Source organism: Musa acuminata, chromosome BXJ3-4 (assembly GCF_036884655.1).
Source record: "Musa acuminata AAA Group cultivar baxijiao chromosome BXJ3-4, Cavendish_Baxijiao_AAA, whole genome shotgun sequence".
Lineage (NCBI taxonomy): Eukaryota > Viridiplantae > Streptophyta > Magnoliopsida > Zingiberales > Musaceae > Musa > Musa acuminata.
This window is the reverse complement of record NC_088352.1, coordinates 17,886,376-18,030,554: the sequence shown is the minus strand read 5'-3', so window position 1 is coordinate 18,030,554 and position 144,179 is coordinate 17,886,376.

Sequence of the window (144,179 nt, the reverse complement as noted above, 5' to 3'; positions counted from 1 at the left end):
GATACCATTTGTTGGGAAAAACTAGTTAAAGCGGAATAATTCTTTTCCCTCTTTATGTATCAAAATGGGTTCCTCATCAAAATACTAACTTGATATCAAAATGCTAATATCATCCAGCACAACATAAACAATAGAGTAATAAATCAATCACATAGTGCGACCAAATCTTTTAACATGGTAAACTCAATACGGGAAAAACCACGGGACCGTAGTCTAGCTCAAACTTCCACTATCAATTGTAATGATAACAAGTTTTTAGTAAATCTTCTATAGAATCACTAGAGGATCATAATACCATCAAGAACATAGATCTTGACTCAAGAATAGCATATCATCATCACATAGATGGATCACATCAAAAGAGTATTCTAGGTCTCACAAAATGGATATAACATTACAGTACCTCAGAGAGGGTAAACTGTTGAATCTCGTATTTTGATGATGAAACTACTTGATATATGTTTATGATTTAATCTGCGTTTTGAGTGAGGCAGGATGCTTCGATCAGGATGAGACAATTAAAGCAGGAAAATCACGTTGTGCCGAAGGAACGTGTCAGAAGATTGGATGTCGGGCCGGTGGATCGGTCGACGTATCGACAGAAGGCTTCGGGCCGTGGACTCGGGCATCGGGCCAAGAAGAGCGGGTATTGTGCCAAGGATATCGGAGTTGCGGAGTCAACTGGCCGATTGGGCAATAGGCTGCACGAGAGGACGATGCGCCGAAGAATCGGACGAAGCGTCGAGGGACCAATGACATGTCGGACAACTTGGTTAATTGCTTAGGATTAATTATCTCGATTGAAGTTTTGTTTTGTTGTGCAGGATTAACTATGATAACAATGAAGACATAAAGCGAAACAAAGTGTCGGAGTCAAGCGCGAAGGATTTGTTGCGAGTTCGAGAGTTCGACAGAAGTCCGAAGGTTCGTCGGGAATGCTACCGGAACTAGCCGAGAATGAGTTGGGAGCTTGCCGAAGGGTTTTTCGGAAGCTCGCCAGAAGGTTCGTTGGAAGTTCACGGAGCTCGCCGAGAAAGATCGGAGCTTGCCGACGAAGCTCGTTGGAACTCGCTAAGATCAAATCGTGAAGTCTAGGAGCTTGCCGGGAGTCTGCAGAATGGTTTCCGAGAATTCATCGGAAGACCGCCGGAAGTTTGCCGGAAGCTCGCCAGAAGAAGTCTTGACTTGCGGACTTTGTAATAGCTTAGAAAATGTCTTTAAATTCATAGTTAGCACGTTAATTAGGGTTAGGATTAGGTGTTAATCCTATAACCCAAGTAGGGGCCAATTAGGCCCAAGTTCGGACTAGTTTGGACCAAGTTTGGAGCCAAACCAAGTGAGCTGGAATAGTGAAAGAGGTGCCACCGCCAGGGTTGGAGGTAGCACCGCCCAGGCTATGTCTTCCAGTGAAGACTGGGCGGTGCAACCGCCCCAGCCAAGTGGTGCAACCGCCCAGGATATGTCTCCCAGCGAGACTGGGCGGTGCAACCGCCCCAGCCAAGAGGTGCAACCGCCCAGGGCTCAGTCTCCAAGCGAGACTGGGCGGTGCAACCTCCTCTGTCAAGAGGTAGCACCGCCAGAGCTCAAGTTTCGAGCTCTGCCAAGAGGTGCAACCACCGAGCTCGGTCTTCGAGCTCTGGCAGAGAGGTGCAACCTCTTTGGACAGGAGATGCATCGCCTGAGCTCGGTCTTCGAGCTCTGGCAGAGAGGTGCAACCACCTCTGGCAGAGAGGTGCATCAGCCTGAGCTCAGTTTCGAGCTCTGCCAGGTGATGCAACCACCGAGCTCAAGTTTCGAGCTCTGCCAGGCGGTGCAACCACCGAGCTCAGTCTTCGAGCTCTGGCAGAGTGGTGCAATCGCCTGAGCTCAGTCTTCGAGCTCTGCCAGGCGGTGCCACCTCTCCAGTCAAGAGGTGCAACCGCCTGATCCCAGAATTCTGGGATTTGATCGATTTGATCGTTTTGAGCTCCAAATTTGAATTGGGTTGGGGCCTATAAATACCCCACCCATTCAACACTGAAAAGAAATAGATCCACACCGAATTCTTGATCTTTTCAGTGATTCTAAGAGCTCAAATTTGTGTAAAGTCCTAAAGTTCTCCTCCTTCTGTTCTTTAAGTCTTGAGTTGTAAAGAGAGGAGAGAAAGGATCTGTAAAGGTTGTCTCCTAAGCCTGTCAAAAGGAGAGAAACTGTAAAGGGCAGTTAGCCTTCGCCCATTGAAGGAAGGCAGCTAGTTGACGTCGGTGACCTCGTCGGAGGAGGAAGCCAAAAGTGGAGTAGGTCAAGACTGACCGAACCACTCTAAATCTCTGGTTTGCTTTTACCTTGAGCACTTTATCATTACTGCAAACCTCCTACATTGCTACTGCCCTCTGCGCCTTTACTAACGAGTTTCTAAGCTCTGATCTTTCAGAATCTGCATTCAAACGTAAATCGTGTTTTCGTACGATCTTCACACTGCAGTTTACGCTTACATTCGGATTCCATTTATAACTGCAAATTGCTTTCTACGTAAAACGCTTTTCAAAGTTCAAAACTGCCTTTAGACGCAAAACTACATTTAGACATAAAATTACGTTTAGACGTAAAACTGCGTTTAGACGCAAAACTGCGTTTAGACGTAAAACTACGTTTAGACGTAAAACTGCGTTTAGACGTAAAACTGCGTTTAGACGCAAAACTGCGTTTAGACGTAAAACTGCGTTTAGACGTAAAACTGCGTTTGGACGTAAAACTGAGTTTAGACGCAAACTGCGCTTAGACGCAAACTGCGCTTAGACGCAAATTGCGCTTAGACGCAAACTGTGCTTAGATGCAAACTACGCTTAGACGCAAACAGTGTTTAGACGCAAACTGCGCTTAGACGCAAAACTGCGCTTAGACGCAAACTGCACTGTGATTCTGCTTTTATATCGAAATCATTTTTTATCGGACGAACGCAGCTTTAGCTTTTAAATTGCTGTAAGATTACCGCTGCACTAATTCACCCCCCCCCCCTCTTAGTGCTCTCGATCCTAACAATTGGTATCAGAGCGGGGTATTTCTCATTTCGGATTTACACCTGAGAGAAATGGCTCTTCAAGAGGGCTTTTCGGTCTTTCGTCCACCGTTGTTTAACGGATTGGACTACACTTATTGGAAAACTCGAATGAGAGTTTTCTTGATTTCTACGAATTTAGACTTATGGAGTATCATTGAAAACGGTTTTCAACTTCCCTCCAAACCGATGAACGAATGGTCGGTTTTGGAGAAGAAGAATTTTTCTTTAAACGCAAAGGCTATGAATGCCTTATTTTGCGCATCGGACAAAAATGAGTTCAATCGGATTTCTACGTGTGAAACGGCTTTTGACATTTGGCGAATTCTTGAAATCACGCACGAGGGAACTAGTAGAGTCAAACACTCGAAAGTTAACTTTTTATTGCATGATTTTGAGTTTTTTCAAATGCAACCAAGCGAGACTATAGGCGACATGTACACCCGTTTCACGGATGTCGTCAATAGTTTAAGAGCTCATGGAAAATGTTTTTCGGATTTTGAACTCGTAAACAAGATTTTGCGTTCTCTTTCTAAAAAGTGGGATTCAAAAGTAACTGCAATACAAGAAGCTAAAAATCTAAACAACTTACCACTTGAAGAACTAATTGGTTCATTGATGACATATGAAATGGTGCACAATGCACATGATGAACATGTTGAACACAATCACCTTCCAAAGAACAGGAAGGATTTGGAACTCTGGACAAATGAATGCCACTTGAGCGATGACTCAAGTGATGAGGACAATGATGAACAAACCAACCTTCCAAAGAACAGGAAGGATTTGGGACATAGAACATTTGAAGACCACTCGAGCGTAAGCTCAAGTGATGGTGAATTTAAACTACAAATGAAACGAAAATTAAAAAGCAAAAAGAATGGAACTACTTGCTTCAAACGCAAGAAGAAGAACAAAAATTGGGATGAATCGAGCTCATCTGAAGACGAGAAAGTCAACAAAAGCGAGGCGACAAAATACGCCTTACCAGCCTACGACGTTGAGGTAATTAAAATGCCTTTAGTTTATTTTGAAATTACCTGATGCTTTCATGATATATTTTCTTTTTTAGTTTAGAATTAATTTTCTTGAAAATTACATGTTTAAAAATAAAAATACAAAAATTATGATCATGCTGATAATTTCGAAAATAATATTGCATATTTTATGATAAACAAACAAAATGATTTTGATCATGGTTAAGAAGTAATAATGTGTATCATGTTTGATTAACATTGTTGAATGAAATCACGTTTGATTTAAAGTAATGCATAAAGATGTAATATGAAATGGTTATTAACAATTTTATGCATGTGATTTTAAGTTATCCATGATCATGAGCTTGTTTGATCTTCTTGACTTAATTTCAAGATCTATAGCAAAAATCATGTTTGAATATATGAAAGTGTTAATTTCATTTTCGGATTCACTTAACAATTGGTATCTTAACAATCGGATTTTCTCATACACTTATGAAAAATATTTTTCTAAAATGGATTTGATGAAATGATTCATGCTTATAAACTCCATCTTGAAATATGAATGATAGTGTTTTTGCTTGCAAAGATTTGTTTCACATTCATATCTCCTATGATTCGTGTGCAGAAAAAGAATTTATAAATCATAACACAATGTGATTTCTTATGCAAAAATAAAGTGCTTTTGTGATTCTTTGCTAAAGAGAATAATTATTAAAATCATGATCTTGATAACATGAAGCTCTTTATAAATCAAGATCGTTCATTATGCTCCCTACATTTATCAAAAAAGGAGTTCTTCAAATGAAATGCAATTCAATGAAGTGTCATATTGATATCTTGAAACTTGGAATATTTTAAAATGTGATCTTGATAAGAATGTTTCAAGTTGCTCTTTGTACTATATCTTTTCGAATGAATCATGAGCCTTGATATCATATATTTCATAATACAAGATTTCTTTGCCTTATGTCTTGAACTTCAATGCTTATCTTAATTTGGCATATAAAGACTAAGGCATGCTTAGGTGAAAAAGAATCTCTTAAAAAATGCTTTTCCCATCTGATCGAGATTAATGATTTCATGATATTTTGTGAATCTCGAAATTAATTTTAATGACTAGATTATGAATTTCAAATTAATAATTTGATTTGAATAAGTTTTATCTAAATCATAGTCTTGATCTTGCAAAATTGAAGTCACAAATAATATCTTGTGGTATTCATGAATTGATACTCACAATATGAAAGCATTGATATTCATGACTTGAATTGGATTGAAACATTGTATGCTTAATTTAATCATTCTCTTATGTTTCAAAAATTCCTTAAATGCCTTATGTGATGATTGAAAACTAATCTGCTTTATGATGAATTACGAATCATGACTTGATCTATGATATAAATGCCTTGAAATGATTGAAATATTTAACACTTTTATGCTCTTCCCCCTACTTTCTTCTTGTTTTCAATGATAAAATGGGGAGAAGTTTTGATCATGCATGGTAGGATATAATTTGACAAAATTGATACCATCATGATATGAAACATTTATGATGTACAATTATGCATGCAATACTTGTGCTTTCTAATTATGATGTGATGTATTGCATATGATGTAAATCATGATTTAAAATGCTATGAGTGCCAAGTTACACATTTTGAGAAGAAATTGTTATATTGAAATATTAATGTAATTATGAATGGTGATATGATATCATGCATGTAATACTTCAATTTATGATAATGATGCATGCAATGATAAAATATTCATGATGAAAAATTATCTTGACATTCATAACTTGATTATTCATCATTTGTCATGATTTTGAAATCGTTGTAAAAGGAAAAGAGAACTACAAAACTGTATTCTCTCTTTCTTTTTTTTACAATGACAAAGGGGGAGATAGCTAGCTTGTACAAGTCAAGAAGATGCAAAAACTTGATTGCTAGCTTACCTATTTTAAGAAGCAAAGATTGCTAACTTGCTTATTTCAAGAAGAAAAATTGTCTTCTTGAACATCACTATCTTGAATATCTCAAGAAGCAAAACTTGCAATTTGCACATTGCAATAGGAAGCAAGAATCATGAGCTTACACAAGAAATTTATCTTGCATTTGCTTTCGAAATTTTTGCTAGCTTATATATTGTGAAACTTGTATATCATAAAAATTGCTGGCTTGTTGGTCTAAAGAGAAGCAAAAAGTTGCTATCTCAAAAGAAGCAAATGTGCTATCTTGCCTATCTCAAGAGGCAAAAATGCTAACTTGCGCATCTAGCAAAGTGAGCAAAATTTTCAAGAAGCAAGAGTTGCCTTCTTGAACATCTCTAATTTGCTAGTTTGCATGATATAGAACTTGCTATCTTGAACATTACCAAAAGTGCTATCTTATATGTTATAAAACTTGAATATCTAAAACTTGATAGCATGAATGTTCTAAGCATGATATAACACTTGCTAAATCTTCTAGCTCCAAGATTGCATGATGATAAAACTTGATATTATGTTTTTCATGCAATGAGTTGAATCAATATCACAAACACTTGATTGTGATACTTCTCCTTTTTGTTGATGACAAAGGGGGAGAAGTATGTTGATGAAAGTATGTTGATGACATGACATGTGATGCATAATTTTATGCATATGTTCATGTTGACGTATTGCAAGTATTCATGATGAATATTGCAATGACTTGAATTCAGTTTGAATTCAAGGTTCTATCAATATGACATATTGATAGGGGGAGTTTGTTTAAACTCCGGGAGTTAAGTTTAACTCCGTCATCAAGTGGTTGTCATCATCAAAAAGGGGGCGATTGTTGAATCTCGTACTTTGATGATGAAACTACTTGATATATGTTTATGATTTAATCTGCATTTTGAGTGACGCAGGATGCTTCAATCAGGATGAGACAATTAAAGCAGGAAAATCATGTTGTGCCGAAGGAACGTGTCAGAAGATTGGACGTCGGGCCGGTGGATCGGTCGACGTATCGACAGAAGGCTTCGGGCCGTGGACTCGGGCATCGGGCCAAGAAGAGCGGGTATTGTGCCAAGGATATCGGAGTTGCGGAGTCAACTGGCCGATTGGGCAATAGGCTGCACGAGAGGACGATGCGCCGAAGAATCGGACGAAGCGTCGAGGGACCAATGACATGTCGGACAACTTGGTTAATTGCTTAGGATTAATTGTCTCGATTGAAGTTTTGTTTTGTTGTGCAGGATTAACTATGATAACAATGAAGACATAAAGCAAAACAAAGTGTCAGAGTCAAGCGCGAAGGATTTGTTGCGAGTTCGAGAGTTCGACGGAAGTCCGAAGGTTCGTCGGGAATGCTACCGGAACTAGCCGAGAATGAGTTGGGAGCTTGCCGAAGGGTTTTTCGGAAGCTCGCCAGAAGGTTCGTTGGAAGTTCACGGAGCTCGTCGAGAAAGATCGGAGCTTACCGACGAAGCTCGTTGGAACTCGCTAAGATCAAATCGTGAAGTCTAGGAGTTTGCCGGGAGTCTGCAGAATGGTTTCCGAGAATTCATCGGAAGACCGCCGGAAGTTTGCCGGAAGCTCGCCAGAAGAAGTCTTGACTTGCGGACCTTGTAATAGCTTAGAAAATGTCTTTAAATTCATAGTTAGCACGTTAATTAGGGTTAGGATTAGGTGTTAATCCTATAACCCAAGTAGGGGCCAATTAGGCCCAAGTTCGGACTGGTTTGGACCAAGTTTGGAGCCAAACCAAGTGAGCTGGAATAGTGAAAGAGGTGCCACCGCCAGGGTTGGAGGTAGCACCGCCCAGGCTATGTCTTCCAGCGAAGACTGGGCGGTGCAACCGCCCCAGCCAAGAGGTGCAACCGCCCAGGATATGTCTCCCAGCGAGACTGGGCGGTGCAACTGCCCCAGCCAAGAGGTGCAACCGCCCAAGGCTCAGTCTCCAAGCGAGACTGGGCGGTGCAACCTCCTCTGTCAAGAGGTAGCACCGCCAGAGCTCAAGTTTCGAGCTCTGCCAAGAGGTGCAACCACCGAGCTCGGTCTTCGAGCTCTGGCAGAGAGGTGCAACCTCTTTGGACAGGAGATGCATCGCCTGAGCTCGGTCTTCGAGCTCTGGCAGAGAGGTGCAACCACCTCTGGCAGAGAGGTGCATCAGCCTGAGCTCAGTTTCGAGCTCTGCCAGGTGATGCAACCACCGAGCTCAAGTTTCGAGCTCTGCCAGGCGGTGCAACCACCGAGCTCAGTCTTCGAGCTCTGGCAGAGTGGTGCAATCGCCTGAGCTCAGTCTTCGAGCTCTGCCAGGCGGTGCCACCTCTCCAGTCAAGAGGTGCAACCGCCTGATCCCAGAATTCTGGGATTTGATCGATTTGATCGTTTTGAGCTCCAAATTTGAATTGGGTTGGGGCCTATAAATACCCCACCCATTCAGCACTGAAAAGAAACAGATCCACACCGAATTCTTGATCTTTTCAGTGATTCTAAGAGCTTAAATTTGTGTAAAGTCCTAAAGTTCTCCTCCTTCTGTTCTTTAAGTCTTGAGTTGTAAAGAGAGGAGAGAAAGGATCTGTAAAGGTTGTCTCCTAAGCCTGTCAAAAGGAGAGAAACTGTAAAGGGCAGTTAGCCTTCGCCCATTGAAGGAAGGCAGCTAGTTGACGTCGGTGACCTCGTCGGAGGAGGAAGCCAAAAGTGGAGTAGGTCAAGACTGACCGAACCACTCTAAATCTCTGGTTTGCTTTTACCTTGAGCACTTTATCATTACTGCAAACCTCCTACATTGCTACTGCCCTCTGCGCCTTTACGAACGAGTTTCTAAGCTCTGATCTTTCAGAATATGCATTCAAACGTAAATCGTGTTTTCGTACGATCTTCACACTGCAGTTTACGCTTACATTCGGATTCCATTTATAACTGCAAATTGCTTTCTACGTAAAACGCTTTTCAAAGTTCAAAACTGCCTTTAGACGCAAAACTACATTTAGACGTAAAATTACGTTTAGACGTAAAACTGCGTTTAGACGCAAAACTGCGTTTAGACGTAAAACTGTGTTTAGACGTAAAATTGCGTTTAGACGTAAAACTGCATTTAGACGCAAAACTGCGTTTAGACGTAAAACTGCGTTTAGACGTAAAACTACGTTTTGACGTAAAACTGCGTTTGGACGTAAAACTGAGTTTAGACGCAAACTGCGCTTAGACGCAAACTGTGCTTAGACGCAAATTGCGCTTAGACGCAAACAGTGTTTAGACGCAAACTGCGCTTAGACCCAAAACTGCGCTTAGACGCAAACTGCACTGTGATTCTGCTTTTATATCGAAATCATTTTTTATCGGACGAACGCAGCTTTAGCTTTTAAATTGCTGTAAGATTACCGCTGCACTAATTCACCCCCCCCCCCTCTTAGTGCTCTCGATCCTAACATAAACCGTAGATCAAACACCGTTAGGATTTTAGAGCTTGCTGCAAGAATTTTCCATATAAAATTTGAGCCAAAACTGATAACATTTGGCCACCGATCGTCAAGTAGAAAACTCAGAATCTATACTTTCTTTCTCCTTCTTTTTCTCTCTCTCTCTCTCTGCGTCACCGCTCGCTAAACACGTTTGTTGTGTTCACACTGCACCTTCATAACCCTATTTCTCTCTCTTTTGAATTTCTTTGATTTGGGCTCAAAAGATCGAATTGTCCAAGCCCAAATATGGGCTGGACCTAATAATTCTCCCCCTCTAGCTCATATGTTGGGCTATACCAAGCCCGCTCTTCGCCTACATGCTTCAAGCTTCTCGTTAAGCAAAAAATTTGTCAACATATCTGAACCATTCTCATTGGTATGCACTTTTTTCAACTATAATTCTTTCATTTCAAGCATATTACGAATCCTGTGATATCTCACATCAATATGCTTTGATCTAGAAAAGTATGTTGAATTCTTGGAGAGATGAATGACGTTTTGACTGTTACAGTAAACAATGTATCCTTCCTGTTTCAAGCCCAATTCATGTAGAAACTTTTTAATCCACAAAGCTTCTTTGTAGGCTTCAGTAGTTGCTATGTATTATGCTTCTATGGTTGATAAAGCAACACAATGATGCTATAACTTAGATTGCCAAAAGATTGCTCCCCCTGCAAATGTCATCAAGAACCCCGAAGTGGACTTCTTAGAATCAGTATCACCTGCTATGCTTGTATCTATGTAGTCTTCTAACATAGGTTCATCATTGTCAAAACATAAACATAACCTGGAAGTACCTCTTAGATATCTTAATATCCATTTCACTGCTGCCCAAAGTTCCTTTCTAGGATTCGAGAGAAATCAGCTGACAACTCCAACTGCATGAGCTATATCTAGCCTAGTACAAACCATAGCATACATCAAACTGCTTACTGCAGATGAGTAAGGCAATCTGGACATTTATTCTTTTTCTCTCTTGCTTGTAGGATATTGTTTCGAACTAAGCTTGAAATGACCTATAAGTGGAGAACAAACTGCTTTGGCTTTACTCATATTGAATCTTTCAAGAACCTTTTCAATGTTAGTCTCTTGAGAAAGCCAAATCTTTCTTTTCTTCCTATCATGAAGAATCTTCATGCCAAGTATTTATTTCATCGATCCCATGTCTTTCATGGCAAAAGACTTACTTACCTCTATTTTAAGTTTTTTAATTTTTCCTACATAATAGCCAACAATCAGCAAGTCATCCACATATAGCAGTAAAATAATAAAATCATCATCTAAAAATTTCTTCATAAACACACAATAATCATATGTGGTTGTATCATACCCTTGGCTCATCATAAAGGAATTAAACTTCTTGTACCACTATCTTGATGCTTGTTTGAATCCATATAAGCTTTTTCTTAGTTTACATATATATTTTCTTTTCCCTTAACTTTGAAACCTTCTGGTTGCTCTATGTAAATTTCTATTCTAAGTCACCACGAAGAAATACTGTTTTCACATCAAGTTACTCAACTTCTAAACTCAAGCGGGCAACTAAACCAAGAACAACTCGAATAGAGAACATTTTCACTATAGGAGAAAATTTTCTTCAAATTTAATACCTTTCTTTTGACTAAATCCTTTCACAACTAGTCGTGCTTTATATCTTTGTTGTGAGCTATTATTTTAAGTCTTCAATTTATAAACCCACTTATTCGTGAGAGCTTTCTTCTCTTTAGGCAACTTTACTAAGTCATAGGTGTGGTTTTCAAGCAAGGATCTCATCTCTTCTTGCATTGTTTTAATCCACTCATTCTTATTTTCATGTAGAATAGCTTCTTGGTAAGTTTCTGGCTCTCCCGCGTCAATAAGCATAACATACTCATGTGGAGAATATCTGATAGATGGTTATCACTCTCTAGTGGATCTTCTCAATGGAATCTCAACTAGTGGAGGAGGTGTTTTTTCAGTTGGTTCAGCATCATCAACTGTAGGAGTATTATCACTTACATCCTCACCATAATCTTCTTGTTCAACTCTCCCATGATCATCATGAACTACAAGTGAAGGAACTGGACCCATACTCTAAGGATTATAAACAGAGGTTTCTGGCTTTTCAATATTTTCATCATCATCAAACAATTGATCTTCAAGAAATACAACATCTCTGCTTCTAATAGTCTTCTTGTTCACTGAATCCCATAATCTGTACCTAAACTCTTCATGACCATATCCCAAGAAGATACATGCATTTGCCTTATTATCAAGCTTGGACCTCTCGTCTTTGGGAATATGAACAAATGCTTAACACCCAAAGACTCTCAAATGATTATAATATATATCTTTTTCTCTCCATACTCTCTTTGGAACATCACCTTTCAGAGGAACTGATGAAGAAAGATTTATCAGGTCAATTGTAGTTCTCAGAGCCTCCTCTAAAACGACTTCAATAACTTAGCGTGGGAAAGCATACACCTAATTATTTCTTCAATGGTTCTATTCATCATTTCTACCACACCGTTTTGCTGAGGAGTTTTAGGAACTGTTTTCTCAAGCCTGATTCTATTGAACCTGCAATAATTCTCAAAAGGACCCCTGTACTCGCCACCATTATTTGATCTAATACACTTTAGCTTTCTGCCAATTTCTTTTTCAACACTAACATGAAGCTCCTTGAAAATATCAAGTACCTAGTCTTTAGATTTCAAAGCAAAAGCCCACACTTTTCTAGAATGGTCATCAATAAAAGTACCAAAATAAAGAGCACCTCCAAGAGTTCTAGTTTGCATAGTACAAACATTAATATGGACTAAATCAATAAAATCTGATCTTCTAGATTATGGATATGTATGAAATGTAACTCTATGTAGTTTTTCAGCTAAGCAATGATCACAAGATTTAAGAGATATACCTTGCAACTCTGGTAGGAACTGCTTTCTAGCAAGAGTTTGAAGTCCCTTCTCGCTGATATGACCAAGCCTCTTATGCCAACGATCTATACTTTCACCATTCTGAATTGCATTAATCTCTCCTTTATGTAGCTTAGCTTCCATGACATAAAAAGAATTAAGCTTCTTTCCTTTTGCCACAATTAGAGAAACTTTAGTGAGTTTTCATTTGCTTTCACCAAAATAATGTGCAAAACCCTCATAATCAAGTCTGCTTGTAGATATCAAGTTAAGATGAATATCTAGAACATGCCTTACATCTTTGAGTATCAATTTGCTCCTAATACTAGTCTTTAAGCACCAGAATCACCAGTAGTGTACGATCTAAAGAAATCACCATGAGAAGTAACATAAAATGAAGCACTAGAATCAATTACCCAGTTATTGAGCTGCAAGACTGACATAACCGTCATCACAACCAATAATAATATTACCTTTAGTAGCAACTGTATTGGTCTCTTTCTCATTTTTCTTCATTTCATTCTATTCTCGCTTCCAAAACCTATAATCTTTTTCATGTGATCTGGTCTGTTACAGTGTAAACATTTGATATCTCTTCTGGAATTGGATCATCCTCTATAATCATGTGAATTTCTACTATGACTTCTTCCACATCTTTCTTGTTTTTTAGTAACAAATGCACCAGAAGAAGATTCACCATATTTATTTCTTCTACTATCTTCATTTAGCAAACTATCTTTAACCATATCTATAATTAAAGTCCCCTTTGGCGTGGAGTTACAAATTGTCACCACAAACGTTTCCCAACTTTCTGGTAAAGAGCTAAGAAGTAGTAATCCTTGTATCTTATTATCTATATTCATTTTCATAGCAACAAGCTTATTTACAAGACTCTGAAATAGGCTTATATGCTGAATAGTATTATCACCATCTTTATACGTTAAATTTACAAGCCTTCTGAGGAGAGAAATTCTATTTCCCACTATTTTTTTCGCAAAAATATTTTCTAACCTTTGCCAAACAACATCAGCTCTGGTTTCATCAGAAATATGTTCGTACAAATTTATATCCATCCATCTTCTGATATAGGCAATAGCTTTTCTATGTTGAACTTCCTATTCTTCATCGTCCATAGTAGAAGGTTTATCTTTAACCTTGATGGGTTTATACAAATCTTTGTAATAAAGCAAATCTTCCATCATACACCTCCAAGTAGAATAATTTGATGAGTACAATTTAATCATACCATTTGATTGCTCCATTTCAATCACAAAAAAAAAAACTACACAAAAAAACCTATTGCTCTGATACCACTTGTTAGGAAAAACCTGTTAATGCGGAATAATTTGTTTCCCTCTTTGTGTATCAAAATGGGTTCCTTATCAAAATACTAACTTGATATCAAAATACTAATATCAACCAACACAGCATAAACAATTGAGCAATAAATCAATCACATCGTGAGACTAAATCTTTTAATGTGGAAAACCCAATACGACAAAAACTACAGGATCGTCCACCTCAAACTTCCACTATCAATTGTAATGATAACAGGTTTACAGTAAATCTTCTCTAAAATAACTAGAGGATCACAATACCATCAAGAACATAGATCTTGACTCAAGAATAGCATATCAACATCACATAAATGAATCTCATCAAAAGAGAATTCTAGGTCTCACAAAATTGATATAGCAAAAAAGTACCTTAGAGAGGGTAAACCATAGATCAACATTGTTAGGATTGTAGAGCTTGCTGCAAGAATTCTCTGTATAAAATTTAGGCAAAAACTGACAACGTTTGGCCACCGATCGTCAAGTAGAAAACTCAGAATCCTTACTTTCTTTCTCCTTCTTTCTCTCTTTCTCTCTCTGTCTCTCTGTGTCGTCGCTCACTGAACACATTTGCTGTGTTCACACTGCACCTTCACAACCTTATCTCTCTCTTTTTTTAATTTCTTTGATTTGGGCTCAAAAGACCCAATTGTCAATGCCCACATATGGGCTGAACCCAACAATTCTTCCCCTTTCGGTCATATTGTGGGCTGTACCTATTGAATCTCGGATTTTGATGATGAAACTAATTGATTGTGTTTAAATGTTTAACTACATTTTGAGTGATGTAGGTCTACTCGATCAGGATTAGACAGTTAACGCAGTAGGAATTGACGTTGTGCCGGAGGAGATCACGTTAGGATATTGGATGGTAGAAGGCTTCGGACGTCGGGCATCGGGCCAAGAGCGGAATTGCACCAAGGATATCGGGGTTACGGAGGTCAACCGCCGATTGGGAAACAAGCCGCAAGAGAGGATGGTGCGCTGAAGAATCGGACGAAGCACCAACTAATGATGTGCCGGGCAACAGAATGTCAATTCGCATTGTAATAATTGTCTAGATCGGAGTAGAGTTTTGGCTTGTGTGTGCAGGATTAACTACAATAACAACGAAGACATAAAGTGAAACAAAGTGTCAGAGTCAAGCGCAAAGGATCTGTTGTGAGTTCTAGAGTTCGATGAAAGTCCGAAGGTTCGTTGGGAATGTTGCCGGAACTAGCCGAGAATGAGTAGGGAGCTTGCCGAAGGGTTTTTCGGAAGCTCACCGGAAGGTTCGTTGGAAGTTCGCGGAGCTCGCCGAGAAAGATCAGAGCTTGCCGAAGAAGCTCATTGGAACTCGCCAAGATCAAATCGTGAAGTCTAGGAGCTTTCTGGGAGTCCGTAGAATGGTTTCCGAGAGTTCGTCGGAAGACCGTCAGAAGTTCGCCGGAAGCTCGCCGAAAAAAGTCTTGACTTGCGGACTTTGTAATAGCTTAGAAAATGTATTTAAATTTATAGTTAGCATGTTAATTAGGATTAGGATTAGGTGTTAATCCTATAACTCAAGTAGGGGCCTATTGGGCCCGAGTTCGGACTGGTTTGGGCCAAGTTTGGAGCCCAACCAGTGAGCTGAAATAGTGTAGGCGGTGGCACCGCCAGATTAGGTGGTGGCACCACCTAGAACCCCAGAACCAAGTGGTGGCACCGCTTGGCTGGGCGATGGCACCGCTAGTACACTGTCAGTGTTGGACACTAACAGGCGGTGGCACCGCCAACATCGGGAACCAAAGAGAATTCAAATTTTGGAGCCCAAATTTGAATCTTCTTGAGGCCTATAAATACCCCTCAATTCTCAGCTGAGAATATAACTTTTTGAGAAGTAATAGATTGAGAAAACGGTCTTAGAAAAGTCTTAGCAAGTCTTGTTTTTAATTTGCTAGAGTGTTCACCTCCTTCTTTCTTGCTGAAAATTTGTAAGAGTGTGAATCGCTTGTAAAAGGTTGTAAGAGGGGTATTTGTCCTTCCCCTTCAAGAGATTTGCTAGTGGAAGGTGAGAGCCTCATCGAAGAGGGCCTCGCAAGTGGATGTAGGTCATTTGACCGAACCACTTTAAAATTGGCGTGATCTCTGGTTTGCATTTCTTATTACTATTTACATTACTACAAACCTTCTTACATGCTTTATTTCCTCATTACCTTTGCTGCACACCTTTACGAACACGTGTTCAAGTTAAGCTTTTCAAGTTCAATTTTTATTGTATGAAAGATTTATCGAAACCAACGTTTTAATCCGCTGCACTAATTCACCCCCCCCCCCCCCCCTCTTAGTGCCGCTCTGATCCTAACAATTGGTATCTGAGCCCGGTATTTCTCATTTCGGATTTACACCCGAGAGAAATGGCTCTTCATGGCTTTCAAGAGGGCTTATCAGTTTTTCGTCCACCGTTGTTTAACGGATTGGACTACACTTATTGAAAAACTCGAATGAGAGTTTTCTTGATTTCTATGAATTTGGATTTATGGAATATCATTGAAAATGGTTTTTAACTTCCCTCTAAACCGATGAACGAATGGTCGGATTTGGAGAAGAAGTATTTTTCTTTAAACGCAAAGGCTATGAATGCCTTATTTTGTGCTTTGGACAAAAATGAGTTCAATCGGATTTCAACGTGCGAAACGGCTTTTGATATTTGGCGAACACTTGAAATCACGCACGAGGGAACTAGTAGAGTCAAAGACTCAAAAGTTAACATTTTATTGCATGATTTTGAGTTTTTTCGAATGCAACCAAACGAGACTATAGGCGACATGTACACTTGTTTCACGGATGTCATCAATAATCTAAGAGTTCTTGGTAAATCTTTTTTGAATTTTGATCTCATAAGCAAGATTTTAAGATCCCTTCCAAAAAGGTGGGATCCTAAAATAACCGCAATATAAGAAACAAAAGATTTAAATATTTTTTCACTTGAAGAACTAATTGGTTTGTTAATGACATATGAAATGATGCACAATGCACATGATGAACATGATGAACAAAATCACCTTCCAAAGAATAGGAAGGATTTGGAACTCCGGACAAATGAATACCACTTGAGCAATGACTCAAGTGATGAGGACAATGATGAACTTAAACTTTGAACACTAAATCTTAATAAGTTCATTAAATAAAAATCTAAAATAAACAATGAACTTGAATGGAGGAAGAGGCCAAAGAAGATGAAGGCAACCAAGGATGAATCAAGAACTTCCAAAGGTGAAACGGCGAATTGGGCTTTGACGGGCTTCGACTACAAGGTAAGTAACTCAACTCTCTTGAATTATTTTGAAATTACTTGAAGTCTTTAATGAGTGCTTAATTTAGATTAGGAAATAAAAAATTATTTTTCAAAAATTATATCATGTTTCTCTTTTTAGCATCTTTGAAAAATTAAAAATTTGATCATGAAAAGTATATTGCTAAGGTTTCATGCATGTTATGTTTTGAAATGTTGAATGATATATGCAACATTAGGGATGATAATTATACGATATGTGATAGTGCTTAGGATTAATCCATGCATGTGTATCTTGATGATTTTATACTATTACATGCCTTAATAACATGTTAGAAATTATGTGTTTTGGATACAAAAATATCCATGATTATGAGCATTTTTAACTTCATGATTGAATTTGAAAATCTATAGCAAAACCATGTCCGAATGCATGAAAGTGTTAAATTTTATTTTCAGATTTTCTCGATCCTAAAAATTCATTTTTGAGAATCTATTGATCTTGATGGTATATTCATATAATGTGTATCATGAATACTTTATTATGATCACAATAAATTGCTTTTTATTGTGATGATAAATTCATATAATGTGTATCATGAATACTTTATTATCATACATGAAAATAGTGATAAATATTTTGAAAATAAATGTTTGTATCATGTTAGATGATTTTACATTTTGTGCATGATGAGTTATAGTGATGATTGAAACAATGATTGAAATAATATGCTTGATGATTTATTTTACGAAATTTACCTTTTCATCTTAAATGTTGACACTTGTTTTATTAAAATTAAAGGCATGCCTATAAGAAGCAAATCACATAAATAGAAATTTATAAAAACGAAAAGCGATCCTTTATCTTATCGACTTTTCAATAAATCTATGCTTGTCATATATGAGTTTATTGAATGTGACTTTGAGGATGATTTCGGATTTCACAAATGCTTGAATCATACTTATGACATGAGACACATTTTAAATATGAATCATGTTCAATGCTTCAATTATGTTATATCTCCCTTAATTCATTTTGTTCTCCTAAATTTATTTACCAAAAAGGAGAATTTTTCGAATGAATGAAATGATACAAATGAATCACTTATCAATATATCTTTTTGAAATATCCTTTTAATGTGATGTTGATAATTTGAGATGCCTGTTGGAATTCATGACATGAGATAATTGAGTCCTTGACTTACTCTTTACATGGCTTGAAAATAGATGTTTAAAATGTTGCTTGATGAGTTGTTTTATAAGATTTTGCCTTTACATCTTGAACTTTCATGCTTATCTTGATTTGGCATATAAAGACTAAGGCATACTTAGATGAAGAAGAAATACTTAAAAAATACTTTTCCTATCTGATCAAGATTAATGATTTCATGATAATTTGTGAATCTCGAAATTGATTTTGATGACTTGATTATGAGTTTCAAGTTAACGATTTGATTTAAATGAATTTTATCTAAATCATAGTCTTGATCTTGTAAAACTAGAATCACAAATAATATCTTTTGGTATTCATGAATTGATACTCACAATATGAAAGTATTGGTATTCATGATTTGAATTTTATTGAAACATTGCATGCTTAAATTAATCCTTCTCCTATGTTTCAAAAATTCTTTAAATGGCTTACGTGATGATTGAAAATTAATTTGCTTTATGATGAATCATGAATCATGACTTGATCTATGATATTGATATATTTTAATCATGATCCTTAGTTGTATAATTCGTTTGCTTTATTAAAAAGATTTATCAAATGAATCATGTCCTTCTTGAATTTTCTTGATATCATGACATGATTTTGTAATATGGCTTGTATAATGATTAAAAATTTTTAGCCATTGATTTCTCCCTTCTTTTTTATAATGATAAAAGGGGAGTTAGTTTACTAGCCTGGATATTTCAAAGGAAGGAAAATTTGCTAGCTCGATCATTTCATTGAAAGAACTTGCTATCATGAACACTACCAATGAATTGCAAATCCTACAATCTAAAGAGAAGCAAAGAATTGCTATCTCGAAAGAAGCAAAAAATACAAAAATTAGAAAACTTGTAATATAATTGCTCTTACCATGCGTTGTATAAAAAATAGGTTGATATTCTTAAAAGCATCGCATTAAATTTTTTAGTGTATTGCAATGTATCACATGTATCGCAAATTAAAATTTTTGAGACTACTATCATATCATGTTTAACAATTGATATCTTTCATTGATATGATAAATTATCAATCTCATGATGTATCGCATAATGATATCATGATTTGCGATTGTATCATATGATCCTTGGTGAATTTTCACATTGATATCCTTCATGAAATAATTTCTTTGTATTATTGATGCAAAGTTGATGTAAAAGTCTAAATCATTGGTTCCTCTCCTTCTTTTTGACATTGACAAAGGGGGAGAAAGTTATTGCCAGCTTGCACACTTGAATGAAGAATTTGCTAGCTCGATAATTGTAATGAAGAAATTTGCTATATCAAACATCATAAATATTGTTACTTGCAAAGAAAAGCAAAGTGCAATCTTGCACAAAAATTCAAGTGTTGAATTGCCATGATTGAACTTAAGAATCTTGGTATGCTTTTGTGCTTATATGTTATGCTGAAAATCTAGCTTCATATTATAAAAACTTGAATATATTTTAAAATAGCTAGAGCTACTTCTCTTTTTTGTTTATGACATAGGGGGAGAAGTATATTGATGACTTCATGCATTGAATTGAATATTTTATATATATTTGCATGATGGTTTAAATGATTTTCATAACATGTGATGAATGTTACTTGGATTTGGGATAATCCAAGTATTCTATCAATGGTATATTGATTGGGTGAGTTTGGTTAAACTCTGGGGAGTTAAGGTTAACTCCGTTAGTAATCAATTAGTTGTCATCACAAAAAAGGGGGAGATTGTTGAATCTCGGATTTTGATGATGAAACTAATTGATTGTGATTATATGTTTAACTGTATTTTGAGTGATGTAGGTCTACTCGATCAGGATTAGATAGTTAACACAGGAGGAATTGATGTTGCGCCGGAGGAGATCACGTTAGGTTATTGGATGGCAGAAGGCTTCGGACGTCGGGCATCGGGCCAAGAGCAGAATTGCACCAAGGATATCGGGGTTGTGGAGGTCAACCGTCGATTGGGCAACAAGCTACAAGAGAGGACGACGCGCTGAAGAATCGGACGAAGTGCCAACCAATGATGTGCTGGGCAACAGAATGTCAATTCGCGTTGTAATAATTGTCTAGATCGGAGTAGAGTTTTGGCTTGTATGTGCAGGATTAACTATGATAACGACGAAGACATAAAGCGAAACAAAGTGTCGGAGTCAAGCGCGAAGGATCTATTGTGAGTTCGAGAGTTCAACGAAAGTCCGAAGGTTCGTCGGGAATGCTGCCGGAACTAGCCGAGAATGAGTAGGAAGCTTGCCGAAGGGTTTTTCGGAAGCTCACCGGAAGGTTCTTTGGAAGTTCGCGGAGCTCGCCGAGAAAGATCAGAGCTTGCCGAAGAAGCTCATTGGAACTCGCCAAGATCAAATCATGAAGTCTAGGAGCTTGCCGGGAGTCCGTAGAATGGTTTCCGAGAGTTCGTCGGAAGACCATCGGAAGTTCGCCGGAAGCTTACCGAAAAAAGTCTTGACTTACGGACTTTGTAATAGCTTAGAAAATGTCTTTAAATTCATAGTTAGCACGTTAATTAGGGTTAGGATTAGATGTTAATCCTATAACTCAAGTAGGGGCCAATTAGGCCCGAGTTTAGACTGGTTTGGGCCAAGTTTGGAGCCCAACCAGTGAGTTGAAATAGTGTAGGCGGTGGCACCGCCAGATTCCCAAGAACCAAGCGGTGGCACCACTTGACTGGGCGGTGGCACCGCCTGACTGGGCAGTGGCACCGCCAGTACACTATCAGTGTCAGACATTGATAGGCGGTGGCACCGCCAGCATCGGGAAACAAAGAGAATTCAAATTTTGGAGCCCAAATTTGAATCCTCTTGAGGCCTATAAATACCCCTCAATTCTCAGTTGAGAATACAACTTTTTGAGAAGCAATAGATTGAGAAAAAGGTCTTAGAAAAGTCTTAGCAAGTCTTGTTTTCAATTTGCTAGAGTGTTCACCTCCTTCTTTCTTGCTGAAAATTTGTAAAAGTGTGAACCGCTTGTAAAAGGTTGTAAGAGGGATATTTGTCCTTCCCCTTCAAGAGATTTGTTAGTGGAAAGTGGGAGCCTTATCGAAGAGGGCCTCGCAAGTGGATGTAGGTCATTTGACCGAACCACTTTAAAATTGGCGTGATCTCTGGTTTGCATTTTCTTATTGCTATTTGTTGAATCTCGGATTTTGATGATAAAATCAATTGATGAGTTAATTGATCTAATCCATATTATTGAGTTAAGTGTGTAGGATTAACTACGATAACCAGAAAACTCAAAGCAAGAATACAGGAGTCAAGTTCGATGGACGTTAAAGAGTTCGAAGAATCGTCAGAGATGTTACCGGAACCAACCGAGATGAAATCGGGAACCTGTCGGAATTTTCGGAAGTTCACCGAAGAGATCATCAGAGGTTCACGGAGATCACCGAAAAGGCTTGTCTACTCGTTAAAGTCATCACTAGATCGGGAGCTTGCTGGGAGTCCGTCGGAAGAAGTTCGTCGGAAAGCTCGCCGGAACAAGACTCGACGTTCGCGGTTAAAAACTTGCTTAGGATGTTTTTAGTTATGTATTCGCTTGTAATTAGGATTAGGATTAAGAGATAATCCTATATCCTGGTTAGGGGCCAACTGGGCCCAAAATAAGACTTGGTTTGGGCTAAATTTGAAGCCCAACCAATGAACCGAAGGGTCTAGCGGTGGCACCGCCAGACTGGGCGGTTGCACCACCCAGCACCCGAGAGCCAGGCGGTGGCACCGCCAATCCACTGTCAATGTCAGAAACTGACAGGCGGTGGCACCGTCAGCATCGGGAACCAAAGAGGATTCAAATTTTGGAGCCCAAATTTGAATCCTCTTGAGGCCTATAAATACCTCTCAAATCTCAGCTGAGATTACAACTTTTTGAGAAGCAATTGATTGAGAGAAAGGTCTTAGAAAAGTCTCAGCTAGTCTTGTTTTCAATTTACTAGTGTTCACCTCCTTCTTTCTTGCTGAAAATCTGTAAGAGAGTGAACCGCTTGTAAAAAGTTGTAAGTGGGGTATTTACCCTTCCCGTTCAAGAGATTTGCTAGTGGAAGGTGGGAGCCTCATCGAAGAGGGGCCTCTCAAGTGGATGTAGGTCATTTGACTGAACCACTGTAAAATCTACGTTATCTGGTTTGCATCCTACTCTTGCCATTTACATACTGCAAACTTCTCTACTTAGTTACTATGCTTCCATATGTTTCTAAGTTATCAAGCTTCTAAAATCGGTTTCCATTGATATTGCTTTTCATCGTACGAAAGATTTATCAAAATCAATGTTTTAATCCGCTGCACTAATTCACCCCCCCCCCTCTTAGTGCCGCTCCGATCCTAACAATTGGTATCAGAGCTAGGTTCACTCTCATATTTGGTTTGATACCCTAGAGAGATGGCTTACTCCGGCATACATGAGGGTCATTCTATCACACGTCCACCCTTGTTTAATGGGTCGGATTTTACTTATTGGAAGACTCGTATGAGGATCTTCCTCATTTCCATAGATTTCGAGCTTTGGACTATTGTTGAAAACGAATTTCAAAAATCTTTTCTTCCGATGAGCGAATGGAATGAATCAGAGAAGAAGGTTTTTGCTTTAAACGCAAAGGTTATGAATGTTTTGTTTTGTGCACTAGACAAAAATGAATTTAATCGTGTTTCAATTTGTGATTCGACTTTTGATATTTGGAGAACTCCTGAGGTCACTCATGAAGGCACTAGCTGAGTGAAAGAGTCCAAAATCAACATCCTTGTGCACTCTTACGAACTTTTCCAAATGAAACCAAGTGAGTCCATCGGAGACATGTACACCCAGTTCACGGATGTCATCAATGGACTCAAAGCTCTTGGTAAAGATTTTACTAACTTTAAACTTGTAACTAAAATCTTAAGATCCCTCCCTAAAAGTTAGGATCCAAAAGTTACGGCAATTCAAGAGGTCAAAGACCTTAAAACATTCCCTCTTGAAGAACTTATTGGGTCTCTAATGACCTACGAAATGACATGTCAAGCTCATGACGAGCTCTAGAACCCCCTTCCAAAGAACAGGAAGGATATGACACTCACATCACAAGAAGACCACTTGAAAGGAACATCAAGTGATGAGGACAGGGACAATGACATTGCACTTTCGACTCAAAAATTTAAAAAATATTTAAGAAAGAACAAATTTAAAATAATACAAAAAATAAATTCGAACACAAGAAGGACTAATTGATTTGCTATGAGTGCAAAAAACCGGGACATTATAAGAACAATTGTCCTCAAGCCAAAAAGAGAACATCAAAGAAGAAGGCGCTCAAGGCAACGTGGGATGATTCAAGCGCGTCCAAAGAAGAGGAGTCCAACACCGAGCAAGTTGCTCATTACGCCCTAATGGCCATCGGATAAGAGGTAACGGATTTAACTGATGCATATTTACCTTATCATGAATTATTAAATGCTTTCCATGAGTTATTTGATGAATGTAAGACAATTAGTAGAAAATACAAATTGCTAAAAAAGAAGCATGATAGTCTCACTTGTTATATCGATAAATTAAAAATTGAATATCATGATAGTTTAGCTCCATGTATAAAATGCCATGATCTAGAATCTCTCCAAAAGGAGAACTTACTACTTAAGGACACCTTGAAGAAATTCGAGGTTGGTAGCAAATCTTTGAACATGATCCTTACAAATAAGGGTCACGTTCCTAAAAGAAGTGGAATCGGATTTGTGAGAAGTCCTCACCAAAATCCAACCACCTTCATTAAAGGCCCCATCTTACATGTTCGGCACCAAAGCAATTGTAACTTTTGTTGCAAATATGGACATAAAACTTATAAATGTCCATTCAAGAAAATTAGTCCGAACAAACTAATTTGGGTTCCTAAAGGAACCATGATTAATTCTATGCAATATGATGAACAAGTTAAATCAGTTTTTAAGGCACCCAAAAGAAAATGGGTACCTAAAAATAATCCCTTCTTGTAGAAACATACACCATCACAAGCTAGGAGCAAGAGATGGTATCTAGATAGTGGATGCTCAAGACATATGACTAGAGATCCATCTCATTTCTCTATGCTCACTAGCAAAGAAGAAGGGTACGTCACCTTCGGAGACAACAACCAAGGCAAAATCATTGGCAAGGGAACCATAGGTAACAAATTAAAATTTTCTATTGATGATGTCTTACTAGTTGATGGATTGAAACATAATCTCTTGAGTGTTAGTCAATTATGCGATAAAGGTTATATCATTAGATTTGAATCAAATGTGTGTATTATTGAAAAACCAAACCATAACATAACTATGATTGCATTAAAACAAAATAATGTCTACACCATCAACCTTGATGAACTGAGTAATGAAATGTGCTTCTCCGCTTTAAATGATGATGCTTGGCTTTGGCATATGAGACTAGGCCATGCAAGCATGAAACTAATATCTAAGATCTCATCTAGAGAATTAGTGCGAGGAATTCCAAATATAAAGTTTATTAAGGACAAAGTATGCGATTCATGTCAACTAGGTAAACAAATAAAAACTAGTTTCAAACCAAAAACTGAAATTAGCACCACTAGACCATTATAATTGATTCATTTGGACTTATTTGGACCAATTAACACGACAAGTCTAGGAGGAAGCAAATATGCATTTGTAATTGTGGATGACTATACTAGATACACTTGGACCTATTTCTTAGCTCACAAAAGTGATTGTTTCAAGTGTTTCTTTAAATTTTGTAAACTCAATCAAAACGAAAAAGGTTTCATGATTTCATCAATTCGGAGTGATCACGGTGGCGAATTTCAAAACCGTGACTTTCAAAATTTTTATGAAGTTAATGGATACAATCACAACTTCTCCACTCCGAGGAATCCCTAACAAAATGGAGTTGTTGAAAGAAAAAATAGAAACCTACAAGAAATGGCAAGAACGATGTTAAATGAATATAGTCTACCCAAGTATTTTTGGGCCGAAGCCGTAAATACGGCTTGCTACATCATGAATAGGGTCCTAATAAGACCATTCCTATCAAAAACTCCGTATGAATTATGGAATAACAAAAAACCAAATATTTCCTATTTTAAAGTTTTCGGTTGTAAATGCTTTATTTTGAATGAAAGGGATGTCTTAGGAAAATTTGATGCTAAATCTAATGAAGGCATCTTTCTTGGTTACTCTTCCGTTTCTAAGGCTTTTCGGGTTTTTAACAAAAGAACCTTAGTAATAGAAGAGTCTATTCATGTAGTTTTTAATAAAATTTCTAATTTAAAGAAAAATGATTTTGATGATGATCTTGGTTTTGATAATTTGAATTTAAATGAACCCCCTCCTCAAAATAGCAACTTGGATGCACCTTCTTCCGAAATTTCCTTACCCAAGGAATGGAAGTTTATAGATGCTCATCCAAAGGAACTAATTATAGGAGATACATCAAAAGGGGTTCAAACTCATTCCTCTTTCAAATATTTTTGTGCTAACGCCGCCTTCCTTTCTCAAATCGAACCTAAATGCATTGACGAGGCCATAAAAGATGATTTTTGGGTTATTGCAATGCAAGAGGAATTGAATCAATTTGAGATGAATGAGGTATGGAAGCTTGTCCCTAGACCTAGTGACCATTTAGTCTTTGGTACTAAATGGGTCTTTAGAAACAAGCAAGACGAAAATGGTATCGTGGTTAGAAACAAGGCTAGATTAGTGGCCAAAGGTTTCAACCAAGAAGAAGGTATCGATTACGAAGAAACCTTCGCTCCCGTGGCTCGATTAGAAGCCATAAGGATGCTCCTTGCCTATGCTAGTAGTAATAATTTTAAACTATTTCAAATGGATGTCAAAAGTGCTTACTTGAATGGTTTTATTTCTGAAGAAGTATATGTCGAACAACCTCCCGGATTTCAAAATTCTCTTCTTCCGAATCATGTATTCAAATTGACTAAGGCTCTCTATGGCTTGAAATAAGCTCCTAGAGCTTGGTATAAAAGGCTTAGTTCCTTTCTTATTTTAAATAATTTTACCAAAGGGAAGGTTGATACTACATTGTTTATTAAACATTTTGAAAATAATTTTCTTATTGTGCAAATTTATGTTGACGATATTATTTTTGGCTCTTCGGATAAATCGCTATGTGAATCATTTGCCAAATGTATGAGTCATGAATTTGAAATGAGTTTAATGGGTGAATTAACTTTCTTTTTAGGATTACAAATCAAATAACTTAGTGATGGTATATTTCTTAACCAATCTAAATATACATTAGAATTGTTAAAACGATTTAACATAGATAATTCAAAAGCAATAAACACCCCTATGAGTACTGCGACTAAGTTAGATATGGATGAAAATAGTGAAAATTTCGATAAAAAAACATATAGGGGAATGATAGGTAGTCTACTCTACCTCACCGCGACTAGACCGGATTTTATGTTTATTGTAGGACTTTGCACTAGGTTTTAATCAAATCCTAAATTATCTCATCTTAAAACTATTAAAAGAATATTTAGGTATCTTAAAGGAACTCCAAATCTAGGATCGTGGTATCCAAAATATGAAAAATTCGATTTAATAGCTTATGCAGATGCTGATTTTGGCGGATGCAGGATAGATAGAAAAAGTATATCCGGAACATGCCAATTTTTAGGACATGCACTTGTTTCTTGGACTTCCAAGAAACAAAATTCAGTTGCACTATCTACGGCGGAAGTCGAATACATTGCTGCAAGTGCATGCTGTGCACAAGTTGTTTGGATGAAAAATACATTAGAAGACTATGGAATTCACTTCAAAAATATTCCCATAAAATGTGATAATACTAATGCCATATGTCTCACCAAAAATCCAATTCAGCACTCTAGAACTAAGCACATCGACGTTAGGCATCTTTTCATACGTGATCATGTCCTTAACAATAATGTTTTTCTAGAATTCATTGACACAAAGCATCAATTAGCAGATATATTTGCAAAAGCTTTGAATGAAGACCAATATGAATTCATTAGAAGGGAATTAGGTATGTTAAATTGTCCCTAAGAATAAACTTGTTTGAATGGATTTTTCGTAAAGTTTTTCATCCTCTCTCCGTTCCTCGGTGAATTTGATCATTCTCTTTCGATTCTAAATGACACGTTAAATTACCTTATCCTATCTTGAGTCAAACACCGCTCCCATCTGATCAAGATTAATGATTTTATGATATTTTGTGAATCTCAAAATTGATTTTGAAGGCTTGATTATGAGTTTCAAGTTGACGAATTTGTTAGGATCAAGAGCACTAAGAGGGGGGGTGAATTAGTGTAGCGGAAAACATTCTATGATTAAAACAAAAACTTCGTTCGTTAGTTAAAAGTGATTTCGGTAAGAAAGCTGATTCGTAAATAACTTTAACTTTTGTTTAAGTGAGATGCAGCAAAGATATAAATGCAGTTTGAAGTTATGATTCAAATCAAATAGTAGGCGCAAACTGAAATATGATATTCGTACGAAAAAACTGATTTATGTCTAAATCCTGATTCGTAAATCACTTGATTAAGCGAGATGCAGTTTAAGCAAGGATATAAAGGCAGTTTGCAGTTATGATAGAAATCAAAACGTAAACGCAAACTGAAGTATGATGATCGTACGAAAAAACTGATTTACGTCTAAACGCTGATTCGGAAAGTGCAAAGCTTGAAACCCGATCGTATTTACGCAGAAAGCAGTAAGCTTTTGAGGAGGTTTGCAGTAAAGATAATATGCTCAAAGTAAATGCAAATCGAGATTTAGAGTGGTTCGGTCAATCTTGACCTACTCCACTTTTGGCTTCCTCCACCGACGAGGTCACCGACGTCAACGAGAGGCCTTCCTTCAATAGGCGAAGGCCAACCACCCTTTTATAGTTTCACTCCTTTTGACGGGCTTAGGAGACAACCCTTATAGAATTTTCTCTCCTCTCTTTAATGCTCAGAACTTGGAAGACAAGAGGGAGAAGAACTTTTGGCCTTTACAACAATTTTGAGCTCTAAAAATCATAGAACAAGATCAAGATTTCGGTGTATGTTATGTGTGCTTTCAGTGCTGAAAGGGTGGGGTATTTATAGGCCCCAACCCAGTTCGAATTTGGAGCTCAAAACTGTCAATTCTCGAAATTTCGGGATCTGGCGGTTGCACCTCCTGACTGAGGCGGTTGCACCGCTTGGCAGAGCTCGAAGACTGAGCCTCTGGGCGGTGCACCTCCTGTCAGGGGCGGTTGCGCCTCCTACCAGAGCTCGAAGACCGAGCTCAGGCGGTGCCACCGCATGACTAAGGCGATTGCACCTCCTGGTAGAGCTCGAAGACCGAGCTCAGGTGGTGCCACCTCCTGTCAGGGGAGGTTGCACCGCCTAGTCTTGCTCGGAGACTGAGCCCAGGCGGTGCCACCTCCTGGCTGTGGCAGTTGCACCGCCTAGTCTCGCTCGGAGAATTAGCCCAGGCGGTGCCACCTCCTGGCTTGGGCGGTTCAACCGCTTGGTAGAAATCAGGGTCCGAATGGGTTGATCCATTCGACCCAATTTGGGTTTTTTTGGGGCCCAATTGCCCCAAGATTAAGTTAATGGGATCACCTCCCATTTCCAACTTAATCATTATGCTAACTACGATATTTCCTAAGACATTTACTACAACTTGCTCCGGTGCATCAATCGCTTCTTCCGGCGAGCTTCCGACGAACTTCCGTCGATCATCCGATGAACCCTCGGTGATGCTCCTACGGACTTCCAGCAAACTCCTGGACTTGCGACGATCCACTTGGCGAGTTCCAACGAGCTTCTTTGGCAAGCTCATGGACTTCTCGGATTTGTTCCCGCAGAACCTCTGACGACTATCCGAACTTCCGTTGAACTCTCGAACTCCCAACGTGATCATTGTCTTGACTCCGGCGCAACTCCTGCTGCATGTCTTACTTTCATCGTAGTTAATCCTGCACACTTATCTCAACATATAGATTAGATAACAAATGACAATTGACTTTATCATCAAAATCCGAGATTCAACAATCTCCCCCTTTTTTATAATGATAATCAATTGATAATGGAGTTAACCTTAACTCCCCCGATCTATATGCCATACTTGTTGAATCTCGGATTTTGATGATGAAGTCAATTGTCATTTGTTGTCTAATCTATGTGTTGAGATAAGTGTGCAGGATTAACTACGATGAGAGTAAGACAAGCAGCAGGAGTTGCGCCGGAGTCAAGATCATGATCACGTTGGGAGATCGAGAGTTCGACGGAAGTTCGGACGGTCGTCGGAGGTTCAGAGAGAACAGATCCGAGAAGTCCAGAAGCTTGCCAAGCGAAGCTCGTCGGAACTCGCCAAGTGGATCGTCGCAAAGTCCAGGAGTATGCCGGATGTCCGCAGAAGGATCACCGAGGGTTATCGGTTGATCGACGGAAGTTGGCCGGAAACTCGCCGGAAGAAGCGATTGACGCATCGGAGCAAAGCTGCAGAAGTTGTCTTAGAGTTAATCGTAGTTAGCATGATGATTAAGCATGAAAATGGGAGGTGACCCCATTAGCTTAATCTTGGGGCAATTGGGCCCCTGAAAAGATTCAAAGTGGGTCGAATGGAGTGAACCATTCGGACCCTGATTGCACCAGGAGGTGCAACCGCCCCAGCCAGGAGGTGCAACCGCCTGGGCTGTGGGGTTGAGAGGTGCAACCGCCCCAGCCAGGAGGTGCAACCGCCTGGGCTGTGGGGGTTGAGAGGTGCAACCGCCCCAGCCAGGAGGTGCAACCGCCTGGGCTGCGAGGCTGGGAGGTGCAACCACCCCAGCCAAGAGGTTGCACCGCCAGAGCTCAAGTTCCGAGCTCTGCCAGGCGATGCAACCACCGAGCTCAGTCTTCGAGCTCTGGCAGAGAGGTGCATCAGCCTGAGCTCAGTCTCGAGCTCTGCCAGGTGATGCATTCACCAAGCTCAGTCTTCGAGCTTTGGCAGAGAGGTGGATCAGCCTGAGCTCAGCTTGGAGCTCTGCCAGGTGAGGCAACCACCGAGCTCTGTTTCGAGCTCTGCCAGGTGATGCAATCACCAAGCTCAGTCTTCGAGCTCTGCCAGGTGATGCAACCATCGAGCTCAGTCTTCGAGCTCTGGCAGAGAGAAGCAATCGGCAGAGCTCAGTCTTCGAGCTCTGCCAGGCGGTGCCACCTCTCCAGTCGAGAGGTGCAACCGCCTGATCCCAGAATTCTGGGATTTGATCGATTTGATCGTTTTGAGCTCGAATTTTGAATTGGGTTGGGGTCTATAAATACCCCACCCATTCAGCACTGAAAAGATATAGACCTATACCGAAATCGTGATCTTTTCTGTGAATCTAAAGAGCTCAAAAGTGTTGTAAAGCCTTTAAGTCTCCTCCTTCTGTTCTTCAAGTTTTCAATTGTAAAGTGAGGAGAGAAAGGTCTGTAAAGGTTGTCTCCTAAGCCTGCCAAAAGGAGAGAAATTGTAAGAGGGAAGTTTGGCCTTCGCCCATTGAAGGAAGGCACCTAGTTGACGTCGGCAACCTCATCGGTGGAGGAAGCCAAAAGTGGAGTAGGTCAAGGCTGACCGAACCACTCTAAATCTCTGGTTTGCGTTTACTTTCGAACACTTTATCATTACTGCAAACCTCCCTCATCACTACTGCTCTCTGCGCTTTCACGAACAAGTTCTAAGTGCTGTTCTTCCAAATCTGCTTTCAGACGTAAACTCGTATTTTCATACATTACAGTTTACGTTTACGTTTGATTCTGCAGAACTGTTTTCCGTGCTTTTACGAACGAGCTTCCTTGCAGTTTACGCTTACATTTTAATCCTATTAATAACTGCAATCTGTCCTCTACGATTTTACGAACGAGTTTCAACATTTAGACGTAAAACTGCATTCAGACGTAAATCGGCTTTCTTCGCTCAATCATCAGATTTCAGTTTACGTTTACGTCTTGGTTTCAACTGCATACTGCCTTCTGCGAGTATACAAACGAGTTTCAAAGTTTAGACGTAAATCTGCGTCTAACTGCGTTTAGACGTAAATCTGCGTTTAGACGTAAAACTGCGTTTAGACGTAAAACTGCGTTTAGACGTAAAACTACGTTTAGACGTAAAACTGCGTTTAGATGTAAATCTGCGTTTAGACGTAAAACTACGTTTAGACGTAAATCTGCGTTTAGACGTAAATCTGCATTTAGACGTAAAACTACGTTTAGACGTAAAACTGCGTTTAGACGTAAATCTGCGTTTAGACGTAAATCTGCATTTAGACGTAAATCTGAGTTTAGACGCAAAACTGCGCTTAGACGCAAAACTGCGCTTAGACGCAATCTGCGCTTAGACGCAAAACTGCGCTTAGACGCAATCTGCGCTTAGACGCAAACTGCACTTAGATACAAACTGAGAATTTGCTTTTGCATCATAATAGTTTTTGAACAAACGCAGCTTTTGGTTTTTAATCGCTGTAAGATTTCCGCTGCACTAATTCACCCCCCCCCTCTTAGTGCTCTCGATCCTAACAATTGGTATCAGAGCAAGGTTAACTCTCTAAAGGATTAAAACCCAAGAGAGATGGCATACGCCGGAAACCAAGAGGGGCATTCAATTACACGTCCACCCATGTTCAGTGGAACGGACTACACTTACTGGAAGACCCGAATGAGGATCTTTCTTATTTCTATGGATTTTGAACTGTGGAACCTTGTTGAAAATGGATTTTCAAAATCTTCTCTTCCAATGATCGATTGGAACGATTTGGAAAAGAAAGCTTTCGCTCTTAATGCAAAGGCTATGAATGCCTTATTTTGCACACTTGATAAAAACGAGTTTAATCGTGTTTCAACTTGCGAAACTGCTTTTGATATTTGGCACACACTTGAAGTGACCCACGAGGGCACAAGTAGAGTGAAAGAGTCAAAAATCAATCTGTTGCTGCATTCTTTTGAACTTTTCCGAATGAAACCGAGTGAAACCATTGGCGACATGTTTACCCGTTTCACGGATGTCGTCAACGGTCTAAAAGGACTCGGAAAGAGCTTTTCAGATTTTGAGCTTGTTAATAAGATACTAAGATCCCTTCCTAAGAGTTGGGATCCTAAAGTCACCGCCATTCAAGAGGCAAAAGATCTGCGAAATTTCCCTCTTGAAGAACTAGTCGGGTCATTAATGACCTACGAAATGACTTGCAAAGCTCATGAAGAGCAAGAAGACATCCTTCCAAAGAACAGGAAGGATATGGCACTTAAAACTTCTGAATGCCACTTGAGAGAAAACTCAAGTGATGAGGACTGTGATGATGACTTGGCACTTTTGACAAGAAAGTTTAAAAAATTCTTCAAAAGAAACAAGTTTAAAAACGATGTGAAAAATAAACTTGAACCTAAGAAGGACCAAGTGATCTGCTATGAATGTAAAAAGCCGGGACATTACAAAAGTGATTGTCCCTAAGTCAAGAAAAGAACAACAAAGAAGAAGGCGCTCCAAGCAACATGGGATGATTCGAGCGCATCCGAGGAAGAAGAATCCAACACCGAGCAAGTTGCTCATTACGCCTTTATGTCCATCGAAGAGGAGGTAACGGATTTATTAGATGCTGATTTATCTTTCGATGAATTATTAAATGCCTTCCATGATTTATTTGATGAATGCAAAGTTATAAATAGAAAATACAAGTTGCTAAAAAGGGTACATGATAATCTTACTTGTGAGTTTGATAAGTTAAAAGTCGAACATCATGATAGTTTAAACTCATGTATCAAATGTCATGATTTAGAAACTATACAAAAAGAAAACTTGCTGCTTAAGGACACCTTGAAGAAATTCGAGGTTGGTAGCAAGTCATTAAACATGATCCTTACAAACAAGGGTCATGCTCCCAAAAGAAGTGGGATTGGATTTGTGAGGAGTCCTCACCGAAATCCAACTACCTTTGTAAAAGGCCCCATCTTACATGTTCAAAACCAAACCAAGTGCAACTTTTGTTGCAAATCTGGACACAAGACACATTGTTGTCCATTTAAGAAAATAAGTCCAAACAAATTAATTTGGGTTCCTAAAGGAACCATGATAAACTCTATGCAACATGATAGAAAATGTAGATCTATTTATGAGGCACCCAAAAGCAAATGGGTTCCTAAAGATCATCCGTTCCTATAAAAACATTAAAAGTCTAGGCCGGAGCAAGAAATAATGTTCTGCTCCTTGACTCTCAATCGTCATAAACCAAGAATCAAAATGGGACTCGCAACGCTTAAGTAACAAGTGGAAGCTATGAAATCACAAATACGATACAATTAGAAATATATCATATCCAAATTCACATACCTCCCTGATCTTCAAAACCTGTTCATCTACGAATTAAATTCTTGTAGAAACTAAATATGTCATGATCTTAAAAGGGACACCAAACAAACATACGTACGCACGTTAAAAGATCTATCTTACAAAGAGCTTCTTCCTTAAATAAAAACTCATACGAAATCATGTAACAAACATCAAATTGCTCTGAAACTCTCCTCAAGGCAAAGGCTCCCTAATCAAATCATCTTAAGAACTCACCTGCTGCAGGCGGTGGCACCTCTCTAGCTGGCGGTTGCACCTCCAGCCATCACGGGTTGCCAGAGGTTGCACCGCTCCAGCCAGTGGTGCAACCGCCAGCAGCTCTGATCTTTAAAATCACGCTAGGGCCGGCTGAGGAACCGACCCCAACTCACCCCCATTTCCTCCTCTACTCTTCCAAGTCTCCTCCATTCCCATTTCACTCCTCTAAGCCTTCCAAATACCTCTTATTTCGGAGCAAAACATCAAGAATCCTTCCTTCTCTTAAAGATTTCACAAAGGTACTCTCTAAGAAGCTCTTAAATTCTGTTTTGTTCTTCATTTACTTTAGCTCATCATCATCCCTCTAAACAGCAGTAGTAATGGGATCTAGAAGATCCTCAAGGGACAAGGGAAAGAGGAGAGTAGTAGAAGAGTTTGATCTCACTCTTTTTGATTCCAAAAACCATGCTGAAAAATTTCTCTCCTTCGAACTAAGAAGCATCAATAAGGGAAAATACGTAGATCTGAATGAACTAAGAGATGTAGAGACTATCCATTGGTTTGCAAACCTAAATCTACTTCCCATTTTGCAGATCAACGAACCCATTTATCCTAGACTAGTTAGATTGTTTTATAACAACATGCTAAAAGATGATGAAGAAAGGATATCAACCTATCTCTTAGGACAACACATTTCAATCACTGATAGATTCATTTGTGATATGATAGGTATTCCCATGAAAAGCATAGGACTTTACTTCAAAGGATCATGGGATGAAAAAACTATTGAAACATCCTACGTTGAAGCCTTAGGAACAATCCTTGCCAATCCTAACGTAGAATCTATTCCTAAAAGTTGTGAACATCTAATGCCCTTTAACACTAAGATACTTCATCATATCATGACTAGTATAATTCTTCCTAAGCAATACCATCATGATGAAGTGAGTCAATTGGAATTAGGAATTATGTACCTAATTATGAAAGAACGTGACATTTGTCTTGGCTATCTGATCCAACAAAACATGTTGGAATTATCTACGAAAGATATGATGCTCCCATATGGTGGAATTATTACTAGAATAATGAAAGCTTACGACATTCAAATACCACTAGAAGAAGAAGTAATGAAATCAGATAGATACAGCATAATAAACAAAAATCTACTTCACCGACTAAGATGTCACTATAGAAACGGTAACTGGGTTAGAATGCCTAGAAGAACTAATCCCCCTGAACCTGAACCTGAACCAGAGCCGGAAACCCCAGTCTTTAGGAGTACCCACTCTCCTCCAATCTGTCCCTTTGAGGAAACACATCCGGTTGAGCAAACTCACACATCATCCATCGAAGATATTGGGATTCGGATGGACCGATTTGAGCAACGACAAGAACGGCTTGAACTTCGACAAGATCAAATCCTAACCGAGCTACAACAAATCCATCGACAATTTGACTCTTTACTTAGGCACTTTAATCTTCCACCTCATGAATAAGCTTGTATAAACATCTGATGTTTTTGATATGACATGTTGTAAACTCCTTATGTTATTCATGAAGGACTTTGTCCTTATGGTTACCTGATATGATGTACATATGTTACCCTGATATGGTTATCTTTGTCTGTGTAAGCATATTTGCAAACATCTCTTGTTGTTTATCTCGGTTTTTGCACTGAAACTAAAAAGGTTTAAAAGCCTATGCCTTGAAAATATGAAGCAACATACCAATGTAAGTTGATAAGTCAGCAGTATGACATTGATATGGTTGCTATTGCTAATATGATTGCTATCATGCCATGTATCAAACAAAATGTGCATCATACGAGCTGATATCTTACCATGTGATGCAATGCTACACTTGCTGAAATATAAATCCTGCTATGCAATATGATATAATGCTGCACTTGAAATAATTGTGTTACTACATCAAAATTATTTTTCGAATGTTATTACTATTACATGCCTTGACAACGCTTGATCAAATAACATGTTGCAAATTATGTGACAAATATTTTTAACCAAATGCATGTAAGAAGTTCATTTTTCGGGTTGTATGCTAAAAATGGGATGTTCCCGTACACTCTTATGAAAACTCTTTGGAAAATGACTTTCCTCCGTCAAGCAAAAAACAATAAAGAGATATATGTGTCATGACTTCCTTTATATGCTTGATAATGCTATCATGCTTTTTGTTGATGACAAAGGGGGAGAAAAATATGAATTGATAAACACTATGTCATAGCTGAACTGCCATAATCATATCTATGTCATAGTTGCAAATAGTTGAGTGATGCTATAAACAATGTTATGCCATCCTTGCATCACCAAGAGATATGTCATAGCTGAACTGCCATAATCATATCTATGTCATAATTGCAAATAGTTGAGTGATGCTATAAACAATGTTATGCCATCCTTGCATCACCAAGAGATATGTGAACATGTACTATAGTTTGCATCATATCTTGAGTTGATATTGTGAAGAAAATGCAAACTTACTAGAAAATCTCAAATGTGAGCATCATGTAAAAAGTCCTTCGTAGCTTTATATGATTACATGATGAATGGTTACAAACACAATCATACAAACTTGATGATGTATGTCATGCCTTGACATAATTCTTGAAGAGATACATCATGATAGGCATCATGATGGGAGCATTGATAAGTTTAACTGATCTAACTTATCAATACGTCACTTGAATTCTTAGGTCTTGAATTCAAGGTTGACTTATCTCAACTATGGCATATAGATAGGGGGAGTTAAGGACAACTCCTTTATCAATTGATTGTCATCATCAAAAAGGGGGAGATTGTTGAATCTCGGATTTTGATGATGAAGTCAATTGTCATTTGTTATCTAATCTATGTGTTGAGATAAGTGTGCAGGATTAACTACGATGAGAGTAAGACAAGCAGCAGGAGTTGCGCCGGAGTCAAGATCATGATCACGTTGGGAGTTCGAGAGTTCGACGGAAGTTCGGACGGTCGTCAGAGGTTCAGAGAGAACAGATCCGAGAAGTCCAGAAGCTTGCCAAGCGAAGCTCGTCGGAACTCGCCAAGTGGATCGTCGCAAAGTCTAGGAGTATGCCGGATGTCCGCAGAAGGATCACCGAGGGTTATCGGTTGATCGACGGAAGTTGGCCGGAAACTCGCCGGAAGAAGCGATTGACGCATCGGAGCAAAGCTGCAGAAGTTGTCTTAGAGTTAATCGTAGTTAGCATGATGATTAAGCATGAAAATGGGAGGTGACCCCATTAGCTTAATCTTGGGGCAATTGGGCCCCTGAAAAGATTCAAAGTGGGTCGAATGGAGTGAACCATTCGGACCCTGATTGCACCAGGAGGTGCAACCGCCCCAGCCAGGAGGTGCAACCGCCTGGGCTGTGGGGTTGAGAGGTGCAACCGCCCCAGCCAGGAGGTGCAACCGCCTGGGCTGTGGGGGTTGAGAGGTGCAACCGCCCCAGCCAGGAGGTGCAACCGCCTGGGCTGCGAGGCTGGGAGGTGCAACCGCCCCAGCCAAGAGGTTGCACCGCCAGAGCTCAAGTTCCGAGCTCTGCCAGGCGATGCAACCACCGAGCTCAGTCTTCGAGCTCTGGCAGAGAGGTGCATCAGCCTGAGCTCAGTCTCGAGCTCTGCCAGGTGATGCATTCACCAAGCTCAGTCTTCGAGCTTTGGCAGAGAGGTGGATCAGCCTGAGCTCAGCTTGGAGCTCTACCAGGTGAGGCAACCACCGAGCTCTGTTTCGAGCTCTGCCAGGTGATGCAATCACCAAGCTCAGTCTTCGAGCTCTGCCAGGTGATGCAACCATCGAGCTCAGTCTTCGAGCTCTGGCAGAGAGAAGCAATCGGCAGAGCTCAGTCTTCGAGCTCTGCCAGGCGGTGCCACCTCTCCAGTCGAGAGGTGCAACCGCCTGATCCCAGAATTCTGGGATTTGATCGATTTGATCGTTTTGAGCTCGAATTTTGAATTGGGTTGGGGCCTATAAATACCCCACCCATTCAGCACTGAAAAGATACAGACCTATACCGAAATCGTGATCTTTTCTGTGAATCTAAAGAGCTCAAAAGTGTTGTAAAGCCTTTAAGTCTCCTCCTTCTGTTCTTCAAGTTTTCAATTGTAAAGTGAGGAGAGAAAGGTCTGTAAAGGTTGTCTCCTAAGCCTGCCAAAAGGAGAGAAATTGTAAGAGGGAAGTTTGGCCTTCGCCCATTGAAGGAAGGCACCTAGTTGACGTCGGCAACCTCATCGGTGGAGGAAGCCAAAAGTGGAGTAGGTCAAGGCTGACCGAACCACTCTAAATCTCTGGTTTGCGTTTACTTTCGAACACTTTATCATTACTGCAAACCTCCCTCATCACTACTGCTCTCTGCGCTTTCACGAACAAGTTCTAAGTGCTGTTCTTCCAAATCTGCTTTCAGACGTAAACTCGTATTTTCATACATTACAGTTTACGTTTACGTTTGATTCTGCAGAACTGTTTTCCGTGCTTTTACGAACGAGCTTCCTTGCAGTTTACGCTTACATTTTAATCCTATTAATAACTGCAATCTGTCCTCTACGATTTTACGAACGAGTTTCAACATTTAGACGTAAAACTGCATTCAGACGTAAATCGGCTTTCTTCGCTCAATCATCAGATTTCAGTTTACGTTTACGTCTTGGTTTCAACTGCATACTGCCTTCTGCGAGTATACAAACGAGTTTCAAAGTTTAGACGTAAATCTGCGTCTAACTGCGTTTAGACGTAAATCTGCGTTTAGACGTAAAACTGCGTTTAGACGTAAAACTGCGTTTAGACGTAAAACTACGTTTAGACGTAAAACTGCGTTTAGATGTAAATCTGCGTTTAGACGTAAAACTACGTTTAGACGTAAATCTGCGTTTAGACGTAAATCTGCATTTAGACGTAAAACTACGTTTAGACGTAAAACTGCGTTTAGACGTAAATCTGCGTTTAGACGTAAATCTGCATTTAGACGTAAATCTGAGTTTAGACGCAAAACTGCGCTTAGACGCAAAACTGCGCTTAGACGCAATCTGCGCTTAGACGCAAACTGCACTTAGATACAAACTGAGAATTTGCTTTTGCATCATAATAGTTTTTGAACAAACGCAGCTTTTGGTTTTTAATCGCTGTAAGATTTCCGCTGCACTAATTCACCCCCCCCCTCTTAGTGCTCTCGATCCTAACAATTGGTATCAGAGCAAGGTTAACTCTCTAAAGGATTAAAACCCAAGAGAGATGGCATACGCCGGAAACCAAGAGGGGCATTCAATTACACGTCCACCCATGTTCAGTGGAACGGACTACACTTACTGGAAGACCCGAATGAGGATCTTTCTTATTTCTATGGATTTTGAACTGTGGAACCTTGTTGAAAATGGATTTTCAAAATCTTCTCTTCCAATGATCGATTGGAACGATTTGGAAAAGAAAGCTTTCGCTCTTAATGCAAAGGCTATGAATGCCTTATTTTGCACACTTGATAAAAACGAGTTTAATCGTGTTTCAACTTGCGAAACTGCTTTTGATATTTGGCACACACTTGAAGTGACCCACGAGGGCACAAGTAGAGTGAAAGAGTCAAAAATCAATCTGTTGCTGCATTCTTTTGAACTTTTCCGAATGAAACCGAGTGAAACCATTGGCGACATGTTTACCCGTTTCACGGATGTCGTCAACGGTCTAAAAGGACTCGGAAAGAGCTTTTCAGATTTTGAGCTTGTTAATAAGATACTAAGATCCCTTCCTAAGAGTTGGGATCCTAAAGTCACCGCCATTCAAGAGGCAAAAGATCTGCGAAATTTCCCTCTTGAAGAACTAGTCGGGTCATTAATGACCTACGAAATGACTTGCAAAGCTCATGAAGAGCAAGAAGACATCCTTCCAAAGAACAGGAAGGATATGGCACTTAAAACTTCTGAATGCCACTTGAGAGAAAACTCAAGTGATGAGGACTGTGATGATGACTTGGCACTTTTGACAAGAAAGTTTAAAAAATTCTTCAAAAGAAACAAGTTTAAAAACGATGTGAAAAATAAACTTGAACCTAAGAAGGACCAAGTGATCTGCTATGAATGTAAAAAGCCGGGACATTACAAAAGTGATTGTCCCCAAGTCAAGAAAAGAACAACAAAGAAGAAGGCGCTCCAAGCAACATGGGATGATTCGAGCGCATCCGAGGAAGAAGAATCCAACACCGAGCAAGTTGCTCATTACGCCTTTATGGCCATCGAAGAGGAGGTAACGGATTTATTAGATGCTGATTTATCTTTCGATGAATTATTAAATGCCTTCCATGATTTATTTGATGAATGCAAAGTTATAAATAGAAAATACAAGTTGCTAAAAAGGGTACATGATAATCTTACTTGTGAGTTTGATAAGTTAAAAGTCGAACATCATGATAGTTTAAACTCATGTATCAAATGTCATGATTTAGAAACTATACAAAAAGAAAACTTGCTGCTTAAGGACACCTTGAAGAAATTCGAGGTTGGTAGCAAGTCATTAAACATGATCCTTACAAACAAGGGTCATGCTCCCAAAAGAAGTGGGATTGGATTTGTGAGGAGTCCTCACCGAAATCCAACTACCTTTGTAAAAGGCCCCATCTTACATGTTCAAAACCAAACCAAGTGCAACTTTTGTTGCAAATCTGGACACAAGACACATTGTTGTCCATTTAAGAAAATAAGTCCAAACAAATTAATTTGGGTTCCTAAAGGAACCATGATAAACTCTATGCAACATGATAGAAAATGTAGATCTATTTATGAGGCACCCAAAAGCAAATGGGTTCCTAAAGATCATCCGTTCCTATAAAAACATTAAAAGTCTAGGCCGGAGCAAGAAATAATGTTCTGCTCCTTGACTCTCAATCGTCATAAACCAAGAATCAAAATGGGACTCGCAACGCTTAAGTAACAAGTGGAAGCTATGAAATCACAAATACGATACAATTAGAAATATATCATATCCAAATTCACATACCTCCCTGATCTTCAAAACCTGTTCATCTACGAATTAAATTCTTGTAGAAACTAAATATGTCATGATCTTAAAAGGGACACCAAACAAACATACGTACGCACGTTAAAAGATCTATCTTACAAAGAGCTTCTTCCTTAAATAAAAACTCATACGAAATCATGTAACAAACATCAAATTGCTCTGAAACTCTCCTCAAGGCAAAGGCTCCCTAATCAAATCATCTTAAGAACTCACCTGCTGCAGGCGGTGGCACCTCTCTAGCTGGCGGTTGCACCTCCAGCCATCACGGGTTGCCAGAGGTTGCACCGCTCCAGCCAGAGGTGCAACCGCCAGCAGCTCTGATCTTTAAAATCACGCTAGGGCCGGCTGAGGAACCGACCCCAACTCACCCCCATTTCCTCCTCTACTCTTCCAAGTCTCCTCCATTCCCATTTCACTCCTCTAAGCCTTCCAAATACCTCTTATTTCGGAGCAAAACATCAAGAATCCTTCCTTCTCTTAAAGATTTCACAAAGGTACTCTCTAAGAAGCTCTTAAATTCTGTTTTGTTCTTCATTTACTTTAGCTCATCATCATCCCTCTAAACAGCAGTAGTAATGGGATCTAGAAGATCCTCAAGGGACAAGGGAAAGAGGAGAGTAGTAGAAGAGTTTGATCTCACTCTTTTTGATTCTAAAAACCATGCTGAAAAATTTCTCTCCTTCGAACTAAGAAGCATCAATAAGGGAAAATACGTAGATCTGAATGAACTAAGAGATGTAGAGACTATCCATTGGTTTGCAAACCTAAATCTACTTCCCATTTTGCAGATCAACGAACCCATTTATCCTAGACTAGTTAGATTGTTTTATAACAACATGCTAAAAGATGATGAAGAAAGGATATCAACCTATCTCTTAGGACAACACATTTCAATCACTGATAGATTCATTTGTGATATGATAGGTATTCCCATGAAAAGCATAGGACTTTACTTCAAAGGATCATGGGATGAAAAAACTATTGAAACATCCTACGTTGAAGCCTTAGGAACAATCCTTGCCAATCCTAACGAAGAATCTATTCCTAAAAGTTGTGAACATCTAATGCCCTTTAACACTAAGATACTTCATCATATCATAACTAGTATAATTCTTCCTAAGCAATACCATCATGATGAAGTGAGTCAATTGGAATTAGGAATTATGTACCTAATTATGAAAGAACGTGACATTTGTCTTGGCTATCTGATCCAACAAAACATGTTGGAATTATCTACGAAAGATATGATGCTCCCATATGGTGGAATTATTACTAGAATAATGAAAGCTTACGACATTCAAATACCACTAGAAGAAGAAGTAATGAAATCAGATAGATACAGCATAATAAACAAAAATCTACTTCACCGACTAAGATGTCACTATAGAAACGGTAACTGGGTTAGAATGCCTAGAAGAACTAATCCCCCTGAACCTGAACCTGAACCAGAGCCGGAAACCCCAGTCTTTAGGAGTACCCACTCTCCTCCAATCTGTCCCTTTGAGGAAACACATCCGGTTGAGCAAACTCACACATCATCCATCGAAGATATTGGGATTCGGATGGACCGATTTGAGCAACGACAAGAACGGCTTGAACTTCGACAAGATCAAATCCTAACCGAGCTACAACAAATCCATCGACAATTTGACTCTTTACTTAGGCACTTTAATCTTCCACCTCATGAATAAGCTTGTATAAACATCTGATGTTTTTGATATGACATGTTGTAAACTCCTTATGTTATTCATGAAGGACTTTGTCCTTATGGTTACCTGATATGATGTACATATGTTACCCTGATATGGTTATCTTTGTCTGTGTAAGCATATTTGCAAACATCTCTTGTTGTTTATCTCGGTTTTTGCACTGAAACTAAAAAGGTTTAAAAGCCTATGCCTTGAAAATATGAAGCAACATACCAATGTAAGTTGATAAGTCAGCAGTATGACATTGATATGGTTGCTATTGCTAATATGATTGCTATCATGCCATGTATCAAACAAAATGTGCATCATACGAGCTGATATCTTACCATGTGATGCAATGCTACACTTGCTGAAATATAAATCCTGCTATGCAATATGATATAATGCTGCACTTGAAATAATTGTGTTACTACATCAAAATTATTTTTCGAATGTTATTACTATTACATGCCTTGACAACGCTTGATCAAATAACATGTTGCAAATTATGTGACAAATATTTTTAACCAAATGCATGTAAGAAGTTCATTTTTCGGGTTGTATGCTAAAAATGGGATGTTCCCGTACACTCTTATGAAAACTCTTTGGAAAATGACTTTCCTCCGTCAAGCAAAAAACAATAAAGAGATATATGTGTCATGACTTCCTTTATATGCTTGATAATGCTATCATGCTTTTTGTTGATGACAAAGGGGGAGAAAAATATGAATTGATAAACACTATGTCATAGCTGAACTGCCATAATCATATCTATGTCATAGTTGCAAATAGTTGAGTGATGCTATAAACAATGTTATGCCATCCTTGCATCACCAAGAGATATGTCATAGCTGAACTGCCATAATCATATCTATGTCATAATTGCAAATAGTTGAGTGATGCTATAAACAATGTTATGCCATCCTTGCATCACCAAGAGATATGTGAACATGTACTATAGTTTGCATCATATCTTGAGTTGATATTGTGAAGAAAATGCAAACTTACTAGAAAATCTCAAATGTGAGCATCATGTAAAAAGTCCTTCGTAGCTTTATATGATTACATGATGAATGGTTACAAACACAATCATACAAACTTGATGATGTATGTCATGCCTTGACATAATTCTTGAAGAGATACATCATGATAGGCATCATGATGGGAGCATTGATAAGTTTAACTGATCTAACTTATCAATACGTCACTTGAATTCTTAGGTCTTGAATTCAAGGTTGACTTATCTCAACTATGGCATATAGATAGGGGGAGTTAAGGACAACTCCTTTATCAATTGATTGTCATCATCAAAAAGGGGGAGATTGTTGAATCTCGGATTTTGATGATGAAGTCAATTGTCATTTGTTATCTAATCTATGTGTTGAGATAAGTGTGCAGGATTAACTACGATGAGAGTAAGACAAGCAGCAGGAGTTGCGCCGGAGTCAAGATCATGATCACGTTGGGAGTTCGAGAGTTCGACGGAAGTTCGGACGGTCGTCAGAGGTTCAGAGAGAACAGATCCGAGAAGTCCAGAAGCTTGCCAAGCGAAGCTCGTCGGAACTCGCCAAGTGGATCGTCGCAAAGTCTAGGAGTATGCCGGATGTCCGCAGAAGGATCACCGAGGGTTATCGGTTGATCGACGGAAGTTGGCCGGAAACTCGCCGGAAGAAGCGATTGACGCATCGGAGCAAAGCTGCAGAAGTTGTCTTAGAGTTAATCGTAGTTAGCATGATGATTAAGCATGAAAATGGGAGGTGACCCCATTAGCTTAATCTTGGGGCAATTGGGCCCCTGAAAAGATTCAAAGTGGGTCGAATGGAGTGAACCATTCGGACCCTGATTGCACCAGGAGGTGCAACCGCCCCAGCCAGGAGGTGCAACCGCCTGGGCTGTGGGGTTGAGAGGTGCAACCGCCCCAGCCAGGAGGTGCAACCGCCTGGGCTGTGGGGGTTGAGAGGTGCAACCGCCCCAGCCAGGAGGTGCAACCGCCTGGGCTGCGAGGCTGGGAGGTGCAACCGCCCCAGCCAAGAGGTTGCACCGCCAGAGCTCAAGTTCCGAGCTCTGCCAGGCGATGCAACCACCGAGCTCAGTCTTCGAGCTCTGGCAGAGAGGTGCATCAGCCTGAGCTCAGTCTCGAGCTCTGCCAGGTGATGCATTCACCAAGCTCAGTCTTCGAGCTTTGGCAGAGAGGTGGATCAGCCTGAGCTCAGCTTGGAGCTCTACCAGGTGAGGCAACCACCGAGCTCTGTTTCGAGCTCTGCCAGGTGATGCAATCACCAAGCTCAGTCTTCGAGCTCTGCCAGGTGATGCAACCATCGAGCTCAGTCTTCGAGCTCTGGCAGAGAGAAGCAATCGGCAGAGCTCAGTCTTCGAGCTCTGCCAGGCGGTGCCACCTCTCCAGTCGAGAGGTGCAACCGCCTGATCCCAGAATTCTGGGATTTGATCGATTTGATCGTTTTGAGCTCGAATTTTGAATTGGGTTGGGGCCTATAAATACCCCACCCATTCAGCACTGAAAAGATACAGACCTATACCGAAATCGTGATCTTTTCTGTGAATCTAAAGAGCTCAAAAGTGTTGTAAAGCCTTTAAGTCTCCTCCTTCTGTTCTTCAAGTTTTCAATTGTAAAGTGAGGAGAGAAAGGTCTGTAAAGGTTGTCTCCTAAGCCTGCCAAAAGGAGAGAAATTGTAAGAGGGAAGTTTGGCCTTCGCCCATTGAAGGAAGGCACCTAGTTGACGTCGGCAACCTCATCGGTGGAGGAAGCCAAAAGTGGAGTAGGTCAAGGCTGACCGAACCACTCTAAATCTCTGGTTTGCGTTTACTTTCAAACACTTTATCATTACTGCAAACCTCCCTCATCACTACTGCTCTCTGCGCTTTCACGAACAAGTTCTAAGTGCTGTTCTTCCAAATCTGCTTTCAGACGTAAACTCGTATTTTCATACATTACAGTTTACGTTTACGTTTGATTCTGCAGAACTGTTTTCCGTGCTTTTACGAACGAGCTTCCTTGCAGTTTACGCTTACATTTTAATCCTATTAATAACTGCAATCTGTCCTCTACGATTTTACGAACGAGTTTCAACATTTAGACGTAAAACTGCATTCAGACGTAAATCGGCTTTCTTCGCTCAATCATCAGATTTCAGTTTACGTTTACGTCTTGGTTTCAACTGCATACTGCCTTCTGCGAGTATACAAACGAGTTTCAAAGTTTAGACGTAAATCTGCGTCTAACTGCGTTTAGACGTAAATCTGCGTTTAGACGTAAAACTGCGTTTAGACGTAAAACTGCGTTTAGACGTAAAACTACGTTTAGACGTAAAACTGCGTTTAGACGTAAATCTGCGTTTAGACGTAAAACTACGTTTAGACGTAAATCTGCGTTTAGACGTAAATCTGCATTTAGACGTAAAACTACGTTTAGACGTAAAACTGCGTTTAGACGTCAATCTACGTTTAGACGTAAATCTGCATTTAGACGTAAATCTGAGTTTAGACGCAAAACTGCGCTTAGACGCAAAACTGCGCTTAGACGCAATCTGCGCTTAGACGCAAAACTGCACTTAGACGCAATCTGCGCTTAGACGCAAACTGCACTTAGATACAAACTGAGAATTTGCTTTTGCATCATAATAGTTTTTGAACAAACGCAGCTTTTGGTTTTTAATCGCTGTAAGATTTCCGCTGCACTAATTCACCCCCCCCCTCTTAGTGCTCTCGATCCTAACAATACTTGAGATAAGTCTTTCTTGAATTCAAAACCTTTGAATTCAAGAGACATATTGATAAGTTAAAATCATTTAAACTTATCAATACTCCCATCATGATTCCCATCATGATGTATCTCTCTAAAGATGATGTCAAGGCTTGACATTCATTTTCAAATTTTACATTACAAGTTTGAATGATGGTAATAGTAGCAATTCATCATATTGTAAGATATCAACATGTAAAACTGCGAAGTAAGATTTTGATATCATTACATGATGCATACATTTCAAATGTTTTAGCAATTATTGCATTTCATCACATGGTAAGATATCAATACGTAAAATTACGATGCAAGTTTTTTGTTTGATATGATACAAACAAGGCATAATGCAAATTATAGCAATCATAGCATCTCTTGGTGATGCAAGCATGGCATTAATACTCATATATTTCTCTCCCTTTGTCATCAACAAAAAGCATGGTAGTTGTGATACCAGGAGAACAATATAAGCAAATTTTGAGCATAAGTGTGATAGTCGTTCATGCCTCAAGTTATTTTCCAATAGTAAGTGATAGGAAATCAATTGTACAGGCATGATATGTAGATCACTTTGAATACTTCTTCCGTTTTATTTGTTATAATCTTCTTGCATGAAGGAGGAAGGCCATTTGTGATACCAGCTATTTATGAGTTTACTTTGAGTGAAGTTAAAACCGAGGAGAGATTAAATCATGCTTCAGGTATCAAAATATGTATGTGAAGCAAATCTTTGCAAGTAAAAACATTATCATCCATATTTCAAGATGGAATTCATAAGTAGGAATCATCAAATCCATTTTAGAAAAATATTTTTCATATAAGTGTATGAGAAAATCTGATTTTTAGGATACCAATTGTTAAGCGAATCCGAAAATAAAATTAACACTTTCATGCATTCGGACAAGACTATGCTACAGATTTTCAAATACAATCATGAAGACAAAACATGGTTATTGTTATGGAAATTTTTGTATTCAACACATAATTTCCAACATGTTATTTAGGCATGTAATGGCAGTCAAGTGATTTGATCATTCAATAAAGTCCGAAAAATAATTTTAACTAGTTTATGTATTCGGACACATCAACATTCCTAATTCTCTTCTTATGAAATCAAATTGTTCTTCACTTAGAGGTTTTGTAAAAATATCAACTAGTTGATGTTTAGTGTTATGATAATAATATCATGGCAATGTCATGACTCATCAACTGTATTGGTATATCATTTTCTCAAATTATATTTATCATGGAAACCAAGGCACAAGGTTTTCAAAGTAGTTATAAAAACATTTAGTTTCAATGTAAAATCCGATAATGAATAACGAGATTAAACAATGAGAGATGTTTATAACTCTGCATATGCTCACAAATAAATATATCAGGTAACCATATCAAGGATCAAGGCAACGGGTATCATGGTGAGTAACATAAGGAGTTTACAATAACAATAGGTGATTGTGTTCATATATACACATACAAGCTCATTCATGAGGTGGAAAATTAAAGTGCCTAAATAAAGATTCAAATTGTCAATGAATTTGCTGCAGCTCAAATAGGATTTGACCTTGTCGATGTTCAAGTCGTTCTTGTCTTTGTTCAAATCGGTCCATCTGAATCCCAATATCTTCGACAGATGATGTATGAGCTTGCTCAAATGAATGTGTTTCCTCAAAGGGATAGATCGGAGGAGACTGAGTACCCCTAAAGACTGGTGTTTCCGGTTCTAGTTCAGGTTGAGGGGGGTCGGTTCTTCTAGGCATTCTAACCCAGTTACCGTTTCTATAAACACATCTTAATCGGTGAAGTAGATTTTTATTTATTATGCTAAACCTATCTACTTTTATTACTTCTTCTTCCGGTGGTATTAGAATATCGTAGGCTTTCAATATTCTAGTGATTATACCACCATATGGAAGCATCATGTCTTTCTTAGATAGTTCTAACATGTTTTACTGGATAAGATAACCAAGACAGATGTCATGTCCTTTCATGATAAAATACATAGTTCCTAATTCTAATTGGCTTACTTCATCATAATGGTATTATTTAGGGAGAATGATGCTAGTTAGGATATGATGAAGTACCTTAGTGTTTAGTGGCAGTAGATGTTCACAACTTTTAGGAACAAATGCTAAGTTGGGATTTGCGAAAATTATTCCTAAGGCTTCAACATATGTTGTCCCAACAGTTTCATCATCCCATGATCCTCTAAAGTAAAGTCCTCTAATTTTTATGGGAATGCCTATCATGTCGCAAATGAATTTATCCGTAATGGAGATGTGTTGTCCTAAGAGATAGGTAAACATTCTTTCTTCTTCATCTACTTGTATGTTGTTGTAAAACAATCTAACAAGTCTTGAATAGATGGGTTCATTAATTTGTAAAATAGGGAGTAGATCTAAGTTTGCAAACCATTGGATTGTCTCTAAGTCTCTTAGTTCATTTAAATCTACATGTTTTCCCTTATTGACACTCCTAAGTTCGAAAGAGAAAAACTTTTCAGCATGATATTTTGAATCGAAAAGGGTAAGATCAAAATCTTCCACTAATCTCCTCTTCCCTTTGTCCCTTGAGGATCTTCTAGACCCCATAACTACTACTGTTTAGGAGGATAGTAATGAGCAAGAGTAAATGAATCAAAAACAGAATTTAAGGGCTTCTTAGAGAATACCTTAGTGAGATCCTCAAGAGAGGGAAAGATTGTTAATCTTTTGCTTCGAAATGAGGAGTATTTGGGATGCTATGAGGGGAGAAATGGAGGTGGAGAAGCTTTGGAAGAGTGAAGAGGAGAAGGGAGTGAGTTGGGGTCGGTTCCACCATCGGCCCTAGCTCGGGTTAAAAAGGGGCAGAGTTGTGGGTGGTTGCACCTCTGGCTGGGCCGGTGCAACCACTTGCAACACGAGACAACCGGAGGTGCTACCTCCAGCTGGGGCGGTGCCATCGCTATAGGTAGTGAGCATGGTTCTAACTGTTGTGTGGTCTGATTTTTGACTTTGAGATGAATTTTTATTTGTGGAGCAATCGACTTTACTTACGTAATTACGTAAGAATTTTCATTTTAAGATAAGAACTTTTGCACGATCAAGATAGATCTTTTGACGTGCATACTCTCAATGTCGTACATATGTTTGTGACAGATTGTTCAAGTTGGTAAGCCTTGCAAGTTCATGACAAACTTAGTCAGTTCATGATATAGAGTTGGATTCGAAAGTTGGGAACGGATGAAATCGATGGGTTCGAAAATCCAGAGGATATGTGAATTGAGAATCATGGGTTTTCAATTCTGAGAAATCAAATAGGATTATATCTAAATCGCATTTCTGATTTTAATTTTCTAATCCTCTTTTGTTATTTAGGCTAGAGAGCATCGCGAGTTCTTTTTGGATCTCAGGTCATGAATATCGAGAATCCAAGGAGCAGAATATTATTTCTTGCTCCAGCTTATAATTTTTTATGTCTTTACAGGAAAGGATGATTTTTAGGTACCCATTTGCTTTTGGGTGCCTCAAAAATAGATCTACATTGTTTATCATGTTGCATAGAATTTATCATAGTTCCTTTAGGAACCCAAATTAATTTGTTCGAACTAATTTTCTTGAATGGACAATAATGCGTTTTGTGTCCAAGTTTGCAACAAAAGTTGCATTTGCTTTGGTGTCGAACATGTAAGATGGGGCATTTATGAAGGTGGTTGGATTTTGGTGAGGACTTCTTACAAATCCGATTCCACATCTTTTGGGAACGTGACCCTTGTTTGCAAGGATCATGTTCAATGACTTGCTACCAACCTCGAATTTCTTCAAGGTGTCCTTAAGTAGCAATTTTTCCTTTTGGAGAGTTTCTAGATCATGGCATTTTCTGCATGAACCTAAACTATCATGATATTCAGCTTTTAACTTATCGAAATTACAAGTAAGACTATCATACTCCTTTTTTAGCAATTTATATTTTCTACTTATAATCTTGCATTCATCAAAAAAGTCATGGAAGGCATTTAATAACTCATCAAATGATAAATCTGCATCTATTAAATTCGTTACATCCTCTCCGATGGCCATTAAGGCGTAATGAGCAACTTGCTCGGTGTTGGACTCCTCTTCTTCGGACGTGCTCGAGTCATCCCATGTTGCTTTGAGCGCCTTCTTCTTTGATGTTCTCTTTTTGACTTGGGGACAATCACTCTTGTAGTGTCCCGGCTTTTTGCACTCATAGCAAATAACTTGGACCTTCTTGGGTTCAAATTTATTTTTTGTGTCATTCTTAAACTTGTTTCTTTTAATGAATTTTTTAAAATTTCTTGTTAGAAGTGCCAAGTCATCGTCACAGTCCTCATCACTTGAGTTTTCTCTCAAGTGGTCTTTTGAAGTTCTAAGTGCCATATCCTTCCTGTTCTTTGGAAGGATGCCTTCTTGCTCTTCATAAGCTTTGCAAGTCATCTCGTAGGTCATTAATGACCCGATTAGCTCTTCAAGAGGGAAGTTGTTTAGATCTTTCACCTCTTGAATAGCAGTGACTTTAGGATCCCAACTCTTAGGAATGGATCTTAGAATCTTATTTACGATCTCAAAATCCGAAAAACTTTTTCCGAGTCCTTTTAGACCGTTGACGACATCCGTGAAACGGGTAAACATGTCGCCAATAGTCTCACTCGGTTTCATCCGGAAAAGTTCGAAAGAATGTAACAAAAGATTGATTTTTGATTCTTTCACTCTACTTGTGCCTTCGTGAGTCACTTCGAGTGTGTGCCAAATATCAAATGCGGTTTCACAAACCGAAACAAGGTTGAACTCGTTTTTATCAAGCGCACAAAATAAGGCATTCATAGCCTTTGCATTAAGAGCGAAAGCCTTCTTCTCCAATTCATTCCAATCGATCATTGGAAGAGAAGACTTCGAAAATCCATTTTTGACAAGATTCTAAAGTTCAAAATCCATAGAAATAAGAAAGATCCTCATTCGAGTCTTCCAATAGGTGTAGTCCGTCCCATTTAACATGGGTGGACGTGTAACAAAATGGCCCTCTTAGTTTCCGACGTTTGCCATCTCTCTTGGGTTTTAATCATTTTGAGAGTTAACCCCGCTCTGATACCAATTGTTAGGATCAAGAGCACTAAGAGGGGGGGGGTGAATTAGTGCAGCGGAAAACCTTCTACGATTAAATCAAAAACTTCGTTCGTTCATTAAAAGCGATTTCGGTAAGAAAGCTGATTCGTAAATCACTTTAACTTTTGTTTAAGGGAGATGCAGCAAAGATATAAATGCAGTTTGCAGTTATGATTCAAATCAGATAGTACGCGCAAACTGAAATATGATATTCGTACGAAAAAACTGATTTACGTCTAAATATTGATTCATAAATCACTTTATTAAGCAAGATGCAGTTTAAGCAAGGATATAAAGGTAGTTTGCAGTTATGATAGAAATCAAAACGTAAATGGAAACTGAAATATGATGATCGTACGAAAAAACTGATTTACGTCTAAACGCTGATCGTACGAAGACCGAGCTCAGGCGGTGCCACCTCCGGTCAGGGGAGGTTGCACCGCCCAGTCTCGCTCGGAGACTAAGCCCAGGCGGTGCCACCTCCTGGCTGGGGCAGTTGCACCACCCAGTCTCGCTCGGAGACTTAGCCCAGGCGGTGCCACCTCCTAGCTTGGGCGGTTCAACCGCCTGGTAGAAATCAGGGTCCGAATGGGTTGATCCATTCGGCCCAATTTGGGTTTTTCAGGGGCCCAATTGCCCCAAGATTAAGTTATTGGGATCACCTCCCATTTCCAACTTAATCATTGTGCTAACTACGATATTTCCTAAGACATTTACTGCAACTTGCTCCGGTGCGTCAATCGCTTCTTCCGGCGAGCTACCGGCGAACTTTCGTTGATCATCCGATGAACCCTCGGTGATGCTCTTACGGACTTCCGGTAAACTCCTGGACTTGCGACGATCCACTTGGCGAGTTCCGACGAGCTTCTTTGGCAAGCTCATGGACTTCTCGGATTTGTTCCCGTAGAACCTCCGATGACTGTCCGAACTTCCGTCGAACTCTCAAACTCCCAATGTGATCATTGTCTTGACTCCGGCGCAACTCTTGTTGCATGTCTTACTTTCATCGTAGTTAATCCTGCACACTTATCTCAACATATAGATTAGATAACAAATGACAATTGACTTCATCATCAAAATCTGAGATTCAATAGAAATGAATTTGAATGGATTTGTATTCGAATTATGATTTTGACTTATTGGAGTTACTACTTGAAATTTTTTTTTTTAATCATAATCTCTTCCTTGTACATCTACAATTTTTGTTATTTATAGAAAGAAGAGATTTGATAAAATGGATGAATGCTAAATTTTCCTTTAAGATGAACTCTGCGTAAATATTTTAGCATACTTAATTTTGAATGATAAAATTTTTGTATGATCAATGCTGAATTCCTGATGAATCACAAATTATGTGCTTCAAGTCTCATTCCCTTTTTGTTGATGACATAGGGGGAGAAAAGTGATGACTTGTACCATTTTGATAGCATGACTTATATGAATTGCAAAAGCTTGTATGATATGAATGTCTTATATGCCTTGCAAAATGCCATGCAAAATCCTTGAGAATATCACAAGATTGATTGATCATATTGAAAGCATGCCTTACATCTATATCATGAAATTCATGTTGAAAATCTTTATCTCCTGTCGTAGTAAAAATCGTCCCTTATCATTTGACTTATGATTTTAATCAAAGTTTCGTATTTACTATTGCTTAATGGGAATAACGATAAGTTCTGCGGTTAGAACTTATCTATTTATGCTTGAATTCAATGGATATAATTCAAGTGTTTTCATCTTCTCATAATATGGCACATAGATAGGGGGAGTTATATTTAACTCCATCATCAATTGATTGTTATCATCAAAAAGGGGGAGATTGTTGAATCTCGGATTTTGATGATAAAATCAATTGATGGGTTAATTGATCTAATCCATATTATTGAGTTAAGTGTGCAGGATTAACTACGATAACCAGAAAACACAAAGCAAGAATACCGAAGTCAAGTTCGATGAACGTTTAAGAGTCCGACGAATCGTCGGAGATGCTGTCGGAACCAACCGAGAAGAAATCAGGAACCTATCGGAATTTTTGGAAGTTCGCCGAAGAGATCGTCGGAGGTTCACGGAGATCACCGAGAAGGCTCGGCTACTCATTAAAGTCATCACAAGAACGGGAGCTTATTGGGAGTCCGTCGGAAAGCTCGCCGGAACAAGACTCGACCTTCGCGGTTGAAAACTTGCTTAGGATGTTTTTAGTTATGTAGTTCACTTGTAATTAGGATTAGGATTATGAGATAATCCTATATCCTGGTTAGGGGCCAACTGGGCCCAAAATAAGACTTAGTTTGGGCTAAATTTGAAGCCCAACCAGTGAACCGAAGGGTCTGGCGGTGGCCCCGCCAAACTGGGCGGTTGCACCGCCCAGCACCCGAGAGCCAGGCGGTGGCACCGCCAGTCCACTGTCAGTGTTAGAAACTGACAGGCGGTGGCACCGCCAGCATCAGGAACCAAAGTGGATTCAAATTTTAGAGCCCAAATTTGAATCCTCTTGAGGCCTATAAATACCCCTCAAATCTCAGCTGAGATTATAACATTTTGAGAAACAATTGATTGAGAGAAAGGTCTTAGAAAAGTCTTAGCTAGTCTTGTTTTCAATTTGCTAGTGTTCACCTCCTTCTTTCTTGCTGAAAATCTGTAAGAGAGTGAACCGCTTGTAAAAAGTTGTAAGAGGGGTATTTACCCTTCCCCTTCAAGAGATTTGCTAGTGGAAGGTGGGAGCCTCATCGAAGAGGGGCCCCGCAAGTGGATATAGGTCACTTGACCGAACCACTTTAAAATTGGCGTGATCTCTGGTTTGCATTTACTTATTGTTATTTATATTACTACAAACCATTTGCACTTTAATGCTCTACTTCTTCGTCTCCTTCTTACATATCCATTCAAGGTAAAACGCAATCGAAACGATTTCAAACGAAATGTTGCTTTTATCGTACGAAGTTTCCGAAAGTGTTTAAATCATCTAAAGTTTATCGTACTTTACCGCTGCACTAATTCACCCCCCCCCCCCTCTTAGTGCCGCTCCAATCCTAACACTATTTATATTACTGCAAACATTCTTACGTGCTTTATTTCTTCATTACCTTTGCTGCACACCTTTACGAACACGCGTTCAAGTTAAGCTTTTCAAGTTCGATTTTTATTGTATGAAAGATTTATCGAAACCAACGTTTTAATCCGCTGCACTAATTCACCCCCCCCCCTCTTAGTGCCGCTCTGATCCTAACAATACCAAGCCTGCTCTTCGCCTACATACTTCAAGCTTCTCCTTAGGCAAAGACTTTGTCAACATATCTGAACCATTCTCATTGGTATGCACTTTTTTCAACGGTAATTCTTTCATCTCAAGCACATCACGAATCCAGTGATATCTCACATCAATATGCTTCGATCTAGAATGGTATGTTTAATTCTTAGAGAGGTTATTGATGCTCTGACTGTCACAGTAAACAATATATCCTTCCTGTTTCAAGCCCAATTTCTGTAGAAACTTTTTCATCCATAAAGCTTCCTTGTAGGCCTCAACAATTGCTATGTATTCTACTTCTGTGGTTGATAGAGCAACACAATGATGTTGTAACTTAGATTGCCAAGAGACTGCTCCCCTTACAAATGTCATCAAAAATCGTGAAGTGGACTTCCTAGAATTAGTATCTCCTACCATGTCTGTATCTATGTAGCCTTCTAACACAGGTTTATCATTGCCAAAACATAAACATAACCTGGAAGTATCTCTTAGATATCTTAATATTCACTTCACTACTACCCAATGTTTCTTTCCCGGATAAGAGAGAAATCGGCTGATAACTCCACCTGCATGAGCTATATCTAGCCGAGTACAAACCATAGCATATATCAAACTGCCTACTATAGATGAGTAAGGCACTTTGGACATTTCTTCTTTTTCTTTCTTATAGGACATTATTTCAAACTAAGTTTGAAATGACCTACAAATAGAGAACAAACTGCTTTAGATTTACTCATATTGAATCTTTCAAGAACCATTTCAATGTAAGTCTCCTGAGATATCCAAATCTTCCTTTTCTTCCTATCACGAAGAATCTTCATGCCAAGTATTTGTTTCACCGATCCCAAGTCTTTCATGGCAAAAGACTTACTTACCTCTCTTTTAAGTTTTTTAATTTTTCCAGCATCATGGCCAATAATCAGCATGTCATCAACATATAGCAGTAAAATAATAAAATTATCATCTAAAAATTTCTTTATAAACACACAATAATCAGATGTAGTTCTATTATACCCTTGGCTCATCATAAAGGAATCAAACTTCTTATATCATTGTCTAGGCTGTTTTCACATCAAGTTACTCAACTTCTAAATTCAAGCGGGCAACTAAACCAAGAACAACTCGAATAAAGGATATTTTCACTACAGGAGAAATTTTTTTGTCAAAGTCAATACCTTTCTTCTGATTGAATCCTTTCACAACTAGTCATGCATTGTATTTTTATTGTGAGCTATTATTTTTAGTCTTCAATTTGTAAGACCACTTATTCTTGAGAGCTTTCTTTTCTTTAGGCAACTTTACTAAGTCATAAAGGTGGTTCTCAAGCAAGGATCTATCTCTTCTTGCATAGCTTGAACTCACTCATTCTTATACTCATGTTGAATAGCTTCGTAGTAAGTTTCTGGCTCTCCCTCATTAGTAAGTATAACATACTCATGTAGAGGATATCTGGTAGATGGTTGTCGCTCTCTAGTGGATCTTCTCAATAGAATTTCAACTAGTGGAGGAGGTGCTTGTTCAGTTGGTTCAGCATCATCAACTGTAGGAGTATCATCACTTACATTCTCACCATAATCTTCTTGTTCATCTCTCCCATGATCATCATGAACTATAGATGAAGGAACTGGAATTAAACTCCAAGGAATATAACTAGAGGTTTCTGGCTTCTCAATATTATCATCATCATCAAACAATTGATCTTCAAGAAATACAACATATCTACTTCTAATAATCTTCTTGTTCACTGGATCCCAAAATCTATACCCAAACTCTTCATGACCATATCCCAAGAAGATACATGCTTTTGCCTTATTATCAAGCTTAGACCTCTCATCTTTGGGAATATAAACAAATGCTTAACACCCAAAGACTCTTAAATGATTATAAGATATATATATTCCTCTCGATACTCTTTCTAGAACATCACCTTTCAGAGGAACTGATGGAGAAAGATTTATCGGGTTAACTATAGTTCTCATAGCCTCACCCAAAATGACTTTGGTAACTTGGCGTGGGAAAGCATACACCTAATCATTTCTTCAATGGTTTCATTCATCCTTTCTGCCACACCATTTTGCTAAGGAGTTTTAGGAACTATTTTCTCAAGCCTATTTCAATTGAACCTGCAATAATTCTCAAAAGGACCCTTGTACTCGCCACCATTATCTAATCGAATATACTTTAGCTTTTTGCCGGTTTCTCTTTCAACACTGACATGAAGCTCATTGAAAACATTGAGTACCTAGTCTTTAGATTTTAAAGCAAAAGCTCACACTTTTCTAGAATGGTCATCAATAAAAGTAACAAAAAAAAGAGCACCTCCAATAGTTCTAGTTTTCAAAGTGCAAACATTAATATGAACTAAATCAATAACATCTGATCTTTTAGATGATGGATATGTATGAAATTTAACTCTAAGTGTTTTTCCAACTAATCAATGATCACAAGATTTAAAGGATGACACTTGCAACTCTGGTCAGAACTGCTTTCTAGCAAGAGTTTGAAGTCGCTTCTTGCTGATATGACCAAGCCTCTTATGCCAAAGATCTATACTTTCACCCTTCTGAATTGCATTAATCTCTCTTTTGTGTAGCTTAGCTTCCATGATATAAAATGAGTTAAGCTTCTTTCCTCTTACCACAATTAGAGAACCTTCAGTGAGTTTTCATTTGCTTTCACCAAAATAATGTGCAAAGCTCTCATCATCTAGTTTGCCTGTAGATATCAAGTTAAGATGAATATCTGAAACATGTCTTATATCTTTGAGTATCAATTTGCTCGCAATACTGGTTTCCAAGCAAATATCTCCAATACCCACAATCTTAGATGTACTACTGTTTCCCATTCTGACATTATCAAAATCACCAGAAGTGTAAGATATAAAGAAATCACCATGAGAAGTAACATGAAATGAAGCACCAGAGTCAATTACCCAGTTACTGTCCTGAGTTGCAAGACTGACACAACTATCATCACAACCAATAACGATATTACCTTCAGTAACAACTGTATTGGTCTCTTTCTCATTTTTCTTAATTTTATTCTATTCTTGCTTCTAAAACCTACACTCTTTCTTCATGTGACCTGTTCTGTTATAGTGAAAATATTTGATATCTCTGGTGAACTTGGATCTTCCTCTATAATCATATGGATTTCTGCTATGACTTCTTCTATGTCTTTCTTGTTTTTCAGTAATAAATGCACTAGAAGAAGATTCACCATGTTCTTTCCTTCTAGCATCTTCATTTAGGAAACTGTCTTTAACCATATCTATAGTTAGAGTCCCGTTTGGCGTTGAGTTACAAATTGTCACTACAAACATTTCTAAACTTTTTGGTAAAGAGCTAAGAAGTAGTAATCCTTCCATCTTTTCATTTATATTCATTTTCATAACAACAAGCTTATTTACAAGATTCTAAAATAGGCTTATATGCTCAATAGTATTATCTCCATCTTTATACTTCAAATTTACAAGCCTTATGAGGAGAGAAATTCTATTTCCCATTGTTTTTTTCGTAAAAAGATTTTCTAACCTTTGCCAAACAACATCAGCTCTAGTTTCATCAAAAATATGTTCATGCAAATTTATATCCATCTATTTTCTAATATAGGCAATAGCTTTTTTATGTTGAACTTCCCTTTCTTCATCGTCCATAGTAGAAGGTTTATCTTTAACCTTGATTGGCTTATACAAATCGTTGCAATAAAGTAAATCTTCCATCATATGCCTCAAAATGGAATAATTTGATGATTTCAATTTAACCATACCATTTGAATGCTCCATTTCAATCACATAGGAAAAAACTAGCAAAAAAAAACTTGTAGCTCTAATACCACTTGTTGAGAAAAACCTATTAAAGCAGAATAATTCTTTTCCCTCTTTGTGTATTAAAATGAGTTTATTATCAAAATACTAACTTGATATCAAAATACTAATATCAACTAGCACAGCATAAACAATTGAGTAATAAATCAATCACACAGTGAGACCAAATCTTTTAACGTGGAAAACCCAATACGGGAAAAACTATGGGACCGTAGTCCACCTCAAACTTCCACTATCAATTGTAATGATAACAGATTTATAGAAAATCTTCTCTAGAATAACTAGAGGATCATAATACCATCAAGAACATAGATCTTGACTCAAGAATAGCTTATCATTATCACATAGATTGATCTCATCAAAAGCGAATTCTAGGTCTCACAAAATGGATATAGCAAGAAAGTACCTCAGAGAGGGTTTACTATAGATCAACACCATTAGGATTATTGAGCTTGCTGCAAGAATTCTTCATATAAAATTTGGGCCAAAACTGACAACGTTTGGCCACCGATCGTCAAGTAGAAAACTCAGAATCCTTACTTTCTTTCTCCTTATTTCTCTCTCTCTCTCTCTCTCCTTATTTCTCTCTCTCTCTCTCTCTCTCTCTCTCTACGTCATCGCTCGCTGAATGTGTTTGTTGTGTTCACACTACACCTTCACAACCCTATCTCTCTATCTTTTTAATTTCTTTGATTTGGGCTCAAACAACCCAATTGTGTCCAAGCCCATAAATAGGCTGGACCCAACAATTCTCCCCCTCCAACTAATATGGTGGGCTGTATCAAGCTCGCTCTTCGCCTACATGCTTCAAGCTTTTTCTTAGGCAAAGACTTTGTCAATATATCTGAACCATTCTCATTGGTATGTACTTTTTTCAACTGTAATTCTTTCATTTCAAGCACATCACGAATCCAGTGATATCTCACATCAATATGCTTTGATCTAGAATGGTATATTGAATTTTTGGAGAGGTGAATGACACTCTGACTGTTATAGTAAAGAGTTTATCCTTTCTTGTTTCCAGCCCAATTCTTGTAGAAACTTTTTCATCTATAAAGATTCCTTGCAGGCTTTAGTAATTGTTATGTATTCTGCTTCTGTGGTTGATAGAGCAACACAATGATGCTGTAACATAGATTGCCAAAAGACTACTCCCCCTACAAATGTTATCAAGAACCCCGAAGTGGACTTCCTAGAATCAGTATCACCTGCCATGTCTATATCTGTGTATCCTTCTAACACAGGTTCATCATTGTCAAAACATAAACATAACTTAGAAGTACCTCTTAGATATCTTAATATCTATTTCACTACAGCCCAATGTTCCTTTCTAGAGTTAGAGAGAAATCAGTTGACAACTTCAACTGCATAAGCTATATCTAGCCTAGTACAAACCATAGCATACATTAAACTGCCTATTGCAAATGAGTAAGGCATTCTGGACATTTCTTCTTTTTCTTTCTTGCTTGTAGGACATTGTTTCGAACTAAAATTGAAATGACCTGCAAGTGGAGAACAATCTACTTTGGCTTTACTCATATTGAATCTTTCAAGAACCTTTTCAATGTAAGTCTCCTGAGATAGCCAAATCTTCCTTTTCTTCCTATCACGAAGAATCTTCATGCTAAGTATTTGTTTCACCGATCCCAAGTCTTTCATGGCAAAAGACTTATTTACCTCTCTTTTAAGTTTTTTAATTTTTCTAGCATCATGGCCAATAATCGGCATATCATCAACATATAGCAGTAAAATAATAAAATCATCATCTGAAAATTTCTTCATAAACACACAATAATCAGATGTGGTTCTATCATGTACTTGGCTCATTATAAAGGAATCAAACTTCTTGTACCACTGTCTAGGTGTCTATTTGAGTCTATACAAGCTTTTCCTAAGTTTACACACTAGATTTTCTATTCCCTTGACTTTGAAACCTTATGGTTGCTCCATATAAATTTCTTCTTCTAAGTCACTATGAAAAATTTTGTTTTCACATCAAGTTACTCAACTTCTAAATTCAAGCGGGCAACTAAACCAAGAACAACTCGAATAGAGGACATTTTCACTATTGGAGAAATAATTTCTTCAAAGTCAATACCTTTCTTCTGATTGAAACCTTTCACAACTAGTCGTGCCTTGTATCTTTGTTGTGAGCTATAATTTTCAGTCTTCAATTTGTAAACCCACTTATTCTTGAGAGCTTTCTCCTCTTTAGGCAACTTTACCAAGTCATAGGTGTGGTTCTGAAGCAAGGATCTCATCTCTTCTTGCGTGGCTTTAACCCACTCATTCTTATAATCATGTAGAATAGCTTCTTGGTAAGTTTCTGGCTCTGTCCCGTTAGTAAGCATGACATACTCATGTGGAGGATTTCTGGTAGATAGTTGTCGCTCTCTAGTATATCTTCTCAATGGAATCTCAACTGGTGGAGGACGTGATTATACAATTAGTTCAGCATCATCAACTGCAGGAGTATCATCACTTACATTCTTACCATAATCTTCTTGTTCATCTCTCGCATGATCATCATGAACTACAGGTGAAGGAACTGGACCCAAACACCTAGGAATATAAACAAAGATTTCTGGCTCCTCAATATTATCATCATCATCAAACAATTGATCTTCCAGAAATACAACATCTCTACTTCTAATAATCTTCTTGTTCATTAGATCCCATAATTTGTACCCAAACTCTTCATGATCATATCCCAAGAACATATATGCTTTTGCCTTATTATCAAACTTGGACCTCTCATCTTTGGGAATATGAACAAATGCTTAACACCCAAAGACCCTCAAATGATTATAAGATATATATTTTCTTCTCCATACTCTCTCTAGAACATCACCTTTCAGAGGAACTGATGGAGAAAGATTTATCAAGTCAACTGTAGTTCTCAGAGCCTCTCCCAAAATCATTTTAGTAACTTGGCGTTGGTAAGCATACACCTAATAATTTTTTCAATGGTTCTGTTAATCCTTTCTACCACACCATTTTGCTGAGGAGTTTTAGGAACTGTTTTTTCAAACCTGATTCCATTGAACCTGCAATAATTCTCAAAAGGACCCTTGTACTCGCCACCATTATCTGATCGAATATACTTTAGCTTTCTACCAGTTTCTCTTTCAACACTGACATAAAGCTCTTTAAAAACATCGAGTACCTGATCTTTAGATTTCAAACTAAAAGCCCACACTTTTCTAGAATGGTCATCAATAAAAGTAACAAAATAAAGAGCATCTCCAAGTGTTCTAGTTTACATAGTACAAACATCAATATGAACTAAATCAATAACATCAGATCTTCTAGATGATGGATATATATGAAATTTAACTCTAAGTGTTTTTCCAGCTAAGCAATTATCATAAGATTTAAGAGATGTACCTTGCAACTCTGGGAAGAACTGCTTTCTAGCAAGAGTTTGAAATCCCTTCTCGCTGATATGACCAAGCCTCTTATGCTAAATATCTATACTTTCACTCTTCTGAATTGCATTAATCTCTCCTTTGTGTAGATTAGCTTCTATGACATAAAAAGAGTTAAGCTTCTTTCCACTTGCTACAATTAGAGAACCTTTAGTGAGTTTCCATTTGCTTTCAACAAAATAATGTGCAAAGCCCTCATCATCAAGTTTGCTTGTAGGTATCAAGTTAAAATAAATATCTAGAACATTCCTTATATCTTTGAGTATCAATTTGTTCAAAATACTGGTCTCTAAGAAAATATCTCCAATACCCACAATCTTAGATGTACCACTGTTTCCCATTCTGATAATACCAAAATCACTAGTAGTGTAAGATCTAAAAAAATTACCATGAGAAGTAAAATGAAATGAAGCATCAGAGTCAATTACCCAACTGTTGTCCTAATCTGCAAGATTGACACAACCGACATCACAACCAACAATGATATTAACTTCAGCAGTAACTGTATTAGTCTCTTTCTTATTTTTCTTAATTTCATTCTATTCTTGCTTCCAAAATCTATACTCTTTCTTCATGTGACCTGGTCTGTTATAGTGAAAACATTTGATATCTCTTTTGAACTTGGATCTTGCTTTATAATCATGTGGATTTCTACTATGACTTCTTTCACGTCTTTCTTATTTTTCAGTAATAAATGCACTAGAAGAAGATTCACCATATTCTTTCCTTCTAGCATCTTCATTTAGCAAATTATCTTTAACCATATCTATAGTTAGAGTCCCCTTTGGCGTGAAGTTAGCAAATTGTCTCCAAGCAAATATCTCCAAAACCCACAATCTTAGATATACTACTGTTTACCATTCTGACATTACCAAAATCACTAGCAGTGTAAGATCTAAAGAAATCACCATGAGAAGTAACATGAAATGAAGCACCAGAGTCAATTACCCAGTCACTGTCCTAAACTATAAGACTGACACAACCGTCATCACAACCAATAATGATGTTACCATTAGCAGCAACTATATTGGTCTCTTTCTCATTTTTCTTCTTTTCATTCTATTCTCGCTTCCAAAACTTACACTCTTTCTTCATGTGACCTGGTCTGTTATAGTGAAAATATTTGATATCTCTTATGGACTTGGATCTTCCTTTATAATCATGTGGATTTCTACTATGACTTCTTCCACATCTTTCTTGTTTTTTAGTAACAAATGCACTAGAAGAAGACTCATCATGTTCTTTTCTTCTAGCATCTTCATTTAGGAAACTGTCTTTAACCATATCTATAGTTAGAGTCTCCTTTGGCGTGGAGTTACAAATTGTCACCACAAACGTTTCCCAACTTTCTGGTAAAGAGCTAAGAAGTAGTAATCCTTGCATCTTATCATCTATATTCATTTTCATAGCAACCAGCTTGTTTACGTGACTCTGAAATAGGCTTATATGCTCAACAGTATTACCACCATCTTTATTCTTCAAATTTACAAGCCTTCTAAGGAGAGAAATTCTATTTCCCACTATTTTTTTCGTAAAGAGATTTTCTAACCTTTGCCAAACAAAATCAGCTCCGGTTTCATCAGAAATATGCTCATGCAAATTTATACCCATCCTGTTGAATCTCGGATTTTGATGATGAAGTCAATTGTCATTTGTTATCTAATCTATGTGTTGAGATAAGTGTGCAGGATTAACTACGATGAGAGTAAGACAAGCAGCAGGAGTTGCGCCGGAGTCAAGATCATGATCACGTTGGGAGTTCGAGAGTTCGACGGAAGTTCGGACGGTCGTCGGAGGTTCAGAGAGAACAGATCCGAGAAGTCCAAAAGCTTGCCAAGCGAAGCTCGTCGGAACTCGCCAAGTGGATCGTCGCAAAGTCCAGGAGTATGCCGGATGTCCGCAGAAGGATCACCGAGGGTTATCGGTTGATCGACGGAAGTTGGCCGGAAACTCGCCGGAAGAAGCGATTGACGCATCGGAGCAAAGCTGCAGAAGTTGTCTTAGAGTTAATCGTAGTTAGCATGATGATTAAGCATGAAAATGGGAGGTGACCCCATTAGCTTAATCTTGGGGCAATTGGGCCCCTGAAAAGATTCAAAGTGGGTCGAATGGAGTGAACCATTCGGACCCTGATTGCACCAGGAGGTGCAACCGCCCCAGCCAGGAGGTGCAACCGCCTGGGCTGTGGGGTTGAGAGGTGCAACCGCCCCAGCCAGGAGGTGCAACCGCCTGGGCTGTGGGGGTTGAGAGGTGCAACCGCCCCAGCCAGGAGGTGCAACCGCCTGGGCTGCGAGGCTGGGAGGTGCAACCGCCCCAGCCAAGAGGTTGCACCGCCAGAGCTCAAGTTCCGAGCTCTGCCAGGCGATGCAACCACCGAGCTCAGTCTTCGAGCTCTGGCAGAGAGGTGCATCAGCCTGAGCTCAGTCTCGAGCTCTGCCAGGTGATGCATTCACCAAGCTCAGTCTTCGAGCCTTGGCAGAGAGGTGGATCAGCCTGAGCTCAGCTTGGAGCTCTGCCAGGTGAGGCAACCACCGAGCTCTGTTTCGAGCTCTGCCAGGTGATGCAATCACCAAGCTCAGTCTTCGAGCTCTGCCAGGTGATGCAACCATCGAGCTCAGTCTTCGAGCTCTGGCAGAGAGAAGCAATCGACAGAGCTCAGTCTTCGAGCTCTGCCAGGCGGTGCCACCTCTCCAGTCGAGATGTGCAACCGCCTGATCCCAGAATTCTGGGATTTGATCGATTTGATCGTTTTGAGCTCGAATTTTGAATTGGGTTGGGGCCTATAAATACCCCACCCATTCAGCACTGAAAAGATACAGACCTATACCGAAATCGTGATCTTTTCTGTGAATCTAAAGAGCTCAAAAGTGTTGTAAAGCCTTTAAGTCTCCTCCTTCTGTTCTTCAAGTTTTCAATTGTAAAGTGAGGAGAGAAAGGTCTGTAAAGGTTGTCTCCTAAGCCTGCCAAAAGGAGAGAAATTGTAAGAGGGAAGTTTGGCCTTCGCCCATTGAAGGAAGGCACCTAGTTGACGTCGGCAACCTCATCGGTGGAGGAAGCCAAAAGTGGAGTAGGTCAAGGCTGACCGAACCACTCTAAATCTCTGGTTTGCGTTTACTTTCGAGCACTTTATCATTACTGCAAACCTCCCTCATCACTACTGCTCTCTGCGCTTTCACGAACAAGTTCTAAGTGCTGTTCTTCCAAATCTGCTTTCAGACGTAAACTCGTATTTTCATACATTACAGTTTACGTTTACGTTTGATTCTGCAGAACTGTTTTCCGTGCTTTTACGAACGAGCTTCCTTGCAGTTTACGCTTACATTTTAATCCTATTAATAACTGCAATCTGTCCTCTACGATTTTACGAACGAGTTTCAACATTTAGACGTAAAACTGCATTCAGACGTAAATCGGCTTTCTTCGCTCAATCATCAGATTTCAGTTTACGTTTACGTCTTGGTTTCAACTGCATACTGCCTTCTGCGAGTATACAAACGAGTTTCAAAGTTTAGACGTAAATTTGCGTCTAACTGCGTTTAGACGTAAATCTGCGTTTAGACGTAAAACTGCGTTTAGACGTAAAACTGCGTTTAGACGTAAAACTACGTTTAGACGTAAAACTGCGTTTAGACGTAAATCTGCGTTTAGACGTAAAACTATGTTTAGACGTAAAACTGCGTTTAGACGTAAATCTGCGTTTAGACGTAAATCTGCATTTAGACGTAAAACTATGTTTAGACGTAAAACTGCGTTTAGACGTAAATCTGCGTTTAGACGTAAATCTGCATTTAGATGTAAATCTGAGTTTAGACGCAAAACTGCGCTTAGACGCAAAACTGCGCTTAGACGCAATCTGCGCTTAGACGCAAAACTGCGCTTAGACGCAATCTGCGCTTAGACGCAAACTGCACTTAGATACAAACTGAGAATTTGCTTTTGCATCATAATAGTTTTTGAACAAACGCAGCTTTTGGTTTTTAATCATTGTAAGATTTCCGCTGCACTAATTCACCCCCCCCCTCTTAGTGCTCTCGATCCTAACAATTGGTATCAGAGCAAGGTTAACTCTCTAAAGGATTAAAACCCAAGAGAGATGGCATACGCCGGAAACCAAGAGGGGCATTCAATTACACGTCCACCCATGTTCAGTGGAACGGACTACACTTACTGGAAGACCCGAATGAGGATCTTTCTTATTTCTATGGATTTTGAACTGTGGAACCTTGTTGAAAATGGATTTTCAAAATCTTCTCTTCCAATGATCGATTGGAACGATTTGGAGAAGAAAGCTTTCGCTCTTAATGCAAAGGCTATGAATGCCTTATTTTACGCACTTGATAAAAACGAGTTTAATCATGTTTCAACTTGCGAAACTGCTTTTGATATTTGGCACACACTTGAAGTGACCCACGAGGGCACAAGTAGAGTGAAAGAGTCAAAAATCAATCTGTTGCTGCATTCTTTTGAACTTTTCCGAATGAAACCGAGTGAAACCATTGGCGACATGTTTACCCGTTTCACGGATGTCGTCAACGGTCTAAAAGGACTCGGAAAGAGCTTTTCGGATTTTGAGCTTGTTAATAAGATACTAAGATCCCTTCCTAAGAGTTGGGATCCTAAAGTCACCGCCATTCAAGAGGCAAAAGATCTGCGAAATTTCCCTCTTGAAGAACTAGTCGAGTCATTAATGACCTACGAAATGACCTGCAAAGCTCATGAAGAGCAAGAAGACATCCTTCCAAAGAACAGGAAGGATATGGCACTTAAAACTTCTGAATGCCACTTGAGAGAAAACTCAAGTGATGAGGATTGTGACGATGACTTGGCACTTTTGACAAGAAAGTTTAAGAAATTCTTCAAAAGAAACAAGTTTAAAAACGATGTGAAAAATAAACTTGAATCAAAGAAGGACCAAGTGATCTGCTACGAATGTAAAAAGCCGGGACACTACAAAAGTGATTGTCCCCAAGTCAAAAAAAGAACAACAAAGAAGAAGGCGCTCCAAGCAACATGGGATGATTCGAGCGCATCTGAGGAAGAGGAGTCCAACACCGAGCAAGTTGCTCATTACGCCTTTATGGCCATCGAAGAGGAGGTAACGGATTTATTAGATGCTGATTTATCTTTCGATGAATTACTAAATGCCTTCCATGATTTATTTGATGAATGCAAAGTTATAAATAAGAAATACAAGTTGCTAAAAAAGCTACATGATAATCTTACTTGTGAGTTTGATAAGTTAAAAGTCGAACATCATGATAGTTTAAATTCATGTATCAAATGTCATGATTTAGAAACTATACAAAAAGAAAACTCGCTACTTAAGGACACCTTGAAGAAATTCGAGGTTGGTAGCAAGTCATTAAACATGATCCTTACAAACAAGGGTCATGCTCCCAAAAGAGGTGGGATTGGATTTGTGAGGAGTCCTCACCGAAATCCAACTACCTTTGTAAAAGGCCCCATCTTACACGTTCAACACCAAACCAAGTGCAACTTTTGTTGCAAATCTGGACACAAGACACATTGTTGTCCATTCAAGAAAATAAGTCCAAACAAATTGATTTGGGTTCCTAAAGGAACCATGATAAACTCTATGCAACATGATAGAAAATGTAGATCTATTTATGAGGCACCCAAAAGCAAATGGGTTCCTAAAGATCATCCGTTCCTATAAAAACATTAAAAGTCTAGGCCAGAGCAAGAAATAATGTTCTGCTCCTTGACTCTCAATCGTCATAAACCAAAAAGGGACTCGCAACGCTTAAGTAACAAGTGGAAGCTATGAAATCACAAATACGATACAATTAGAAATATATCATATCCAAATTCACATACCCCCCTGATCTTCAAAACCTGTTCATCTACGAATTAAATTCTTGTAGAAACTAAATATGTCATGATCTTAAAAGGGACACCAAACAAACATACGTACGCACGTTAAAAGATCTATCTTACAAAGAGCTTCTTCCTTAAATAAAAACTCATACGAAATCATGTAACAAACATCAAATTGCTCTGAAACTCTCCTCAAGGCAAAGGCTCCCTAATCAAATCATCTTAAGAACTCACCTGCTGCAGGCGGTGGCACCTCTCCAGCTGGCGGTTGCACCTCCAGCCATCACGGGTTGCCAGAGGTTGCACCGCTCCAGCCAGAAGTGCAACCGCCAGCAGCTCTGCTCCTTAAAATCACGCTAGGGCCGGCTGAGGAACCGACCCCAACTCACCCCCATTTCCTCCTCTACTCTTCCGAGTCTCCTCCATTCCCATTTCACTCCTCTAAGCCTTCCAAATACCTCTTATTTCGGAGCAAAACATCAAGAATCCTTCCTTCTCTTAAAGATTTCACAAAGGTACTCTCTAAGAAGCTCTTAAATTCTGTTTTGTTCTTCATTTACTTTAGCTCATCATCATCCCTCTAAACAGCAGTAGTAATGGGATCTAGAAGATCCTCAAGGGACAAGGGAAAGAGGAGAGTAGTAGAAGAGTTTGATCTCACTCTTTTTGATTCCAAAAACCATGCTGAAAAATTTCTCTCCTTCGAACTAAGAAGCATCAATAAGGGAAAATACGTAGATCTGAATGAACTAAGAGATGTAGAGACTATCCATTGGTTTGCAAACCTAAATCTACTTCCCATTTTGCAGATCAACGAACCCATTTATCCTAGACTAGTTAGATTGTTTTATAACAACATGCAAAAAGATAATGAAGAAAGGATATCAACCTATCTCTTAGGACAACACATTTCAATCACTAATAGATTCATTTGTGATATGATAGGTATTCCCATGAAAAGCATAGGACTTTACTTCAAAGGATCATGGGATGAAAAAACTATTGAGACATCCTACGTTGAAGCCTTAGGAACAATCCTTGCCAATCCTAACGTAGAATCTATTCCTAAAAGTTGTGAACATCTAATGCCCTTTAACACTAAGATACTTCATCATATCATGACTAGTATAATTCTTCCTAAGCAATACCATCATGATGAAGTGAGTCAATTGGAATTAGGAATTATGTACCTAATTATGAAAGAACGTGACATTTGTCTTGGCTATCTGATCCAACAAAACATGTTGGAATTATCTACGAAAGATATGATGCTCCCATATGGTGGAATCATTACTAGAATAATGAAAGCTTACGACATTCAAATACCACTAGATGAAGAAGTAATGAAATCAGATAGATACAGCATAATAAACAAAAATCTACTTCACCGACTAAGATGTCACTATAGAAACGGTAACTGGGTTAGAATGCCTAGAAGAACTAATCCCCCTGAACCTGAACCTGAACCAGAGCCGGAAACCCCAGTCTTTAGGAGTACCCACTCTCCTCCAATCTGTCCCTTTGAGGAAACACATCCGGTTGAGCAAACTCACACATCATCCATCGAAGATATTGGGATTCGGATGGACCGATTTGAGCAACGACAAGAACGGCTTGAACTTCGACAAGATCAAATCCTAACCGAGCTACAACAAATCCATCGACAATTTGACTCTTTACTTAGGCACTTTAATCTTCCACCTCATGAATAAGCTTGTATAAACATCTGATGTTTTTGATATGACATGTTGTAAACTCCTTATGTTATTCATGAAGGACTTTGTCTTTATGGTTACCTGATATGATGTACATATGTTACCCTGATATGGTTATCTTTGTCTGTGTAAGCATATTTGCAAACATCTCTTGTTGTTTATCTCGGTTTTTGCACTGAAACTAAAAAGGTTTAAAAGCCTATGCCTTGAAAATATGAAGCAACATACCAATGTAAGTTGATAAGTCAGCAGTATGACATTGATATGGTTGCTATTGCTAATATGATTGCTATCATGCCATGTATCAAACAAAATGTGCATCATACGAGCTGATATCTTACCATGTGATGCAATGCTACAATTGCTGAAATAAAAATCCTGCTATGCAATATGATATAATGCTGCACTTGAAATAATTGTGTTACTACATCAAAATTATTTTTCGAATGTTATTACTATTACATGCCTTGACAACGCTTGATCAAATAACATGTTGCAAATTATGTGACAAATATTTTTAACCAAATGCATGTAAGAAGTTCATTTTTCGGGTTGTATGCTAAAAATGGGATGTTCCCGTACACTCTTATGAAAACTCTTTGGAAAATGACTTTCCTCCGTCAAGCAAAAAACAATAAAGAGATATATGTGTCATGACTTCCTTTATATGCTTGATAATGCTATCATGCTTTTTGTTGATGACAAAGGGGGAGAAAAATATGAATTGATAAACACTATGTCATAGCTGAACTGCCATAATCATATCTATGTCATAGTTGCAAATAGTTGAGTGATGCTATAAACAATGTTATGCCATCCTTGCATCACCAAGAGATATGTCATAGCTGAACTGCCATAATCATATCTATGTCATAATTGCAAATAGTTGAGTGATGCTATAAACAATGTTATGCCATCCTTGCATCACCAAGAGATATGTGAACATGTACTATAGTTTGCATCATATCTTGATTTGATATTGTGAAGAAAATGCAAACTTACTAGAAAATCTCAAATGTGAGCATCATGTAAAAAGTCCTTCGTAGCTTTATATGATTACATGATGAATGGTTACAAACACAATCATACAAACTTGATGATGTATGTCATGCCTTGACATAATTCTTGAAGAGATACATCATGATAGGCATCATGATGGGAGCATTGATAAGTTTAACTGATCTAACTTATCAATACGTCACTTGAATTCTTAGGTCTTGAATTCAAGGTTGACTTATCTCAACTATGGCATATAGATAGGGGGAGTTAAGGACAACTCCTTTATCAATTGATTGTCATCATCAAAAAGGGGGAGATTGTTGAATCTCGGATTTTGATGATGAAGTCAATTGTCATTTGTTATCTAATCTATGTGTTGACATAAGTGTGCAGGATTAACTACGATGAGAGTAAGACAAGCAGCAGGAGTTGCGCCGGAGTCAAGATCATGATCACGTTGGGAGTTCGAGAGTTCGACGGAAGTTCGGACGGTCGTCGGAGGTTCAGAGAGAACAGATCCGAGAAGTCCAGAAGCTTGCCAAGCGAAGCTCGTCGGAACTCGCCAAGTGGATCGTCGCAAAGTCCAGGAGTATGCCGGATGTCCGCAGAAGGATCACCGAGGGTTATCGGTTGATCGACGGAAGTTGGCCGGAAACTCGCCGGAAGAAGCGATTGACGCATCGGAGCAAAGCTGCAGAAGTTGTCTTAGAGTTAATCGTAGTTAGCATGATGATTAAGCATGAAAATGGGAGGTGACCCCATTAGCTTAATCTTGGGACAATTGGGCCCCTGAAAAGATTCAAAGTGGGTCGAATGGAGTGAACCATTCGGACCCTGATTGCACCAGGAGGTGCAACCGCCCCAGCCAGGAGGTGCAACCGCCTGGGCTGTGGGGTTGAGAGGTGCAACCGCCCCAGCCAGGAGGTGCAACCGCCTGGGCTGTGGGGATTGAGAGGTGCAACCGCCCCAGCCAGGAGGTGCAACCGCCTGGGCTGCGAGGCTGGGAGGTGCAACCGCCCCAGCCAAGAGGTTGCACCGCCAGAGCTCAAGTTCCGAGCTCTGCCAGGCGATGCAACCACCGAGCTCAGTCTTCGAGCTCTGGCAGAGAGGTGCATCAGCCTGAGCTCAGTCTCGAGCTCTGCCAGGTGATGCATTCACCAAGCTCAGTCTTCGAGCTTTGGCAGAGAGGTGGATCAGCCTGAGCTCAGCTTGGAGCTCTGCCAGGTGAGGCAACCACCGAGCTCTGTTTCGAGCTCTGCCAGGTGATGCAATCACCAAGCTCAGTCTTCGAGCTCTGCCAGGTGATGCAACCATCGAGCTCAGTCTTCGAGCTCTGGCAGAGAGAAGCAATCGACAGAGCTCAGTCTTCGAGCTCTGCCAGGCGGTGCCACCTCTCCAGTCGAGAGGTGCAACCGCCTGATCCCAGAATTCTGGGATTTGATCGATTTGATCGTTTTGAGCTCGAATTTTGAATTGGGTTGGGGCCTATAAATACCCCACCCATTCAGCACTGAAAAGATACAGACCTATACCGAAATCGTGATCTTTTCTGTGAATCTAAAGAGCTCAAAAGTGTTGTAAAGCCTTTAAGTCTCCTCCTTCTGTTCTTCAAGTTTTCAATTGTTAAGTGAGGAGAGAAAGGTCTGTAAAGGTTGTCTCCTAAGCCTGCCAAAAGGAGAGAAATTGTAAGAGGGAAGTTTGGCCTTCGCCCATTGAAGGAAGGCACCTAGTTGACGTCGGCAACCTCATCGGTGGAGGAAGCCAAAAGTGGAGTAGGTCAAGGCTGACCGAACCACTCTAAATCTCTGGTTTGCGTTTACTTTCGAGCACTTTATCATTACTGCAAACCTCCCTCATCACTACTGCTCTCTGCGCTTTCACGAACAAGTTCTAAGTGCTGTTCTTCCAAATCTGCTTTCAGACGTAAACTCGTATTTTCATACATTACAGTTTACGTTTACGTTTGATTCTGCAGAACTGTTTTCCGTGCTTTTACGAACGAGCTTCCTTGCAGTTTACGCTTACATTTTAATCCTATTAATAACTGCAATCTGTCCTCTACGATTTTACGAACGAGTTTCAACATTTAGACGTAAAACTGCATTCAGACGTAAATCGGCTTTCTTCGCTCAATCATCAGATTTCAGTTTACGTTTACGTCTTGGTTTCAACTGCATACTGCCTTCTGCGAGTATACAAACGAGTTTCAAAGTTTAGACGTAAATTTGCGTCTAACTGCGTTTAGACGTAAATCTGCGTTTAGACGTAAAACTGCGTTTAGACGTAAAACTGCGTTTAGACTTAAAACTACGTTTAGACGTAAAACTGCGTTTAGACGTAAATCTGCGTTTAGACGTAAAACTACGTTTAGACGTAAAACTGCGTTTAGACGTAAATCTGCGTTTAGACGTAAATCTGCATTTAGACGTAAAACTACGTTTAGACGTAAAACTGCGTTTAGACGTAAATCTGCGTTTAGACGTAAATCTGCATTTAGACGTAAATCTGAGTTTAGACGCAAAACTGCGCTTAGACGCAAAACTGCGCTTAGACGCAATCTGCGCTTAGACGCAAAACTGCGCTTAGACGCAATCTGCGCTTAGACGCAAACTGCACTTAGATACAAACTGAGAATTTGCTTTTGCATCATAATAGTTTTTGAACAAACGCAGCTTTTGGTTTTTAATCATTGTAAGATTTCCGCTGCACTAATTCACCCCCCCCCTCTTAGTGCTCTCGATCCTAACACATCCATCTTCTAATATAGGCAATAGCTTTTCTATGTTGAACTTTCCATTCTTCATCGTCCATAATAGAAAGTTTATCTTTAACCTTAATGGGCTTATACAAATCTTTACAATAAAGCAAATCTTCCATCATATGCCTCCAAGTGGAATAATTTAATGAGTTCAATTTAATCATACCATCTGACTGCTCCATTTTAATCACACAAGAAAAAATTAGCATAAAAAAACCTATTGCTCTAATACCACTTGTTGGGAAAAACCCGTTAAAGAGGAAAAATTCTTTTCTCTCTTTGTGTATCAAAATGAGTTCCTCATCAAAATACCAACATGATATCAAAATGCTAATATCAACCAGCACAGCATAAACAATTGAGCAATAAATCAATCACATAGTGAGACCAAATCTTTTAACATGAAAAACCCAATGCGGGAAAAACCAAGGGACCATAGTCCACCTCAAACTTTCACTATCAATTATAATGTGTTAGAACCCTTGCAGATTCTAAACTTGGGGTTGATCTCTTTAGGGGATCGACCCCTTTGGAACTATATTGGGGTTCCTCCCTCCAAGTTGCTACTTAAAGGCTGCAAAAAAGATTCATCTATTGCTTAGTAAAAGAGGAGAAATACATGGCTATTTATATGGCTTCTAAACCCTAACTCCTAATAGGACTCGTACTTCTAACCAACTCCTAATAGGACTCCTACTCAAGACTCCTGTTCTTTTACAACTCCTAATTCTTCTATAGGAAACAACCTCCTAACCTTAGCCGGCCTATTTACCTCTTTAATAGGGGTCAGCTTAAGTAGTTTTTGTATGAATGTCCCTCTCAATTAGGAATCTCCTAGCTAGAGTCATAACATACCTGCCCTCTTCAAATCAACCTTGTCCTCGAGGCTGACGATTTATGAATTCTGGGAATTTGATCTTCAAGTCGTCATAGTTCTCCCAAGTGGCATCTTCTGTTGGTAGGTTTGCCTACTGTATTAGCACTTCAGTAGTGGGTCGTCATCGTCAAGTCATGATCCGTTGATTAATAATGGCACTTGGCCTGGTATGGAGTTCTCCTTGGGTAGTTATATTTGGTGGGTGGCTTTGGGCTGTCTCTAAGCACTTATTTACAACATTCGTCTGGCCGTCAGTTTATGGGTGATATGTCGTACTCCTTTTTAATTTAGTACCCTGTATATGGAATAACTTTGTCCAAAATCTGTTCATGAAGATGCAAGTAGAATTTGTCATAAGCACAATGCGTCTCTTATAGTGTAATTCTTTTGAGTCCCAATTATAATGAGCCACAAAGCTTGGTGCTTCCTCCAATTTTTTTATAATCTTACTGGTCTCCGAATCTTCTTGTCATTCCATCTTAATATCCTCAAGGAAGTCACTAGTTGAAAGTGAAATGACCAAAAATTCAGCTTGCTTAGGTAGCCGTAAAAGCGCATCTGCAATAGTATTCTTTTTCCCCTTTTTGTAAGTTATTTCATAATCATATCCAAGAACCTTTGTTACCCATTTTTACTACTCGGGGGAAGATATCTTCTGCTCCAAGAGATATTTTAGGCTTTTATGGTTGGTCTTGATATGAAAGCTTTGCCTGATCAAGTACGATCTCCACCTCGTTGCTGCGTGCACAATGACGAGCATCTCCTTATCATATGTTAATATGTTTTGATAGGGGGGAGACAATGCCTTGCTAATGTATGTGAGTGGTCGACCATCTTACATGAGAATATCTCTCATTCTGTCTCCAGATGCATCGGCCTCAATGATGAAGGGTCGGTTGAAATCTAGTAGCGTTAGCACCGACATCATCGTCATGGCTACCTTAAGTTTGTCGAAGGCAGCAGAGGCTTTGTTTGACCATTGGAAGGTATCATTTTTCAGTAGAGAAGTGAGTGGTGCACTGATCTTTCCATAGTTTTTCATGAACTTACAGTAGTAGCCTATTAAACCCCGAAAGTCATGTAGCAATTTTATGTTCCATGGGGTAGGCTAGTTTTGCATTGCTCCAATTTTGAAGGGGTCCACCATCACACCTTCCTCTGATATGATATGCCCAAGATATTCCACCTTTTGTTAAAGAAAGTAAAAATTCGTAGTGGCCGTTGTGTGTTCGAAAGGCGATTTTCGGTATGACTTCGTACACTCGTATTTGATGATACCCGGATCGAAGGTCCAGCTTTGTGAAGATTTATACTCCCTTTCATCTAGCAATTCATCTACTACTAGAATAGGGTATTTATCCTTTATGGTCATGCCATTGAGAGCCCAGTAATCAACACATATTCACCATGTTCCGTCCTTCTTGCATACAAGTAGCACCGGTGAAGAGTAGAGATTGCAACTTGGCCGAATAACTCCTGTTTCGAGCATCTCTTTTATAATCATTTCTATTTCATCCTTCTGGAGATGTAGATACTAATATGGCCGAGTATTTGCTGGAGGTTTTCCTGAAAGAATCATTATATAATGATTATGCCGATGGGTAAGAGGTAGGTTATGCGGTTCGTCAAATATATCTGAAAATTCAGCAAGCAAAGGAAGTAGGTTTGGATCTTCAAATTCTATTGGCTCTCCCTTAGTTTGCTGCTCAAGTTGTGCCAAAAAGCCACTGCATGCTTTATGCAAAACCTTCTCCATTTGTTGTGTGCAAATCGTCGTTACGTCGCCCCTATGTTTCCCATTCAGTATCACTTGTTTCTCCTTATTGTAAAATTTCATAATTAGTTGCATAAAATTTCAAGAAATATCACCTAATGTCATCAACCATTTAATTTTAAGCATGGCCTCATGATTATCAAGAGGGAGAAGGAAGAAATATGCAATTATCTCTTGGTAAGGCCTCATGATCAGCAATAGTTTCACTTACGGGCGCCTATGATCATACTTCAAAATCCATCCATCGGCGACGTGAACGTCAAACCTGCTGCAATTCTCGTTAGGTAAGGCCATCTGCACAGTAAACTTACTGTTTATAAAGTTATTAGTATTGCCCGTGTCCATGAGAACAGTGATCGGTTGTTGTTTAAGAAGGCCTCCAACTTTCATCGTTTGCGGGTTTTAGTAGCTGGCTAGTGCATGTACCATAACTTCGGTCGGTTGTGGCTCTTCTTCTACATCTTCTTCTTTATGTTCAAGGCTATTTTCTGGATATTCAATGACCTCTTCTTCTATTGGTTCAATCATAATAAGTCTCCTTTTACTACAGCGATGCTCATGGCTCGATAGCTCGTCGCAATGCCAACATAACCCCATCGCATATCGCTCCCAAAGCTCTTCTCTTGTTAACCTCTTTGGTATAGGGACTCGGTCGACAGTAGGGGGGCTAAGGGCTTCAATATTGCTGGTTGAGGAGCTACCCTAGTCCTCCGAGCTTCATGGTTTAATTGCTCCTCTTGATGTCGTGCGAAAGAGATGGCTGCCATAAGCGTGTACGGTTGTCGTGCTTTAATTTCTCCTCGGATCTCCGGCTTCAAGCCATCAATGAAGGTCCTCAATAGCTGTTTTTAAGACTAATCATGAGTTTGATTAGATAACCTTTCAAACCTGGTTTAGTACTCCTGAATGATGGAGGTTTGTCGGATCTTTGCTAGTTGTCCGTCAATATTCTCGTAATCGGTTGGTCTAAAGCGGATCAGCAGTCCTTCTTTGAATTGTCGCCATGAAAGGACTCCATAAGTGTGTTCAAACCAGTCAAACCACTGTATGGCATCCCCTTCAAGATGTATAGCTGTAATTTTCACCATATATTCGTCCGTAGTTTTGTGGTACCGAAAATATCGCTCTGCCGTGAAATCTAACCAATCAGGTCTCCTTCTTCCCATCTAGGGAAGTTCAATCTCATGCGTGGATAGTTGGAGTCAGTCATAGAGCCTCCCCTCCCTTGGAAGTCACCTCTTCGGGCTTGGTGCAATTGGGCAAAGCTCTCTCCTTGATGTGATTTCTTTGGGCTTAGTGGCCGGCCCAATCTGAGTTCGGTAAAGAGCGTCCGAATCTTATCCTCCATTCACCTCGAAGGCTTCGAATTTAGCATTGATTACCTCCTCAGATGCCATAGTATATGCCTCCAAATATATGATGTTGAAATCTCTCTTTTCTTGTCAGGTTAAAGGCATGTATATAGGGCAGCGAGATGCCAAGAATGCTACTCTGATACCAGGTGTTAGAACCCTTGCAGATTTTAAACTTGGGGTTAATCTCTTTAGGGGATCGGCCTCCTTGGAACTCTATAGGGGTTCCTCCCTCCAAGTTGCTACTCAAAGGCTGCAGAAAAGATTCATCTATTGCTTAGTAAAAGAGGAGGAATACATGGGTATTTATAGGGCTTCTAAACCCTAACTCCTAATTGGACTCCTACTTCTAACCAACTCCTAATAGGACTCCTACTCAAGACTCCTATTCCTTTATAACTCCTAATTCTTCTATAGGAAACAACCTCCTAACCCTAGCCGGCCTCTTTACCTCTTTAATAGGGGTCGGCTTAAGTAGGTTTTACATGAATGTCCCTCTCAATTAGGACTCTCCTAGCTAGAGTCCTAACATAATGATAATAGGTTTACAGTAAATCTTCTCTAGAATAATTAGAGGATCACAATACCATCAAGAACATAGATCTTGGCTAAAGAATAGTATATCATCATCACATAGATGGATCTTATCAAAAGAGAATTCTAGGTCTCGCAAAATGGATATAGCAAGAAAGTATCTTAGAGAGGGTAAACCGTAGATCAACATCATTAGGATTGTAGAGCTTGCTGCAAGAATTCTCCATATAAAATTTAGGCCAAAACTGATAACGTTTGGCCACCGATCATCAAGTAGAAATCTCATCATCTTTACTTTCTCTCTCCTTCTTTTTTTCTCTTTGTATCTCTCTCTCTCTCTCTAAAAATTTTGATATATATTATCCATATCAATGTTCTACTTTTTTTCTATATTTTTAATTATGCCAATTAAGTATGGTGTTCTACTAGAAGGAGCACCATTGATTTTTGTGTCTTTATTTATGCCAATTGCATTTCTTACTATTTATGCCCATCACACGGAAGCCTTGAGGTTAAACATCATTCTGCATGTGGCCTTTTATGAGACATTATTATTTTTATTTTTAAGGCTCATCAATTATCTCTACATGACCATAAGTATGATGTTTATGCTTGTTCTAAACATATGGAGTTTAATTACCATTTTTGTTGATACGTCTCTTCACTCTCTCAACCGGCATTAGACAATTGCCTTTATTCTCAGAGTAAAAAGGAAGAGAAACATTCTAATTAAGAAACTTAACTAAAGAATATGAGATTACTTTTCTCAACTTATAGATTTGATCAAATAATTTACTAATTGATTTCATCATCAAAATTCAAGATACAACATGTAGGTTTCGGATCTAGCACAATCGTTCATCGGGATGGTAGCCAACCTTACGAGGACTATTAAGTGTCGATAGAGGATCATCCGCTCTTAGTGTCCTAAGAGAAATATCCCATGTGTTCTTGCTTAGACAAATTTCTAGCCATGGTCATTCAGATTGAGAGAGAAAGAGTGCTCTAGAAGAATCCGATTAAAGCGAGACTTGAGTAAAAACTGTATGGGTATGACAGCACCATGCTCGGTATATGATCTTTGGGATATTAGATGGATGGGGGACTATATGTATACGGTAACTAAGGACAGACAAGTCCAATGGATTGGATTCTTTGTATCGTTTGGTGACTACGGCGCAGTGGCCTAGTACACCCGTAGTCGATGAGTCGAGTGAATTATTATGAAGATAATAGTTTATTGAGCCAGAAGGAGTTCTGATAGGTAGGACTCATAGCTAGCTCGATATTGGGCCTAGAGGGTTACACACATATGGTAGGCATTGCGATGAGTAGAGGTTCGGATATGAGATATCCGCCGGAGCCCCTATCTTATTGGATATCTAATAAGCCCCTGAATTATTGGATCATATGGATGAGATCCAATAAAAGCCAATGAGAGATTATTGAATAGAGATCCACTAATCTAAGAGGCTTGGGTAGTTAGATGGAGATCTAATACCCAATAGGGCAGGATCCATTAGGGTTAAGTTGATAGGGGACCTTTATAAATAGAAAAGAACCAATGGTTCGTAGGCTAGAGCCTCTTTGGGTTGCATTTTCCTTTTCTCCTCCCCTTCTCCTCCTCAAATAGTAGGCTTGGAGATTTGAGGAGCATCGTCACATCCCTGCTATATAGATCACTACTAGAGAGGAGGACGCTTGACCTCCTTTACCCTCTCATAGATATCTGCAAGGATTCAAGGATATATGATCTCACACATGGCTTTTAAGTTTCACGGATTTTGTGCACCAATCTTTGCACAATGATGAACACACTAATAGAAAATTATGGGATTTTATTTTTATGAATTTGAGAAATTTCATTTCTATCCTTTTATCTAAATTACGAAAATACCTCTCAAGATTTAAAAAATTCCTTATATGTCCCAAATTTCAGAAAATATTAATTAATTAAAAAAGTTTAATTGATTATTATTACTGTTATTATCTAGTAGTCGTACATGATGATGATGTGTATATGTGATGTATAATATGTGGATGGATGATCATGGACCATGTGATGTATATACTTGTGATTATTATTATTGGGGCCTACGATCCTCTATTTTATTTCTCATTTATTGTTGGGCCTGCATGCCTATGATTAAGTTGTAATCACATAAAGAGATGTAGCGGGAGCGTGGAAGCGATAACGGGGCCCATGAGACAGATGATCGCGATGCATGAAGATGCCGACGGAACTGATGAGGATGAGATTGATGATCACAAGGCATGGAAATGCACCGATGCACATATATATATCTTGATATGAGTGATTCAGCCCACTAGTTCGGGCCTCGTCACATTAGACTATGGTCCATGATTATATAGTATGATTTCTCATGTGATATGTGATTACTTATATACATACTAGAAATGTATATATATTTACATACGATATAGATATATAATTAATATGTATGTGTGTGACATTTCATATTGGGAGACCAAATCAAAATCCTATCTTTCGATAATATTAAGTTGGTAAACGTGAGGCAATTAAATTGATCCACATGACCTTCCATCATTATAGGTAGGGACCGATTCTCGATATAGGTTGAGTTAGTCGGGTCCCTCGAGGCTCACATATATTACGATTCGCTATCTTGCCTACGACATAAAGATGTCATTGGTGACTTGAGGACATGGTATGCTTCGTCGAGTCCCTAAAGGGTGTATTATCGTATCAGACTCGTCTTGTAACAATGGTGTTGACTTAACCGAACATGATGGTTGGTTGAGTCCCTCGAGACCATGGTGGTTTAGAGGCTGAATAGGATGAGAATTATAAAAAGTTGTGATCAGCAAGAGTTGCCTACCTTTTAGGCTTAGTGTGATTGGTTGAATCCCTCGAGGTTACACTAAGACGCTGATTGAATCCTGATCCCCACTAGAAGTCTGCCGGAGACTTCTGTTTCATGCGCTGAGGGTGTCGTGTGACTTGCTAATAAAATAGTGGGAGCAGATTAAGATAAAAGTCCATATCTTGATTGTTTATTTTTTTATAAAATCTGCATGTTATTTATTTCTACTGCATCTTTATTTTCAGAAAATGTCGCTTTCAAATCCCTTACGTGGCATACTTGATATCAACCACCTCACTGGTCCAAATTATACGGATTGGTTTCGTAACTTGAGAATTGTTCTCACGGTAGAGAAAATCGTATATGTCCTTGATAAAGTGATGCCTATGCTTGAGGTAGGGGCAAGCGAGGATGAGATTACTCACTACCTGAAGTACATAGATGACTCTATTCTTGCTCAGTGTTACATGTTGAGCTCCATGACTCTTGAGTTACAGAGATAACATGAAATGATGGATGCCAGATCCATTCTTCTACATATCCATAAACTATTTGAGGAACAAGGAAAGACTCAACGATATGAGATATCCAAGAGCCTCTTCCACGCTAGGATGATTGAGGGGACATCGGTTCAGAACCATGTTCTAAAGATGATTGAGGGGATAGAAAACTCATAGGTCTAGGAATGGTCCTAGAAGATAACCTGTGTGTGGATCTTGTGCTTTAGTCCCTACCAAATTTCTTTTCATAGTTCATAATTAATTTTAATATGAACAAGCTTGAGGTGACTCTCCCTAAGCTTCTTAATATGTTGAGGGAGGCAGAGAGTACTATCAAGAAAGATAAGCCAATTCTCTATACTGGTAAGATCAGAAAGAAAAAAGAAAACAAAAAAATCCCTTGAGAAGGGCAAGGACAAGTGCAGACTAGGTAAAGTATAGGTTGTTAAGAAAGACCCGATAAAGGACAAAGGTCAATGCTTCCATTGCGGCAAAGATGGACACTAAAAGAGAAACTGCAAAGAGTACCTTGTAGAGAGAGCTAAACAGAAGCTTGGAGAAGCTTCAGGTACATTTATGATTAGTCTTCATTTGTTAGACTCCTATGATAATACATGGGTGTTGGATACCGGTAGTGTTTATCATATTTATAATTTGTTGCAGGTTCTAGCAAGACCTAGGAGATTGGCGAGAGGTGAGATGGATCTCAAGATGAGCAATGGAGCAAAAGTTGTTACAGTAGTTGTTAGCGTGGTTGCTCTTGTTGAATCTAGGATTTTGATGATGAAATCAATTGGTAAGTTATTTGATCCATTCTATATATTGAGAAAAGTGTGCAGGATTAACTACGATAGTGATCAAGGCATAAAGCAAAACAAAGTGCCGGAGTTAAGATCGAGAATTCATTGGGAGTGAGAGTTCATCGGGAGTCCAAGGTTCATCGGAAGTGCCATCGGAATTGGCCGAGAAGTCCAGGAGCATACCAAAAGAGCTCTTTAGAACTCACCAAGAAGATCATCATGAAGTCCAGGAGCTTGTTAGGAGTCCACTGGAAGATTGTCGAGAGATCGCCGAAAGTCCACCGGAAGATCGCTAGAAGCTCGTCGGAAGAAACCTAGACTTACCAGACTTCTTTTATTTAGTGTATGCCTTAAAAATTAAAGTTAGCACATAATTTGGGTTAGGTTTTGGAGGTAATTCCATTAAACCTATTAGGGGCTAACTGGGCCCGTAATTGGACTGGTTTGGGCTAGATTCAAGTCTAAAACCAATTGTTGAACCCTATCTAGCGGTGGCACCGCTAGACTAGGGCGATGGAACTGCCTAGGGCTTAGTCTCCAAGAAGCCTGGGCGGTGGTATCACCGATAATTAATGCTGCTGTCAAGCGGTGGTACCATCCTGTCAAGCGGTGGTACCATCCTGTTAAGCGGTGGTATTGCCAGACTGAGCGGGGGTACTACCCTGTGTTAGTGCTACAAGCGGTAGTACTACCTAGCATAGATGATGGTATCGCTAGTACCTCAAAAATAGAGAATGAGATACTTTTAGGCTCCAAGTTTGAATCCATTTGAGGCCTACAAATACCCATCTCGTCCCTTCTCAAAGACACAAGAACTGAGAACAAAAACAAGGGAAAATTCTGTTGTAATCTTGTGAGAGGTCTCCTCCTCTAGTCTAAGTGTTATTTCTATCTACAGAGGAGTGAGTGGGGGTATAAAGGTTCTCTCCTGAGCCTATCAAAAGGAGAATAGAATTATAAGGGTAGTTGGTCTTTGCTCATTGAAGGAAGACCGTTAGTGGATGCCGGTGGCCTCGACGGAAGAGGAATCGAGAGTGGATGTAGGTCATGATGATCGAACCACTATAAAACTTGGTTTGCATTTACTTTAAGCTCTTTACTTTAATTGCAAACTACTTTATTTACTTATTCACTATGCTTCCATGCACTTTCAAGTTAACATCTTTCCGATACAATTTTTCATTGAACAAAAGTTTTTCAAAACCGATGGTTTTAATGAAAGCACTAATTCACCCGCCCCCATCTTAGTGCTGACTCGATCCTAACAATTAGTATCAAAGCCATATTTTTTCTCGTTTGGTTTAACACCCAAGAGAAATGACTCTTTTTGGATTTCAAGAGGGTCACTCTCTCATTCGTCCTCCTATATTCAATGGGACAGACTACATATATTAGAAAACTTAGATGAGAGTTTTTTTGCTTTCTTTGAATTTTGATTTATGGAATATCGTTGAACTTGGCTTTCAAACCCCCTCTAAACTTATGAATGAATGGAATGACTTTGGGAAAAAAAAATTTCTTTAAATGTGAAAGGTATGAATGCTTTATTTTGCGCTTTGAATAAAAATGAGTTTAATCATATTTTGACTTGTGAAACCACATACGATATTTGGCATACTCTTGAAATCATACATGAAGGCACTAGTAGAGTTAAAGATTCGAAGATTAATCTTTTGATGCATGATTTTAAAATATTTTGTATGAAGCCAAGCTAAACTATTGTTGATATATATACCCATTTTATAGATGTCATCCATAGTTTAAAATCACTTGGTAAAAGTTTTTCTAACCTTGAACTTGTGAACAAAATTTTACGATCTCTTCCTAAAAATTGGGATTATAAAGCAATGGCTATTCAAGAATCAAAGAATTTGAACCATTTTCTGATTGAAGAAATTATTGGATCTTTGATGACCTATGAAATAATGCATAAGGCACATGATGAACTTGATGAACATGAGAACAACCTTCCAAAGAATAGGAAGGATTTTATACTTAGAACAAAAGAATATCACTCGAGCAAAAGCTCAAGTGATGATGACCTTGAACTCCTAACAACAAAGTTTAAAAAGTTTATAATATAAGAATCAAAAAATTAAAATAAACTTAAAAAGAAGAAGCTGCCAAAGAAGAAGAAAGTATTCAAGGCAATATGGGATGATTCGAGTGATTCCGAAGACGAAGAACAAAGCAACAAGGAAATCACCAACTACGCACTAATGGCTATCAGCGATGAGGTAAGTGGTTCATTAGATGCAAATTTATCTTTCAATGAGCTTTTAAGTACTTTTCATGATTTGTTCGATGAATGTAGAATATTGAGTAAAAAGTATAATTCTTTAAAAAAAGAGTATGCCTTTTTAAATAATGAATTTGAAAAACTTATGCATGATAATCCTTCATTGCCTCCATGCACTAAGTGTGAAAACTTAGAGGCACTTGAGAAAGAAAACTTGCTGCTCAAAGAAACTCTAGAAAAGTTTAAGGTTGGTAGCAAGACCTTGAACATGATCCTTACCAATAAGGGTCACGTTCATAGAAGAGGCAGAATCAGATTTGTGAGTAGCTCTTACCAAAATCTTACCACCTTTGTTAAATGCTCTATTTTACATGTATCACCCCGTACCAAATGCAACTTTTATTGCAAACTCGGACATGTTGCTTATAAATATCGGTTTAAGAAATATAGTCCACATAAGTTAATTTGGGTCTCTAAAGGAACCTTAAATGACCTAATGCAAAATAATAAATTAGGTAGATCTATTTATAAGGAACCCAAGGTCAAATGGGTGCCTAAAAGAAAATCCCCCTTCTTGTAGATATGTTTACAATCATAAGCTAGAAGCACAAATGATATTTTGATGGTGGATGCTCAAGATTTATGATTGGAAATCCAAAATACTTCATAAAGCTCTCTAGCCAAAACAATAGAAGAAATATCATTAGAATTAGAACTATTGGTAACAAAATAATTTTAAATGAAGATGCTTTATTTTCAATGAAATCATGTTTGATGATTTAATGATGTAATTTGAAATCCTATGTTTTGAAATTATGCGCTACACATTTAATCTTGAAGATTTTTTTGGTTTTTGGTTTTAAACGATGATACATGTTTTTATTTGGCATAAAAGACAAAGGTATGCTTGTATAAAATAAATTACATAAGTTGAAACACATAAAAAAGGGAGAATGCATTATTCTTGAAAATGTCTCTATCCCTAAAATCTTATCAAGTTTCCAATAAGAAATTAATGAATCTATTTATCTCTTGAAAGTGATTTTGATTATTTGATGATTTAAATTAAAAAAGGGTTTTATCCTAATCATGATCTTGATTTTTTGATATTTGATACTTGAGTCTTTAATAAACCCTTCAATTAAAGATGGTTTATGCAGTATCTTTCGGTTTTAAATAATGATGCATGATTTTTTTTTAAATACTAGAGCATACTTAGCTATCCTAAATCTTATAGGAAACTATCTACATTGCTTCCATTGGGTTTCTCAAAAAGTGATGATGACTTTGGATTTGTTGAGATGATATGTCACTATTTACAATTTACAACTTGAGATGTACCATACATGAAATAATATTCTTATTTCTCGAAGATGTTCTTTAATAAAAATCTTGATTCTTTTACCTCACTTCTTTTTAAGCTCTTCACTAAACTCTTCTCCCATGATTCTACCCTATAATAACTAAGGAAAGGAGTTATATGAATAAACTATTTTTTAATGTCTGTGACTTAAATTTTTCTATATTTATGATTTGTATGATTGAATCATTAATGCACATGGATAGAAAAGTATTACTGAAGCTTGCACTTTCATTAAGCACAAAGTGATGACTTAGAATGCTAAATATAAGATTAGTATCATCCACTTAAACATCATTGAATATTGACTTAAATGTTAAATAGCACCACTAGAATACTAAATATAGCTGCTAGGTTGAAAGGTAAAGCTTAAATAGTTGAAAGATAGAATTGCAGCTTGAAAATGGGCTAAAGGTAGTGCACTAGCAGTAGCAACACTGAACTAGTGGTGGCACTGCTAGAGCACACTGCCCATAGGTGGTAGCACCACCCAAAACCTACCCTATAAAAGGGTTTTTAGGGTCGGTGGTAGAACCGCCCCCAAACCCTCCTCTACATCTCCTCTACACCTCTAAACCCTTCTCCACTTCTCATTCTACTTGCTTTTCCTCTAGAAACCCAAGAAAATCCTTCTCTTCTACAAATCTAAGGATCAATCTCAACTCTTCAAGAGATCACTGCAAGGGAAATCCTCAAAACTATTAGGACTCTAGCTAGGAGAGTCCTAATTGAGTTTCATTGAAAGGGAAATTTATGTAAAACCTACCTAGTCGACCCCTCTTAAAGAGATGAAGAGGCCGGCTAAGGTTAGGATTTATTTGGAGGATACTTTTTAGAGAAGCATTAGGAGTTGGTTAGAAGTAGAAGTTTTGAGTAGTAGTCCTATTAGGAGTTAGTTAGAAGTAGGAGTCTTGAGTAGGAGTCCTATTATGAGTTGGGGTTTAGAACCTCTATAAATAGTCATGTATTCATCCTCTTTTCTCAATAAATAGATGAACCTTTTTAGTAGTCTTTGAGCAGCAATATAGAGGAAGGAACCCCTATAGAGTTCTAAGGAGGTCGATCCCCTAAAGAGATCAACCCCAAGTTTAGAATCCGTAAGGGTGTTGAATCTCATATTTTGATAATGAAACCACTTGATATGTGTTTATGTTTTAATTTGCATTTTTAGTCATGCAGGATACTCTGATTAGGATGAGACAATTAAAGTAGAAAAATCATGTTGTGCCGGAGGAACATGTCAGAAGATTGGACATCGGGCCGGTGGATCGGTCGCGTATCGACAGAAGGCTTCAGGTCATGGACTCGGGCATCGGGCCAAGAAGAGTAGGTATTGTGCCAAGGATATCGGAGTTGTGGAGTCAACTGGCCGATTGGGCAATAGGCCGTAGGAGAGGACGATGCACCGAAGAATCGGACGAAGCGTCGAGGGACCAATGACATGCAGGACAACTTGGTTAATTGCTTAGGATTAATTGTCTCGATCGAAGTTTTGTTTTATATGTGCAGGATTCACTACGATGAAAGTAAGACATGCAACAAGAGTTACGCCGGAGTCAAGACTATGATCACGGTGGGAGTTAGAGAGTTCAATGGAAGTACGGATGGTCATCGGAGGTTCTGCGGGAACAAATCCGAGAAGTCCAAGAGCTTGTCAAAGAAGCTCGTCAGAACTCGCCAAGTGGATCATCGCAAGTCCAGGAGTTTGCCGGAAGTCCGCAGGAGCATCACCGAGGGTTCATCGGATGATCGACGGAAGTTCACCGGAAGCTCGCCGGAAGAAGCGATTGACGCACCGGAGCAAGTTGTCGTAAATGTCTTAAGAAAAATCGTAGTTAGCACGATGATTAGGTTAGAAATGGGAGGTGATCTAATTAACTTAATCTTGAGGCAATTGGGCCCTTAACAGACCCAAATTGGGCCGAATGAATCAGCCCATTCGGACCCAGATTTCTTAGCCAGAGGTGGCACCGCCTGGGTCGGCGGTGGCACCGCCCAGAGCTCAGTCTCTGAGCTCTAGTTGGGCGGTGCAACCACGTCTGACAGAGGTGCAACCACCTGAGCTCAGTCTCCGAGCTCTAGCAGGAGGTGCAACCGCCCTTGACAGGAGGTGGCACCACCCAGAGGCTCAGTCTTCGAGCTGTACCAGGCGGTGCAACCGCCCTAGTCAGGTAGTGCAACCGCCAAACCCCGAAATTCCGAGAATTGACAGTTTTGAGCTCGGAATTCAAACTGGGTTGGGGCCTATAAATACCCCACCCTTTCAGCAATGACAAAGTAATAAAAAAAACTACCGAAATCCTGATATTACTTTGTGATTTTTAGAGCTCAAAAGTGTTATATGAGTTAAAAGTTCTTCTCCCTCTTTTCTTCCTAGTTCTGATCTTTCAAGAGAGGAGAGAAAATTTTGTAAGGGTTGTCTCCTAAGCCCGTTAAAAGGAGTGAAACTGTAAAAGGGTAGTTAGCCTTCGTCTATTGAAGGAAGGCCTCTAGTGGACGTCGGTGACCTCGTCGGTGGAGGAAGCCAGAAGTGGATGTAGGTCAAGATTGACCGAGTCATTTTAAAATCATGGTGCTCTCTGGTTTGCATTTAGTTTGAGCATATTATCTTTACTGCAGCCTCTTCAATAGCTTACTGCCTTCTGTGCATTTACAATCGTGTTTCAAAGTTTAGTATTTTCCGAATCGGTGTTTAGACGTAAATCAGTTTTATCGTACGAACATCATATTTCAGTCTGCGCTTACATTCTGATTTCCATCATAACTGTAAACTGCCTTTATAGATTCGCTTTAACTGCATCTTGCTTGATCACAAGTTAAAGTGATTTACAAATCGGCTTTTCTACCGAAATCGCTCTTATCGTACGAACGTAGTTTTAGTCGTCAAAAGTTTTCCACTGCACTAATTCAACCCCCCCCCCCCCCAACTCTTAGTGCTCTTGATCCTAACAATTGGTATCAATGCCCAGTATTTATTATTTCGGATTTACACCCAAGAGAAATGGCTCTTCATGGCTTTAAAGAGGGTTTTTCGGTTGTTCGTCCACCGTTGTTTAAAGGATTGGACTACACTTATTGGAAAACTCGAATGAGAGTTTTCTTGATTTCTATGAATTTGGATTTATGGAATATTATTGAAAACGGTTTTCAACTTCCCTCTAAACCGATGAATGAATGGTCGGATTTGGAGAAGAAGTATTTTTCTTTAAACGCAAAGGCTCTGAATGCCTTGTTTTGTGCACTTGACAAAAATGAATTTAATCACATTTCGATGTGTGAAATGACTTTTGATATTTGGCGAATACTTGAAATCACACATGAGGGAACTAGTAGAGTCAAAGACTCGAAAGTTCACATTTTATTGCATGATTTTGAGCTTTTTCGAATGCAACCAAGCGAGACTATAGGTGATATGTACACCCATTTCACGGATGTCGTCAATAATCTAAGAGTTCTTGGTAAATCTTTTTCGAATTTTGATCTCATAAGTAAGATCTTAAGATCCCTTCCAACACGGTGGGATCCTAAAATAACCACAATACAAGAAACAAAAGATTTAAATATTTTTCCACTTGAAGAACTAATTGGTTCATTGATGACATATAAAATTATGCACAATGCACATGATGAACAAAATCACCTTCCAAAGAACAGAAAGGATTTGGAACTCCGGATAAATGAATACCACTTGAGTAATGACTCAAGTGATGAGGACAATGATAAACTTGAACTTTGAACACTAAGTCTTAATAAGTTTAATAAACAAAAATCTAAAATAAACAATAAACTTGAATGGAGGAAGAGGCCAAAGAAGAGGAAGGCAACCAAGGATGAATAAAAAACTTCCAAAGGTGAAACGGCGAATTGGGCTTTGACGAGCTTCGACTACAAGGTAAGTAACTCAACTCTCTTGAATTATTTTGAAATTACTTGAAGTCTTTCATGAGTGCTTAATTCAGAATAGGAAATAAAAAATTGTTTTTCAAAAATTATATCATGTTTTTTCTTTTTAGCATCTTTAAAAAAATTTAAAAATTGATCATGAAAAGTATATTGCTAAGGTTTCGTGCATGTTATGTTTTGAAATGTTGAATGATGTATGCAACATTAGGGATGATAATTATACGATATGTGATAGTGCTTAGGATTAATCCATGCATGTGTATCTTGATGATTTTACAATATTACATGCCTTAATAACATGTTAGAAATTATGTGTTTTGGATACAAAAATATCCATGATCATGAGCATTTTTAACTTCATGATTGAATTTGAAAATCTATGGGAAAACCATGTTCGAATGCATGAAAGTGTTAAATTTTATTTTCGGATTTTCTTGATCCTAACATTTCATTTTTGAGAATCTATTGATCTTGATGGTTTTATGATGAAATTCATTTTTCGATCCTAAATGTTGATGTATTTTTTTATTTAACATAAATGAAAAAGCATGCTAACATGAAATCAATCACTTAAAATGAAATACTTAAAAAAGGGAAAATATATTATCAATGAAATCATGAATCTACTTATGTTACGAATTTTGTGAACCATAAAAATGATTTTTTGTGATTTGAATTTGAATGAGTTTTATCCAAAATCATGATCTTGATTCCGTGATATTTAAAAATAAAGATTTATTATGAATCAAGATTTTTTCATTAATCGATCTCCTAAGATTTTCTTTTGATTAATTATGAGTAGGTTTTTCAAAAAGAAATCATGTCTTTTGGTATTCACATGTTCTAATATTTCATGATATGATTTTTATGCAATTTCTTGTATTCATGAAATGTTTATTGCATCGCCCAATTACTTTCTTCTTGATATTTCTTATATGATGATGCATGAAATACTCTTATATTATTTTGATGCATACAAATGAAAAGTTATGATTATGAATGGTAGGATGAAATTTGACAAGTTAATACCATCATAATTTGAAACATTTATGATTTGAAATTATGCATAAAATTGCTTTTTATTGTGATGATATATGCATATAATGTGTATCATGAATACATTATTATCATACATGAAAATAATGATGAATATTTTGAAAATAAATGAGTATTTCATGCATTTAGTCTTAATGATTTCTCTTGAACATACTTTTTGAAATCATACTTGATGATGAATATCAAGATATTAAAAGGATATTTTCATGTAATCATGCTTGATGATTTGTTTTACGAAATTTACCTTTCCGTCTTAAATGTTGACACTTGTTTTATTAAAAGTAAAGGCATGCTTATAAGAAGCAAATCACATGAATAGAAATTTATAAAAACAAAATGTGATGCTCTATCTTATCGTCTTTTCAATAAATCTATGCTTGTCATGTATGAATTTATTGAATGTGACTTTGAGGATGATTTCAGATTTTACAAATGCTTGATTCATGCTTATGACATGAGATTTTAAATATGAATCATGTTCAATGCTGTTAGGATCGGAGCGGCACTAAGAGGGGGGGGGTGAATTAGTGTAGTGGATTAAAATGTCGGTTTTGACAAATCTTTCGTACGATAAAAATCGAACTCGGAAGTGCTTAACATGAAAGCATATTCGCAATGTTGTGCAGCAAAGGTAATGAGGAAATAAAGCAAGTAAGAAGGTTTGCAGTAATGTAAATAGCAGTAATGAAATGCAAACCACAGATTACGCCGATTTTAAAGTGGTTCGGTCAAATGACCTACATCCACTAGCAAGGCCCCTCTTCGATGAGGCTCCCACCTTCCACTAGCAAATCTCTTGAAAAGGAAGGGTAAATACCCCTCTTATAATCTTTTTACAAGTGGTTCACTCTCTTACAGATTTTCAGCAAGAAAGAAGGAGGTGAACACTAGCAAATTGAAAACAAGACCAGCTAAGACTTTTCTAAGACATTTCTCTCAATCAATTGCTTCTCAAAAAGTTATAATCTCAGCTGAGATTTGAGGGGTATTTACAGGCCTCAAGAGGATTAAAATCTGGGCTCCAAAATTTGAATTCTCGTTGGTTCCCGATGTTGGCGATGCCACCGCCTGTCAGTGGCGGTGCCACCGCCTGTCAGTTTTTGACACTGATAGTGGATTGTCGGTGCCACCGCCTAGCCAAGCGGTGCCACCGCCTAGCCAAGCGGTTGTTAGGATCGAGAGCACTAAGAGGGGGGGGGGTGAATTAGTGCAGCGGAAATCTTACAATAATTTAAAAACCAAAAGCTGCGTTCGTTCAAAAACTATTATGATGCAAAAGCAAATTCTCAGTTTGTAACTAAGTGCAGTTTGCGTCTAAGCGCAGATTGCGTTTAAGCGCAGTTTTGCGTCTAAGCGCAGTTTTGCGTCTAAGCGCAGTTTTGCGTCTAAACTCAGATTTACGTCTAAATGCAGATTTACGTCTAAACGCAGATTTACGTCTAAACGCAGATTTACGTCTAAACGCAGTTTTACGTCTAAACGCAGATTTACGTCTAAACGCAGTTTTACGTCTAAACGCAGTTTTACGTCTAAACGCAGATTTACGTCTAAACGCAGTTTTACGTCTAGATGTTGAAACTCGTTCGTAAAATCGTAGAGGACAGATTGCAGTTATTAATAGGATTAAAATGTAAGCGTAAACTGCAAAGAAGCTCATTCGTAAAAGCGCGGAAAACAGTTCTGCAGAATCAAACGTAAACGTAAACTGTAATGTATGAAAATACGAATTTACGTCTGAGTGCAGATTTGGAAGAACAGCACTTAGAACTTGTTCGTGAAAGCGCAGAGAGCAGTAGTGATGAGGGAGGTTTGCAGTAATGATAAAGTGCTCGAAAATAAACGCAAACCAGAGATTTAGAGTGGTTCGGTCAGCCTTGACCTACTCCACTTTTGGCTTCCTCCACCGATGAGGTTACCGACGTCAACTAGGTGCCTTCCTTCAATGGGCGAAGGCCAAACTTCCCTCTTACAGTTTCTCTCCTTTTGACAGGCTTAGGAGACAACCTTTACAGACCTTTCTCTCCTCACTTTACAATTGAAAACTTGAAGAACAGAAGGAGGAGACTTAAAGGCTTTACAACACTTTTGAGCTCTTAGAATCACAGAAAAGATCAAGATTTCGGTGTAGGTCTGTATCTTTTCAGTGCTGAATGGGTGGGGTATTTATAGGCCCCAACCCAATTCAAAATTCGAGCTCAAAACGATCAAATCGATCAAATCCCAGAATTCTGGGATCAGGCAGTTGCACCTCTTGACTGGAGAGGTGGCACCGCCTGGCAGAGCTCGAAGACTGAGCTCAGGCGATTGCTTCTCTCTGCCAGAGCTCGAAGACTGAGCTCGATGGTTGCATCACCTGGCAGAGCTCGAAGACTGAGCTTGGTGATTGCATCACCTGGCAGAGCTCGAAACTGAGCTCGGTGGTTGCATCACCTGGCAGAGCTCCAAGCTGAGCTCAGGCTGATCCACCTCTCTGCCAGAGCTCGAAGACTGAGCTCGGTGATTTCATCACCTGGCAGAGCTCGAAACTTGAGCTCTGGCGGTGCTACCTCTTGGTAGAGGAGGTTGCACCGCCCAGTCTAGCTCGAAGACTGAGCTCTGGGCGGTTGCACCTCTCGGCTGGGGCGGTTGCACCTCCCAACCTCGCAGCCCTGGCGGTTGCACCTCCTGGCTGGGGCGGTTGCACCTCCCAACCCCACAGCCCAGGCGGTTGCACCTCCTGGCTGGGGCGGTTGCACCTCCTGGTGCAATCAGGGTCCGAATGGTTCACTCCATTCGGCCCACTTTAAATCTTTTCAGGGGCCCAATTGCCCCAAGATTAAGCTAATGGGATCACCTCCCATTTTCATGCTTAATCATCATGCTAACTACGATTAACTCTAAGACAACTTCTGCAGCTTTGCTCCGATGCGTCAATCGCTTCTTCCGGCGAGTTTCCGGCCAACTTCCGTCGATCAACCGATAACCCTCGGTGATCCTTCTGCAGACATCCGGCATACTCCTGGACTTTGCGACGATCCACTTGGCGAGTTCCGACGAGCTTCGCTTGGCAAGCTTCTGGACTTCTCGGATCTGTTCTCGCTGAACCTCCGACGACCGTCCGAACTTCCGTCGAACTCTCGAACTCCCAACGTGATCATGATCTTGACTCCGGCGCAACACCTGCTGCTTGTCTTACTCTTATCGTAGTTAATCCTGCACACTTATCTCAACACATAGATTAGATAACAAATGACAATTGACTTCATCATCAAAATCCGAGATTCAACAATCTCCCCCTTTTTGATGATGACAATCAATTGATAAAGGAGTTGTCCTTAACTCCCCCTATCTATATGCCATGGTTGAGATAAGTCAACCTTGAATTCAAGACCTAAGAATTCAAGTGACGTATTGATAAGTTAGATCAGTTAAACTTATCAATTGCTCCCATCATGATGCCCATCATGATGTATCTCTTCAAGAATGATGTCAAGGCATGACATACATCATCAAGTTTGTATGATAGTGTTTGTAACCATTCATCATGTAATCATATAAAGCTACGAAGGACTTTTTACATGATGCACACATTTGAGATTTTCTAGCAAGTTTGCATTTTCTTCACAATATAGAATATCAAATCAAGATTTGATGCAAACTATAGCACATGTTCACATATCTCTTGGTGATGCAAGGATGGCATAACATTGTTTATAGCATCACTCAAGTATTTGCAACTATGACATAGATATGATTATGGCAGTTCAGCTATGACATAGTGTTTATCAATTCATATGTTTCTCCCCCTTTGTCATCAACAAAAAGCATGATAGCATTATCAAGCATATAAAGGAAGTCATGACACATATATCTCTTTATTGTTTTTGCTTGACGGAGGAAAGTCATTTTCCAAAGAGTTTTCATAAGAGTGTACGGGAACATCCCATTTTTAGCATACAACCCGAAAAATGAACTTCTTACATGCATTTGGTTAAAAATATTTGTCACATAATTTGCAACATGTTATTTGATCAAGCGTTGTCAAGGCATGTAATAGTAATAACATTCGAAAAATAATTTTAACTAGTTTAAGTATTCGGACACATCAACATTCCTAATTCTCTTCTTATGTAATCAAATTGTTCTTCACATAGGGGTTTTGTGAAGATATCAGCTAGTTGATGTTTGGTATCAATAAACTCTATGGTTACATCATGATTAGAGACATGATCTCGTATAAAGTGATGTCTAATATCAATGCGTTTGATTCTTGAGTGTTAAGCTTTTGATGTAGTAACACAATTATTTCAAGTGCAGCATTATATCATATTGCATAGCAGGATTTTTATTTCAGCAAGTGTAGCATTGCATCACATGGTAAGATATCAGCTCGTATGATGCAAATTTTTGTTTGATATCTTGATACATGGCATGATAGCAATCATATTAGCAATAGCAACCATATCAATGTCATACTGCTGACTTATCAACTTACATTGGTATGTTGCTTCATATTTTCAAGGCATAGGCTTTTAAACCTTTTTAGTTTCAGTGCAAAAACCGAGATAAACAACAAGAGATGTTTGCAAATATGCTTACACAGACAAAGATAACCATATCAGGGTAACATATGTACAGCATATCAGGTAACCATAAAGACAAAGTCCTTCATGAATAACATAAGGAGTTTACAACATGTCATATCAAAAACATCAGATGTTTATACAAGCTTATTCATGAGGTGGAAGATTAAAGTGCCTAAGTAAAGAGTCAAATTATCGATGGATTTGCTGCAGCTCAGTTAGGATTTGATCTTTGTCGAAGTTCAAGCCGTTCTTGTCGTTGTTCAAATCGGTCCATCCGAATCCCGATATCTTCGATGGATGATGTGTGAGTTTGCTCAACCGGATGTGTTTCCTCAAAGGGACAGATCGGAGGAGAGTGGGTACTCCTAAAGACTGGGGTTTCCGGCTCTGGTTCAGGTTCAGGTTCAGGCTGAGGGGGATAAGTTCTTCTAGGCATTCTAACCCAGTTACCGTTTCTATAGTGACATCTTAGTCGGTGAAGTAGATTTTTGTTTATTATGCTGAATCTATCTGATTTCATTACTTCTTCTTCTAGTGGTATTTGAATGTCGTAAGCTTTCATTATTCTAGTAATAATTCCACCATATGGGAGCATCATATCTTTCGTAGATAATTCCAACATGTTTTGTTGGATCAGATAGCCAAGACAAATGTCACGTTCTTTCATGATTAGGTACATAATTCCTAATTCCAATTGACTCACTTCATCATGATGGTATTGCTTAGGAAGAATTATACTAGTCATGATATGATGAAGTATCTTAGTGTTAAAGGGCATTAGATGTTCACAACTTTTAGGAATAGATTCTATGTTAGGATTGGCAAGGATTGTTCCTAAGGCTTCAACGTAGGATGTTTCAATAGTTTTTTCATCCCATGATCCTTTAAAGTAAAGTCCTATGCTTTTCATGGGAATACCTATCATATCACAAATGAATCTATCAGTGATTGAGATGTGTTGTCCTAAGAGATAGGTTGATATCCTTTCTTCATCATCTATTTGCATGTTGTTGTAAAACAATCTAACTAGTCTAGGATAAATGGGTTCGTTGATCTGCAAAATGGGAAGTAGATTTAGGTTTGCAAACCAATGGATAGTCTCTACATCTCTTAGTTCATTCAGATCTACGTATTTTCCCTTATTGATGCTTCTTAGTTCGAAGGAGAGAAATTTTTCAGCATGGTTTTTGGAATCAAAAAGAGTGAGATCAAACTCTTCTACTACTCTCCTCTTTCCCTTGTCCCTTGAGGATCTTCTAGATCCCATTACTACTGCTGTTTAGAGGGATGATGATGAGCTAAAGTAAATGAAGAACAAAACAGAATTTAAGAGCTTCTTAGAGAGTACCTTTGTGAAATCTTCAAGGGAAGGAAGTATTCTTGATGTTTTGCTCCGAAATGGGAGGTATTTAGAAGGCTTAGAGGAGTGAAATGGGAATGGAGGAGACTTGGAAGAGTAGAGGAGGAAATGGGGGTGAGTTGGGGTCGGTTTCTTAGCCGGCCCTAGTGTGGTTTTAAAGGGCAGAGCTTGCTGGCGGTTGCACCTCTGGCTGGAGCGGTGCAACCTCTGGCAACCCGTGATGGCTGGAGGTGCCACCGCCAGCTGGAGAGGTGCCACCGCCTGCAGCAGGTGAGCACCTAAGATGATTTGATTAGGGGGTCTTTGCCTTGAGGAGAGTTTCAGAGCAATTAATGTTTGTTACATGATTTCGTATGAGTTTTTATTTAAGGAAGAAGCTCTTTGTACGATCAAGATAGATCTTTTAACGTGCATACGTATGTTTGTTTGGTATCCCTTTTAAGATCATGACATATTTAGTTTCTACAAGAATTAATTCGTAGATGAACGGGTTTTGAAGATCAGGGGGGTATTAGGATATCATATGTTTCTAATAAGGTTGTATCGTTTTTGTGATTTCACAACTTCCACTTGTTGTGAGTTCCTTTTTGATTCTTGGTTTATGACCATTGAGAGTCAAGGAGCAGAAAATTATTTCTTGCTCCGGCCTAGACTTTTAATGTTTTTATAGGAAGGGATGATCTTTAGGAACCCATTTGCTTTTGGGTGCCTCATAAATAGATCTACATTTTCTATCATGTTGCATAGAGTTTATCATGGTTCCTTTAGGAACCCAAATTAATTTGTTTGGACTTATTTTCTTGAATGGACAACAATGTGTCTTGTGTCCAGATTTGCAACAAAAGTTGCACTTGGTTTGGTGTTGAACATGTAAGATGGGGCCTTTTACAAAGGTAGTTGGATTTCGGTGAGGACTCCTCACAAATCCAATCCCACTTCTTTTGGGAGCATGACCCTTGTTTGTAAGGATCATGTTTAATGACTTGCTACCAACCTCGAATTTCTTCAAGGTGTCCTTAAGTAGCAAGTTTTCTTTTTGTATAGTTTCTAAATCATGACATTTGATACATGAATTTAAACTACCATGATGTTCGACTTTTAACTTATCAAACTCACAAGTAAGATTATCATGTACCTTTTTTAGCAACTTGTATTTTCTATTTATAACTTTGCATTCATCAAATAAATCATGGAAGGCATTTAATAATTCATCGAAAGATAAATCAGCATCTAATAAATCCGTTACCTCCTCTTCGATGGCCATAAAGGCGTAATGAGCAACTTGCTCGGTGTTGGACTCCTCTTCCTCAGATGCGCGCGAATCATCCCATGTTGCTTGGAGCGCCTTCTTCTTTGTTGTTCTTTTCTTGACTTGGGGACAATCACTCTTGTAGTGTCCCAGCTTTTTACATTCGTAGCAGATTACTTGGTCCTTCTTGGGTTCAAGTTTATTTTTCACATCGTTTTTAAACTTGTTTCTTTTGAAGAATTTCTTAAACTTTTTTGTCAAAAGTGCCAAGTCATCGTCACAATCCTCATCACTTGAGTTTTCTCTCAAGTGGCATTCAGAAGTTTTAAGTGCCATATCCTTCCTGTTCTTTGGAAGGATGTCTTCTTGCTCTTCATGAGCTTTGCAGGTCATTTCGTAGGTCATTAATGACCCGATTAGTTCTTCAAGAGGGAAATTTCGCAGATCTTTTGCCTCTTGAATAGCAGTGACTTTAGGATCCCAACTTTTAGGAAGGGATCTTAGTATCTTGTTAACAAGCTCAAAATCCGAAAAGCTCTTTCCGAGTCCTTTTAGACCGTTGACGACATCCGTGAAACGGGTAAACATGTCGCCAATGGTTTCACTCGGTTTCATTCGAAAAAGTTCAAAAGAATGCAGCAACAGATTGATTTTTGACTCTTTCACTCTACTTGTGCCCTCGTGGGTCACTTCAAGTGTGTGCCAAATATCAAAAGCAGTTTCGCAAGTTGAAACACGATTAAACTCGTTTTTATCAAGTGCGCAAAATAAGGCATTCATAGCCTTTGCATTAAGAGCGAAAGCCTTCTTTTCCAACTCATTCCAATCGATCATTGGAAGAGAAGACTTTGAAAAACCGTTTTCAACAAGGTTCCACAGTTCAAAATCCATAGAAATCAGAAAGATCCTCATTCGGGTCTTCCAGTAAGTGTAGTCCGTTCCACTGAACATGGGTGGACGTGTAATCGAATGCCCCTCTTGGTTTCCGGCGTATGCCATCTCTCTTGGGTTTTAATCCTTTAGAGAGTTAACCTTGCTCTGATACCAATTGTTAGGATCGAGAGCACTAAGAGGGGGGGGTGAATTAGTGCAGCGGAAATCTTACAATAATTTAAAAACCAAAAGCTGCGTTCGTTCAAAAACTATTATGATGCAAAAGCAAATTCTCAGTTTGTAACTAAGTGCAGTTTGCGTCTAAGCGCAGATTGCGTTTAAGCGCAGTTTTGCGTCTAAGCGCAGTTTTGCGTCTAAACTCAGATTTACGTCTAAATGCAGATTTACGTCTAAACGCAGATTTACGTCTAAACGTAGATTTACGTCTAAACGCAGTTTTACGTCTAAACGCAGATTTACGTCTAAACGCAGTTTTACGTCTAAACGCAGTTTTACGTCTAAACGCAGATTTACGTCTAAACGCAGTTTTACGTCTAGATGTTGAAACTCGTTCGTAAAATCGTAGAGGACAGATTGCAGTTATTAATAGGATTAAAATGTAAGCGTAAACTGCAAAGAAGCTCGTTCGTAAAAGCGCGGAAAACAGTTCTGCAGAATCAAACGTAAACGTAAACAGTAATGTATGAAAATACGAATTTACGTCTGAGTGCAGATTTGGAAGAACAGCACTTAGAACTTGTTCGTGAAAGCGCAGAGAGCAGTAGTGATGAGGGAGGTTTGCAGTAATGATAAAGTGCTCGAAAATAAACGCAAACCAGAGATTTAGAGTGGTTCGGTCAGCCTTGACCTACTCCACTTTTGGCTTCCTCCACCGATGAGGTTGCCGACGTCAACTAGGTGCCTTCCTTCAATGGGCGAAGGCCAAACTTCCCTCTTACAGTTTCTCTCCTTTTGACAGGCTTAGGAGACAACCTTTACAGACCTTTCTCTCCTCACTTTACAATTGAAAACTTGAAGAACAGAAGGAGGAGACTTAAAGGCTTTACAACACTTTTGAGCTCTTAGAATCACAGAAAAGATCAAGATTTCGGTGTAGGTCTGTATCTTTTCAGTGCTGAATGGGTGGGGTATTTATAGGCCCCAACCCAATTCAAAATTCGAGCTCAAAACGATCAAATCGATCAAATCCCAGAATTCTGGGATCAGGCGGTTGCACCTCTTGACTGGAGAGGTGGCACCGCCTGGCAGAGCTCGAAGACTGAGCTCAGGCGATTGCTTCTCTCTGCCAGAGCTCGAAGACTGAGCTCGATGGTTGCATCACCTGGCAGAGCTCGAAGACTGAGCTTGGTGATTGCATCACCTGGCAGAGCTCGAAACTGAGCTCGGTGGTTGCATCACCTGGCAGAGCTCCAAGCTGAGCTCAGGCTGATCCACCTCTCTGCCAGAGCTCGAAGACTGAGCTCGGTGATTTCATCACCTGGCAGAGCTCGAAACTTGAGCTCTGGCGGTGCTACCTCTTGGCAGAGGAGGTTGCACCGCCCAGTCTAGCTCGAAGACTGTGCTCTAGGCGGTTGCACCTCTCGGCTGGGGCGGTTGCACCTCCCAGCCTCGCAGCCCTGGCGGTTGCACCTCCTGGCTGGGGCGGTTGCACCTCCCAACCCCACAGCCCAGGCGGTTGCACCTCCTGGCTGGGGCGGTTGCACCTCCTGGTGCAATTAGGGTCCGAATGGTTCACTCCATTCGGCCCACTTTGAATCTTTTCAGGGGCCCAATTGCCCCAAGATTAAGCTAATGGGATCACATCCCATTTTCATGCTTAATCATCATGCTAACTACGATTAACTCTAAGACAACTTCTGCAGCTTTGCTCCGATGCGTCAATCGCTTCTTCCGGCGAGTTTCCGGCCAACTTCCGTCGATCAACCGATAACCCTCGGTGATCCTTCTGCGGACATCCGGCATACTCCTGGACTTTGCGACGATCCACTTGGCGAGTTTCGACGAGCTTCGCTTGGCAAGCTTCTGGACTTCTCGGATCTGTTCTCGCTGAACCTCCGACGACCGTCCGAACTTCCGTCGAACTCTCGAACTCCCAACGTGATCATGATCTTGACTCCGGCGCAACACCTGCTGCTTGTCTTACTCTTATCGTAGTTAATCCTGCACACTTATCTCAACACATAGATTAGATAACAAATGACAATTGACTTCATCATCAAAATCCGAGATTCAACAGCGGTGCCACCGCCCAGCTCTCGGGTGCTGGGTGGTGCAACTGCCCAGTCTGACGGTGCCACCATCAGACCCTTCGGTTCACTCGTTGGGCTTCAAATTTAGCCTAAACTAAGTCTAATTTTGGGCCTAGTTGGCCCCTAACCAGGATATAGGATTATCTCTTAATCCTAATCCTAATTACAAGTGAACTACATAACAAAAAATATCCTAAGCATGTTTTCAACCGCGAACGTCTAGTCTTGTTCCGACGAACTTCTTCCGACGGACTCCCAGCAAGCTCCCGATCTTGTGATGACTTTAACGAGTAGCCGAGCCTTCTCCGTGAACCTCCGATGATCTCTTCGGCGAACTTCCGAAAATTTTGACAGGTTCCCGATTTCTTCTCGGTTGGTTCCGGCAGCATCTCCGACGATTCTTCGGACTCTTAAACGTCCATTAAACTTGACTCCGGTATTCTTGCTTTGTGTTTTCTGGTTATCATAGTTCTTCCTGCACACTTAACTCAATAATATGGATTAGATCAATTAACTCATCAATTGATTTTATCATCAAAATTCGAGATTTAACAATCTCCCTCTTTTTGATGATGACAATCAATTGATGACGGAGTTAAACATAACTCCCCCTATCTATATGCTATATTATGAGAAGATGAAAACACTTGAATTTCATCCATTGAATTCAAGCATAAACCGATAAGTTCTAACCGTAGAACTTATCGTTATTCTCATTAAGCAATAGTAAATACAAAACTTCGATGAAAATCATAAGTCAAATAATAAGGGACGATTTTTACTACGATAGGAGATAAAGATTTTCAACATGAATTTCATGATATAGATGTAAGGCATGCTTTCAATATGATCAATCAATCTTGTGATATTCGCAAGGATTTTGCAAGGCATTTTGCAAGGCATATAAGACATTCATATCACACAAGCTTTTGCAATTCATGATATAAATGTAAGGCATGCTTTCAATATGATCAATCAATCTTTTAAAATTCTCAAGGATTTTGCAAGGCATTTTGCAAGGCATATAAGACATTCATATCACACAAGCTTTTGCAATTCATATAAGTCATGCTATCAAAATGGTACAAGTCATCACTTTTCTCCCCCTTTGTCATCAACAAAAAGGGAATGAGACTTGAAGCACATAATTTGTGATTATCACATCAGGAATTCAGCATTGATCATACAAAAATTTTATCATTCAAAATTAAGTATGCTAAAATATTTACGCAGAGTTCATCTTAAAGGAAAATTCAGCATTCATCCATTTTATCAAATCTCTTCTTTCTAATAACAAAAATTGTAGATGTACAAGGAAGAGATTATGATAAAAAAATTTCAAGTAGTAACTCTAATAAGTCAAGATCATAATTCGAATACAAATCCATTCAAATTCGTCAACTTGAAACTCATAATCAAGCCATCAAAATCAATTTCGAGATTCACAAAATATCATAAAATCATTAATCTTGATCAAATGGGAGCGGTGTTTGACTCAAGATATGATAAGATAATTTAACATGTCATTTAGAATCGAAAGAGAAGGATCAGATTCTTCGAGGAACGGAGAGAGGATGAAAAACTTTACAGAAAATCCATTCAAACAAATTTATTCTTAGGGACAATTTAACATAACTAATTCCCTTCTAATGAATTCAAATTGGTCTTCATTCAAAGCTTTTGTAAATATATCTGCTAATTGATGCTTTGTGTCAATGAATTCTAGAACAATATCATTGTTAAGGACATGATCGCGTATAAAATGATGCCTAACGTCGATGTGCTTAGTTCTAGAGTGCTGAATTTGATTTTTAGTAAGACATATGGCACTAGAATTATCACATTTTATGGGAATTATCACATTTCATTCAAAATAAAGCATTTACAACCGAAAACTTTAAAATAGGAAATATTTGGTTTTTTGTTATTACATAATTCATAGGGAGTTTTTGATAGGGATGGTCTTATTAGGACCCTATTCATGATGTAGCAAGCCGTATTTACGGCTTCGGCCCAAAAATACTTGGGTAGACTATGTTCATTTAACATCGTTCTTGCCATTTCTTGTAGGTTTCTATTTATTCTTTCAACTACTCCATTTTGTTGGGGATTCCTCGGAGTGGAGAGTTGTGATTGTATCCATTAACTTCATAAATATTTTGAAAGTCACGATTTTGAAATTCGCCACCATGATCACTCCGAATTGATTAAATCATGAAACCTTTTTCGTTTTGAGTGAGTTTACAAAATTTAGAGACACACTTGAAACAATCACTTTTGTGAGCTAAGAAATAGGTCCAAGTGTATCTAGTATAGTCATCCACAATTACAAATGCATATTTGCTTCCTCCTAGACTTGTCATGTCAATTGGTCCAAATAAGTCCAAATGAATCAATTGTAATGGTCTAGTGGTGCTAATTTGAATTTTTGGTTTGAAACTAGTTTTTATTTGTTTACCTAGTTGACATGCATCGTATACTATGTCTTTAATAAACTTTATATTTGGAATTCCTCGCACTAATTCTCTAGATGAGATCTTAGATATTAGTTTCATGCTTGTATGGCCTAGTCATCTATGCCAAAGCCAAGCATCATCATTTAAAGCGGAGAAGCACATTTCATTACTCAGTTCATAAAGGTTGATGGTGTAGACATTATTTTATTTTAATGCAATCATAGTTATGTTATGGTTTGTTTTTCAATAATACACACATTTGATTCAAATCTAACGATATAACCTTTATTGCATAATTGACTAAAACTCAAGAGATTATGTTTCAATCCATCAACTAGTAAGACAACATCAATAGAAAATTTTAATTTGTTACCTATGGTTCCCTTGCCAATGATTTTGCCTTGGTTGTTGTCTCCGAAGGTGACGTACCCTTCTTCTTTGCTAGTGAGCATAGAGAAATGAGATGGATCTCCAATCATATGTCTTGAGCATCCACTATCTAGATACCATCTCTTGCTCCTAGCTTGTGATGGTGTATGTTTCTACAAGAAGAGATTATTTTTAGGTACCCATTTTATTTAGGGTGCCTTAAAAACTGATTTAACTTGTTTATCATATTGCATAGAATTGATCATGGTTCCTTTAGGAACGCAAATTAGTTTGTTCGGACTAATTTTCTTGAATGGACATTTATAAGTTTTATGTCCATATTTACAACAAAAGTTGCAATTGCTTTGGTGCCGAACATGTAAGATGAGGCCTTTAATGAAGGTGGTTAGATTTTGGTGAGGACTTCTCACAAATCCGATACCACTTCTTTTAGGAACGTGACCCTTATTTGTAAGGATCATGTTCAAAGATTTGCTACCAACCTCGAATTTCTTCAAGGTGTCCTTAAGTAGTAAGTTCTCCTTTTGGAGAGATTCTAGATCATAGCATTTAATACATGGAGCTAAACTATCATGATATTCAATTTTTAATTTATCGATATCACAAGTGAGACTATCATGCACCTTTTTTAGCAATTTGTATTTTCTACTAATTGTCTTACATTCATCAAATAACTCATGGAAAGCATTTAATAATTCATGATAAGGTAAATATGCATCAATTAAATCCGTTACCTCTTCTCCGATGGCCATTAGGGCGTAATGAGCAACTTGCTCGGTGTTGGACTCCTCTTCTTTGGACGCGCTTGAATCATCCCACGTTGCCTTGAGCGCCTTCTTTTTTGATGTTTTCTTTTTGGCTTGAGGACAATCGTTCTTGTAGTGTCCCAATTTTTTGCACTCATAGCAAATCACTTGGTCCTTCTTTTGTTCGAATTTATTTTTTGTATTATTTTTAAATTTATTCTTTCTTAAATATTTTTTAAATTTTTGAGTCAAAAGTGCAATGTCATTGTCACTGTCCTCATCACTTGATGTTCCTTTCAAGTGGTTTTCTTATGACGTGAGTGCCATATCCTTCCTGTTCTTTGGAAGGGGGTTCTCGAGCTCGTCATGAGCTTGACATGTCATTTTGTAGGTCATTAGAGACCCAATGAGTTCTTCAAGAGGGAATGTTTTAAGGTCTTTGGCCTCTTGAATGGCCGTAACTTTTGGATCCCAACTTTTAGGGAGGGATCTTAAGATTTTAGTTACTAGTTCAAAGTTAGTAAAATCTTTACCAAGAGCTTTGAGTCCATTGATGACATCCGTGAACCGGGTGTACATGTCTCCGATGGATTCACTTGGTTTCATTCGGAAAAGTTCGTAAGAGTGCACAAGGATATTGATTTTGGACTCTTTCACTCGGCTAGTGCCTTCATGAGTGACCTCAAGAGTTCTCCAAATATCAAAAGCCGAATCATAAATTGAAACATGATTAAATTCATTTTTGTCTAGTGCACAAAACAAGGCATTGATAGCCTTTGCATTTAAAGCAAAAACCTTCTTCTCCGATTCATTCCATTCCCTCATCAGAAGAGAAGATTTTTTAAATCCGTTTTCATCAATAGTCCAAAGCTCGAAATCCATGGAAATGAGGAAGATCCTCATACGAGTCTTCCAATAAGTATAATCCGACCCATTAAACAAGGGTGGACGTGTGATAGAATGACCCTCATGTATGCCGGAAGAAGCCATCTCTCTTGGGTATCAAACGAAATATGAGAGTGAGCCTAGCTCTAATACCAATTGTTAGGATCGGAGCGGCACTAAGAGAGGGGGGGTGAATTAGTGCAGCGGATTAAAATATCGGTTTTGACAAATCTTTCGTACGATAAAAATCGAACTCCGAAGTGCTTAACTTGAAAGCGTATTCACAATGTTGTGCAGCAAAGGTAATGAGGAAATAAAGAAAGTAAGAAGGTTTGCAGTAATGTAAATAGCAGTAATGAAATGCAAACCACAGATTACGCCGATTTTCAAGTGGTTCGGTCAAATGACCTACATCCACTTGCGAGGCCCCTCTTCGATGAGGCTCCCACCTTCCACTAACAAATCTCTTGAAAGGGAAGGGTAAATACCCCTCTTATAACCTTTTTACAAGCGGTTCACTCTCTTACAGATTTTCAGCAAGAAAGAAGGAGGTGAACACTAGCAAATTGAAAACAAGACTAGCTAAGACTTTTCTAAGACCTTTCTCTCAATCAATTGCTTCTCAAAAAGTTGTAATCTCAACTGAGATTTGAGGGGTATTTGTAGGCCTCAAGAGGATTCAAATTTGGGCTCCAAAATTTGAATTCTCTTTGGTTCCCGATGCTGGCGGTGCCACCGCCTGTTAGTTTCTGACACTGACAGTGGACTGGCGGTGCCACTGCCCAGCTCTCGAGTGCTGGGCGGTGCAACTGCCCAATCTGGCGGTGCCACCGCCAAACCCTTCGGTTCACTGGTTGGGCTTCAAATTTAGCCCAAACCAAGTCTAATTTTGGGTCTAGTTGGCCCCTAACTAGGATATAGGATTATCTATTAATCCTAATCCTAATTACAAGTGAACTACATAACAAAAAACATCCTAAGCAAGTTTTCAACCGCGAACGTCGAGTCTTGTTCCGGCGAGCTTTCCGACGAACTTCTTCCGACGGACACCCAGCAAGCTCCCGATCTTGTGATGACTTTAACGAGTAGCCGAGCCTTCTCGGTGATCTCCGTGAACCTCCGACGATCTCTTCGGCGAACTTCCGAAAATTCCGATAGGTTCCCGATTTCTTCTCGATTGGTTCCGGCAGCATCTCCGACGATTCTTCGGACTCTTAAACGTCCATCGAACTTGACTTCGGTATTCTTGCTTTGTGTTTTCTGGTTATCGTAGTTATTCCTGCACACTTAACTCAAAAATATGGATTAGATCAATTAACCCATCAATTGATTTTATCATCAAAATCCGAGATTCAACAAATGCTTCATTCATTTTACATCTCCTTAATTCATTTTGTTCTCCTACATTTATTTACCAAAGAGGAGAATCTTCCGAATTGATATATCTTTTTGATACAAATGAATCACTTATTGATATATCTTTTTGAAATATCTTTTTAATATGATGTTGATATTTTGAGATACATATTGGAATTCATGACATGAGATAATTGAATCCTTGACTTACTCTTTATATGGCTTGAAAATGGATGTTTAAAATCTTGCTTGATGAGTTGTTATATAAGATTTTGCCTTTACGTCTTGAACTTTCATGCTTACCTTGATTTGGCATATAAAGACTAAGGCATGCTTAGATGAAAAAGAATCACTTAAAAAATACTTTTCCTATCTGATCGAGATTAATAATCTCATGATATTTTATGAATCTCGAAATTGAATTTGATGACTTGATTATGAGTTTCAAGTTAATGATTTGATTTGAATGAGTTTTATCTAAATCATAATCTTGATCTTGCAAACTTAGAATCACAAATAATATCGTTTGGTATTCATGAATTGATACTCACAATATGAAAGTATTGGTATTCATGACTTGAATTTGATTGAAACATTGCATGCTTAAATTAATCATTCTCCTATGTTTCAAAAATTCTTTAAATGCCTTATGTGATGATTGAAAATTAATTTGCTCTATGATGAATCACGAATCATGACTTGATCTATGATATTGATATATTTTAATCATGATCCTTGGTTGTATAATTCTTTTGCTCTATTAAAAGGATTTATCGAATGAATCATGTCCTTCTTGAATTTTCTTGATATCATGACATGATTTTGTAATATGGCCTGTATAATGATTAAAATTTTTTGGACATTGATATCTCCCTTTTTTTCGGTAATGACATAGGGGGAGAAAGATTGCTAGCTCAAGGCAAATGCTGGGTAGCTTGTACTCTTCCCTTCTTTTCGACAAAAGCAAAGAGGAGAAAGCTTTCGCTAGTTAGAACATGCAAAGAAAAGCAAAGTGCAATCTTGCACAAGAAGCAAGTGTTGAATTGCCATGATTGAACTTAAGAATCTTGCTATGCTTGTGTGCTTATATGTTGTGATGAAAATCTAGCTTCATGTTACAAAAACTTGCATATCTTTTAAAATAGCTAGAGCTACTTCTCCTTTTGTTGATAACAAAATGGGAGAAATATATGAATTGATACTATGAGTGCCATATTTGAATAAGAAATATATGAATTAATGCTATGATTGTCATATGCCATGTTTGCATCATGTTAAGATATCAAGAACTTGCATCGTAATTTTACTTGATGATATCTTGCCATGTGATGAAATGCTACGATTTGTTGCTAAAATGATGCTTTTTATGTGATGATATGAACATGATTAAAATTGCTTTAATTTGAATTCAATGTTTATCTCAATTATGAAATTTTGAAATAAGAATGATTTCTCACCTTTGTCATGATTTAGAAATTGACATAAAGGGTCTTCCCTTCTTTAGAAAGGGTCTTCCCTTCTTTTTAACAATGACTAAGGGGGAGATAACTAACGTGCACAATTCAAGAAGAAAGCAAAAACTACACTTCTCAAAAGAGAAGAAATTACTCTCTTGAACATCTCTAAATTGCTAGCTTGCATGTTCTAAAATGTTATAATATTGCTAGCTTGCATTATGTAGAACTTGCTATCTTGAACATTACCAAAAGTGCTATCTTGTATGCTGTAAAACTTGCATATCTAAAACTTGATAGCTTGAATGTTCTAAGCATGATGTAACACCTGCTAAATTTTCTAGCTTCAAAACTGTATGATGATAAAACTTGATATTATGTTTTTCATGCAATGAGTTGAACTTATGTCACAAACACAAGAATAGTTGTACTTCTCCTTTTTGTTGATGACAATGGGGGAGAAGTATGTTGATGACTTAACATGTTATGCAAAAGTTTCTGATGACATGTTGCTTGGATTTTTGAATCCAAGAGTTTATATCAATATGGCATATTGATAGGAGGAGTTTTTTAAACTCCGGGAGTTAAGGTTAACTCCGTCATCAAGTGTTGTCATCATCAAAAAGAGGGAGATTGTTGAATCTCGTATTTTGATGATGAAACCACTTGATATGTGTTTATGTTTTAATCTATGTTTTGAGTGACGCAGGATGCTACGATCAGGATGAGACAATTAAAGCAGGAAAAATCATGTTGTGCCGGAGGAACATGTCAGAAGATTGGACGTTGGGCCGGTGGATCGGTCAATGTATCGACAGAAGGCTTCGGGTCGTGGACTCAGGCATCAGGCTAAGAGGAGTGGGTATTGTGCCAAGGATATTAGAGTTGCGGAGTCAACTAGTCGATTGGGCAATAGGCCGCAGGAGAGGACGATGCGCCAAAGAATCAGATGAAGCATCGAAGGACCAATGACATGCCGGACAACTTGGTTAATTGCTTAGGATTAATTGTCTCGATCGAAGTTTTGTTTTACATGTGCAGGATTAACTACGATGAAAGTAAGACATGCAGTAGGAGTTGCGCCGGAGTCAAGACTATGATCACAGTGGGAGTTCGAGAGTTCGACGGAAGTCCGGATGGTCGTCGGAGGTTTTACGGGAACAAATCCGAGAAGTCCAAGAGCTTGCCAAAGAAGCTCGTCAGAACTCGCCAAGTGGATCATCGCAAGTCCAGGAGTTTACCGAAAGTCCGCAGGAGCCATCACCGAGGGTTCATCAGATGATCGACGAAAGTTCGCCGGAAGCTCGCCGAAAGAAGCGATTGATGCACCGGAGCATGTTACCGCAAATGTCTTAAGAAAAATCATAGTTAGCATGATGATTAAGTTAGAAATAGGAGGTGATCCCATTAACTTAATCTTGGGGCAATTTGGCCCTTAATCGACCCAAATTGGGCCGAATGGATCAGCCCATTCGGACCTAGATTTCTTGGCCAGAGGTGGCACCGCCCAGGGCTCAGTCTCCAAGCTCTGGCTCGGCGGTTGCACCGCCTCTAACAGAGGTGCAACCGCTTGAGCTCGGTCTCCGAGCTATGGCTAGGCGGTGCAACCGCCCTAGTCATGCGGTGGCACCGCTTGAGCTCGGTCTCCGAGCTCTAGCAGGAGGTGCAACCACCCCTGACAGGAGGTGGCATGGCCTAGAGGCTCAGTCTTCGAGCTCTGCCAAGCGGTGCAAACGCCCTAGTCAGGCGGTGCAACCGTCAGACCCCGAAATTTCGGGAATTGACAATTTTGAGCTTGGAATTCAAACTAGGTTGGGGTCTATAAATACCCCACCCTTTTAGTAATGATAGAGTAACACAAAAAAACACCAAAATCCTGATCTTACTTTGTGATTTTTAGAGCTCAAAAGTGTTGTAAGAGTTAAAAGTTCTTCTCCCTCTTTTCTTCCAAGTTTTGATCTTTCAAGAGCGGAGAGAAAATTTTGTAAGGGTTGTATCCTAAGCCCATCAAAAGGAGTGAAACTGTAAAAGGGTAGTTAGCCTTCGCCTATTGAAGGAAGGCCTCTAGTGGACGTCAATGACCTCGTCGGTGGAGGAAGCCAGAAGTGGATATAGGTCAAGATTGACCGAACCACTCTAAAATCACGGTGCTCTCTGGTTTGTATTTACTTTGAGCATATTATCTTTACTGCAAAACTCCTCAATAGCTTATTGCCTTTTGCACATTTATGATCGTGTTTCAAAGTTCAGTATTTTCCGAATCGGTGTTTAGACGTAAATCAGTTTTATCGTACGAACATCATATTTCAGTTTGCGCTTACATTCTGATTTCCATCATTACTGCAAACTACCTTTATAGATTCTCTTTAACTGCATCTTGCTTGATCACATGTTAAAGTGATTTACGAATCGGCTTTTCTACCGAAATCGCTCTTATCGTACGAACGCAGTTTTAATCGTCGAAAGTTTTCCGCTGCACTAATTCACCTCCCCCCTCTTAGTTCTCTTGATCCTAACAAAGGGTTCTAACAAAAATCTTTCTCTTAATTCATTGATAGATCTTGGTTCTTATAGTTTTCTCATTGATAACATATGTAGTCTCGTGACATCTAGAAGATCCTCAAGGGGGGACAAAGAAAAGAGGAGAGTAGATGAAACATATGATTCCATACTCTTTGATTCCCCTCAACATGCCATTAAATTCCCAACCTTTGAGTCTAGAAGTGTTCATAAGGGAAAATATATAGATCTAGAAGAATTGAGTAATTTAGAACCAATTTAATAGTTTGCCAACATAGATGTCCTTCCAATCCTTCAAATAAGTGAACCTATTTATCCTAGACTTGTTCGTTTGTTTTACAACAATTTGCATGTGAATGAAAACAACAGGGTATCCACTTATTGTTAGGATCAAGAGCGCACTAAGAGGAGGGGGGGGTGAATTAGTGCAGTGAAAAACTTTCCCTATTAAACCTGATTTCGAAAAATATTCATTTTGATTCAATCCATTTCGGAGAGAGATTGAATTTGAAAGCTTTTATAAAAGTGCAAAGAGAAGATTAAGAAGGTTTGCAGTAACATAAATTGCACAAATGAAAAGGAAACCAGAATTTAGAGTGGATCAGTCATTGTGACCTACATCTACTTTCGGATTCCTCCTCTATCGAGGTAACCTGCTTCCACTAAAGGCCTTCCTTCAATAGGCAAAGACCAACCATATTTTATAGCACTTTCTCCTTTTCATGGGCTTAGGAGACAACCCTTAAAAGTCTCACACCTCTCTTGAATTATCTTAACACTTAGAAAGGGAGGAGGAGGACTCTAACACTTTTACAACACTTTAACACTCAAGAATTCAGGATTGTGCCAGTTGCTTTCATACCTTTTCATACAGAAAAGGGTGGGGTATTTATAACCCCCAATTAGCGTTTGAATTGGAGCAAAAAAGTGTCAAATCTCCGGTTTTCGAGGTACTAGCGGTACTATTGCCTAACACCTAACACTAGGCGGTACCACCGCTTGACAGGGGCGGTACCACCACCTGACATCATTAACTGTCATTGGTACCACCACTTGACAAGGGCGGTACCACCGTCCAGAACTCCTGGGAGACCGAGTCCCAGGCGGTGCCACCACCGGCCATGTTTTCAAGTGCTGAATGGGTTGTTCAATTCAGTCCAATTCAGCCCTGTTAAGGGCCTAGTTGGCCCATATATGAGTTAGTGGGATTACCTCCCAATCCTAACTCAACTAATGTATTAACTACTATTAAGGCAAGCGATTAGTCCGATATGTCGATTTCTCTCGGCGATCCTCCGGCGAACTTCTCAGCGAGTCTTCCAGCATACTTCCGGCAAACTTCCGACAAACTCTCGGCGATCTTCAGACGAGCTCTCAGCGAGCTCCCGGTACATCGTCCGAATCTTCGATTCCGGCTCATCATCTGCTTTACATCTTACTACTACCGTAGTTAATCCTGCACACTTATCTCAACACATAGATTAGGTCAAACAATTTACCAATTGATTTCATCATCAAAATCCGAGATTCAACAATCTCCCCTTTTTTGATGATGACAACCAATTGGTGAAGGAGTTAGCTTAAACTCCTCCTATATATATGACATGCAAACTTGAATTCACAACCTTGAATTCACATGCATTGTGCATCACCATAATTTCAAGTCATTAAGATATTAAATGCATAATCACTTTATGCATGATAAAATAGCCTTTCATCACTCCTTGTATGAAATATCATCATTGTAACATTCAAAAAGTTCACAGTATTAAGAATCCTATTATGCATTATTTGTATGATAAAGAGATCACAGCTTCATAGAAATTTTCAGCATTGAACAGATCATAGAATTTTTTTGCATTGAACATATCATAGAAATTTTCAATATTGAACATATCATAGAAATTTTCAATATTAAACATATCATAGAAATTTTCAACATTGAATCAGATCATAGACTTTTTCAGCATTGAACAAATCATAGAATTTTTTGCATTGAACAGATCACAACATCATAGAAATTTTCAGCATTGAGTTTCAACATCAAAGCAACATTTGAAGATTAAAGTAAACAACATAAGATTACAACATCAAGGTTAACACAATAAAAGAGAAGGTTTCTCATCCACTTCTCTCCCTTTGTCATCAACAAAAAGAGATACACAACTTATTTAGGTGGGGGCAAATCAAAATGTCTAAATAAGGTATTAAGTTATTGATGAATCTGTTGTAACTCAGTCAAAATTTAATCTTAACACTGTTCAAATCTTTCTTGACGTTGTTCAAATTGATCCATTCGAGTCCCTATGTCATCGATAGATGAGAGGGGAACTTGCTTTGCTAGAGGTGTTGCCTCAAAGGGACTGGTAGGAGGAGATTGATTACCTCTAAATATTAGTGTTTTAGGTTCTGGTTCTGGTGGGAGGGGATTAGTCCTTCTAGGTAATCTATTGCATATCCCATTTCTGAATATACACCTTAATATTTGAAGTAGGTTTCTATTTATGACATTAAATCTATCTAATTTCATAACTTCTTCGTTAGGTGGGATAATTATGTCATAAGCATGGATTAGTCTTGTAATCAGGCTACCATATGGAAGCATCATATTGTTTTTTGATAGTTCAATCATATTTTGTTGAATTAGGTAGCCAAAACAATTTTCATGTCCTTTCATAATCCAATACATCATTCCTACTTCCTTTTGGTTAACTTCATCATGATGATATTGTTTTGGAATTATATTGCTTATCAAAATGTGATGAAGTATTTTAATGTTAAAAGATAATAAATGTTCATAGCTTTTTGGAAGAGTAGACAAGTTAGGATTAACAAAAATCGTTCCTAAGGCATCACTATAAATAGTCCCAACTGATTCTTCATCCCATTGTCCTCTAAAATAATAATCTCTTTCTTTTTCCATAATTCTTATGAGGTTGCAAATTATGCTATCCTTAATGGGTATATGATGACCTAAGAGATAGATAGATACCCTTTCATTTTCACCTACATATAAATTATTGTAAAATAGCCTAACAAGCCTAGGATAGATAGGTTCATTTATTTGAAGGATTGGGAGAATGTCTAGATTAGCAAACCATTGAATGGGTTCTAAATCACTTAATTCCTCTAAGTCAACATATTTACTCTTATGAACATTCCTAGACTCTATGGATAAAAATTTAAGGGCATGTTGATTAGAATCGAAAAGTAGGGAGTCATAATTTTTCTCTAATCTCATCTTCCCTTTGTCCCTAGAGGATCTTCTAGAACTCATAGAGATTACAAATATGAAGATAAATAAGTGACAAAAATAAGTTATACAAAGTGGAAATCAATTTGGTTTAGTGATTACCTTAGTAGTTTTTCCTTCTTTGGATTTCCAAGAGGAAGTTGGAGATTGATACTTGATTTGGCAGAAAGTGGGGAAATTTTTGAGTTGTGAGAGGGAGAGCAAGAGATTCAAGATTTTTGGGGTACCAAGGAAAGTTGTGGAATGAGTTGGGGTCGGTTCTACTGCCAGCCCTAACTTGTTCTTTATATAGGGCAGTTGCGGGCAGTGGCTCCGCTAGTTGGGCGGTGCTACTGGCTACAATCCATTACAACTAGCAGTGATACTGCCAGTTGGGTGGTGCCATCACCTACAAGCAGTGAGCACTGCTCCGATTGTGGTTTGTTGTGGTGCTGACATTGAGTGATTTCATCTTACAATATTTCTATCATTGTGAAATGCACACACTTATTTACACATCATAAGTTTATCATGTAAAGATTCACATCATATAAAGATTTGCACCAAAATTTATGATTCATCATATAAAATTTGTACGTACTCATCGTAAACAAAATGCGTATGATAAGATTCATATGACTCATTGTGCAATTCATGATTCAAGTGACTGTTCAAAACTCAAGAAAGTCCGAAAACAAAATTTAACAAATTTATGCATTCGAACAATTTAACATCCCTAATTCCCTTTTAATGAAATCAAATTGTTCTTCATTTAAGGGTTTTATAAAGATATCGACCAATTGATGTTTCGTATTATTAAACTCTAAGATTACATCATGATTATTAATAAGATCTCGTATAAAGTGATGCCTATTATCAATGTATTTAGTTCTAGAGTGTTGAATAGGGTTTTTTGTTAAACATATTGCACTTGTATTGTCACATTTTATAGGAATATTCTTAAGATAAATTTTATAATCTTCTAATGTATTTTTCATCAATATAACTTATGCACAACATGCACTAGTCACAATATATTCAGCTTTGGTTGTGGATAGTGTAACCGAGTTTTGTTTCTTAGAGGACCAAGAGACAAGTGCATGTCCTAAAAATTGAAATATTTCGGATGTGCTCTTTCTATCTATTTGACACCCTGTAAAATCAGAATCGGCATAACCAAGTAATTCAAAATTTTTAGATTTTGGACACCATAATCCTAAATTAAGAGTTCCTTTTAGGTATCTAAAAATCCTTTTTACAGCTTTTAAATGAGATTGCTTGGGGTTAGATTGAAATTTAGCACAAAGTTCTATACTAAACATAATATCCGGTCTAGTTGTGGTGAGGTATAGCAAACTACCTATCATACCCTTATAGGCTTTTTGATCAAAGCTTTCTCCACCTTCGTCAATGTCTAATTTAGTGGAGATACTCATAGGAGTATTGATAGCCTTTGAACTATCCATATTAAATCGTTTTAGTAAGTCTAATGCATATTTTGTTTAACTAATAAAAATATCATCCTTAAATTGTTTGATTTGTAAGCCTAAAAAGAAGGTTAGTTCCCCCATTAGGCTCATTTCAAACTCTAGACTCATGCTTTTGGCAAACGATTCACATAATGATTCATTTGTATAGCCAAAAATAATGTTATCAACATAAATTTGAATAATAAGAAAATTATTTTCAAAATTTTTGATAAGCAATGTAGTATCGACCTTGCCTTTAGAGAAATTATTTTGAATAAGAAAAGAGCTAAGTCTCTCATACTAAGCCCTTGAGGCTTATTTCAATCCATAAAGAGCTTTAGTCAATTTAAACACATGATTAGAAAATTTATCATTCTCAAATTCAGGAGATTGTTCAACATAAACTTCTTCGGAAATAAGGCCATTAAGAAAAGAATTTTTAACATCTATTTAAAATAACTTAAAATTGTTACTACTAGCATAGGCAAGGAGCATCCTTATGGCTTCTAATTGTGCCATAGGATCGAAGGTTTCTTCGTAATCAATACATTCTTCTTGGTCGAAACCCTTGGCCACTAATCTAGCCTTATTTCTAACCACGATGCCAAATTCATCTCGATTGTTTCTAAAGACCCATTTAGTACCAATAACTAAATGGTCATTTGGCCTCGGAACAAGCTTCCATTTCACATTTCTCTCAAATTAGTTTAACTCTTCTTGCATTGTGATAACCCATGAATCATCTTTCAAGGCCTCGTTAATGCATTTAGGTTCAATTTGGGAGAGAAAAGCGACATTGGCACAAAAATTCTTAAGAGAAGAATGACTTTTGAACCCCTTTTGTTGTGTCTCCTATGATTAGCTCCTTAGGATGAGCATCTACATAGTTCCATTCCTTGGGTAAGGATGTTTCGGAAGAAGATGCATCCAAGTTGCTAGATGGAGAAAGGGTTTCATTTAAATTTAAAGCATCAAAATTAACATCATCATCAAGATTATTTTTCTTAAGTTCAGAAACTTCATTAAAAATAACATGAATAGACTCTTCTATAATCAATATTCTTTTGTTAAAAATATGAAAGGCCTTAGAAATAGAAGAATAGCCAAGAAAATTCCTTCATCAGATTTTGCATCAAACTTTCCTAAGGCATCTTTTTCATTCAAGATAAAACATTTACAACTAAAAATTTTAAAATATGAAACATTGGGTTTTTTATTGTTCTACGACTCATAAGGAGTTTTGGAAAGTAATGGTCTTACTAGAACCCTATTCATGACATAGCATGCCGTATTTATGGCTTTGGCCCAAAAATATTTGGGTAGGTTATGTTCGTTTAACATGGTTCTTGCTATTTCTTGTAAGTTTTTATTCTTTCTTTCTACTTTTTGTTGAGGATTTCTTAGAGTAGAGAAATTATGATTGTATCCATTGGATTTATAAAATTCTTGGAAATCATGGTTTTGAAATTCACCACCGTGATCACTTCGATTTGACGTAATTATAAAACTATTTTAATTTTGAACAAGTTTATAAAACTTAGAAAAATACCTAAAGCAATGAATTTTATGTGCCAAAAAGTAAGTCCATGTGTGTCTACTATAATCATCCACGATGACAAATGCGTATTTGCTACCTCCTAGGCTTGATGTAGCAATTGGTCCGAACAAGTCCATATGGATCAATTGCAATGGTCTAGAGGTACTTATTTGGTTCTTTGACTTGAAACTACCTTTTATTTATTTTCCTAATTGACATGCATCACACACATTGTCTTTAATGAACTTAATGTAAGGAATCCCTCTTACAAGTTCTTTGGATGAGATTTGAGAGATTAATTTCATGCTAGCATAACCTAATCTCTTATGCCAAAGCCAAGCATCATCATTCAAAATAGAAAAATACAATTCATTACAAAGATCATCAATGTCGTATACATTATTTTGTTTTAGAGCAATCGTAAATGTGTTTTTGTGTGGCTTTTCACATTTAGGTTCAATTTGCGAGAGAAAAGCGGTGTTGGCACAAAAATTCTTAAGAGAAGAATGATTTTTGAACCCCTTTTGTTGCCTCCTATGATTAGCTCCTTAGAATGAGCATCTACATACTTTCATTCCTTGGGTAATGATGTTTCGGAAGAAGATGCATTCAAATTACTAGATGGAGAAAGGGTTTAATTTAAATTCAATGTATCAAAATTAACATCATCATCAAGATTATTTTTCTTAACTTCAGAAACTTCATTAAAAACAACATGAATAGACTCTTCTATAATGAATGTTCCTTTGTTAAAAATACGAAAGGCCTTAGAAATAGAATAATAGTCAAGTAAAATTCCTTCATTGGATTTTGCATCAAACTTTCCTAAGGTATATTTTTCATTCAAGATAAAACATTTACAATCAAAAACTTTAAAATATGAAACGTTCGGTATTTTGTTATTCCACAACTCATAAGAAGTTTTGGAAAGTAATGGTCTTACTAGAATCCTATTCATGACATAACATGCCATATTGACATAGCATGCAATGTTGGTTGGCTCCTTTTCTTCGAATGCACTTGAGTCGTCCCATGTTGCTTTAAAAATCTTCTTCTTCTTTGGTTGCTTCCTCTTTGCTTACGGACATTCACTCTTGAAGTGTCCTAGCTTCTTGCATTCATAGCATATCACTTGTTCTTTCTTGGGTTCAATTTTATTTTTAATATCATTTTTAAATTTATTTCTTTTTATGAATTTTTTGAACTTTCTTGTCAAGAGTGCCAAGTCTTCATCAAAGTCCTCATCACTTGAATTTTCATTCAAGTGATCTTCTTGAGTTCTTAGTGCCATATCATTTATGTTCTTTAGAAGGTTATTTTCAAGCTCTTCATGAGCATTACAAGTCATCTCATAGGTCATTAGTGACCTGATTAGTTTTTCAAGAGGAAAGTTATTTAAATCTTTGGCCTCTTGAATGACCGTAACTTTAGGGTCCAAACTCTTTGGAAGGGATCTTAAAATTTTATTAACAAGTTCAAAATCCGATAAACATTTACCAAGTTCTTTTAGACAATGGACGACATCCATAAATCGAATATACATTTCTCCAATGGTCTGACTCTCTTTCATCCAAAACAACACATAAGTGTGCATTAAAAGATTAATTTTTGACTCATTCACTCTACTAGTGCCTTCATGAGTCACTTCGAGTATATGCCAAATATCAAAAGCTGTTTCACAAATAGATGCACGATTGAACTCGTTTTTATCTAAAGCACAAAACAAGACATTCATATCCTTGGTGTTTAAAGTGAAAGTCTTCTTCTCCAACTTTTTCCAATCGTTCATTGGAAGAGAAGAATTTTGAAATCCATTTTCTATAATATTTCATAATTTGAAATCCATTGAAATTAAGAAGATCCTCATTCTAGTCTTCCAATATGTATAATCCGTCCCATTGAACATGGGCGGGCGTAAGATTTAATGACCTTCTTGGTTGTCAGCAAATGCGGGTTCCAAACCAAATGAGAGTGAACTTTGCTCTGATACCAATTGTTAGGATCAAGAGCGCATTAACGGGGGGTGGGGGGGGTGAATTAGTGCAATGGAAAACTTTCCCTATTAAACTCGATTCCGAAAAATATTTGTTTTGATTCAATCCGTTTCGGAGAGAGATTGAATTTGAAAGCTTTTGTAAAAGTGTAAAGAGAAGATTAAGGAGGTTTACAGTAATGAAAATTGCATAAATGAAAAGCAAACCATAATTTAGAGTGGTTCAGTCATTGTGACCTACATCCACTTTCGGATTCCTCTTCCGTCGAGGTCACTAGCGTCCACTAAAGGCCTTCCTTCACTAGGCGAAGACCAACCACCTTTTATAGCGCTTTCTCCTTTTCACGGGCTTAGGAGATAACCCTTAAAAGTCTCACACCTCTCTTGAACGATCTTAACACTTAGCAAGGGAGGAGGACTCTAGCACTTTTACAACACTTTAATAGTCAATAATTCAGGATTATGCCAAATACTTTCATACCCTTTCATGCAAAAAAAGGGTGGGGTATTTTATAACCCTCAATTGCTTTTAAATTAGAGCCAAAAAGTGTCAAATCCCCGGTTTTCGGGGTACTGGCGGTACCACCGCCATTATTGGGCGGAACTACCGCTTGACACTTGACACTAGGCGGTACCACCACCCAGTCTAGCCGGTACAACCACTTGATAGGGCTCAGAGACCATGCTCTAGCGGTACCACCGGTTGACAAGGGCGGTACCATCGCTTGACAGCATTAACTATCAATGGTACCACTGCCTGACAAGGGCGGTACCACCGCCCAGAACTCCTAGGAGACCGAGTCCCAGGCGGTACCATTGCCGACCATGTTTTCAGGTGTTGAATGGGCTGTTCAATCTAGTCCAATTCAGACTTGTTAAGGGCCTAGTTGGCCCCTATCTGAGTTAGTGGGATTACCTCCCAATCCTAACTCAACTAATATACTAACTACGATTAAGGCAAATGATTAGTCCGGTATGTTGATTTCTCTCGGCGATCCTCCGGCGAACTTCTCAGCGAGTCTTCTAGCATACTTTCGGCGAACTTCTGACGAACTCTCGGCGATCTTCAGACGATCTCTCAGCGAGCTCCCGGTACATCGTCCGAATCTTCGATTCCGGCTCATTATCTGCTTTACGTCTTACTACTATCATAGTTAATCCTGCACACTTATCTCAACACATAGATTAGGTCAAATAATTTACCAATTGATTTCATCATCAAAATCTGAGATTCAACACTTATCTCTTAGGGCATCACATACCCATCACGGATAGTGTAATTTGCACCCTTATAAGAATTCTTGAAAAAAGAAGAGGTTGCTACTTTAGAGGACAATGGGATATTGAATTAGTTAAGGTTACATATTCTGAGGCATTATGCACTATCTATAGTAACCCAAATCTGTCCATCGTTCCAAAAATTATGAACATTTGCTACCTTTTAGCATAAAATTGCTTCATCACATTTTGATAAGTATCCTAGTTCCGAAACAACATCATCATGATGAAGTTAGTCAAATGGAACTAGGAACAATGTATTAGATTATGGTAGGACACGATAACTGTTTTGGATATTTGATACAACAAAACATGATTGAACTTTCAACAAAAGATATGATGCTTCCATATAGTGGTTTAATTACTAGATTAATGCATGCCCATAACATAGTTATTCCACTTGATGAAGAAACCTTAAATCTAGATCGATTCAATGTCATCAATATAAATCTATTAAGGAGATTAAGATGTATAGTAAGAAATAGAATTTGGACTAGATTATCTAGGAGGACTAAACCTCCCCCACCTGAACTAGAACTAGAAACACCTATATATAGGGAAAATCATTCTCCTCCTACCAGTCCCTTTGAGGTAGCACCTTCAACAAAGCAAGCACCCTCCTCATTTACTGATCCAATAGTGACTCGACTGGATCGAATTGAACTATGCCAAGATCATATCTTAATTGAGATGCAGCAAATTCGTCGGCAACTGAATACTTTGTTTAGGCATGTTGATTTACCACTACCTGAATAGGTTATGTATATCCTTTTACTATAAAAGGGAGTAGGAAACTAAAAAGTACCATGATGAGGTACTCTTTATACTATACTTCTTACATTCTATGATGTATCTTTTGACGTTATGTACTTTTCAATATTATGATATGCTTCTTGATGATGGTATAATGTATATAACACTTTGAGAATTAGGCATGTTAAATCTTCCAAATTAATAAATTTTTTTCGGATTTCTTAACTTTTTATAACTTGAATTTTCTTTTTAAATCTAGATCGTCTTTCTATTTTCAAAAGAAGAGCCTTAATTCATGGATTTTTGATTAATACATTGATTTTTATTAATTCCTTTGAATCCTTCTTCCTTCTATTTACAAGAAAAGAGATTTGATTTATTAAGTTTTATTCATGGATTTTTTATCCTTCATTTGATGCTCCTTTCCCATGAATTCTTTCTCACTCTTCCCATGAAAGAAGAATTTTTATTCATGGGCTTTTAGTATGTGATGATCATTTGCAAGATTAGGGATTTGATTTTGTATGGATATCTTGATCCTTTTAATGAATCATTTCTCTTTGCTAAATAAAAGCTTGATTCAATGAAACTCATTTATTATGGATTTGACTTGGTTCAGATCCTTTCATGAAATTGGTTCTTGATTTTCTTATGGAAAATAAATTCCTTCCTTACTCTTATTCCTCTTCTTTTTATCTTTTTATGACAAAGGAAGAAAGAAACTTGCATATATTAAGAAGAACCAAAAAGCTCCTAAGCAAAAATGCTAGATTATCCATTTCAAAAACCAAAAGTAGTTATCATGCAAAGTTTTTGCTTAACTTCTCTTTTTTTTTTTGCTTGGATAAATTGGTGTAGAACTTACTTGAATAATTTTTTTTTTAACACTTGCATTGTTGAATGGTTCTCCTTTTTGTCGATGACAAATGGGGAGAAATGTGACAAATTGATGACAACTTGGCATTATGAATGTTTGAAATAATATGTAAAATGTATCGTATCGTAAATGCTTGAATGTAATGTGAATGCCTGAAATATGATTGGTATCATCAAATACATCATAAATACTTGAAAAATATCAAAATGTATCGTATATGAATCGTATGTAACGTAGATACTCTAAATGTATCATGAATGCTTAAGACACATTGTAATGTGGCATGGATACTTGAAAATATTTCATTCTTAAAATCATGCTTGATTTTGTATCAAAATGATAAATGTATATCATTATAATGAGGTATCGAACTTATCATACTTAATTTCCTACTCCCAATTGGTTTCATGCCTTAGATTGATGAATTGTCATCTTTTATCAAACTTAAATTTTAAATCTTGCTAAATTTCATATTTGAAATTTGTATCATACTTGAAAATGATCATTCGATATTGGACTTAAAAATGGATGTCATGCCTTGACATCATTTTTATTATGATAAATCTGTGGTATCGTATTTTAAGATGGTAAATCATGATTAGTATCATGATGTGCAAGTCAATAAGTTTAAATACTTATAACTTATCGGTTTGATGCTTGAATTCAAAGGCCTTGAATTCAAGAATGTCTTTTCTCAAGTATGGCATATAGATAGGGGGAGTTAAGGTTACCTTCATCATCAATTGATTGTTATCAACAAAAAAGGGGAGATTGTTGAATCTCGGATTTTGATGATGAAATCAATTGGTAAATTGTTTGATCCAATCTATATGTTTAGAAAAGTGTGCAGGATTAACTACGATAGCGATCAAGTCATAAAGCCAAATGAAGTGCTGGAGTCAAGATCGAGAATTCGTTGGGAGTTCGAGAGTTCGTTGGGAGTCCGGAGGTTCGTCGGAAGTACTACCGGAATTGGCTGAGAAGTCCAAGAGCTTGCCAAAGAAGCTCGTCGAAACTCGCTAAGAATATCATCGTGAAGTCTAGGAGCTTGCTAGGAGTCCGGTGGAAGATTATTGAGAGATCGTTAGAAATCTATCGGAAGCTTGTTGGAAGAAACCTAGACTTACCATACTTGCTTTATTTAGTGTATGCCTTAAAAATCAAAGTTAGCACATAATTAGGGTTAGGTTTGAGAGGTAATCCCATTAAACCTGTTAAGGGCCAAATAGGCCTGTAATTGCATTGGTTTAGGCCAGATTCAAGCCCCAAACAGGTTGCTGAACCCTGTTTGTGCTAGTCATAACAGCAAGCCAATCACGTGAGTGATGGCACGTGTTACTTGATACAGAATCTTTTTGCTTATTATATTTTGGCATATATCACTTTATATATATATATATATATATATATATATATATATATATATATATATATATGCAATGGGAATCGGATCGTAATCAGATCACGATAATAAGATCGATTCACCTTTAAACACATATCCTAAATAATCCTGGTCATAGGTTACTCGATAGGGACATCGTGATAACTGGATAGACTGGTGTGCTGTATACCCGTCCATATGATAGATGTAACTAGTCTCATAGCTACTCGTGTAGGGACACTAAGGATACAGTACTAGTGCTTATTGGAGAATGAGTTCACTGATAAATCCGCTTTACGGAATGCTTGATGGTTGATGATGCCTTATTGTCAGATAGCGACACCAAGGATATCTGGTCCTTAGACTTGAGACACCAAGGATGTCCTGTATGAGTGCTCCACTCTTTGATACCAAACTTATAGGTTTGGCTGTCCCATATCTAGTACAACTGGTCATTAGGAGTGGTAGTCGACCTTACGAGGGCTATTGAGTGTCGATAGAGGATCATCTACTCTCGACGTTATGAGAGGAATATCCCATGTATTCTTGCTTAGACAAATCCCTAGCCAGGGTCATTTGGGTTGAGAGAGAAAGAGTTCCCCAAGAGAATCCGATTAGAGCGAGACTCGAGTAGAAACCGTATGGGTCTGATAGCACCATGCTCGATATACGGTCTCTGAGACATTAGATGGATGAGGGACTATAGGTACATGGTAACTAAGGACAGACAGGTCCAATGGATTGGATTCTCCTATATCGTTTGGGGACTACGACGTAATGGCCTAGTACGTCCGTAGTCGATGGGTTAAGTGAATTATTACAGAGATAATAATTCACTGATTTAGAAGGAGTTTTGAAAGGTATGACTCATGGCCAGCTCGATATTGGGCCTAGAGGGTCACACACATATGGTAGGCATTGCGATGAGTAGAGGTTCAGATATGAGAAATCCGATGGAGCCCTTGTCTTATTGGATATCCAATAAGCCCCTGAATTATTGGATCCCATAGACGAGATCTAATAAGAGCCCATGAGAGATTATTGGATAGAGATCCACTAATCTAAAAAGGATAGGGTTATTGGATGTAGATCCAATACCCACTAGGGAGGATACATTAGGGTTTGAGAGGGGACCTCTATAAATAGGAGGGATTCAAAGCCTCATAGGCTAGAGCCTTTGCTTGCCTCTCCTATTCTCCTTCCCCTCTCCACCTCAGAGCAGGCTAGGAGTTTTGAGGAGCGTCGTCGCAGCCCTGCTGTGTGGATCACCACTAGAGAGGAGGATGCTTGACCTACTTCACCCTCTCCTAAGGATCTGCAAGGAAATAGGGATATACGATCTCCCTAAGTAACACAATCTATTCTATACGCAGTTTTTCAGTTTCGCAGATTTTGTGTACCAATCTTCGACAATGACGAACATATCTTTGGGAATCGGGGATTTTATTTTCTTGTTCTTCCGCTGTGCATCTGATGTCGCCCACAAGATTTCCCAACAATGGTATCAGAGCCAGGTTGTTCGTGCGATAGATTGGTCTTGAACTACGTGTGTTGTGTTTTAAAGAAACTTTTGACGTCAAAATCGTTGACGCAAAAGCGAGAAAGGGCAGCAACATTTGTTGCCCTCGATCTGCGTGCCTGTAGCGCAGCCGCAAGCAGGCACCACAGGGGCTGCGTCTGTAGCAGCCGGCCGGCGACCTGCTTGTAGTAGGCTTGTGTCTGGCGGGGCTAGCAGCCCACGGGCAGAGGCACATGCGGCCGCTTCTCCCGCGGGGTGAGGCACCGTAGGGCAACAGCACCTATCGCCGCTACTCCTGCGAGCGAAACCCCCTTGCAAGGGCGGCCACTCGACGGGACAGCACCGCCTGCGGGCATTGCCCCATAGGCAGAACCGCACGTAGAGGTGGCGGCGCTCGTATGGGTGCCCACCTGCAGGGGCAGAACCGCCCGCGGAGGCGGCGGCACCCGTAGGGGCGCCCACCTGCAGGGGCAGAACCACCCGCGGATGCAGGGGCAGCACCGCCTGCAGGCATTGCCCCGCCGGCAGAACCGCCCGCGGAGGCGGCGGTGCCCGTGGGGGCGCCCACCTGCAGCGGCAGCACCGTCAGCAGGCGTACCGCCTACAAGTGAGGGTAGCGCCCTAGCCCCGCCGCATAGGCCGCCGCCAGCAGGGTGGCGGCGGCGACGGCAGCAGGGGAGTGGGGCATTAGGGCATTCTTGGGCAAAAAGATAGTTTTACCCTTGTGAATTTCAGAAATTCAAATTCTATCCTTTTATCCAAATTATGAAAATACCCCTATGAATTCAAAAATTCCCTATATGTCCCTGATTTCATAAAATACTAATTAATTAAAAGGTTTAGTTGAATATTATTTTATTAGTATCTAGTAGTCCTATATGATGATGATTATTTATACATGTGATGTATGATGTGTGGACGGATGATCATGGGACGTGTGATGTGTGTACTTGTGATTATTATTATTGGGGTCTGCGAGCCTCCATTATATTTCTCGTATATTGTAGGGCCTGCGTGCCTATGATTACGTTGTAATCACATAAGGCGTAGTGGGAGCATGGATACGATAGTGGGACCCACGAGACGGACGATCGCGATGCATGAAGATGCATCGAGATGTTGACAGAACCGACGAGGACAAGATGGACGATCACAGGGCATGGAGATGCACTTTTGCATATATAGATCTTGATGTGAGTGATTAGGCCTACTGGCTCGGGCCTAATCACATTAGGTTGTGGTCCATGATCATCTGGTGTGATTGCTTATACACGTATTAGATATGTATATATATTTGCATGCGATATAGATATATATTAAATATGTATATATGTGACATGTCATATTAGGAGACCAAATCATAGAAACATCTCTCTCGATAATATTAAGTCGGTAAACGTGAGGTAATTAGATTGACTCACGTGGCCTTCCATCGTTATAAGTAGGAACCGATACCCGGTGTAGGTTGTGTTAGTCGAGTCCCTCAAGACTCACCTATATCATGATTCGCTATCTTGCTTATGACATAGAGATGTCACCGGTGACCTGAGGACATGGTATGCTTGGTTGAGTCTCTCGAGGTATATCATCAAATCAGACTCATTTTGTAACGAAAGTGTTGACTTAACCGAGCATCATGGTTGATCGAGTCCCTCAAGACCATGATGATTCGGAGGCCGAACAGGATAGGAATCACAAGGAGTTGTGATCGGCAAGAGTTGCCTACCTTTTAGGCTTAGTGTGATTGGTCGAGTCCCTCGAGGTTGCACTAAGACGTTGAATGGATCCTGATCCCCACTAGAAGTCTACCAGAGACTTCCGTTTCACGTGCTGAGGGTGTCGCGTGACTCGCTAGTAAAATAGTGGGAGCATATTAAGATAGAAGTCCATATCTTGATAGTTTATTTCTTGCAAAATCTACCTGTTATTCATTTCTACTGCATCTTTATTTTCAGAAAATGTCGCTTTTAAATCCCTTACATGGTATACTTGATGTCGACCGCCTCACTGGTTCAAATTATACCGATTGGCTCCGTAACTTGAGAATTATTCTCACGGCGGAGAAAATCGTGTACATCCTTGATACAGTGATACCTGCACCCGAAGAAGGGGCAAGTGAGGATGAGATCGCTCGCTACGTGAAGTACATAAATGACTCCACTCTTGCTCAGTGCTATATGTTGGGCTCTATGACTCCTGAGTTATAGAGACAACATGAAAAGATGGATGACAGATCCATTTTTCTACATGTCCACAAATTGTTTAAGGAATAGGGAAGGACTCAACGATATGAGATATCCAAGAGCCTCTTCCACGCTAGGATGACTAAGGGGACACCAGTTCAGAACCATGTCTTAAAGATCATTGAGTGGATAGAGAAACTCACAGGTCTAGGAATGGTCCTAAAGGATAACTTGTGTGTGGACATTGTGCTTCAATCCCTACCAGATTCCTTTTCACAATTCATAATGAATTTTAATATAAACAGGCTTGAGGTGACTCTCCCAAAGCTCCTCAATATGTTGAGGGAGGCAGAGAGTACTATTAAGAAAGAGAAGCCAGTTCTCTACACTAGTGAGACCAAAAAGAAAAAGAAAGCAGAAAGGTCCCTTAAGAAGGGAAAGGGCAAGGGCAGACCAGGTAAAGCAAAGGTTGCTAAGAAAGACCCAACAAAGGACAAAGGCCAATGTTTTCACTTTGGCAAAGATGGGCACTGGAAGAGGAACTGTAAAGAGTACCTTGCAGAGAGGGAGAAATAGAAGCTTGGAGAAGCTTAGGTACATTCATAATCAATATCCAATTGTCAGATTTTTATGATAGTGCATTGGTATTGGATACCAGCATTGCTTATCACATCTATAATTTATTATAAATTCTAGCAAAGCCGAGAGGAGATTGGCGAGAGGAATATTGCATAAAGGTTTGTTTATGCTAGACACTACTCCACATATCATGAATGTAAATGTATCCAAGAGGAAACAAGATGAAAAAGATCGGAGTAGATGGAAAGGTAGAGACCTATAAAGCAAGGCTAGTTAGTGGCTAAGGGGTATCGTCAAAGGTAAGGTGTTGACTATGACGAAACCTTCTCACCCGTAGCAATGCTAAAGTCCATCAGAATTCTATTGGCTATTGCAGCACACTATGATTATAAGATCTGGCAGATGGATGCGAAAATCGGATTCCTCAATGGGAACCTCAAGGAGGAAGTGTATATGATGCAACCTTAGGGATTCATGTCCAAGAACTGCCCAGATAAGGTGTGTAGGTTGCTTAGATCCATTTATGGACTAAAGCAAGCTTCCCGAAGTTGGAACATAAGATTTGATGAGTTAATCAGATTTTATGACTTCGTTAAGAATGAAGTGAGCCTTGTGTGTACAAGAAGGTAAGTGGGAGCGCTATCACCTTTTTGGTGTTATATATGGATGACATCCTGATCATTGGGAATGACATAGGAATACTATCCATAGTAAAGGCTTGGTTATCTAGACACTTCTCCATGAAGGACTTAGGGGAAGCATCCTATATCTTGGGGATTAGAATCTATAGAGATAGATCCAAGAGAATGCTTGGCTTATCCTAGTCCAGGTATATAGAAACCATTATCAAAAGGTTTGGCATGGAAAATTCCAAGAGAGGTCTCATACCGATGAGACATGGGATATCGCTTTCTACGAGTATGTCCCCAAAGACTCCAGAAGAAAGGGCAAACATGGATATGATACCTTATGCCTCAACAATAGGGTCTATCATGTATGCTATGCTATGTACTAGGCCTGATATAGCGCATGCTTTGAGTGTCACTAGCAGGTATCAGGCGGATTCAAGCTTGAAGCACTGGAAAGCAGTAAAATGTATCCTTATGTACTTGAGAATGACTAAGGATCTTTTACTAGTATATGAAGGTAATAGCCTTAAGGTTTAAGGCTACACGGACTCAAGTTTTCAGTCTGATGTCGATGATAGCAAGTCGAATTTAGGGTATGTGTACACCTTGAATGAAGGAGCAGTGTGCTGGAAGAGTTCCAAGCAAGATACTACTGCTGACTCGATCATAGAGGCGGAGTACATTGCTGCATCAGATGCAGCAAAGGATGGAGTTTGGGTGAAGAAGTTCATCATAGATTTGGGAGTTGTGCCGGGTAGCGAGAAGTCGATCTCCTTATATTGCATCAACAACAAGGCGATTACTTAAGCGAAGGAACCCAAGTCTCATTAGAAATCTAAGCATGTTCTGAGGAGGTTCCACCTTATCAAAGAGATCGTAACCCGAGGAGATGTAGTAGTGGAAAGAGTTCCATCCGAAGATAACATTGCAGATCAACTAACAAAGCCATTGTCTCAGATTTTCTTTGAGCGTCACAAAGGTCTGATGGGGATCAGACACATAGGTGATTGGCTTTAGGTCAAGTGGGAGATTACTAGTCATAGGTGCCCAGCAAGCCAATCACGTGAGTGATGGCATGTGTGACTTGATACATAATCTTTTTGCTTATTATATTTTGGCATATATCACTTTATAACTATTGCATATATGCATATATATATATTGTGATGTCCTTGGATTTGTGCAATGGGAATCGGATCGTGATGAGATCACGATAATGAGATCGATTCACCTTTAGACACATCCTAAATAATCCCGGTTACAGGTTACTCGAGAGGGACATCGTGATAACCGGACAGACTAGTGTGTTGTATACCCGTCCATATGATGGATGCAGCTGGTCTCATAGCTGCTCATGTATGGACACTAGGGATACAGTACAGGTGCTCATTGGAGAATGAGTTCACTGATTGATCCGCTTATGAAATGCTGGATGGTTGATGATGCCTTATTGTCAGATAGTGATTCCGTAGTCCTAGTGGTATATTTGATCCTTAGACTTGAGACACTAAGGATGTTCTGTATGAGTGCTCCACTTTTTGATACCAGACTTATAGGTTTGGCTATCCAAGATCTAGTACAGCTGGTCATTGGGAGTGGTAGTCGACCTTACGAGGGCTATTGAGTGTCGATAGAGGATCATCTACTCTCGGCGTCATGAGAGGAATATCCTATGTGTTCTTGCTCAAACAAATCTCTAGCCAAGGTTATTCGGGTTGAGAGATAAAGAGTTCTCCGGGAGAATCCGATTAGAGCGAGACTCGAGTAGAAACCGTATGGGCCTGACAACACAATGCTCGATATACGGTCTTTGGGATATTAGATGGATGAGGGATAGGTACACGGTAACTGAAGACAAACAAGTCCAATAGATTGGATTCAGTAGTTCTGACAGGTATGACTCACGACCAGCTCGATATTGGGCCTAGAGGGTCACACACATATGGTAGGCATTGCGATGAGTAGAGGTTCGGATATGAGATATCCGATTGAGCCCTTATCTTATTGGATATCCAATAAGCCCCTGAATTATTGGATCCCATGGACGAGATTCAATAAGAGCCCATGAGAGATTATTGGATAGAGATCCACTAATCTTAAAAGGCTTGGGTTATTGTATGTAGATCCAATACCCACTAGGGGAGGATCCATTAGGGTTTGATAGGGGACCTCTATAAATAGGAGGGATTCAGAGCCTCATAGGTTAGAGCCTTTGCTTGCCTATCCTATTCTCCTTCCCCTCTCCACCTCAGAGCTGGCTTGGAGTTTTGAGGAGCGTCGTCGTAGCCCTGCTGTGTGGATCACCGCTAAAGAGGAGGATGCTTGACCTCGTTCACCCTCTCCTAAGGATCTGCAAGGAAAGAGGGATATATAATCTCCTAAGGTAACACAATCTATTTTATACATAGTTTTTCAGTTTTGCGAATTTTTCGCATCAATCTTCGCACAACGACGAACATCTCTTTGGGAATCGGGGATGTTATTTTCTTGTTCTTCCGCTGTGCATCTGATGTCGCCCCCAGGATTTCCCAACAGTTTGGCGGTGGTATCGCCAGACTAGGGCAGTGGAACCACCCAAGGCTTAATCTCCAAGAAGCCTAGGCGGTGGTTGTTAGGATCAAGAGCGGCACTAAGATGGGGGGTGAATTAGTGCAGCGAAAAGATTACATCGATTTGAAAATCTTCGTGCGATAAAATTCAATTCCAATGAAAACCATTTCATTTTTCTTGAATGAGTAAATAAGAGGGGATTGGAGAGTTTGTAATGAAGTAAAATTGAATATAGTAAAGAGATTAAGCAGTAAGGAATGAACAAACCAGAATTTATAGTGGTTCGGTCATTGTGACCTACATCCATTTCCGATTCCTCCCCCGTCGAGGTCACCGGCATCCACTAATGGTCTTCTTTCAGTAGGTGAAGACCAACCACCTCTTTACAGCGCTTTCTCCTTTTCAGGGGTTTAGGAGATAACCCTTACAAGCCTCACACATCTTCTTGGATGATTACAAAGTTAAAGAGAGGGAAGAGGAGGACTCTTCTCACTTTTACAACACTTTTAATACCCCAACACTTAGAGTTTTTTTTTTCATATTTTTTTATTATACTTTGTTACTCTTTCATGCAGAAAAGGGTGAGGTATTTATAAGCCCCAATGACTTCAAAATTGGAGCAAAAAAGTGTCTCATCCCAGATTTTTAGGATTTTGGTGGTACCACAACACTACTAGGCGGTACCACCACCTAACACTTTGACACTGGGTGGTACCACTGCCTAGTCTGGCGGTACCACCGCCTAGTTTGGCAGTACCATCGCTTGACAAAGTCTTGGATACTGAGCTCTAGCGGTACCACCGGTTGGCAGGTAATAACTGTCGACGGTACCACCATTCAGTCTAGGTAGTATCACCGCCCATACCACTTGGGAGACCATTCCGTGGGCGGTTCCACTGCCCTAGTCTAGTGGTGCCACTACCAGACAAGCTTATGCAACCTGGTTGGGCCTTGAATCTGGTCCAGACTAGTCTAATTATGTGCCAAGTTAGCCCCTAATTGAGTTAGTGGGATTAACTCCCAAACATAACCCTAATTATGTGCTAACTACGATTCTTATGGCATACACTAAGCAAAACTAGTCCGGTTGCACTACCTGACAAAGCTCGAAGTCTAAGCCTCTGGGCGGTGCTACCTCCTGTCAGGGGCGGTTGCACCGCCCAGTCTCGCTCGAAGACTGAGCCCAGGCGGTGCCACCGCTTGGCTGGAGCGGTTGCACCTCCTAGTCTCGCTCGGAGACTGAGCCCAAGCGGTGCAACCTCTTGCCTTGGGCGGTTCAACCGCCTGGCAGAAATTAGGGTCCGAATGGTCATAAAATTACTTAGCATGATCATAAATTTTTTTTTTTAAACATGTAATTTTTAAGAAAATTAATTCTAAACTAAAACGGAAAATACATCATGAAAGCATCAAGTAATTTCAAAATAAATTAGGGGGATTCCGATTACCTCATCATTGAAAGCGATTAAGGCGTAGTTTGCCACCTCGCCTTTCTTGATTTTCTCCTTGTCTTCAGAGGAGCTAGATTCATCCCACTTTGTGTTCTTCTTCTTTGGCCTCTTCCTTCGTTCAAGTTTATTATTTATTTTAGATTTTTATTTAATAAACATATTAAGATTTAGTGTTCGAAGTTCAAGTTCATCATTGTCCTCATCACTTGAGTCATCGCTCAATTGGTATTCATTTGCCTGGAGTTCCAAATCCTTCCTGTTGTTTGGAAGGTGATTTTGTTCATCATGTTCATCATGTGCATTGTGCACCATTTCATATATCATCAACGAACCAATTAGTTCTTCAAGTGGTAAGTTGTTTAGGTTTTTAGCTTCTTGTATTGCAGTTACTTTTGAATCCCACTTCTTAGAAAGAGAACGCAAAATCTTGTTTACGAGTTCAAAATCCGAAAAATATTTTCCAAGAGCTCCTAAACTATTGATGACATCCGTGAAACGGGTGTACATGCCGCCTATAGTCTCGCTTGGTTGCATTCGAAAAAGCTCAAAATCATGCAATAAAATGTTAACTTTCGAGTCTTTCACTCTACTAGTTCCCTCGTGCGTGATTTCAAGTGTTCGTCAAATGTCAAAAGTAGTTTCGCACGTAGAAATCCGATTGAACTCATTTTTGTCCAAAGCGCAAAATAAGGCATTCATAGCCTTTGCGTTTAAAGAAAAATACTTCTTCTCCAAATCCGACCATTCGTTCATCGGTTTAGAGGGAAGTTGAAAACCATTTTCAATGATATTCGATAAATCCAAATTCATAGAAATCAAGAAAACTCTCATTCGAGTTTTCCAACAAGTGTAGTCCAATCTGTTAAACAACGGTGGACGAACAACTGATAAGCCCTCTTGAAAGCCATGAAGAGCCATTTCTCTCGGGTGTAAATCCAAAATGAGAAAAACCCCGCTCTGATAACAATTGTTAGGATCAAGAGCACTAAGAGGGGGGGGGGGAGGTGAATTAGTGCAGCAGAAAACCTTCTGCGATTAAAAGCGAAAACTGTGTACGTTCGATAAAAGTGATTTTGGTAAGAAAGCCGATTCGTAAATCACTTCAACTTTTGGCTAGGAGAGATGCAGCAAAGATATAAACGCAGTTTCAGTTATGATGGAAATCAGAATATAAGCGTAAACTGAAATACCTCGTTCGTACGATAAAAGCGATTTTGGTATAAAAGCTGATTTGTAAACCACTTTAACTTGAGATAAGGCGAGATGCAGTTAAAGCAAAGACATAAAGATAGTTTGCAGTTATAATGGAAATCAGAACGTAAGCGCAAATTGAAATACGACGTTCGTACGATAAAACTGATTTGCGTCTTAAACCCCGATTCGGAAAGCACTGAACTTTGAAACACGTTCGTAAAAACACAAATGGCAGTAAGCTATTGAGGAGGTTTGTAGTAAAGATAAGATGCTCAAAGCAAATGCAAACCAAGATTTAGAGTGGTTCGGCCAATCTTGACCGACTCCACTTTTGGCTTCCTCCACCGACGAGGTTACCGACGTCAACTAGAGGCCTTCCTTCAATAGGCGAAGGCCAACCACCCTTTTACAGTTTCACTCCTTTTGACGGGCTTAGGAGATAACCCTTACAGAATTTTCTCTCCTCTCTTTACAACCTAAAACTTGGAAGAAAAGAGGGAGAAGAACTTTTGGCCTTTACAACAATTTTGAGCTCTAAGAATCATAGAAAAATATCAAGATTTCGGTGTAAGTTCATGCTCTTTCAATGCTGAATGGGTGGGTTATTTATAGGCCACAACCCAGTTCAAATTTGGAGCTCAAAATTGTCAATTCCCAGAATTCCGGGATTTGGCGGTTGCACCTCCTGATTGAGGCGGTTGCATCGCCTAGCAGAGCTCGAAGACTGAGCCTCTAGGGGGTGCTACCTCCTGTCAGGGGCTGTTGCACCTCCTGACAGAGCTCGAAGTTCGAGCTCAGGCGGTTGCACCTACTGAGTGAGGCGGTTGCACCGCCTGGTAGAGCTCGAAGACCGAGCTCAAGCGGTGCCACCTCCTGTTAGGGGAGGTTGCACCGCCTAGTCTCGCTCGGAGATTGAGCCCAAGCGGTGCCACCGCCTGGCTGGAGCGGTTGCACCTCCTAGTCTCGCTCGGAGACTGAGCCCACGCGGTGCAACCTCCTGCCTTGGGCGGTTCAACCGCCTGGCAGAAATCAGGGTCCGAATGGGCTGATCCATTCGGCACAATTTGGGTTTTTCAAGGGCTCAATTGCCCCAAGATTAAGTTAATGGGATCACCTCCCATTTCCAACTTAATCATTGTGCTAACTACGATTTTTCCTAAGACATTTACTTGAACTTGCTCCGGTGCGTCAATCGCTTCTTCAAGCGAACATACATATCTCCTATGATTCTTTATGCTATTTTTACATAAGGAATCATAGGAGATATGTATGTGAAACAAATCTTTGCAAGTAAAAACACTATCATTCATATTTCAAGATGGAATTTATAAGCAGGAATCATTTCATCAAATCCATTTCAGAAAAATATTTTTCATATAATAAGTGTATGAGAAAATCCGATTGTTAGGATACCAATTGTTAAGTGAATCCGAAAATGAAATTAACACTTTCATGCATTCGAATAAGATTTTGCTACAGATTTTCAAGTTCAATCATGCAAATAACACATGCTTATCATCATGTATAGCTTAAAGTCTCATGCATAAGATTGTTAATCAAAATATTTAATTTCATCAATATGCATTTCTTCAAATCAAACATGATTTTTTTTTTTAATCAAAATCGAGAACTAACAATGGAAATCAACGTAATACATATTATTACTTCTTAACCATGATTTCATATTTTCAATCAAGATCATTTTTTTTGTTTATCATAAAATATGTAATATTATCATTTTCGAAATTACTTAGCATGATCATAATTTTTTTTTTTTAAACATGTAATTTTTAAGAAAATTATTTCTAAACTAAAAAGGAAAATACATCATGAAAGCATCATGTAATTTCAAAATAAATTAGGGGGATTCCAATTACCTCATCATTGAAAGCGATTAAGGCGTAGTTTGCCACCTCGCCTTTCTTGATTTTCTCCATGTCTTCAAAGGAGCTCGATTCATCCCACTTTGTGTTCTTCTTCTTTGGCCTCTTCCTTCGTTCAAGTTTATTATTTATTTTAGATTTTTTTTAATAAACTTATTAAGATTTAGTGTTCGAAGTTCAAGTTCATCATTGTCCTCATCACTTGAGTCATCGCTCAAGTGGAATTCATTTGTCCGGAGTTCCAAATCCTTCCTGTTGTTTGGAAGGTGATTTTGTTCATCATGTTCATCATGTGCATTGTGCACCATTTCATATGTCATCAACGAACCAATTAGTTCTTCAAGTGGTAAGTTGTTTAGGTTTTTAGCTTCTTGTATTGCAGTTACTTTTGAATCCCACTTCTTAGAAAGAGAACGCAAAATCTTGTTTACGAGTTCAAAATCTGAAAAATATTTTCCAAGAGCTCTTAAACTACTGACGACATCCGTGAAACGGGTGTACATGCTGCATATAGTCTCGCTTGGTTGCATTCGAAAAAGCTCAAAATCATGCAATAAAATGTTAACTTTCGAGTCTTTGACTCTACTAGTTCCCTCGTGCGTGATTTCAAGTGTTCGTCAAATGTCAAAAGTAGTTTCGCATGTAGAAATCCGATTGAACTCATTTTTGTCCAAAGCGCAAAATAAGGCATTCATAGCCTTTGCGTTTAAAGAAAAATACTTCTTCTCCAAATCCGACCATTCGTTCATCGTTTTAGAGGGAAGTTGAAAACCGTTTTCAATGATATTCCATAAATCCAAATTCATAGAAATCAAGAAAACTCTCATTCGAGTTTTCCAATAAGTGTAGTCCAATTCGTTAAACAACGGTGGACGAACAACTGATAAGCCCTCTTGAAAGCCATGAAGAGCCATTTCTCTCGGGTGTAAATCCGAAATGAGAAAAACCCTGCTCAGATAACAATTGTTAGGATCAAGAGCACTAAGCGGGGGGGGGGGGGGGGGGGGGGGGGAATTAGTGCAGCGGAAAACCTTCTACAATTAAAAGCGAAAATTGTGTACATTCGATAAAAGTGATTTTGGTAAGAAAGCCGATTCGTAAATCACTTCAACTTTTGACTAGGAGAGATGCAGCAAAGATATAAACGCAGTTTGCAGTTATGATGGAAATCAAAATATAAGCGCAAACTGAAATACGACGTTCGTACGATAAAAGTGATTTTGGTATAAAAGCTGATTTGTAAACCACTTTAACTTGAGATAAGGTGAGATGCAGTTAAAGCAAAGATATAAAGACAGTTTGCAGTTATAATGGAAATCAGAACGTAAGCGTAAATTAAAATACGACGTTCGTACGATAAAACTGATCTGCGTCTTAAACCCCGATTCGGAAAGCACAGAACTTTGAAACACGTTCGTAAAAACACAGAATGCAGTAAGCTATTGAGGAGATTTGCATTAAAGATTAGATGCTCAAAGTAAATGCAAACCAAGATTTAGAGTGGTTCGGCCAATCTTGATCGACTCCACTTTTGGCTTCCTCCACCGACGAGGTTACCGACGTCTACTAGAGGCCTTCCTTCAATAGACGAAGGCCAACCACCCTTTTACAGTTTCACTCCTTTTGACGGGCTTAGGAGACAACCCTTACAGAATTTTCTCTCCTCTCTTTACAACCCAGAACTTGGAAGAAAAGAGGGAGAAGAACTTTTGGCCTTTACAACAATTTTGAGCTCTAAGAATCACAGAAAAAGATCAAGATTTCGGTGTAAGTTCATGCTCTTTCAGTACTGAATGGGTGGGTTATTTATAGGCCACAACCCAGTTCAAATTTGGAGCTCAAAACTATCAATTCTCGGAATTCCGGGATTAGGCGGTTGCAGCTCCTGACTGAGGCGGTTGCACCGCCTGGCAAAGCTTGAAGACTGAGCCTCTGGGCGGTGCTACCTCCTGTCATGGGCGGGTGCACCTCCTGACAGAGCTCGAAGATCGAGCTCAGGCGGTTGCACCTCCTGACTGAGACGGTTGCAACGTTTGGTAGAGCTCGAAGACCGAGCTCAAGCGGTGCCACCTCCTATCAGGGGAGGTTGCACCTCCTACTCTCGCTCGGAGACTGAGCCCAAGCGGTGCCACCGCCAGGCTGGAGCGGTTGCACCTCCCAGTCTCGCTCGGAGACTGAGCCCGGGCGGTGCAACCTCCTGCCTTGGGCGGTTCAACCGCCTGGCAGAAATCAAGGTCCGAATGGGTTGATCCATTCGGCCCAATTTGGGTTTTTCAAGGGCCCAATTGCCCCAAGATTAAGTTAATGGGATCACCTCCCATTTCCAACTTAATCATTGTGCTAACTACGATTTTTCCTAAGACATTTACTACAACTTGCTCCGGTGCGTCAATCGCCTCTTCCGGCGAGCTTCCATCGAACTTCCGTCGATCATCTGATGAACCCTCGGTGATTCTCCTATGGACTTCTAGCAAACTCATGGACTTGCGACGATCCACTTGGCGAGTTCCGACGAGCTTCTTTGGCTAGCTTATGGACTTTTCGGATTTGTTCCTGCAGAACCTCCGACGACTGTCCGAACGTCCGTCGAACTCTCGAACTCCCAACGTGATCATTGTCTTGACTCTGGTACAACTCCTGCTGCATGTCTTACTTTTATCGTAGTTAATCCTGCACACTTAAAACAAAACTTCGATCGATACAATTAATCCTAAGCAATTAACCAAGTTGTCCGGCATGTCATTGGTCTCTCGACGCTTCGTCCGATTCTTCGGCGCATCGTCCTCTCCTGCAGCCTATTGCCCAATTGGCCAATTGACTCCGCAACTCCGATATCCTTAGCACAATACCCGCTCTTCTTGGCCCGATGCCCGAGTCCACGGCTTGAAGCCTTCTGTCGATACGTCGACCGATCCACCGGCCCGACGTCCAATCTTCTAACATGTTCCTCCGGCACAACATGATTTTCCTGCTTTAATTGTCTCATCCTGATCGAAGCATCCTGCGTCACTCAAAACGCAGATTAAATCATAAACATATATCAAGTAGTTTCATCATCAAAATACGAGATTCAACAATCCAAGCCAAAAAGGAAAGTAAGCAAAAACTTTGCATGATAACTTTTTTGGATAAGCTAATATTTTTACTTTACATGCACAAAAGCTTATGGTTTTTCTTGTGATGTGCAAGTTTCTTTCTTCCTTTGTCATAAAAATAAGAAGAAGAGGAAGAAGGGTAAGGAAGGAATTCATCAAGAACCAAATTCATGAAAGGATTTGAACCAAGTCGAATGAAAATAAATGAGTTTCATTGAATCAAGCTTCTAGTTAAACAAAGAGAAAGGATTCATGAAAAGGATCAAGATATCCATAAAAGATCAAATCCTTATTCTTGCAAGTGATCATCACATACTAAAAGTCCATAAAAATTCTTCTTTCATTAGAAGAGTAAGAAAGAATTCATGGGAAAGGAGCATAAAAAAAAATCATGAATAAAACTTCATAAATCAAATATGTTTCTCATTAAAAATTCATAAGAGTATAATCCGTGAGAGATGTATTTGTCAATGAATTCCATAAGTGAAGGGACTAAGTGCATCAAAAATCATTAAGTGATGGAGTAAGCATATGAAATAAATTTGATACCAAGTAAATTGATATTCCGCATTTCATGAAAGCTTTAAAAAATCGAAAAAGTCCGAAAGAGATATACAACAAACTCATGCATTCGAACAATTTAACATCCTTAACTCTCTTCTAATAAAATCAAATTATTATTCATTTAAAGGTTTTGTAAAAATATGGGCTAATTGATGTTTCGTATCAATAAACTATAAAGATATATCATGGTTAGTAACATGATCTCTTATGAAATGATGCCCAATGTCAATATGTTTAGTTCTAAAGTGTTGAATAGGATTTTTTGTTAAACATATTGCACTTGTGTTATCACATTTTATGGGAATATTCTTAAGGTGAATCTTATAATCTTCTAATGTATTTTTCATCCATACAACTTGAGCACAACATGCACCAGCTGCTATATTCTCCGCTTTGATTGTAGATAATGTAACCGAGTTTTGTTTTTTGGAAGACCAAGAAACAAGTGCATGGAATTGACATGTTTCGGATGTACTTTTTCTCTCTTCTCTACATCCAACAAAATCCGCATCAACATAAACAATTAATTCAAATTTTTCAGATTTTGGATATCATAATCCTAAATTAGTGGTTCCTTTTAGATATCTAAAAATTCTTTTAACTACTTTAAGATGAGATAGCTTAGGATTAGCTTGAAATCTAGTATAAAGTCCTGTACTAAATATAATGTCCAGTCTAGTTACGATTGTTGAATCTCATATTTTGATGATGAAACCAACTGATAATGTTTATTTGATTTGCATTTTGAGTGATGCAGGAAGTTTCAATTAGGGAGAGACAATTAAGGCAGAAAGAATCATATTGGGCCAGAATGAAACATGTCAGAAGATTGGACGTCGAGCTAAAGGATCGGTCGGAGTATCTCCATGAGTTTGGGCATCGAGCCAAGAAGAGCAGAAATTGCGTGAAGGAAATCAGAGTTGCAGAGGTCAACTAGCCGATTGGGCAATAGGCTGTAAGAGAGGACGATGTGTCGAAAAATCGGACGAAACGTCAATGAACCACAGACATGCAGTAGGTGTTGAACCGGAGTCAAGACCAAGATCACGCTAGGGGTTCGAGGGTTCGTCGGAAGTCCGGACAATCATCGGAGGTTCTACGGGAACAATCCGAGAAGTCCAAGAGCTTGCCAAAGAAGCTCGTCGAAACTCGCCAAGACGATCGTCGCAAGTCCAGGAGTCTGCCGGAGCATCGCCGAGGGTTCATCGGATGTTTGCCAGAAGTTCACCGGAAGCTCGTTGGAAGAAGCGATTGACGCACCGAAACATGATCTATAGTATTGATGTCTTAATTATCATAGTTAGCATGTATATTAAGTTAGGTTTGGGAGGTGATCCCATTAACTTAATTTGGGGCCAACGAGGCCCTTGGCAGACCCAAATTGGGCCGAATGAATCAGTCCATTTGGACCCTGAATTCCTACCAAGCGGTGGCACCGCCATGGCTGGCGGTGGCACCGCCCAGGAGACTTGGTCTCCCAGGAATTCTAGGCGGTAGTACCGTCCCTGTCAAGCGATGGTACTACTTGAGCTCGGTCTTCGAGCGATGTCAAGCAGTAGTACCGCCCAGACTAAGTGGTAGTACCACTCACTGATAGATGACAGGCGGTAGTACTACCTAGTTATGGCGGTGGTACCGTCAGGACCCTAGAAATCCGAGAATAGACACTTTTGAGCTCCAAATTCCAACCAATTGGGGCCTATATAAGCCCCACCCTTTCTTGTATGAAAGAGCACCGAAATCTTGATCTTATTCCCTCTTTTCATCTAAGTCTTGATCATTCAAGAGAGGAGTGAAAATCTGTAAGGGTTGTCTCTTAAGCCCGTCAAAAGGAGTAAAGCTATAAAAGGGTGGTTGGCCTTTGCCTATTGAAGGAAGGCCTCTAGTGGACGTCGGTGACCTCATCGGAGGAGGAATCCAAAAGTGGATGTAGGTCAAGATTGACTGAACCAATCTAAATCTCGATTTGCATTTACATTCTACTCTTTATCTTAACTACAAACTACCTCCATTGTTTTCTTCAACTGTACTTCGCTTAATCTTAAGTTGAAGAACTTTCTAAAATGGTTTTTCATCGAAAGTGTTTTTATCGTACGAAAATCATTTTAGATGGTCAAAAGTTTTTCGTTGTACTAATTCACCCCCCCCCCCCCCACCCTCTTAGTGCTCTTGATTCTAACAAGTGATCAAGACATAAAGCAAAATGAAGTCCTAGAGTCAAGAATGAGACTTCATTGGGAGTTCGAGAGTTCATTGGAAGTCCGGACGTTCGTCGGAAGTTCTATCGGAATTGATTGAGAAGTCTAGGAGCTTGCCAAAGAAGCGCATTGGAATTCACCAAGAAGATCTTAATGAAGTCCAGGAGCTTGCCGGGAGTCCGTTAGAACATTGCCGAGAGATCATCAGAAGTTCGCCGGAAGATCGCCGGAAGAAACCTAAACTAACTAGACCAGATTTGCTTAGTGTATGCCTTAAATTTTATAGTTAGAATATAATTGGGATTAGAATTGAGCTAACCCAATTAGGGGCTAGTTGGGCCCATGCATGGACTATGTTGGGCCAACTAAAAGGCTCAAACAGTGACCCAACAAGTGGCACCGTCATTGCATAGTCTTCGAGACATTGTCAAGCGGTGGAACCATCAGTCTGGGTGATGGTACCACCCAAACTCAGTCTTCGAGACTATCAGGTGGTGGTACCACCTAGACACAGTCTCCCAGGTGTAGGTACCGCTAGACTAGGTGATGGTACTACCTAGTGTCAGTACTGTAGGCGGTGGTACCGCCTAGCACAAGCGTGATAAGACCCTAAAGTATTATCGTGGCTCTGATACTAATTGATAAGACCTAGAAAGGGGATGATCATTTCGAGGGGATCGGCCTCCTTGATCGCTTCGAGGGGATCAGCCCTCCTTGATCACTTCGAGGGAATCGACCTCCTAGGGTTTGTCAAAAGACAAAATAGTATTTTTCATAAATAACTGAAAAGAAGCAGTTACATCCCTATTTATAGAGTTCCACCCAGAGTCCATCAAGACTTGAACTCTAATAATAAATAAATATTAAATAAACCTCTACTTGACTCTAATTGAACCAAACCGACTCAATAAATAACTGGACTAAACAGACTCAATAAACATTATTCAAAAGCTCAGAAAAAGGGTCCTAACAGTTCCTCCCTCTTCAAATCAGCCTTGTCCTCAAGGTTGAGCAGCATCAATCTTGGGGAGCTTCTCTTTCAACACTTTAGCCATAGACTATCTACAACGCATCACAACCCGTTGATCAAGTAAGTATGGTCTCTACTTTTTGATAGTGTAAGCAACATGTCGGTCTTTCAGTGTAATAATCGTTGCATGAAACTTCTAGACTTGTATAATCAATTTAACTTTGAACCTTTGCTATCTCAAGTGAAAATCCAACCATCAATGATCTTTACTTTGAATCTATCATAGTCTTCAATGTGGTGGGCCAATCGGTCGATAGTCTCACTGTCCATAAAATTGTTAGTGCTACCAGTATCAATCAAAACTATAATAGGCTGATGCTCTAGAGTTCCGGCAACTTTCATAGTTTGCAGGTTAGGGTAGTCGGCTAATGTATGCATTGTATGTACGCTAGGTTCAACATCTCCATTAGAATTTATACCTTCATGAACGGAGTCCAACTCTTCCACTTTTGGTTCCTCTCCAATTGGCTCAATCATCATATGTTGCCCTTGTTTACATTGGTGCTCCATACTCCACTTTTCTTCATAGTACAAACCCTTTGCTGAATTTTTCTTGAGTTCTTCTTGGGTTAGTCCTCGGGTGTCAAGGCTTTGGTTGGGAATAGATATGGTAGGTGGCTTACTGATCATCTGGTGGTTGTCACTTCTATTTCCATGATTTTTCCTATTGATTTTTTTCTCATGTAGATGTGCGAATGAGATCGCAGCTATCATAGTGCGGGGTTGACGAGCCTTAACTTTACACCAAATCTCCGGATTAAGCCATTTAATAAATGTATCCAGAAGTTATCGTTCCGACCAATCTTTAGCTTGATTTGACAATGTTTTAAACATACTCTGATATTCCAATATTGTAGAAGTCTAACAAATTTTGGTGAGCTATCCATCCACCTTCATGTATGAGCAGATTGTGTCACAATCTTGGGGCCCTTTTCCAATATTTTCAGATCTGTGCAACGTAGAACTTGAGCTCCCATCTTGGTGAAATTTGCTGAGGCTCTCTAGTAGGCTTTTTTTGAAATCATTAAGTGTTTCTTGCAGCCGGTTCTCAATTCTGATTTCTAATGCTTCCATTTGTGCTTTCATTGAGTTATCGTGGCCATTTTGTAAGACTGCAAATATGTAATCTCAACTCCTGTTTCTGGTGTCAAGACTAGGGCATAAATCACTGCCCTACTCGGTGCAGTTGTTGTGATGCAATCGGGGGTAGCACTATTGGAATGAAGGGTTGCTGCATAAGAGGCAACGATGCTTGCTGTGGTTGCTGCGTGGAGGGATCGCTACTACTGAGGGTTGGGAGGCAGCGATGGTGGCGCGACTGGGGCAGCACTGCCTAGGGCTCACCGTTGCCATGGCTACGACGGCGCGGATGGAAGGCAGCGTTGCTTTGTATTTGTCACACTGTGGAAAGAGGCACTAGTGAGAGGCAACGATGCTTGTTGCAATCGCTGCGTGGAGGGATCGCTGCTGCTGAGTGCTTAGAGGTAGTGATGGTGGTGCGGTTGGGGCCAGCGTCGGCAAGGGCTTGCCAATGCGGTGGCTACGACGGAGGAAGAGTTGCTACCCTGTGTTTCAGTCGTTGCGTGAGATGAGAGCATCGGGGCCTGGAAGTGCTAGTCATAGGTGCCCAGCAAGCCAATCACGTGAGTGATGGCACGTGTGACTTGATACAGAATCTTTTTGCTTATTATATTTTAGCGTATATTACTTTATAACTATTGCATATGTACATATATATATTGTGATATCCTTGGATTTGTGCAATGGGAATTGAATCATGATGAATTCACGATAATGAGATCGATTCACCTTTAAACACATATCCTAAATAATCCCGGTCATAGGTTACTCGAGAGGGACATCGTGATAACCGGATAGACTGGTGTGCTGTATACCCGTCCATATGATGGATGCAGCTAGTCTCATAGCTGCTCATGTAGGGACACTAGGGATACAGTACAGGTGTTCATTGGAGAATGAGTTCACTGATTGATCCACTTACGGAATGCTGGATGGTTGATGATGCCTTATTGTCAAACAGCGATTCCGTAGTCCTAGTGGTATATCTAGTCCTTAGACTTGAGACACCAAGGATGTCCTGTATGAGTGCTCCACTCTTTGATACTTGACTTATAGGTTTGACTATCCCAGATCTAGTACAACTGGTCATTGGGAGTGATAGTCGACCTTACGAGGGGCATTGAGTGTCGATAGAGGATCATCCACTCTCGGCGTCGTGAGAGGAATATCTCAAGTGTTCTTGTTCAAACAAATCCCTAGCCAGGGTCATTCGGGTAGAGAGAGAAAGGTTTCTCCAAGAGAATCTGATTAGAGTGAGACTCGAGTAGAAACCATACGGGTCTAACAGCACCATGCTCGATATATGATTTTTGGGATATTAGATGGATGAGGG